At 44.0% G+C, this 144,179-nt stretch overlaps 1 protein-coding gene and 1 long non-coding RNA gene across 2 annotated transcripts; one reads left to right on the top strand and one right to left on the bottom strand.

The window, feature by feature from the left end:
* Window positions 1-73,875: 73,875 nt before the first annotated feature.
* LOC125918757 (uncharacterized) lies at window positions 73,876-90,772 on the top strand. The gene is made up of 3 exons (XR_007456576.1): window positions 73,876-74,008; window positions 89,424-89,600; window positions 90,686-90,772. It is a non-coding gene; the product is annotated as an uncharacterized LOC125918757 (long non-coding RNA).
* KCNA5 (potassium voltage-gated channel subfamily A member 5) lies at window positions 74,708-76,964 on the bottom strand. Its single transcript, XM_049624942.1, has one exon. The coding sequence runs from the start codon at window positions 76,673-76,675 to the stop codon at window positions 74,864-74,866; it is 1,812 nt and encodes a 603-aa protein (XP_049480899.1). The 5' UTR covers window positions 76,676-76,964; the 3' UTR covers window positions 74,708-74,863.
* Window positions 90,773-144,179: the final 53,407 nt, after the last annotated feature.

The raw sequence follows: 144,179 nt of genomic DNA, 5'->3' as shown, positions 1-144,179 counted from the left end.
GCCAAATCACAGAAAAGCACATAAGAGGGATAGTCTAATTCCCAAGCGGCATTATAGAAAACATCAGAATGAATGAAATTTAAGCCTGAATGCAAACATCTGTGAAATTTTTCTTAGAGGAGGGAAAAAAAGAATGTGAGATTAAGACCTATAGCATCTGAAAGAGTAGGTTAATAAAAATAATAAGTATTTACCACAGTTTTGTAACTCAAATGGCACTCCCACATGTCAAAGATTTTCTGGAACATCAACATCCTTGAGAAACCACAATGTTTACCCTGTGTTTAACATGCACATAATGTACCCGTGAGTGCTGTTTTTGCCTTCCCAGATTTCTTTCATCCTTCTTCTGCTACAGAAACTTTCTTTCTTTTGAGAGTCAATTCCAAGTGGTTTAGGTAGGGCTGCCCTGAAACCAATCTGCCCTTCCTAGACCCTGCCAAAGGGGTGCTTCTGTGACCCAGACCTGGCCTCTTGCAGCATTTCAGGCCCTAGGCCAGAGTCAATTGTTTGAAATGGGCACATAACCCAAACAGGGCTTATCAGAGTCTTCTCTATGGTTTGATATATAGACTTTGAGAAAGAGCAAGGAACTTTTTCCTTCTCTGGGATTGGTGAAAGCTGAGGATCAAAAGTCCTGGAGAGGATCAAAAATCCTAGAGAGAAGCTTTGCAATCGCACTGGGTGCCTGCTGAGAACAAAAACAGTGAAGGGGAAAGGAAGCAGGTTCAAGAGATGAAGAGAGACTAACTCTGATGACAGCCTCCCAACAGGGACTTGTGCTTTCTCACTCAATAAGGAAATCCTGGAGTGACTAGTACCAATAAGAAAGGGGCTACTCAAGTGGTGCAGGCCCATGAGGGAAGAAGGCCTTCCTCATTAGCCTCCTGAGACAAGTCCATGTAGGATAAGGGCAATGGACCTTCCTGTCCCCAAGAGTAGATAGCCAGTGTGCCTCTCCAAGGAACTCACTGCTCGGACACATGGGCACTCTTCTGTCTCCATCAAGAATCAGATGGAGCCTGCACTATAGGCTTGTTCTCCTCTTTCCCTGTGAATAAGATATTTATTTTTTTATTTGGCTATAGTTGAATTTTTAGTGAAAAGTCTCTTCAGATAAAATTTTACCTAATTGAGGCCATGCAAAAGGACATGTCCTAAAACCCCCCAGGAACTTCTAAGGCTCTCATTCATGAATCAGTACAGTTTCTAAAAAAACTACCATGGGTACAGTTAGAGGAAATAAAGGGAGTGCCAAGTGTGCACTTAACCTTAAAATAAGGCCTTTCTAGGAGGGGCTCATCATGATTGCCTTAAATGGAAGATTAAACTGGTGTATGTGAGTTTGTGCGTGTGCGTATGCATGTGTGTGTGCGTATGCGTGTGTGTGTGTGTACACACATATGCAGAAAGAAGAGAAATGCAGGGAAGGGGAGAGGGTGAGGAAACAAGCTGGGGGACACCTAAATCTGTACCCCTTGAAGGCTGAAAAGTGTAGGTCAAGAGCTGGGGGTGAGGGAGTCTGGAATATTCAAGCGACAATTTCATCTCAGAAGTCAGGGTCTACACTGATTCCAGGGCACATATGGGGCAGCCAGTCTACTTGTACTCAGGCTTCAAGGTAAATCAGTGAATCCCAGGCCAATGTGGGGGTGGAGAAAATAAAATAAATGAAGCAAAAGGCAAATGTAAGGAGGCACACTAACAAATTTTTTAATTAAAAAAAAAAAACAGGAACAAATGGGATTAGAGGAAGATATTTTATTTTTTTAATATGAAATTTATTGTCAAATTGGTTTCCATAAAAAACCCAGTGCTCATCCCAACAGGTGCCCTTTAGAGGAAGATATTTTATTTTATTTATTTATTTTTTTTAAATGTTTATTTATTTCTGAGAGAGAGAGTGAGACAAAGCATGAGTGGGGGAGGGTCAGAGAGAGGGAGACACAGAATCCCAAGCAGGCTCCAGGCTCCGAGCTGTCAGCACAGAGCCTGACGCGGGGCTCGAACTCACGGACCGCGAGATCATGGCCTGAGCCGAAGTCGGACGCCCAACGGACTGAGCCACCCAGGCGCCCCTAGAGGAAGATATTTTAATGCTCATAAAAACCTGAAACCCAAAATTGAAATGTCTCCTGTGACTTTTAGCTGAATATTTTAATTATGCTTATTAAGGGGGAGAGGAGGATAAAAGAAGAACCACAGAGCATACATGGGGTCAAATTTTAGTGCTATCATGGGTTGATTGTAACAAGGTATATAAACTTTTAGGCCTTGCTATGCTCATCCCTGCCTTTCAGGACTGTTGAGGGGAGTGAATGTCAACATGCATGACAAGTGCCCAGGACAGTGTCTGGTAGGCAGTAAGTTCATCCATTTGCCTCTGCACCATTCTCTGGATGTGTTCCCAGTGCACAGGCCAGAGCTTCTAAGTAACAATACCAGACATACCACCCTGATTCTCTTGCTAATGGACATGTGTCCAAACCTCAGGTGTGTGCATTATCGATGGCTCAGAGACTGCTTACTCTTCCTGGAAAGAGGAAGGTAGTGGGTGTGCTGGTCCAGCACAAGTAGAAGTCCACCTGCCTTGTTAGCATCACCTTTTACTAGGCCCCAGTTCCTTCCCAGCTACCACTTTCATGTTCACATCAAGCAACTCAAAGGGCTTAAGTGGAATTGCAGAGGGAGAACCATCCATAGCAAATACCTCTTTTCCAAAACCATATGCTGGGCCCCAGGCCAAACAGCAGGACTCGTGCCTGCCTCTGATTTCCTTGAATCAACTGCCAGTGACTTTGCAGCTCTACTCCCCAGGTTTCTGGTAAAACAGCTTAAGTCTTCAAATAAGCTGTGACTGCATGGATACAAAGGAATGATAGGTTTGCCAAAATACTTCCAAGGTTCTGTGTCTCTGAAGGGCTAGGAAGGTGATTATCCCTTCATATAGAGGTGTTTGAAGATACAGATCTTCTTGAATGCCTTAGAGTAGTGGGTGTCAGGTAGAAAAAGGATGGGCAGCTATTCTTTTTAATAACTTGTTTTTCTTTTTTTCAAAAATTTTTTAATGTTTATTTAATTTTTGAGAGAGAGAAAGACAGACTGCAAATAGGGCAGGGGCAGAGAGAGAGAGGGAGACGCAGAATAAGAAGCAGGCTCTAGGCTCTGAGTTGTCAGCACAGAGCCCAATGTAGGGCTTGAACTCAAGAACTACAAGATCATGACCTGAGCCAAAGTTAGATGTTTAACCCACTGAGCCACCCAGGGATCTCTAAGAACTTATTTTTCTAAGTTCAAAATAATGCATATTTAATGGAGAAAACCTAAATGCCATGTGTTAGTCAAGGCAATTAACATCAGCTCTTATAAACAAACAACCTCAAAATCACAGTGTATTAACAGAATAAAAAAATGTATTTCTCACACAAAGTTGAACAAAAATGTTCCTAGCTCTTTCTGGTGACTCCCCTCCAAACAGTGACTTTAGTCCAAGAATCTTCCTTTTTGCTGCCTTGTAGTCCCCCGGGCCTCAGAGTCTTCAGCTAGACCTTCTGCATCATTTGATCAGTCAACAAGCAGAGAGAGAGAGGGGGAGGATTTCTCCAGATATTTAAATTGAGGACTACATACACATACTTTGCTTTTCCTATAGCCCACTGGTCAGAGTTGATCTCATGGCCAACTGACATGGCAGAATACTGGGAAATACTGTTTTCCTGTGTGCCTAGGAGGAAAATAGCATTGGTAGGGCTAATGTAGAGCTCTGCTTCTGCCACATCACCTAATAGCAGTAGGGTACATCAGATCACCTACAGCCCAATGACCCTGAAACAGTTCACTGTTAACAATATGGTTCACATCTTTTGTGACCTTTTTCTATGCATATATAAACATGCATAATGTTTTTGATTATTTCCTCAGGATAAATTCCTAGAAATGAAATCTGTAAATCAAAAGGAAGTACATTCTTCGGGGTTGATAAAGTGCCTTCAAAATGCTTCCTTTTCTAGGGCTTTATTTCAGCAAGTTTAACCAACATGACAATATTTTTTGCAGATCTTCAGTACGTTCTAAGCTCACTGAGACAATTCTCTCTCTAGAGGTGTCCTGGCTAAAATGTCCTCCTCAGCTCCTATTTTCCGAGGAAATACACTTAACTTTGGCAAGTTAAGAGGGAAGGAAGTACATACTTGTGGGGACTAAAGTTGGATGAGCCCATGCTGCACAGCAGGCATAATGCAAGATACCTTACAAAGAATTACATTTAATATTTACGACAAGATTGAGAGGTAAGTATTACCCTAGCATTGCAAAGAGCATGAAGTTAGGTGCCCAAGACTCTTAATAGTATAGGACTCAAATAGGACTTGCCTCAGGAAAAATTGTAAGACTGACAAGTGAAACTTTCTTCCCCCTTCCTCATCTTTGGGTCCCCATGATTGTCTCATCTCTAACCCTGTTACTCTACCAAAGCAGAACAAGATCCATGAGAATATGACAGAGGGCACTAGTCAGAGAATCAGAAGAACTAAGCTGGGATCCTGTCTGGACTTTTTTTTTAACCAATATGCTACGCTTACCTTGGTTAATCTGTTTTCTCATCCATAGAAAGAGGAGTTCAGATCAGATAACCTCTACATCTCTTTAATGGAAATAGACGAAGAGCACTAGACTCAACGTCCAGAGACCAAGACTTGAGCACCAGCTCTGTCACCTGCATGTTGTGTAAGCCTGGCATGTCACTACTCCCTTGAGCCTCAGTCTTCCTATCCATAAATGAAGAATGCAGCCCAAATTGCATATCATATTCTTTTCAGGCCTGATTCCAGAACTCTTTTGCAGAGCCTAGTCAAAGACTTAACATACAGAAGAAGTACAATAAATGCTTATTGACTATTGGTTCTTCAAACCTCTCCATTCTGACACCTCCAAAATGTGCTGAATATAAATTCAATTGTATTGGATTTGGATCCTGCTTGCCCTGATGTTAATCTACAAGATGGACAGATTTTTGATGCAGAACCTTAGCTATGATACCATGTCCATCTCCACTTCCCATTAATTAATTCCTACATAATTTTGCCTTAGCTGTATATAAGGATGTAAATAAATGTTTACTAGGAAAATATTATGAAATATGTTTCATTAGTAATCTGGGGCTCTTTATGCTCCCCCATCAGTTCCAGTGAGAGAAGATTATAAGACCAATAACTTATGGTACCAACTATTTTTGAACTTTTGGCTTGCTCAAACTTTTTGAAAAGTTTGGCAAGGCATTCTATATGTAAACCCAAAGACCTGAGTCTACTACTAGGCATTGGGGATAGAGCCAAATATCATAGTGGAATTATAGTCCTGGCACCATGCTTTCCAATCATTTGGGGTTCAAAGACCTCTTGGACAGCCTAGTTAAAGCCTATGTAAGGTCTGTGTCCAGTAAAGTGCATATGCGCACACATGCATGTGTGTGTGTGTGTGTGTGTGTGTGCGTGCACATACACACAGGGTGATTTTTGAAATATCAAACACTGAGCATGGTTCCCTGCCAGCTGCTGGCTCTTTACTTGCTGGATTCTGGGGACATCTAGAGGGTTCCTAGAAGGAAGTCAGAACACCTGGTATTGTGGGTCACTAGGAAGATTTGGAACCAGTATGGAGGCATTTGGATGTTTTAATACCCAATACAGATGTCCTGGTGTAAACAACTTAGTAGCACACTTGCAGATACACTTAGTATTTTGCGTACAAATTCAAGGGATTCAGTGACCTCTTAGGTGTTCATAGTTACCAAATAAAGAATCCCCATATTATTGGGCTTTCCTTCTGGAAATTAATAAAATAAAATAAAATAAAATAAAATAAAATAAAATAAAACCACTCAATTATGTGATTCAGGTATAGTTACTTTATCTCTTGAAGTATTTTTGCGCCTATAAAATAAATAAATAAGACTTAACCTATTATGGGGGACCTGGGTGGCTTAGTCGGTTAAGCATCTGACTTTGGTTCAGGTCATGATCTCATGGCTTGTGAGTTTGAGCCCTGTGTTGGGCTCTGTGCTGACAGCTCAGAGCCTGGAGCCCACTTGAGATTCTGTGTCTCTCTCTCTCTCTGCCCCTTGCCCACTCACGTTCTATCTCTCTCTCCTTCCAAAATAAATAAACATTAAAAAAAAAACTTAACCTACTATCTAAAGCTCTTGCCATGATGCCAAGTCTATGGTCAATGATTTAGTGAGGGACTGTACCTCTTGTGAGACTTGTTGTTTAAAGAGTCCAAATGCTGCCTCCTCAAACCCTTTTATGGAGCTAAGTAGGGTATAAATAAATTGGCATGGGGTCAACCATGCAGAATAGCATTCTAAAATGAGTCATGAATTGCCATGAGTTAAAAACTTGTTTTGCAGCCGCAGGAGTTGGAGGACAGCTGCTTATCAGAATCTGTAAAACGACCTTTCCTGGATTTGAATGCTTTGTGTAGTCATCCTTTGGTCTCTATTACTCCAAGCAAAGAAATTCCAGTTTCTTTACCTTCTCTTCAGTATTATTTTCAAGCTGAAATAGAAAGAAAAGGCTCTGGAAATGTTCTGACCAAAGGGAGTTGCAAGTTGCAAAAAGGTATTTTTCACCAGTACACAATCTTCCTTCATTCATACATGAATTACTTCCACAGCTGTACCTCAGATAATCTCTCCTCTTTCTCCCCTTTTCTCTCTTTTTCTAGAATTCAGGTTGCTTTCAAAATCCCACTCCACTGAGAAGCAAAGACCACCATGTTGCACAACTCCATTTTATTATGTGTGCCCTGTATGCCTGGAGTTGTGAAATGCAGTGGTATTCCATGAAGCTTTCTTGATGAACTCAAAAGATTATTAAGGATTTTCCCTGCCTTTCCAACCTGGAAGCTCCCAAGTTTCCCATCTTCTTCAGCGTCCAACAATTCATTTACTCTCTTCTTCTACATTTCCTAGTTTTAGCTATTTTTGAGCCTATCTGTTCCTCAGTATAGCTTGACTCTTCTCCCAGATATATATGCCTCAGCATGAATATCGCCAACTCTAAGATCATCCACAGGCCTTGGGTGGGAATGAATTCAGCTCATGTAGAGGCAGTAAAGAGGCAAATCTTGCAAGAGCAGAGGGTGGCTGCTGGATAACAGAGGAAGTAAGGTTGTATAGGTGGGAAAGCCAGGTGCCATGTCACTAGGAAGGCCAGGTCAGTTCAGATCTTTTATGGTGACAAACAGGAAGGTGTTTAGTATAGTTGTGTTGAAATAGACTAGTGACACTGTCCAGGCTGACACTCAGGTTTCTAGACAATGTTTTACCTCTGGTCATCTTGTGCTAGTACAAGTACTTGTAATAGTACATCCTTTTACCCAAATGAGCGTAGCTAGCTTTCCAGGGATTTGGAAATGACCTGGGTGAAGAGAAGACACATAAGAACAAGCGTATGAATTCCTCTATGATCATTTCACTGATGAATTCAGAGACTTTTACATACTCTACTTTTTGTGCACAGTGAAAAATTTAAGCTGAACATTAACATTATTTTTCTTAGAATCTTGGGTGAAACCAAACTGACCTGAGGCAGAGGGTATCAGTCTCTCCCATCTATTGGCTTTCACATGTGACCAGCTGCATACCAGCTTTTTGCTTTAGGCCCTAAATAAGCAACTCTACAAACACAGGAGGAAGGGGGCAAGCTATTTCCCAGAAGAAAAATGAATGTGAGCACGATCAACAGCAATAGCCATGATATTTGAAAACAAACCCTTCTTGGGGCAGTTTCCAGGGTGACATTGGAGCTGGAAAGGGATCAGTGGCCATCAGGAGAATGTGTGAAATTCTCTCACGGATGGAATCACTTGCCAGGTGAAGGGCAAGCCCCGCATGGGTGGGATGCTGGCACTTCTACATGGTGCTTGGGGTTTATTCCAGGACATACTGAAAGCAGAGTTAGCAGATAAAGAACAAAGTAATGTGGTTTGGGGATGTTGATGTTTTTCACTAAAATTCCAGAAAGTGAATATTTCAAAAGAACAAGAGGCCAGAATATGGGGCAGGTACTGACTGAAGTAACAGTGAGAGCTTACTATGTGCTAAGCATCAGGCCAAGTGTTTCCTAGGTGTTATTTCATCAAAAACCCTGTAAGAGTTATGCTGTTATCATTCTCCTGTTCGGTTGAAATGTTGGAACTGAAATGAATTTAGAAATGTTTCTCTTTAAATTTATGTATAATTTACATGACCGTAGGATGCACCTATATCAAGAGTATAGTTTAATGAGTTCTGGCAATTATACACACAAATAACCACCTCTCTAACCAAGATGTAGAACATTTTCATCACCTAAGAAAGTTTTCTGATGCCCTTTTCAAATCAAAATCCTTCCCCTAAAAGTCAACCACTCTTCAGGTTTCTATTATTTGTTATTTTTGCCTATTGTACTAATTTTCTAGGATTGCCATAACATAGTACCACTGGATGTCTTAAACAAGAGAAATTTATTTTCTCATAATTCTGGAAGCTCAAAGTCCAAATCAAGGAGTTAGCAGGGTTGATTTCTTCTGAAGCCTCTGTCCTTGGCTTAGGATGAGAATGACTGTGTTCTCTCTGTCTTCACGTGGTCTTCCAACTGTGTGTGTGCATCCTAATCTCTTCTTATAAGGACACGAGTCAGATTGGATTAGGGTCCACCCTATTAACCTTATTTTCACTTAATCACCTCCTTTAAAGTCCCTATCTCCAAATACAGTCACAGTCTGAGGTACTGGGGATAAGGACTTCAACATATGAATTTGGGAAAACACAATTCAGCCTATAACCCCTATTCTTGAACTTCCTGTATATTTAACCACACAGATTATATGCTTGCATTTGGCCTCTTTCACTTGAAGGGAAGGAAAAATTCTTCTCTACCCTCAAGGTCTTCCAGCTGAACAAAGAATTAAATTTACAGGAGACAGATTAATAGGAGAAAAAAACCCACAAAATTTTATTACATTAGCACAATTGTGAAATTGAGCCCTAAAGAAATAACCAGGACATACAGTTTTTATACATTTTAGAAAAGGAAGCAATAAATCTGAGTAATTGACAAGACAAAGAAAATTTAACTTTGGGAGCATCAGTTAGTGAGGAATTCTCAACAGATTTGGGGCTAGGGTGGTAAATTAGTTTTAAAAAAAGTCACAAGGGGGGGCGCCTGGGTGGCTCAGTCGGTTAAGCGGCCGACTTCGGCTCAGGTCATGATCTCGCGGTCCGTGAGTTCGAGCCCCACGTCAGGCTCTGTGCTGACTGCTCAGAGCCTGGAGCCTGTTTCAGATTCTGTGTCTCCCTCTCTCTCTGCCTCTCCCCTGTTCATGCTCTGTCTCTCTCTGTCTCAAAAATAATTAAACGTTAAAAAAAAATTAAAAAAAATTTATAAAAAAGTCACAAGGGTTATTTTATAGAGAGCCTTCTGGGCTCTAAATTGCCTATCTCTGGCAATAAGGATGTCTCCTTACCTCTTTTTACATGGGAGATTTATTTCCTGCTTTCAGGGGAACAAAGGAGGGTCTGAGTGTCCTTCTTGCATAGGTTGTCTAATTTGTCTTTTTGTGCATATGTGTTCATTTCTTTTGGGTAAATATCTGGGTGGTGGAATGGCAGAGGCACAGGGAAGGTGTAGGATTAATTTCATAAGAGCAAACCAAACAGTTTTCCAAAGTGGTTGTACCATTTCCCAAGCCCACCAACCGTATTAGAGATCGCCAATACTTGGTATTGTCAGTTTTCTCAAATTTGATCACTCTCCTGTATGAAATAGTATCTCATTGTGATATTAATTGAATTTGCTTAAATATTGGTAATGTTCAGCCCTTTTACATGTTCTTATTGATATTTCATACATCTTAGCAAAGTGTATAATCAAACTTTTTTTTTGCCTTTAAAAAAAATTGAATTGTCTTTCTTATTACTGACTTGTAAGACTTTGTCAACATCCTGTATAAAAGCTATTAGTCAGATAAATGGATTGGGAATATCTCCTTCCAATCCGTGGCTTGCTTTTCCATTTTCTTAGTGGTATTTTTTGATGAGAAGAAAATTTTAATGTTATGAAGTCCAACTTGTCATTTTTTTTATAGTTAGTGTTTTTGATGTCTTATGCTGAGAATTTTTTTGCCTAACCCATTGTAATAAATATATTCCCCTGTGTTTTCTTCTAGAAGCTTTATAGCTTTATTTTTTACATGTTTTCCTATGATCTATATTAAACGAGGTTCTGAGTATGGTGCAAACTAATGTTTGCAGTTCATTTTTCCCCCATATAGAATCTAGTTGTGCTAGCATCATTTATGTAAAGACTTTCTCTACTCTTTGGTGACTGTCAAAAATTTATTTGACCATATATTGGAGGTTTTATTTCTGGACTTGTTATCGTGTCCCATTGACCTATTTGTCAATATCACCCTCTCTTGATTATTGTACTGTTATAACAAATCTGGAAATTAGGTGGTATTTTTATTGTTTTTTTCTTTTAAAGATTGTATTGGAAAATTTAGTTTTCTTGTATTAACATATACATTTTAGAATGAGTTTGTCAGTTACTACAAAAAAAAAGGCTTCTGGAATTTTTGCTAAGATTTCATTGATTCTTTTAAGGAAATTGGGAAGCATTGCAATCTTACTGACACTGAGTCTTCTAATTCATGAATGTGGGATATTGTTCCATTTATTTAAATCTTCTTCAGCTTCTTTCAGCAATGTTTTCTAGTTCTCAGTGCAGACGTTTTATACATTTTCCACTACATTTGTCTCTAAGTATTTTATATTTTTTATCTTTTATAGATTGTATGTAATATTTTTTCATTTTCCAGGTTATATTTTTTCAGGTATATAGAAATAAAATTATTTTTACATATTGACCTTATTTCCCACATCTTTTAACATTATTTATTATTTCTACTAGTATTTTATAGATTCCTTAAAATTGCCTACAGATATTATCATGCCATGTGTAAATTAAGAGAGTTTGACTTCTTTCTTTTCCACTCTTTATACTTTTTTCCGCTTTATCTTGGCTTGTCACACAGGCTAGGACTTCTAATACAGTGTTGAATAAAAGTAGTGGAAGCAAACATCCTTGTTTTTGTCCTCAGCTTAGGGGAAAAGAATTCAATATTTCACTGTAAAACATTTCTGCTAGCTACAAGTTTTTCATAGATTTTATTTATCAGATTGCAGAAATTCCCATCTATTCCTAGGTTATTGAAAGGCATAATGCTTTGTCTGTATCTATAGAGATGATTGTAGATTAACGTTGTAAATTACATTAATTGAATTTTTAATGTTAAACAAATTTTGCCTTCCTGAATAAGTTCTATTTGGGCATAAACATTATATATATATATATATATATATATATATATATATAAATAAACATTATATAATATATATATATGTATATGTGTGTATGTATGGGTGTATATATACATATGTATACATACATATATATATATATGTATGTGTATGTGTATATAATACAACATCCTACTATATTCCACTGAAGCATGTCCGGAAGAATATATTTTTTTAGATATCTATGGAGATTGTAGAAGGACTACCCAGTGGCTGGTATCATTGAGATGTTCCTGCTTGCTCTGTGATGGGGACCCACTAAGAATTGATAAGGTGGTCTGGGGAGATAGGACCTGAGGGCATATCTCCCTCAGGGAGATATTGGAAGAAATTACAATCTTCATTATCAATCAAACCCACTATAATACCATGGATAAATGGTCTACTCAAACTAAAATATATTGTAAAGTTAATGAAATAGAGATACTCAAATTATGTCCTCAGTTCCGCTATAAGTTAGATATGTATGTGTATAACATTTTAATGTCTCCATGTTAGCAAGTACTTATTAAAGATTACATAATGTGCAAGATAAGTGCATCAATTATTAACAGTTAAAATCCCAAATTCACCTTAATAATGGGTCATCAGTATTTACTTGCATTTCTATTTATGTAGATTTTGGTTATATTCTTCTAAAACATCATGTGTCCTCTATACTTTTCCTTCTTAGAGGAAATATATTTCAAACACATTGTAAAAATATAACAAAAATAACAGGAAAGGGGAATATGAAGAAAAAGAAGGAGGAGAAAATTCTCCCACTTCATTTTTGTCATGTCCAATGCTAAGTCTTCAAGGACACAAAGGGGAACAAATACTATTGAAAAAGAAGGAGAATTCTCCACAAACAAATTTAAACTCATGGTAGGCATAACACCCAAGGCTCAAAAGTCAACTCTGTATTCATAAAATAGGTATTTTAAACTAATAACATTTGAAACAGTGGGTAAAATAGTGCATTGGCACAACATGCCATTAGCATAAAGCTACCTACAAATTCATAAGGAGAATTATATTTATATATTTATATATATATTTTTATTTTATTATTTATATATTATTAAATATTTATTATATATTATAAATATTTATATATATAAATATAAAAATTATATTTATAAAAATTTATATTTATAAAAAATATAAAAATTTATATTTATAAAATCATTTTGGTCAGAACTCAACTTCAGATAGTGAGTCCATCTGTCCATTAAAGGTCAAGAACAATCCATAGTTCTTTGTCTTGGGGTAAATCCATGCTGCTTCTAAATGGAGTTGAAATGCATGTGTTTCTCATTCAACCAAGACTTAAGCTTCTCAAACCCTACTCAGAAAGGCAGTCAGATGCCAGGCTGATAACCTCTACTCTCCTCCCTCATACTAAATTAAATCCTTGCAGAACTTCAAGACTCCATTAAGGTCAGAGTCTCAGAGCAGACAGTGGTACCAGGAGCTGTGACCTGGGGGAGTATGGTCCTCAAAACCCTGCCAGTGGCTCATAATGAGGAATGCCTGTATCCCCTCGTCTACTGGGATCTGGATCACCAACAGTGCTTCAGCCTGGCAGACTCTCCCCCTTTTTTCTAAATGAGTACCTGACAGCTGGGAATGGAGTCCTGAAACCCCTTCTTTGTTTCTCCCTGAAGTGATGATGAATTCATGGGTTTGCCTAAGAAAAATAAACCCAGGACTTCCGGCTGCTGGATTCTGTACTTTGTTCCCCAGATTAGATAAGAAGCTTATTCCTCTTTCAAACACAAGGAATAATCCCCAGATCAAAGTCAAAGCCCTTGAAACAAGTGATAAATGATTAAGACGCACTGGCCTTTGGCTATCCCTAAAAGGGATTCTGTGGTGAGGAAGCAAATCTGGTTCCAATAGTGGTAGCAGAAGTTAAGTACTTTATAATCCTATTATAATGGGAAAAGAATCAGACCCATGGGGTTTGAGCAGGCTTTTACTTGACTGGTCATTATGTTGGGAGGCATGGTTCGTCATGGGATATATCTAAATATGGGTATTCAGGCCTGGTGTTATTTTTTAGCCTTATTGTTAACATCTAATATATTTAGAAAATATTAACACGGTATAATTTTGAATAATTTGAGTAATTGAAAGAATGAGACATGTTGGAGAGTTTGCTTTTTTTATAGCCAAAAAATTATTTTCTTTTTAATTCATGTTGAAAATTTTTCTATGAACTAGAAATCTAGAAATTTAGTCTGTGAACTAAATATCCCTATGCAGCAGAAAGAACATTCAACTAAGGGTCAGGAGAAGAGGATCTGATTTACTGATTCTTCTACTAACCAGCTGGGTGACCCAAGCCAACTGGTTTCCCCCCACCAAAACTTCAGTTTTCAAATCTGCCAAGGGAGTAGATTGCACTATGTAATCTCTGAAGCTTCTCCCTGTACTGCTATTCCACTTCTTTACCTTAGGGACAGTGCACACCACTGAATCCTTCCTGGATTGTGAAGGATCTCCAAGAAGGATCACCATGTTGAGCACCAGCTCTAATCTTGTGGAGGCGGGGAAGAACAGATTGGACTGGATGTGCCCTTCACATAGAAGATATGTGTTGTTTTGTTTTAAGCCAAAAACCTAATCTTAATTCTACAACTGAGTCAAATAAGCATTTGTTTTAAAGCACTTATTAGATGTAAGTGGCCATTCTGGGTGCTTGTAAGTGCCAAAAGGAAAAACAAAACATGAATGTGGCCTTCAGGAACTCACTAGGAAAGATGTGGCATGTAGATACCAACATTTTTTGACTAGTGCTAAACTAGAGATAAAAAGAACCACAGGATAACTGGGAGGGAGACATACAAACTAAAGGAATCTAGTGGAAACATTGAGCAGATAGTTGAAGAAATCTTGTTTTGTGTTCTACAGGCTTTTTAACAGAGTAGTTTAAAAGGGAAGAAAATCTCCATTGAATGAGGACTCTGGCTATTCACACTGGGGGTTCGTTGCTTTGCAATTACTAGTCCAGAACAGGGTAGCTCTGCCAAATGGGCTACAGTGGAATTTATTTTCCTTGAAGATTCCCTGATCCTGTATTTGTTACATCCTATGAATGCCCAAGCTTAAAAACCACATAACTTCTGAAGACAGTCTGGCATTGAAAATAATTTCCTAATGGAAATGACAAAATGGTTTAAGAGAGAAGGGTTTTGAACATCTTCTCAGAAGGTCAAAGAAAACAAGAGACACCTGTCTCTGAGGCAGGTTGGAGGAGGCAGGTTGGAGGAGGAATGAGGAAACAGATGACCTTGGGGACCCTTTCGAAATACCAGATTTCAAGGACTGTAGGCACATTCCTAGTGGTGCTGTTAGCAGTCCCTCTGAAGGTGAGGACTCTTGGCCATCACCAAGAACTTTTCAGTCAGTAACAGCCTGCTGCTCTCTGGTTTCCTGCAGAGGTAATTGCTCCCTTCAGAAAATAGTCTGTAAAGTCATTTCCAAGGAGCCTCACAATCCTTATAAACTGCTCCAAATAGGGTGAGGATGGAGACTGTCCAGTTGAAAGTTGGAGCCAGGGCTTCAGAATAGAAAAATACAATCCAGAAGAGCTTGTGCTAATATGATTGAATAGAATTCAGAGCACTACTAGGCTGATATTCTTCTTCTCTGAATGAGAATGTTGGTAAATGAAATGCAGGATGCTTTTATTGGCAAAGGCCACTGTTGTGGAGAGAAAGACCACAAAATAAGCTTATAGATAGCTTTGCCATAAGCTGAAAATCTGTATTTTGGAACCAAATGAAGTGTGCATGTAGGGGCAGTTTTTACGTACAGATTTGTTTTTATAAAGAGTTATAACCTAAGATTCCCTTATGGGCTGCGAGGGGTGGAAATTAGCCTTTGACAGTCAGGTGAAGGTGATGGTCCTCATGATTCACAGAGAGGAGAGACTTAAATGTTGTAAGTTACTAAAACGTACTGGCTATTTATAAGGTATGCTGATTGAGAGGGTCAGAGTGTAACCATCAGTAAAACATTAAAGGATTTTGTTTTTGCTGAGGTTTTTAACTTGCTTTACCTCGAAGAACTACTTTTTTTCCCTTTTTCTTATTTTTTTAAATTTAAATTCAAGTTAGTTAACACACATTGTAGTATTGGTTTCAGGAGTAGAACCCAGTGATTCATCACTCACATATAACACCTAGTGTTCATCCCAACAAGTGTCCTCTTTAATGCCCATCACCCATTAAGCTCAATCCCTTACCACCTCCCCTCCAGCAACCCTCAGTTTGTTCTCTGTATTTTTTTGTTATTTTAATTTATTTTCATTTTTTTAATGTTTTTTCATCTTTGAGAGAGAGACAGACAGAGCATGAGTGGGGAAAGGGCAGAGAGAGAGGGAGACACAGTATCTGAAGTAGGCTCCAGGCTCTGAGCTGCCAGCACAGAGCCTGACATGGGGCTCGAACCCACAAATGGTGAGATCATGACCTGAGCCAATGTCGGACACTTAACTAACTGATCTACCCAGGCGCCCCCTTTTTGTTCTCTGTATTTAAGAGTCTTTTATGGTTAGCCTCCCTCTCTGTTTTCATCTTATTTTTCCTTCCCTTCTCCTGTGTGCATCTGGTGTGTTTCTTAAATTCCACATATGAGTAAAACCATATGATATTTACATTTTTCTGAGTGACTTATTTTGCTTAGCATAATATCCCTTTAGTTCCATCCATGTTGTTGCAAATGGCAACATTTCATTCTTTTTCACAACTGAGTACTATTCCACTGTATATATGTACCACATCTTCTTTATCCATTCATCAGCTGATAGACATCTTTCTATAATTTGGCTATTGTTGATAGTGCTGCTATAAACATTGAAGTACATTTGCCCTTCAGATCAGCATTTTTGTATCCTTTGTGTAAATACCTACTAGAGAAATTGCTGGGCTGTAGGGTAGTTCTATTTTTAATTTTTTGAAGAAACTCCGTACTGTTTTCCAGAACTGAGGTAGATGAATTGGAGAATTTCCCTGTCCCAGAGGGCAACTTTTATTCTCCTTGTTTCATGTTTTCATGCTATAATGTTTACTGAGTACTCGATCAGTATCTCTCCAGCTTTCACCAAGCCCTTCCTGGGCCCTTCCCTGCATGGAATTAGTATATTGACAACTAATCATATTGTAGTCTTTCTCCTTTTCTCTGGCTTTGGCCTCACTCTCTTGACAGTGACACTGGGTACATGTACTCTACAAACCTTAATTCTACCAAGATACTTGGGGAGGGAGGAGGTAATGGGAGGCCCAGTGGAGGCTATGTGTCTCAATCACTTACTGAATTCAGCTTCATCCATAATAAAAATGACATTTTGATATCAATATATTCAATTCTTACATATACTCAATGATTTCCTAACTTAAAAATAATTACAGGTGACATCATTCACAAACCTCAGCATCTCAGAGTAAGTTTACTAAGCAAAGCTAACTCCTGAGTGGGCTTGCAAAATCTGTAAGAATTTCTTTGTCTATGTAAGGTCCCATCCTTTCTGGAGGGAGGAAATGAGGGAGAAAGGGAGGCAAGGAGGAAGAAAACAAATTAGATAAGTTTGCAAACAGGATGCTGTTTTTAGAATTCTTCATTCATTTTACCCATAATGCATAGCCTAGTGCTGGATACAGATTAGTAGATAAAAACGGCTTAATTCATTACACCTTGGTGGCGATGGGGAGGTGAAAGGGGTGACCTTGCAGATTCTGTCTGTGTTGACATAGCTTCTGCTGAATACCTTCTCCACTCTGGCAGCATACATTACTCACCAAAGTCCTTATGCTAAGACAATATCATAAAAGGAAGTACCAACATCTCCTGAAGCACATCCTTCTTGGGGTAGTGAAGCCTCTTTTCTGAGGATGGAACTGTCCTAGCATGGAGCTCTGAAGCCTCCCTGGCTCATCAGCTTTCTCCCATTAAAGAAGAGAAGAAGAGGATCAGGAAGCTAAACTTCCCAAGAATGGGATGCATCTATGCTAAGACCAAGTGACTGATGATATCATTCATTACCAAACTAAAGCCTGGGCTTCTATCTGAGGATTTTGTCCCAAAGATGGGGGCCGAATAAAACCTTCAGTAGTTCAAGAACAAACCACCTGCTCCAGGTGATTCAGGAGAAATCATGTGGGCTGTACTAATCTGATCCCCTCCCCAAGTGGATAGTCAAGGCTATACAGCAGGAATGTCCTTGCACAAGGTGGAGCTGGACCCTGATTCAGTCACCTACTACCAGTGAGAACTTGGGAAAGTTATTTTACTTCTTTGATCCTGATTTCCCATCTATAAATGGAGATTAAAAGTAACTATCTTTTTGTGTTATTCTGTAAAAATAATTATACTGTGAATTTATGGAAAGCATCTAGAATAATTCTTGGTATATAGTAAACATCATAAGTATATTTGAATGGTACCCAGGGTTAGACAGTCTTTCTTCATTTTCAGGCTAAATTGATAATCCCCAAACCATCTTTAGGTGGTTTTGGCATCTGGTTACACACCAAGACTCCTATATATATGCAGCTGCACAGCACATTTACACATGTGCACATTTGTGAACACTTTTGATTCACCTGAAATGTGATTCACCTGGAAGATCAGCTCTTCTGGAAGATGTTCAACACACACATGAGTGACTGAGTAAAGGTCCTCAGAATGCTGAGATGCCAGTGGTTCATAATGTGATTCAGGGACATCCATTTTCAGGTGATACCTGAAAAAGAAAAATAATAAGAGAGGCATAGTTATCAAGAATGACAACTGGAAGGCCAGATAAGTAGCATAGAAAGACAAGACTGACATAGCTGTACTCTGGGGGGGAAAAGTAGGTGGCCAGGGAGAGTTAGAGGAAAGCACTCTCCCAATATCTTAAAAATGGAAAAATAACATTCCCTAGTACCAATCTATTAGAGAGTGAAAGTGAAAGTAGTCAGAGTTGGGGCACCTGGGTAGCTCAGTTGGTTGACTATCTGACTCTTCAGCTCAGGTCACGATCTCACAGTTTGTGTGTTAGAGCTCCAAGTCAGGGTCTGCACTGACAGTGTGGAACCTGCTTAGGATTCTCTCTCTCCCACTCTCTCTCTCTGCCCCTCCCCTGCTTGTGCTCTCTCTCCTCAAATAAATAAATAAACTTAAAAAAAAGGAGATCAAAGTCAAGCTGAAAGGAAAGGAGAAAGGAGTTCAGACAATAGTAGGGGTGGTTTTATATGGGGTATATCCACGGAAGAGGCTTTGGATGTGAGGAGCCAAAGTCTGGTGACAGGAAGCTCACTGTGGAGCATGCAGCAGAAAAAGGTTGTGGAGAAGTTGGTTTAGAAACCAATACCCAGAGTATTTCCAATCTAGACTACATACAAGTGTTTCAAAGACTTACGGCAAAGATAGAGCTGCTAATTAGAAACCTAGAGATAATCCTGTCCTACATACTCACTTGACGTTGTAGTAGGCAGAGGTTAAACTCCTGTACAGGAAAGTGTGCAGCATAAACAAAGGCATGTAAGAGTAAAGAAATAAATAGGGCCAGTCAAATAGCAGAACGCAATTTACATATTGTGCATGATAGGATTACAATTTAAAAAAAGGACATCAAAGTGGAACTTTCCAATTTTCCTTTTTATTTACAGAATCAGTCATTTTTATTTGGTGAGCCACCTCAGATCCTTTCAGGCTCACCTGTCTCTCTCTAGCTCTTGACCACTTGCTCTGTGGAAAATGCATATGATCCCATCAGGCACAACCCAACAGCCCTCATCTCATCCCCCTGCTCTGTCCTCTCTGCTCCTACATTGGGGTTTCCACTGCCAGAACCAAGGATACTAGATAGCCCCTGAAAGTCCAAGGGAGTTAATGTACATTTGGAAAAACTTTCACAGATGGGACGTAGAAGATGATGGGTATAGTTCCTCTTTCCTTCTCCTGGATGACTGTCCTAGGTATTGAGCATGGCCAACATTAGAGTACATCATCACATTTGCTCTCCCCTCATCCCTGCCTTACAACTCTGTTTACTCACTCACACTTCCTAAATAATTTAGCTCATTTGATTTACTTTGGATTCAGACTCTGCTCTTGGTGGGATCTATACTAAGATGTTGTTGATGGTGCTTCTTGACTGGAAAGCCCTTTAGAACAAATATTCAATACTTAAACTGGGTACCAAGCAGTCGAGATGACTGTTGAACAGATTTGAAGGGCTGAGGAAGGTATAAATAGACATCAAGCTCAATACTTGTCTTCTGTTGGATCAAGCTAGGAAATAAAATGGATGCTTTTGAAATGCTAAATTATCTTAAGAGCCAGAGATGCCTAACACAGGTCTATTATCTCCAACCTTCATCTCCTTCACATTCTTGTCTCCAGGACTTCACAGCCACAACCCAAATGGAAATACAGTCATCTTCAGCTACCTCCAAGGAAGTAAATATCTCAGTCCCTGTCATAGTCCAGATAGTGAAACCAGTGAAGCTTGAGAGTGTCTGCTATCCCACCAGCAGGGCCCATCTGATGGTCCTCAGAGCCCAGGACCCTCCTGTCTTTTCTACCTTGTCCTCTCAGGAAGTCAGCTTGAACTGATTTGCACTAAGGAGCAAGTCTGTGGTTCTTATCTCCATCAGACCCAACATCTGATTTTTTCTTTTTTTCTTTTTTTTTAAATTAACTTCTTAACCATTTTGTACAGTTCAGTAGTGTTATGTACATTCAGTTTACATTATTGTTCAATCAATCTCCCGAAATCTTTTCATCTTGCAATGGTGATGATAAAGCTCTGTACCCATAAAACAACTTCCCATTTCCTCTCCCCCCAGCCCCTAATAAACCCATTCTACTTTCTGTTTCTGTGAATTTGACTATTCTAGGAGACTCATGTAAGTGGAATCACATACTATTTATCTTTTTGTGACTGGTTTATTTCACTTAGCACAATATCTCCAAGGTTCATCAATGTTGTGGCATGTGTCAGAATTTCCTTCCTTTTTAAGGGTGAATAATATTCCATTCTGTGTATATACCATATTCTCCTTATCCATTCATCAACTGATGGACACTTGGATTGCCTCCAATTTTGGGCTATTGTGAACAATGCTGTTGTGAACATTGGTGTACAAATATATTTTCAAGAATTTGCCTTTAATTATTTTGATTATAAGTTTTAAAATGGATTGATGGATCATATCATAATTCTATTTTTATGTATTTTTTTTTTTAGAAACTGTCATACTCTTTTCCATAGCGGTCACCCAATTTTGCATTCCCACCAGAACAGTGCACAAGGTTATAATTTCTCCATATCCAACACGTATCATTTTCTGTTTTTCTTTTTAATGTTTTTATTTATTTTTGAGACAGAGAGAGACAGAGCATGAACAGGGGAGGGGCAGAGAGAGAGGGAGACACAGAATCTGAAGCAGGATCCAGGCTCTGAGCTGCCAGCACAGACCCTGATGCGGGGCTCGAACTCAACGGAGTGTGAGATCATGACTGGAGCTGAAGTCAGATGCTTAACCGACTGAGCCACCCAGGCGCCCCTTTTTTTCTGTTTTTTTTTTTTTTAATATTAACCATCTTAATGGGTATGAAGTGATCCAACATTTGCTTTTTATAACCAGCCTGTCTGCCTATACCTCCCTGTACTCATAGTGTGAAAGGCTGTACTGAATATAAGAGAGATAAAATATATACACATCTATTTCAATAGGTCAGTGCTCGTGTACAATTGTATTTTTAAAAAAAAAGCCATTCCCACAAATTTCCCAAGAACTTCCTTGGAAATGGCATTGCCTCAGCTGAGAGTCCCTGGCGTTGGTGACTGATGAGAGCCACGTGTTCTCCCTCTCAGAGATACTTGGACTTTGATAAGAGTCAAACCTTAAGCCTAGAGAGCCTTAGTGTCATCCAATATTCAGGAGTCATTTTGCAAAGACAGATTTCAGGAACGCCTCTGAGACATGCTGTGAATACATCCAACTCACTCTCCCTTCCACACAGCATCTGTCACAACCCTCTGCATCAATAATTCCTTGACTAAATCTAACCATCACAACCCTGCTTGGAGCTGCATGGTGGCTCCCTACTGACCTTAGGAAAAAGGCCAAAACCTTGTCTCTCATTTCAGAGCTGAGGAATAGGAGAGTCAGAGGGGGAAGTGAGTGCTTCTGGACCACCACTAGGTGGGGGAGAGAGGTGGGACCAGAATCCAATCTTCTTGTCTTCGTCCTGTGCTCTTCTGAATACACACACAAGGATTTCCACAGTCCTTACACCTGAGGAGTTGAGGAAAGTAACTGGAGGTGGCTCCTTCTCTGAAGTGGTTTGAATGCCCTCTTTCCTGAAAGCCAAAGGATGATCAGAAGAGGGGTCAGTGGGTCAGTCTAGACTGTAAATGAAGAGATGAGTGCAGACCAATGCCAAGCACAATGGACGTCATACCAGTCAGAAAAAATCCTGTAAATCTATGGGCCATGAATTCCTTCCAGAGTTAACAAATTAACTGATACCCCTTCTGCTCTAATTCAGAGGCATTTGAGCAATGCAGAGCAGTGAATTTTCCACATTTAGGTCCAATATCATAAGGAATTTCAATTCCCCAAATCCCTTCTCTCTTTTCAGCCAGCTGTTTCCTTTCTTCATAGTGCTCTTTGTGCGGAGGTCTCTCTGAATCAGTCGGCTCCTATCATGGAAATAATTCTGCTTCCCACTAGAAGGGAAAAGCAAATTCACCCATTGAACCACAGCAAATTGCAGTGACAGCGTGGAGACCCTGGAGAAGCGCCATATTGATTAAAATGTTCAAGTTAGTAACCAAGGGAGAAAGAGCAGGAGGGGGAGGAGGAAGAAAAGGCAGGGAAAAGAGCATCCGCCTTCTGGCTATCTGTCCCCATGCGCATCATCCAAAGCGATTTGTTTGGGGCACCAGGAGGAAAGCCATTTAGAGTGGAGAATGCCCAGCAGGAAATGTTGCACATCCCTTCACTTGCTCCTTCCAGATGGAGCAGTGCTCCACTATCTCCCCCTTGTGGGGATCACCATTACCACGTGCAGACAGGAATTCCACAGAGCAGACCCTAATGATATAGTGTACAATAGGTAACTTGGTGCTGCCTGGACATGCAGGTACAGCCATAGCCTGAGGGCATTTTCTGGGAAGCACTGCATCTTTCCAAATGACCCTGGAAAAAATGGGTCCATCACAAGTATCAGCTTAGTTGGTTCTATTTGCATTGGCATGCATCTTTAAATAGAGCAGTAATGGCTCACCTTGTCACTGCCCTTGACAGTTTACAAGGTGCATTGTCTCATTTAATCCTCACTGACTCCCAATAAGGGAGAAATTATTGCCATTGGTTTACAGATGAAGAAACTGTAAGAGTTTACAGTTACAATGAGATTAAGTGATTTTCCCAGAAGGAAATAGGAAACTCCCCTGCTTGAGACCCAGGTCTCAGCAACCATAAAGCACTTTCCAGACCCCCAAGGGAAAGAAGACTAAAAATATTCCCTCCCTCTCCTCTTGCTTGGGGCAGTGATATCCACTCTCCCATCCTGGCACCTGTTTCCAAAAGATCAAGCTCAGAGTCACAGAATTGTTCTGACTGTAACTCTCCATGTGCTTTCTTGGGGGCATGTGAACTCAATCAGAATATTTTCAAGTAGACAGGATTCATTTAACATTTTTTTTAGTTCCTATTAGAAACTGAAGCATTCATGCAAGAAACTGAGGGATTCACTGATTCTTTAAAAATCTCAGATCCAGTAGATCACAAATTATTCTCCCCAATCAACAGAGAAACAATCAAAACTCAGAAAGAGCCAGTTGCTTCAGTCACTGTGCAAATCAACCAGCCCACATCTGAGACTCTTTGCATCCAACATGTCACCTGCATTCGAGGGCCAGTCTTCTCCAGTAAGGAGCAAAAGATTTGACAGAGTGTCTTTGGGAATGCCCCTTGTTCCCGGGGTCTCTCATGCAGTGCTGTGAGGTTTGGGGGTGGTGTGCTGACTCTGCCAAGCTTATTTTCGTCCAAGAGCAGTGGAATGGGATTTGGGAGACTGTAGTCTTAGATCTGAGTTTTTTCACACACCATAGGTGCAAGCGCAGGCAAATCACTTCACTTCTATGGGCATTGGCTTCCCCTGGGTGATGTGAGGGACATGGATGAGCTGGTTAATGTGCTGGTGGGAGAGTGAGAAGGCCTTGCGGATGGCTTCTCTCTGCATTGGTTGCTGATGAGGCTGTTGACTGAGTTCATCTGTTTACTAAGACAGATGCAGCTGTCCCCCTCCGATTACTTCATCACAGGCGCTGACAGACCCTCCTGGGCAGGGCTCTTGGCACTGCCTCACTGGGGAGCATCTCCAATCATTGCCCGTCCTAATCAAATTCAGATTTATGGAGTGTGAGGCTGGAAGAGGCCCCAGGAAGGTCATGGAACACATGGTCTCCAGGCCCCTGGGAGCTCATGTTCTGACTCGTGGGCCATTTCCCAAGACACTCGGCCAAGCAGGCCCGCGTCAGGGTTCTCACCCCTCATTCAATGGGGCAAGTGGGTAAATGGGGCCAAGGAACACGACATTTTAATGGGGTCATGCAGCAGCTTTGCCCCAGTGGCAGTACCAACTCCTCCACTGCAGTTCATGTAATACTTCTATTGCACCAGTATTTTTGGATCACTGATTATGCACTCAGTGTGATGAGGGGCAACATGTGGGGAGAGTATTGGATCTAAGTAAATTGTACCCTCTTTATACCAATAGCATTTTAAAATAGCTATTATTCTAAGTTCTTTACATACCTTTCTTCATTTCCTTCTCATAAGAATTCCATAAGAGGGATATGATTAATCCCATTTTACTGACAAGAAGGCTGTGTGTTAGAGAGTGCAAGGATTTGCCTGGGACTTAGACCAAGGTCTAGCACCTCATCTTTGCCCAGCTTTGTTAGGGTCACAAGTTCCCCTATGCACAAAACAGTGCAGACAACAGAAGAGCCTATCAGGAAGTGACACAGGATGCATGTGCAGGGATTGGGAGGAAGGGAAGAGCAGTGTGGGATGGAGCATTTGGGGGAGGTTTTCCTGGGGAGGGTAGATGGGACTGGCCTTCCCAGGATGAGCGGGACTAATCCAGAGGAACCAGAGGGAGCAGAGAAGAGCATGAGGTGGGTGGGGAGTAGTCACAACATGGCAAGTAGAAAAGAAAGTATAGTGTGTTTCATTTTTGCCCTTTCTTGTCACTGTGCTCATTGATTTCCAGGACTTCTGAGACTCTGTGAGATACTACACTCTGTGGAGATCAAGACAAATGTTTGCTTTCTGATAAGCCCACAGGAGATGAGAAAGATCAAGATGATGTGACCTCAAGGGTATTTTCTGCACCTATCTGCAAAGTTTGTTGACTGTGGTTTTCAATGATTTTTGTCCTTGGAGCCGAACTTCATACAGTAGATTTCGGGGCTGTATACTAGAAGGGATTAAGTTGCACCCTCCATGACTGCACTAACCTTGTGTTGTCTTCTAAGTCCTGGATTGCTCTTTGACACCCATGAGCAGAATTCTTGCATGTTGTGATGACAGTCTGTCCTCATGCAATGCCTCCCATCCTGTGATATGTCTCAGTTCAGGTGGACATCACCAGAATAGTGTGCATCCTCAATGAACCCAAAGTCAGTTTCAGATATTGATTAAAATTTGGCAGCCCCCCCCGTGAAGGGGTGGGATTCCTGTGTGTACTATGGCTAAGGGGTGGACAGTAGAGTAGGTTTGGGATAAAGAATGCTGGATCCATAGCAAGTCAGAGATTTCCAGCATTGGAATTCTGGTTTTTAGTTGTAGGTGTGATGCTTACCTCCACTACCACTGAGTGCTCACTTCACCAACATAACTTTGTAGAATCAGGGCTGGAGACTCTTGGCTCTCCTTCATGTCCACTCTACTTCCTCCACCCTCCACAACACACACATGCTCCACACACATTCAGAAATAGAAAAGGTCAAGCCACAAACCCTCCCCTGATTGCTCTGTACCCATGGCTTTATTTTTAGGTTAGAAAAGACCCTTTTCCTTATGACTCATGGTCCTGCTGACAAATATGCCCTGAATGGAGCAAGCAACATAAAAGAGTCCTTCCTCATGTCACGCTCCCTTTTCTCAAAGAGGCCCTTGTGGCTGCACCCTGTTTTGTCACTTTGCCCCTGTGGGCACTTCAGCAGACCAGGGCACTACAACAAAATAATCCCACCCCTCGCCTCTAGCTGTCTCCACCCATCTCTCCCCCAACATACATTTAGTTCAACTTCTAAGGAGACTTAATGTAACTTCTTGGGAAATGTTACTGGGCATTTTTCTCAAGAGTCACTCCTTTGAGGTTAAAGCACTTCTATGTTTGGAGGTGTGTAGGGCCATATTGAGAAGCCAGGGTAAATTACTAGTAAATTAATGATTTATTTACCAGTCTTAATAGTCTCAGCTTAGGGAATTGCAGAGTGTGTTGGAACCAAAAATCACCTGCCCATGAAAGCTATACAGCAGGCCCTTCTCTAAATTATGAGTTTGTAGCCAAAGTTTGTCCCCTTTTCTGAACCTCAGTTGGTCAAAACAAATCGTTAGATCCACACCTTTCATCTGTGAACTTTTAATCAGCCTACTGCTCATAAGTCCCTCTGAGTGGAAATTAAGGCATGGATATCCAGCATGTCTATTTGACTATGTAGTACATTTATTTAAAAAGCTAAATGATTTTTTACAGTTTGATAACAGAAACTAAAATGGAGATATCTTAATCTCCCATAGGTTTCAGTTCTCTGCATTGTCTATCATCGTGGAGAACTGACACTTGGTTGTAAGCATTCCCACTTGTATTTTAAATGATCCCATCCACCACCAAAATGGCTCACATTTTTCTAGCAACTTCTCTATACCCATGATTTCATATAATGTTCATAACAATATTGGAAGCAGGTATTACCATCCTTGTTTTACAGCTGAGAAAATTGAGTTTCAGAAGAGACTTAAGTCTTTTGCCCAAGTCTGCTGATCTCTTTCATGATATAATACAGCCCTGATCCTAATCTTTCTACTAACCTCTAGCTGACAGTCCCTCAACCTGGTCATTGTAGAACAAAAATTTGTCACACTGTAGGCTAGGAAGTTCTCATGATGATGAGGTTTTAGAGTTTCTCTTTGGAGGCTATTGGTGTGCTCCCAAATTGCAAGTGTGAAAAATCTCCCAAATTCTTCTAGGTGATCCCCCAACTTTCCAGGAAGGTTGTCCCCCATGGTCACATGGACCCAGGATTGCAGGCAAGAAAAGCCCAGGTGCACAGCTGGCTGTCCTGCCACTCTCCCTCCTCTGCTCCAATGGAAAAGAAACCCAAGCTCCCCAGCCCAGTGTTTGGACTCCTGGGAGCTCAGCCTGGCAGTGGCCAATTGGATTATCTTTACTGGCCTTCCTGCCATTGCTAAACCTCTGGGGAAGTGAACCAGGTGTCCCCATTTGACCAACAATTGCAGTTGTGTCCAGCAATGTCCAGCTGTTCCAGGGTCTGTTCACAGAATGTCCCATTTATCTTGGATTTCTTAGTGCCATAACCAAGCTGCCAGAGGAGAAAAGGATGCTCCATTCCTGACATCAGAGGGAAAATATGAATCAGGAATCCAGGAAATGCTGCTAAGCATTGTTTCTTCCCTATATGTACCCACCCCTCCCTTTACTCCCTACTGAACCAGAGAGGTATGCTTTGCTTTCCTTCCTTGAAGAATCTGATCCAGGCATCTCTCCTTTCAGAAAAGATTTTTCAATCATTTCTGAAAATCTGCTGCATTTTAAGGTCAATCCCATTAAGGGATTAGCTTTTGGGTTTTAGTTCTATGTCTTTAGAGAATTAGGGTAACACAGCTGGATGGATAATTCAGCCCCACAGATCTACCAAGGAGAGCTTTAAATCCAGGGAATTATTAGGGACCTTCAACCCTCCATCTCCCCTCCCTACCCACTGTAATTTCATATTTATTTCTAAGAATTGGGAGAAGATGCCACACTCCCTTGAGTTTGATCAAGACAGGAAGTCAAGTTGTCTTCAATTCAGTGCCTAACATGGATCAAGGTGTTGAAGAGAAACTCACACTGCTTGGGAAGTCAAGAGTTTCAGTTCTAACTATGCCCCAGACTTGCTGTGTGAGTTGGGCATCCCCGGGGGCTTCTCATCTCACAAAGATTTCTAGGGCATATTCTCCACCCCATCCCAATACTGAGGTGGGTTCCAAGCAGGTGTATGTAAGTAATTTGTTTTTGCATCTCTGGGTCCAAATTAAGGGGCCAGGGCTTGGTTATTGACCCCGATTGGACCAACCAAAAATCCCTTGCCCAGGAACTTGGGCTTGACACTAAAAAAGTTCATCTCCTTGGACTGGCCTCTTAAACTGAGGAGAGATGCTGATGGTAGCCACACTCTCCACCACATAAACCAGAGAGCAGAGACAGCCATGCAGGGAGAGAAGAAAGAAGCTGACCTAAAGAGAGAAAAACTGACCCAAGTGATGGGGAAAGAAAGGCAGATAAGACAGAAAGTGTGCTCTCTGCACTTAAGCATTTTTCCTCAGGAATTCATGTGATTCCGCTAAAATGAAAATTTTGATTTATGAAGGATGCTAAAATTAGTGAGCAAGATTTTAAGAAGGAAAGTTGTATTTGGATGGCATCAAAGTAAAATTTGTTAATTACAAAGGGGAAATTGTAACTTTAGAGTGAAGAAACCTAGGAAACACTATCTCAAGATGGTGATCAAGGTTAACATCACCAGAAATAGGGCATAATGATATCACATGCCCCCTGACACTATGCCCTGAGAAGGACACAGCATCACTTCTGTGATGATATTCCCAACAGTCGATAACCTTAACTCAAAAAGATTATCATGAAAAAAATATCAGAGAAACACAATTGAGAGACATTCTACAAAATGTCTGACTGGTACTCTTCAAAACTGTCCAGATCTGAAAGACAAGAAAAAAACTGAGATTGGAGGAAGCATGACAATTAAATGCAATGTGAGATTCTAGATTAGGTCATGGAACAGAGAGATGACATTAACAGGAAAAATGGTGAAATCTAAATACAATCTTCAGTTCAGTTGATAGTATTGCATCAGTGTTAATTTCTTAGTTCTGTTCATTGTGCTATGATTATGTAAGATGTTAATTTAGAGAAGGTTGTGTAAAGGATATGTGATGATTCTCACTATTTCTGCAACTCTTCTGTAAGCCTAAAATTATGTCAAAACCAAAAAATTTTTAAAGGGGTGGGGTGTAATTTACTATCAAGATACCAGATCACTCATGGAATTCAAGGGCATGGATATAGTTGATTATTTATGTTCAACTTATATATGTTAGCCACAGTGACTTGTTTCTTAAAACCAAAATAAGTCTAACTGGTGTGTCCTGAATAAGTCATTAAAACACTCAGCACCTTAGATGGAATATTCCCTAAACCAACACAGAGCACTGAATGTAATACATAGCATCTTACAAATCATCACCATCTTGTCCTCCTAGACCACAAATGCAATGTTTGAGTACCAGATGAGAACTGTGCTCCCACAAGGACCCCAGAAGGAAATTTGAATCTCATTTAATCATCTCAGCAATGCAGGAGATCATTTTCTAAGTTGGATTATGGGTGTTTAGAGCTAGAATGTCAACAGATGACCATCTGGCAACTTGGAAGTCATCTGGTAACTAGTAATATCCAGTAACCTCCAACCCAAAGCAGGGAATGTTTGCACATTCATGCAATACAAAATACAAATACAATACAATACACCTTAAGTAATGAAGGGTCAGCACTGTGAGTCAGCCTGTTTCTCAGTCAGTCTCTGCTCATTAGGAAGACTTTCCCATTCCCCGGGTGATGATCAGCATCCTGGTATGCCTGGGAGACCCCCAGTGTAGGTCTGTTGTTTGTGTAATTATAAGTGGTGCTTCTTTGACTCACAGATGTGTTCTGGTTTAGATGATTGGTCACTTTCCTTATGTTTGGGGGAAAAGTTTCCTCCTCTTAGTTAATTATGAGAGCTAAAATTTTATGATACGGAATAAGCCTACCCCCTTTTCAAATAATGTTTCACTTGCCCACCCCTATACCAAATAGTCTCCATTCACCCTGTTAAGTTTCATAAGTTGTAGTTTCCAGAATCCTCACCACCCTCAAAAACCCTTCTGGATGTGCTTGGACCACTAAGGCCAGAATGGAATGCAATACTCCATATGTGGTTTAACTGATTTTGAGCCATTAGAATTATTATATTATATTATTCTCCTATCAATCTTCTTAAAGTACCATTGGCCAACATTATTTATAATGTAGAAACCAGAGGACAATTAAATGACCAGCAATATGGGAATGATTAAATAGTTTATGGTAAAAATCATACTATGAAATATTATATAGGCATTAAAATCACATTGTAGAGAAATATTTAAGACCAAGAAAAACAGCTCATGATATAATCTTAAGAAAGCAGGACATATGGAATGAATGAAACACAATGTCCTGCAACATAAGGAAGGATCTCATAAGCATAATGTCAAACAGAAGAAGCAGATACAATACAGTATGAATCCATGTCTATGAAGTTCAAACCCAGCCAAAACCCACCTATGGTATGAGAAGCTACCCTGGTGCTTTCTCTTTGTGGGGGAGAAGTGATTGGCAAAGGGCCATGAGAGCTATTGGGATTTTGGTGATGTTTTGTTTCTTGATTTGGGTGTAGGTTAATAACATGTGCTCATTTTGTGAAAATTCAAACCTTACATTTGTATACTTTTATGTACATATTTGATCCTTCCAAAAGCTTACATTAAAAGAAGAAAAATATTGCTATATAAAACTCAGTGTGCTGGAGTACAGGCTAACAATTCTGAAATTACTTTCCCTATAAATTAGGAATGAACAAGAAAGTGAGTTGTGGATAAGAGAAGCCACATTTCTCAATGTTGGAGAAAGGAATTATAAATAAGTAAAGGCAGAAAACTAGCCTGAACCCTGTACTAGTGGGTTCAAGTTGGAGATAACCTTGTGAACTCATGTTTATTTATAAAGATAAATAAATAAATAATGATAGGTATGTATGTATGCATAGGTTAGGATACATCCATGTATTTCCTAGCTCTGTCTGCTGAGAGGGCTTAGCAACCATAGAACTCCAGTAGCAATGAGCATCCCAAGTGCCCAGATCTGGGGTTTAACCATCACTCTCCAATAAAAGAAACCAGGGCTCCAGGAGAAATGGCTGATTGTAGGGTTCTTCAGGGAAAATACAAAAGTAACTTGTAGGGCAAGAAGTAAGGATGAGTGTACAGGAAAAGGAGATGAGGTGGTAAGGAACATGCCAAAAGGACCCAGGAGTCAACTTGAGAGAGATTCCAAAGGTCAAAACTGGGACAATTTGAATGACAAAGTAAACAATGATAGCACTGAATTAAAATTTCACAAAATAAAATACATACCCATGACACCTTAGTGGTATATATAAATGATTGAATAAGCAAATAAATAAATGAGGGAGAAAAGACAAGTATTCCTTATAGACAATTTCCAAATAATATCCACAAATACCCTCATCCCCTCCCCAGCAGGTGGAGCTTGATTTCCTTCTCCTTGAGTGTAGGCAGGACTTAGCGACTCACTCCCAAAAATAACACATGGAAAGGAAAAACCAGCAACTTTACAGTGGGAGACCTGGAGGAAATATTCATGATTTAGGGATAGGTCTTGTGGTTGTCATGCACCTTTAGATATGATTCAAGGAGAAGGGCACTTCTTCTCTGTGGTCTTCTTGCCATGAACCCACAACCTCCATTTAATCATAAGAAGACATTAGACAAACCAAATTGAGGGGCATTCTACAAAGAATTTGACCAGTTCTCCTTAAATTGTCAAAGTCATGGAAAACAAGGAAAGGCTGAGAAACTAGAAGACCGAGGTGACATGATGACAAAATGCAATGTGATATCTTGTATTGGATCCTGGAACAGAAAAAGGACATTAATAATAATTTAAAAACTGGTGAAATCTGAATATAGCCTGTCATTCAATTAACAGTAATGAACCGATGTTAATTTCTTAGTTTTGACAAATGTACCATGGCCATCTGAGATGTTAACATTAGAGGAAACTACAAAAGGTGTTCAGGAGCTCTGTATATTTTTGCAACTCTTCTATAAAACATCTAAAATTATCCAAGATAAAACATTAATAAAAGTAAAAATCTCTATGTGTCCCATGATTCCAATTTTGTTTAAACACACCCACATGTGCACACACACACACATGCACACACACCCTGAAAAAAAAATCAGAAGGAAATATAGCAGAATATTAAAAACTGTATGAACACATACCCCTCCTGTCGGAGCAGTGTTCACTGGGGAAACTCTTGGAGATGGGGACAGGGCAATGAGCAGGACCTCATTGTCCATTGTCTTCTGGGACAGTACCAGAGATCTGATTAGGGCTGGGTGTAGGGTCCAGGACAGGCATCTCAACTCCTGGGTTGTGGGGTTTAAGTTGTCTGATTAGTGAAGCACCAGTCTGGTGTGATCAGTGGTCAAGATAACAACCACAGGACAATATGGCAGGACTTTGGCTCCAATCCTATCAGGACACCTCAGTATTTGTGGTTGTGTAGAGCACCAGGCCCTCCCCTCTAAAAATTAGGTTGCTGGTTCAAGCTTTGTAGTTCCAGTGTGTGACATGGAAAACTAGTGGTAAAATTCGCCACATCAGTGTTCAGGTTTTGGGAACAACAGCCAGATTGACTTTCTTAGCACTGGGCCATAGATGACCACCATGGAACTTGGCAGGAGGCCACCTCCTTTTCTGGAAGGCCAGTTTGCAAGGGATCAGTCTGAGATAAGTTAACATTTACCTCTCACTCACTCCCTGATGCAACAGAGTGGCTTCTAAATATCACAGCCCTAAATGTCAGCAGTCCCTAACATTTCAGCCCTGAAGGGGCTGAAAATCACAGTTATCACTATAAGGCACCCTGGAAGATGGTTAGGAAGAGACTTTCATGGGTGTGATCATGTTCACTTGAAACACAGAGGGAAGGACTATTTAAAAGCAAAACCTAGGAAATGTGCGTCTCCTGCATCCTTGTCTCTTGGCCCTGAGCATGAGTTTGGGCAGTATAACAAGGTCAGCATTTGTGACTCCAGTGGAAAGTCAAGAAAAGGCTCGCCAGGACCTGCTGCCAGCTCTTTTTTAGTATTGGAGGAGTCTGAGTGGTTTTGGGGAAAGGAAGAGTCTCCCTGCAGGGCTGACTCAGTCCTGGGTCCCATAGACCAGAAAGTCAGGAGCTGCCAGCAGAGTCTTGTGATGACAGGAGACACAGGTAGGGCTACAAGTCCTCCCCTGCCTTACCACACAATGGGTAGTAAATTCAACATGTGGAGCAGGTCACCATCTATGAAGTACGTACTTGGACATTTGGAGTGGCTTGGTTGATATCTCTTTTGGAGGGATAGTCCTGGAGGACAGTTAGTGCAAGTCAGTGAGTATGCCTCCCCTCCTACTTCTCATGATATTGAGGCTTTCCTTCCCATGAGGCAAAGGGATATGGGAGTAGTTATCTTCAGGACCCGTGGTAGCTGAAGTATACTCCTGTGTCTAGCACAGTGCTCACCACAGGGCATTTGGAGCAGTAAGCACGGTATCACACAGGGTGGGCGGTGTCACAGCCAGCAAGGAAATAGCAATGCTTCCAGATTGACATCCATCTGTTGACACAAGAGTCATCCAGACGTCCCAGCCACTTGAGGGAAAGAAGGAGTATGGAAAGGATGTCCAGACTGGGCTCCCTACAAAGATTGCACTACTCTAAACACTTCTCCACCTGCCAACACCTGGATACCTAGTGGACACCTAAGAGCAGATGGACCCCTGCAGGAGATGGCTGAACTGCAGGCAATGGCTGAACTTCTCCACCTGCCAACTCCTGGGTGCCTAGTAGACACCTAAGAGCAGATAGACTCCTGCAGGAGATGTCTGTGTTTTACATTAGACCAGTGGCTAGACCAGTCTGTCATGATTAAAGTACAGGACTGGTACAATTTGCCATTGAGTCATAAATTTTAGGGTCCTATGGCTCCCTCTCTCTATAGTTGGTAAAGGGCATGGAGTATACCCCATAGCTCCCTACATATATGGCGCAGTATTGACAAAGATGCATCTTCCCAGTAGTCCATGGAAAACCTACATTTTCTGCATTTATCTCAGAGCATTGAGGAAGCAACAATGGTGGCCAAATCCATTTAAATATCTACCTCAGAGGGCATCACCATGTGTAAAGGTCACTGCACATAAACATGCTGCTCTGTGTGCAAGGCAAGTCTGTGGCCTTTTCAATTTTCTAAATAACCACAGGGAAACTAAAGATATGGTCAGCAAAATGGATCCTCTTTTCAGAATAAGAATATTAAGCCAAATATCACTTTATTCACAACAACAGGCTTAGAAATCCCAATATAGAAATGTGGGTAGACCTCCCAGGGCCCCATTTCACACTCAGGGCCAAGAAACAAGGATGAAGTAGGAAAGATGCTCAGCAATGATGCTGGAGGAAAAGCAAGAGGCTAGTTGAAATGTCCAAATACTTACAGAGAAACAGGGCAGAGGTTGAAGGCCCAACCACAGAGGAACTTGCAAGGTATGTATTGTGAACATTGTGACGGTAGCAGGGGTATGTATCAAGTCAACTCAGCCTTGGTGACTGTGGCTTTGCCTTTTCATTCACTCACCAAATTTTAGTTAAATACCTCCTAGATGCACAGAACTCTGTAGCTCCAGATCACTCATGGTGAATGTTGAATCTCAGGCCACTCTCCCAGATTCCCTTCCAAGCCTCCCTTCACTGATTCTTCTGCAATCACTTTGGCAACAAATAAAGCAGATCCTTAGGATAGATTTGTCCACCGTTTCTGCCACCAACCCACACAAGCAAGGACTGCTGTGCTCTGCAGAAATTCAGCCTACAGGAATTCAAGGAACCAAGCTGAGAAAGGATGGGGACCAGGTGCTACAGAGCTTTTGCTTGGGGGGCCAGGCATATTGTGCAGAGGAAGGGCCTATGCACGGAGAGGCAGGGCCAACCCATTACCTTTCTGTGCAAACATCTGAATCCCAAATGGGTGTGGGGAGAGGTAAACAGCACCATACACAGCTTCTCAGAAGTTTGGCCCATCTCTTGTGAAATGAAGGGTCACTTCCACCCTTCATTCCCAACAACCCACTCAGTGCCCACCCTTGGGGTTTTCCTTCCAGGTGGTCTCAAGGAAGATTTTCACTTAGCTCGGTGGAGTTGGGGATGCATTCAGGAGACCCAGATGGTGCCCCTTTTTGGCCCCAGTGTCCTCCCTTAGAAGCTCAGTGTGGTTACTATTTCAAATACCTGCTTAAAGGTGGAAAAACCAAGATGCTAACACCAATTAATCAGCACACATGCCTTTGAACTGACACTCTCCTGATCCAGGCAGCCCCTCTCCCTCAAACATCAGGTGCAAGATACTGAGGACGTGTAGGGAATGACTCCTATCTATGAGTGGGCTCTCTCTCTAAAGCTGTGCCAGTAAGAGCCTGTGTGTTCTTGCCTATGGGCCCATCCATGCCCCAAGTGGAAGCAGCAGAATGACTCATGAGAATGAGGGTGGAGTCAGTGCCCTGGGATCTACATAAAAATAATGGATCCACATAAAATTCAAACCCAAAATGCTGAGATCATCAGCACCACACTCTTTCCAACAAAATGTCTCTGTTGTGCCTGAATTGATTCATTCAGCAAGCACTTTGACCTCATACTGCATGCCAGACCATATATTGGGGACCATGGATACAAAAGTGGAATTGCTAATTGTGCACACAGCTAATCCTGTAAGGGAGTGTGAGCGAAGGCCATGTGTGTGCAGCATTCTGTGTGGGAATGAAGATTGCCACCCCAAAGGAAGGAGGGTACAGAAAAGACCTCATGTAAGAGATTGCATTAATCAGGGTTCTCCTGGAAGAACAGGTGTACTGAGAAGGGGCAGCTGCAGAGAGGTGTGGACAGTGAGAAAGGGGCCAACAAGCCCTGGTAACAGCGGGCAGCTCCTAAGTCCCTGGGTTTGAAGGAGCAGGTGGATGGCAGGGAAGTAGGATGTGCAGAACTCGAAGGTGCTGCAGCTATGGAGACAGGCTTGTAGGACTGGGGCCCAGGAAGGGGAGTATAGTCACTCCCCAAATCACAGTGGAGAATGGGGGTTTCTCTTCACCCTCCCTCTGAGCTCCTATTAGTGCAGGATTCATGGTAATTCCAACCGAAATGTAGACAGCAATGGACAGGGTCAGACCAGAATTGCCCTGGTCTCCAGGGCAAAGGAGAAGAGGAGAATGGATTTAGAGGAGCAAAGACAATTACCAACTGGTGGCAGGTTTGGAGCTGGACAGGCATAAGCTGAAGAAGACAAGTTCTGAGAAGCAATCAAGGAGATGGGCAGTGGCAAGGTGTTGGCAGCATCAGGAGGAGTGGTCCTCCATGTCTGGGACCCAGATTAAGGGTGGGGATGGGAGTGGGGGCAGAGGAAGTAGGGGGAGGTGAGGAGCTGAGAGCAAGATGATCCAAGTTATCAGGAGTCAGGGATGTTGTGCAGCATGCTAAGAGGGGTAAGCTTCATTATAGATGCATTGGAAACCATGAAAGTTCTGTTTTCATTTTTGAAGTCAGGGTAGTGGCATGATTGGAACTTTGTCTTAGCATAGCTGGCTCGAGGTACCTGGGTGGCTCAGTCAGTTAAGTGTCCGACTTTGGCTCAGGCCATTATCTCACAGTCAGTGAGCTGGAGCCCCGCGTCAGGCTCTGTGCTAACACAGCTCAGAGCCTGGACCTGCTTCAGATTCTGTGTCTCCCTCTCTCCCTGCTCCTCCCCCACTCACACTCTGTCTCTCTCTATCTCTCAAAAATGAATAAATGTTAATTTTTAAAAAAAAAACACAACTGGCTCCACTGTGGGAAAGGAACTAAAAGGGAAGAGATGAGGGGCAGGAGACCAATGACAGCATCACTGTAGTAATTGCAGTAAGACATGGGAAGACCTGACCATGGCAGGCAAGCAAGTTTGCAGAGAAAGAAGGTGAAGGAAACAACCATTACAGCATGAAAATATCAAAACTTGGAAAGCAGAAAGGAAGTAGATTGGAATTACAGTCCTAGAAACATCCTCGGGACTCTGGTTTGGGACAGGACATTTCAAGCTCCTTACAAAATACTTGGGGGAATAATGTTGGCCTTGCCCACCTTGTTGCCTTATAGTCAGGCTCAAATAAGCACAGGTACTTTGAAAGAGTAAAGAGAGAGACATGCAAAGTGTAGTGGGGTCACTTTAATGATTAGTAGAGCCCTCCTGGTGAGGACAATTTTGCAACACCATGAAGCCAGAACCAAAAATGAGTCAAATCACCCTTTTAGGGGTCTGGGTGAGGTGGGTGATTCACACTGAATCCTCCAACCTTCCTAAGTCCCCTTCTGACCTGGATATCCTGATGGGTTTGATCTATGGGCTGGCCAGTTACCTTCAATGATGGAAAAAAATCTAAAATGTGTTGCACAGTGATTCCCTTTTCTACTGAACTGTGGACTGTTAAGCAAAAGGGGGAAGTGGTTGCAATATGGCATGTTCCCACCAGGTGGCACCCAAGGCCCGAGTTTGAGATTCAGCACTGCCTTCCAGCCTTTAATGGAGACTTCCCGCTCAAAAGCCTACCCAGAAGAACCAGAAAAGATACTGCAACCTTTATGACTTGTTCTTTATGGGACATAAGTCTATGGTGACAGAACAAGGCCAGAAAGGCAGAGGGCTAAAACTACATCAATTCTGACAGATGAAACTGAGACAAAAATAAAAACATTCCAGTGTTGATATGTGCTTGCCTGCATGCAGAGTGATGACCTCCATCTGTAGAGGACTTTTAAAAGGATGGCCTCTCCGCAGTCTGGAAGCTGCAAGCCTATCTGGAGACAGAAGATGGGAAAACCACCTCTCCAGGAATCTGCCATTGCTTCCAGCCTGGAAGTCATAGTTTTGAGCATGTGAAGATTGGCATATCATTGTAATTTTATGGCTCCATGTTCAAGCTCTAAAGTTTGTGTCTACCTACCTAGCTTAGGAGTTTTAGAAAAGATGAGAAAAAACGTGGACAAAAACAACCTCCATAAAACTGTGCATAACATTCTTTTCATGTAATAATTATAGTTGAATTTGAGCACTTAGTATAAGCAAAGCATTTTTTATGTGACTCCATTTACTTTTTTATTTTTTTATATTAAATATAATTTATTGTCAAATTCATTTCCATACAACACCCAGTGCTCATACCAACAGGTGCCCTCCTCAATACCCATCAAGCAAAGCATTTTTCAGGGCAAGATATGACTTAATCATCACAAGCACTCAAAGAGGCAGAGATTTCTCATCCTCATTATACAGATGGGGAAGCTATGGCTCGGAACAGTAACACAGCAAGTAGATGGCAGGGTCAGGACTTCTACCCAGGTCTGTTAGATTTCCAAGTTCAGATTCATACCTACTGTACTGTGGAGGCTCCCTGGAGTGTGCTCCCCGTGGGATCTGTGTGAAGGGCTGGATATCGACAGTGATGGGACATAGTCCCTGCCCTAGGGAATATTCAGAGACATAGATATGACCAAAATACACAGGGCTAAACCTAATATAGGTGTGCACAAGTGCTTCTAAGAGCCTAGAAAATAGACCAGTTAGCCTCCGAGGTCATCAAGGAAGGTTTTGAAAACTTGAAAGGTAAAGAAGAGCATCCCAGCATAGAGATGAGGTTGTGTAAAGGCACAGAGGCATGAACTTGCACAATGTCCAGAAATAACTGTGAGCCTGGAGTGAGGAGAAGAAATCAAAAACCTCACTTACGCCTGACACTGAAGAACTGTACACAGCCTGACACAGCAGTTGGAGATGGTTGGGGCCAGAGTTTGAGTGGCTGGAGGGGACAGGTGCCTCCCAGAGGACAATGGTGCACTTGCCTGTTGGCCGCACGGTGTTGAGTGTTTTTCTTTCTCCCATGGTGGACTCAAGGAAGTCCTTGGTACCTTAGTGAGGGAAAGGGAAATGACAGCTACCTTCATTGGCATGACCCAAGAAAAACTCAGAAACCTGAACACCACCTGGAAACTTACTGGCGAAATCCAACTGTCCTGTTGAGGCTTCCAAAGGACCAAGAACACAAGCTTTAGACAAGGGTTCTTCAAATGCAGGGAATGGTCAGACAGTAAACACTTGCTTGGAGCTAGTAGGAATTGGGGGTGGCATGGCACTATGATTTTTAGGGGCATTACAGACATCTCTTCCCATCAGTCTCCTTCAGGGAAAATAGCCCCATCTTAAGAGTTGGGAGCTAGTGTTCTCAGCTCATGTTTGCTATCACTGTGGATCAAGAGGGATCTCGCCTATACTGGGGCATGCTTCCTTTTCACAGAATGGCAGATGGGCTAACATATCTTTTGTCTTATTTTCTCTAGGCTGCTTCTTAACTTAAACCTAAGAACTCTGACATGGGGCTGGAAAGTAGGCAGAAAGGCCAATCATTAAATGTAGGGAACCAGTGAGCCCAAAGGAAAATACAGTGACAACACTCTTTTCTCTGATATCCTTTCCCTGTTTCCCAGGTAGAAAATTCTTAGTCCCCAGATGGTCCTCCTGGACATGATCTTAGTGACTCCTGAAACAAGCAGCCTGACCTTTCAACAGGCGTTCGACCTTCTTTCACTCCCACGCTCCCTGCATGAGGGGAAGGCCAGTCTTATCTGGCTCCCTCTCCAGGCTGTTACATCAGAGTGAGCTTATTCCTCATGGACTCCATGGCTTTATCTTGCTTAAAAAGATAGATTTGGCAGTACTAAAAATCAAAATATTTCTCTGGCAATGTCTTGCTGACCAAGACACAATTATCTCTGATCCACTGAGCATGTTAAATGGCTTTTATTATTATGGAAATCATTGCATGCTGAGGATCTTAAAAAATAGTTACATTTCAGAAAGGCACAAAATGAAAACATTTTCCCTCCTCTACCTTCCAGAGACAACCTTCTCACAAGTGTCTGTGTTTTGTTTTCCTTGTGTTTATCATTGTAGCATAAAATAAAATGTATAGGCTTCCATTTCTTGATTTATCAAAATTTGATGGAAAGCATTGTCTACCAACTGTCACAGTGAGGTATTTATTGAATTCTACAACCACATATTTTCCTTCTCCCGTCTGTGTCCTGATTTTCATTAGTTATACTATTTCATTTTTTTCCTTAGTAATCTTTGTGACTCAAAAATATGCTTAAAATGATTTCAAATTTAAGATATACTTCCAAATATACTTAGAATTATTATTTTAAGATAAACATTTACTATTAATACCCCTACGGTTAGAATTTTAGTATTTACTCAAGTTCAGACAGAGTCTGTTAGCCTCTGTCTATGAAAGATGAGGAATTCGAAGTGTTTATCCCTCCTTTCACCTTCATCCTCAAAATCCTAATGTATTGTGTTATTATTCTTTCAATGCCAAGATAACAACAGTTATATTCATGCCAACATATACCTCCTGTCAGAGATTTTAACATCAGTAAGACCCTTCTTTCTCATTTTCAGTATAAGCAGTGGAGCATATTAGTAACTATCCTACAAAGGAAATTTTTCAAACAAGCTGGTGCCTCTCTTTCTTCAGAACTGTACCTCCCGCCTCATTAAGCAGAAAGCTGAAACTTCTTGGTCATCTTCTAACACGATAGGAAACTGTAAATAGGAAAAATATAGCTATGGATGTAGGGGAAGGAGATATTCCCCATCTCATCTGCCTTAAGGAGATCATTCATTACAGCTTCTTTTTGTGCTGTTTTGTCACCATCCAGTGTCAGGGTGCCCTGGCAAGCCCAACAGAAGTCTGTGAATAGAAATCCAGATCAGTATCCAGCCTGGGGGTTGGGGCTAGAGGGCAGGGAGTGGGGATGGGGAGAGTTGAGAAATTAAGCTCCCAGGTGGTGTAGGCCTCCTCTCACTTTGAAGAAAAAATGGATGTTCTGAGTCTAGCTGTTGGTTCAGCACCAATAGAACTCCACAGAAACGTCTGGAATGATAAAGTTCCATTCTACTAATCCAATTAAGGATTTCTTTGTCTGGGAAGGAATCTTGAAATATTACACCATCTGAGACTTTTAGGCAGGGGGATACAGTGAGCTAAGCTCTTGCAAGTTCACACCTCAACACAAAAAATGCTAAAAAAAAAAAAAGTAAGTTTTAAAAATTAAATATGCAGTTGGGCTCACAAGAAAGAAAGTAAAAAAATCCATAGATGTCTGAAATAATAATGGAAATGAAAGTCAGAATAATAATACTCTTTTCCTACAACAGCCGTGGGAAAAAGGGCATGAAGACTAGACTCTGAAATGGACCCCAACAGCCAGAGGCTTCCTTAGCAGACACAGAACAGAAGATGCAGCCTTGAAGAGTAGGATTTGAGAAACTTATGTGAATCTGTGATCCCCAAGTAAAAAGAAACTATAAAATCTCTTCCTCATTCGTAAAGGGTGATAACCTCAGTAAAAAAAAAAAAAAAAAAAAAAAAAGTGACTATAAAATCTCTCCCTTCCAGCCCAGGGTGCTGGCAAGGAAGCTTGTCTCTACTCGGAGTTGTGAGAAGGAAAAAGCTCCCATGAGAAACCAAAAATCTCAAGGCCGTGTTGAGCATGAGCCTGGTGTCCAAAAATACACTATGCACATGATGGAGGAGAACATCAATATAGAAACTGGTCCTGGGCCATGATACCCAACCTGTGGCCTCTTGTAGAAGCAAAGTCCACACTGATCAACACCCTACAGCCAAATGGCTTCGGATTTCCATTTAAACAATTCTGGTAAAGATGAGCTCACACTAAAATACTTCAAACCACCTTGAGAAATAGTTTAAGTGAAATCAGCTTTACTGAAACATGTTAAATGCTTAACATAAAAATTTAAAAAAATAGACACCATAAAAATACTATCAAAGTTACCTACCTCATCCATACCTGATTTCTCTTGAAGAAGGATGTCCCCAGACATCTCAGGAGAAAAAAGTCAGAAAGCCAGAAGGGACCATACACCCTCTCACCTAGCACCACCCTTTGTCTTACAGATGAGGACACTGAACCTGAGGGAGCAGATCTTGACTGTGTGGGAGTCTGTGTTGGAACTGGAGAGCTCAGGTTTCTAAACCACAGGCTAGCTCTTGAGTTCTCTGCATTGGAGGTGAGGTGGTAGTGAAGGTGGTAAGACAGCAGCAAACCAGGGAATAATAGTGCCCATTCTCATCTCCATAGAAATAACCCCCCAGGAATGGCAGGATCATTTCCATAATGAGATTATAATTAATAATATATTATTAATATATTAATATTAATATATGATGCCAGTGCTGCTGGTCCAGGGACCATATTTTGAGTGGCAAGTCTCAAATAAGGTATTTTTCTATTATTCTGCTTCTTGTTACTTCTACCTACCATAGATATATATGGAAGAGAGGAAGGAGTCTGCACTGTTCTTCTTAAAGGCTCTTTTCCTTCCAGAGAAGCTGTCTAACACTCCCCCCACCCCCAACCTCCCTCAGTCACTTATAATGATGGTGAGCAAGTTAGTGAGGCCAGCACTGAGACCATTGCATCAGTTCTGGAGGCTGAGGTCTTCTGTTGGAGCTGCCTTAATAGTATCATCACCCTTCAGGTTGGGTGATATTGGGGGAAGGCATGAAGGACAGATGGGGAACTGAAATATGAGGTAGTAAGAATGGTTGAGGGGAAAGGAAATGGTCATAGTCCAAGAAGGCTCAGGAATACCTTAGCATGGGACCAGTGCAGAATGTCCTGTACTGACACCAGCTTTCTTAGAAAAAAAGAAAGAAAGAAAGCTGTTCTAAAATTGGCCTTTCTTCTCTTGGGAAAGTCAGATTCTTTCCCAACAGCCACTAGTCTGAGGAAAATTGGGGGAGGGGGAGGGGAGACAAATCCTTCCTCTCACCATTACCTTCTATGATGGATGACTTTTCCCCTGAGGCTTCACTTAAAGCCAGTATTCTGAGTCTTGGCTCAGGTCCAGGCTGTCTGGGAGCCTGGGCTGCCATGTCTGATAGAGAGGAACAAGCACCTGGGTTGGGTTCCCAGATCCAGCCATGGTTTTCTAATTATAATCATCTCTTGCTCTCAGGTTGTACATACATTTCTTGAAACACTTCATTCGTTCATTAATTTCTTTCATCAACAAATATTTATTGGGTATCTGCAACATGCATAGTGTTGTGCTATACCCCTCTAGGAAGGATCTAAGAACCTAAAAGCCATATTGATCACTAGACTGTAAGATAGAGGCAAATACTGTCCTGGTATTCAGATCTCTTACAGTGCTCATTCCTCATTATATCTATATATGTGGGGAGACTCAAGGGAAGTGTCTTTCCTAACCCAGAGAGGGTCATCCTGGTTCACGGGACACTAACAGTCAGCCCCAGAGCCAGGGCTGCCATTCAAGGCTATCCCACCAAAGTATGACATGTCCTATATCGACTAGTGTAGACTCATGCAGGGGTTTCCCTCCACCTTCTCTCAGACCCAAAAAGAGGAAACAGGTTCAGAAGAGAAGTTTGAAAACGAAAATGAGACAAAATATGAACTCACCAGTGAGGGCTTGGGGACCCCAGCAGATCCCCAGAAGCAGATCCCCAGTACTACTGACTCCAGAGTGGTTTTCACGACCTCCTGCCAGGGCGATTGGAAGCTATCATGACAAGGCAGAGAAGTGGTGAGATGGCTTTGTATACAGCCCTGAAACCTCAGCTGTTATGACTACCTTTGGCCAGAACAGAACACTACCAAGACTCTCTGTAACAGCGGGAAACATTTTCTCCTGATAGAAGTTTAATCCTGAAGTGGCTGCCGAAATGAGGGCAGAAGTCCCCCTGGGTAAAAGGCGGACGTCAGATCAGCACCTTTTGGGGAGACCCTGCAATGTTGAAGTTACAGTTGGGAAGACCACTACCAGCTGTTCTTTTGACATCTCATCAGACTCAGGTGAAGTCAGAATCATCATGGAGCTTCCAGAAAATGACTTACCCAGGCTTCATCTTCTGAGGTTCTAACTTTATTTATAAATCTGAGTGGGGGCCTTGGTGTTATTGGTGACTCTGATATGCAATCAGAACAAAGAACCATGAATGGACCTCTTCATAGCCAGAATTCTCCTTACTCTGCCTTTTTTAAAGGTTTTGGTCTATTATGGAATCTTCAAGTATTTGAAAAATAATCCATGTACCTACTGCCATAATGTAACAGATTTTGCATACCTTGACATATTTATTCTGGATATTTTTGTTCAGAAATAAAATTAAAAATGAGCATGTAAGCAAAGCAATAGGCTTTGCTATCTGGATACACCATCTTACTCTCTGTCTTCCCTTCCAAGAAATCATTCTCCTAATGTCATATGCACCCTTCCCGTGCATGGATTCTATATTTCTACAAATGGGCATGCTTGTTTAAAAAGTTTGCATGGATGATGTCCTGGTGCATGTATCCTTTTGCCCCTTGTATTTTTCACTCAACATTATGACTTCAAGGTATACCAACACTGATCCACATTGATCTACTTCATTGCCTTACTGCTCTTCAGAATGTGCAAATCCCCTGGACCTGGACTGCTGGCTGAGGTCTGGGTGATTTGTTCCATTACTCTGGAATCTTTCTCTCGAGGCTCGGATCAGGATCTTATAGACTTGTGGATTCCAGAGTTCCACTGGAGTTGGCCTACACCCAGGGTTGCTCTTGCCATGGAGTCGACACTATTTGCCCAATGAAGCATGTCAGGAGAGCAGCCCACCTTGCAGCCATCACAGCAGCATGGATCCTCTTACATGGCAGTTAGAAAATTCTAGGCCTGGGCTTTCAGGGGTCCTCTTGTTTCCTTTATATAAACTTGAGAAAGGAAGGACCACCTAGACCGGCAGGAGCAAGGGCACTGCCAGGACATGGCTCTTATTTCATGTTGCTATGGAATTTTCATTTGGCCTTTTCATTTTTCTGAAAAGTAAGGATCAGGTACAGTGAGACTGAGTGCCCTGTTCACTCCAGAAACCTTTCAGAATGGACAAAGACTGATCCAAGGAAATCTCTGAGTTTGTAACTTACCTGCAGACTCACAATATTTTGGGGTTTGATGAGACCCTAAGTTTTCTATTTTGGGTGATTTAACTTTTGAGTTTCCCATTTCTATATCCCATTTCTCCCTTGTAAATTTCTGAATGTCCTAAAACAGGATCCTCACTGCTTCACTCTAATGCCTCAACTTACACTTATTGAATACTTGCTCTTTCTTATGTTTATTGAACACAAAGCACAAAGCTTGCATATGTGTGGGGTGCAGGTGGCTGGAACTGTACACAAATCAAGTCTCTCTCTGGCTCCACCCAGGAGCCCCTGCACTTTCTACCCATGCCTTCCTGATACAATGCAGATTCTAATGCCTAAATAATAGACTCATATAGAGAGCTAAGGGTGGATACACAGAGATTCTGGAGGAACATGATTTAGAGTATCTGGGGAGCTTCTTGGAGAAAATGGTCTTAACCTGGGTACAGACCAACTTAACCCATAGAGTTTAAATCCATTGCAATCCTGAGCAGAATGATTTTTAGTGTTTACTAGGGAGCACTCAGAGGGTGTGGCTATTGCTTGGAACATAGTTAAGAGCACAGTGTCTTCATTAGCACTTTCTGGGAAGCTATCAGTTGCCATTATGCACAGGTAAGAAGAGGAATGAAAAATTAACCAGGCAATGGTGTAGAAGACAGATGTAAAGACCCTCTACTCACCATTTATAATGTAGACAAAGGAAGAGTGTGCTCCATGTAAGAAAGGCAGCCATGACAGAGCCTGAACCTTGTAGGCCAAAGAACTGCCCAGACCACATGACCAACCACATGACCCAGATGAGGGGAGGTAGTCCCGTAGCATACTATAGATGATATCCCTGATCCCTCTGAGTTCAGCTTGTGCCAAGATCGTGGGTGAAACTTGCTCCAGGGTTAGGGGAAGGTATCTTCTGCTTTGCCTAAGGAGAACCCCACAAAACTGAAGGAGATTTGGGAGATCTTTGAAATCTCCATAACAATTATAGTTTACCTGTGCTTCCATCAACATGGACTTCTTAGGTTTACAAAAACCCTAGGATTTAAGCCATACAGTTACTATCACTGTTTTCATAGAAACTGTTCACAGAGATGTTAGAGTCCACAGTCAGTACTCTGACAAGACAGAGATACAATTCCAGTATTCTGATACAAATCCAGTGGCATTTCCACTGTCTGCCTCACATATATTATGCAATGTACAAACACTGACAGCAATAATGTCAGAGGAATCGTCTCAGGGTTTTACATGCATTTCTCTTTAGCTTATAAAACAGCACTTCCAACAACCATGCCAGAGGATGAGGAAGAAGGCACATTTGAAAGAGAATGCCTCCACACTTAGAGAACAATACCACATTTAGCTGCATTTTTCATAAGCAGCAGAACATCATGTGACAATGAACAATCCAAGTGTGTGAGGAGAGATAGCTGGGTCTGGGGATCTCAGAAGCAAGAAGAATCCAAATTGCCTCTTGTGTGGAATGCCTTAGGCTACCAAATCATTAGAGGTTGACCTGAATCTAAACCAAGACTCACCCTTCCCTCACCATCTCTGGACCCCTTTGCTTGTCATGCACTCTGATCATCTTTTGTCCCAACTGTTGTTGTTGGCCAAAGTCTTGGCAAGCCCCAAGTCCCCAACCAAAGTTTCCACTCTCTGCATGATGTATCTTTTGGGGCATTTTTGGCTAAATTAAGTCATTTGAATGCTATCTTAAAGTATTTCTCTAAACTGAAAATAATTTTATTTGTACTTTTAAGGTATCCATTTCCTTGACTTCAGGAAAAAGAAAACAGGATCGTTTGCATTTGGGATACTTTGATGTTGTGAAACTGATCCAAAAGCCCTCAAGTACCTTGCAGATTGTCGAATGAAAGCACAAAAGGAGTTCCAGGTCCCCCTGCCCATTTTCCTCCTTCTGCACCTTCTTTGACTCATTGTTCAGGTTTGTAGCACAATGAGCAGCTGAGTGGGCATCCTATCCTTGGATCATCTGTGGCCCCATTTGTCCCTATCCCCACCTGCCTTTATCCCACCTTCAGGAGGTCCAAGTGCATGAGTTCACAAGAGGGGAGCTGAAAACTCAGGAATTATTTAGAGGTGGTCACTGAGGAATTGAACTGAGGTGAAGCAAACTAAACACAGACATGGTTTAGTTGCTCTGATCCCCAGCTCATAGGAAGATAAGCATGCCTGCACCATTCAGATTTTTTTTTTTAACGAGGAGGAGGAGGTATCAGGGAAGGAGGAGGAGAGTGCATGCATTCCTTCCCATCCCCATGAATTGGAGAGGATTCCCTTGACAACATCACATTTCCCATTCCCAGAATGAAATGCTTGGAAATGTTTCATGAGAAATGGGGGCAGTGTGGACAGTAGCACGGTATGAAGTCTGGCTCCAGGGATAGCTGTCTGGTACTGTAAGTCATAGTATCAGGCACTCTGTAGACAAAATCCCCGCCACAGTGCTCCCCCAGGGCAGTCACACTAGGAAATGCTGCCATCTGGTGGGATTTTTGCAGCTCTCCTCCTTTTCCTGGCTTCATGCCAAGGAATGGGGAGCATCTTGAAATGGCCAAAGGGCTGGGCCCTAGAGTTCCAAGGTCTTCTAGACCTCACAAGGGTTGCTGTCATTAACGCCTGTACCTCTTTAGGGCATGAAAATCAAGGACTGTTGCTTCAGGTTCTGTGTTTTACAATCAGGACATTCATGCATTCAAGACTCCTTCATCCCAGACTTTCCCTTATACAATAATGTATCCCACCTTTGTGTCTTCCCCAAGGCTGTGCCTCTGCCTGGATTCTCTCTCTTCTGTGGGCATAGATCCAAGAACTGCTCATCCCTCAGGAGCAGCTCATTGTCTCACTATATCACACCCTTCAGTCTTGGTATCCTTTAGTTTGACTTACCTAGTCTTTACATATCTGATAAGTCATTTTATATTCCCATGTCCTCTCCACTCACCTGGCACATTGCCCAGCATTTAGAACATGCTCAATATATGGCTGTTGATTGATGTCCAGCTTATATCCTTCCAGGTATAATAAGCATATTTCATGAATTGGAAATCTGGTTGCACCCAATCCTTAGAAGCAGAGGAAAAATCAGAGACCTTTTCAATTCCATTTTTACAGATGAGTCTGTAAAGCAGAAGATTCTTACTCTGTGGACCGATGTAAGCTGGCCACTAGGAATGCAGAGTTTTTAGGCATTCATGTCTATGGATCATTCTAGGTTGATGGGGGTGGGGGGAAATGGAGAATATTAAAGTGTGACAGCCATAGGGGACATTCATCTGTGTGGTATCATGGGAAGATTTTGAGTCCTGAATCTGTTTACTGAATACTTATTATTAACACTTCTTATCAATCACAGGAAGTTTGTTTCCTCCTTTATAAAATGGAATTAATAACTCAAGATACACTTGACCAGCAAAAATTTCTTGACCCCAACACCTATCTCTGGTCACATAGTAATAATTCAATAAATATTTGTTGAAAGAAAATAAAATACCTAGCCTAATGTTGTGGAGTATAAAATGAGAAAACACAAAAGCAATGAGTAAACTGTGAAAATCCATACAGATTCTCATTGTCAACATTCAGACTAAGGACTGCAGTAGAGATGGGTTGGGGCTCTCAGCATCCACTTCTCCCTGCTTCCTTTCCTCCATAACAAGGGTCCCTGTGTTATTGTTCTTAGTTCTTCTCTGTCTGCCTCTGCTTGTCTCTGTCCGCCTCTCTCTGTCCTCCATCATGGGCCTCTATTTGGATGATAAACCCATGTGAGGCATGGGTACTTCTGACAGCAGAGCCTAAAGATACCATGAATGACACTCAGAACCTAGTCCTTCTTCTTCAGGCTCAACCCCAGCAAGTTTGTATTCTGGGAAGCCAGTCACAGGGGATCTAGCCCCTCCAACAGCAAAATGCATGATGGCTGCTCCTTGTTTTTTTTTTTTCCCTTTTGTAAGTAGGTCACTGCTGCCAGAACCTCTCAAGGCCCTACTGCTGATGCTTCCTTGGGCCAATGCCACATGGCTTTCCAGCACTTTCCCTCTCTGCTCCAGTGAGCAGCCCAGAGCAACTCAGAGCAGGCTGGATTGCAAGACTGCCATTGTGATAAGAGCACAGGGGCAATGGTAAGACAAGCAATAATACCTGGGAGCTGGCTCCACAGGAGAGAGGTAGACAACCCAGTTCTGGTCCCAGAGAAATCCCCGTTATCATTGAAGTTTACCTCTGGTGTTCAACATCCTTGTCTATAAAATGAAAGGCTTGGATTTAAAGATTTCTAAGCCCTTGGCCAGCCCTATAGTATTAGGAGAGACTTGGAAAGCACAAGCAGGCTCTTTGTCCCCTGATAACCTTCACTTTCCAAGAGGGTGAGTATCTGCCGCCTAAGCTCCTTATATGAAACATGGAGCTCTGTGGATTGGGAACTTATTATGTGTCAGACATCAGAGCAACTGCTTTATATACATTTAATTTAAGCCTTCTAACAAGCATATTAGGTCAATATTATCATCCCCATTTAAATTAAAGGGACTGGTGTTCTGTTCTTGAAAGTGGTTAGCCTTGGGGCCCCTGGGTGGCTTAGTCTGTTAAGAGTCTGATATTTGGTTTCGGCTCAGGTCATGATTTAGCTGCTTCATGGGTTAGAGTTCCGCATCAGGCTCTGCACTGACAGTGTGGAGACTGCTTGGGATTCTCTCTTTCCCTCTCTCTCTGTCTCTTCTCCACTTGTGCTGTCTCTGTCTCTCTCAAAATAAATAAATGAACTTTAAAATATAAATAAATAGGGGCACCTGGGTGGCTCAGTTGGTTAAGCGTCCGACTTTGGCTCAGGTCATGATCTCACGGTTCATGGGTTTGAGCCCCACGTTGGGCTCTGTGCTGACAGCTCAAAGCCTGGAGCCTGCTTCGGATTCTGTGTCTCCTTCTCTCTCTGCCCTTCCCTCACTCACACACTTTCTCTCTCTCAAAAATAAATAAACATTTTAAAAAATTAAATAAATAAATAAAGTGGTTATCCTAGTTAGAAGGAGGGAGAATTATTCTTTTTTTTTTCAATATATGAAATTTATTGTCAAATTGGTTTCCATACAACACCCAGTGCTCATCCCAAAAGGTGCCCTCCTCAATACCCATCACCCACCCTCCCCTCCCTCCCACCCCCCATCAACCCTCAGTTTGTTCTCAGTTTTTAAGAGTCTCTTAAGCTTTGGCTCTCTCCCACTCTAACCTCTTTTTTTTCCTTCCCCTCCCCCATGGGTTTCTGTTCAGTTTCTCAGGATCCACATAAGAGTGAAACCATATGGTATCTGTCTTTCTCTGTATGGCTTATTTCACTTAGGAGAATTATTCTTAAATGCAAGACATTCTGACTCTGAAGCCCTGCTGATAGCATGCTGGCATGTTGCCAGGGAGCACCCTATAAAAAGGGAATAGTGCCTGTATTAGTCAGGATTCTCCAGAGAAACAGAACCAATAGCATACCTATGGATATAGACATGAGGAGATTTGTTATAGGAATTGGTTTACACGGTAATGGAAGCTGAGAAGTCCCATGATCTGCCATCTGCAAGCTGGTGGAGCAGAAAAGCTAGGAGTGTAAATCAGTCTGAATCCCAAGAATTGGAAAGGGAGTAGGGAGAGGTGATGGTGTAAGTCCCAATCTGAGTCCAAAAGCCCAGGAACCAGGAGCAATAACATCCTAGGGCAGGTGAGGATAGATGTCTTAGCTCAATCAGAGAGAGTGAATTCACCCTTCCTCCACCTCTGTCTTCTGTTGGGGCCTTCAGTGGATTGGATGATGCTCACCCAAATTGATAAGGATAATCTTCTCTACTCAGTCTGCTGATTCAAATGCTAATATCTTCTAAAGACACTCTCACAGACACACCCAGAAATACTGTTTTATGAGATGTATGGCCATCTCAGTCCAGACAAGTTGACATATGAAATTAATTATCAGAGTACCCTGTAGACACGGTGGCATGTTTAGTTTATCACACATAAATAAACATAATTATGTGAATGTGGTATAACACCCTGCTGAGAAAAGAGAGGTGGGGGAAGGGGGTCTGCAGAAAGCTGACTTGCAGACAGTCACTCAGCTGGTAAAGGAGGGAGCTGCTAGGTAGCTTCCTGGTGGTTTGCGTTCAGGTCAGGCTTCCTGTCACTAGGCTACAGTTGGAAAAGGAGTACTAAGTGTCCTTTGCCCTCTCTGTCCCCAATTTCCCAGTTCACAGCCAAGATAACGTAGGCATAAATAATCTTCATCTTAATGGCGCCTGAGTGGCTCAGTTGGTTAAGCATCCAACTTCGGCTCAGGTCATGATCTCACGGTTTGTGAGTTAGAGTCGTAAGAGTCCTGAATTTGAGCCCCACGTTGGGTTCTGTGCTGACAGCTCAGAGCCTGGAGCCTGCTCAGATTCTGTTGTCTCCCCTCTCTCTCTCTGCCCCTCCCCTGCTTGCACTCTGTCTCTTTCTCTCTCTCAAAAATAAATAAACATTAAAAAAGAATCTGCATCTTAGGGTACCTGGGTGGCTCAGCTGGTTAAGCATCAACTCTTGATTTTGGCTCAGGTCATGATCTCATGTTTCACGTGTGGAGCCTGCTTGGGATTCTCTCTCTCTCCCTCTCTGTCCTTCCCCCACTTGTGCTCTCTCTCTCAAAACAAATAAATAAACATTAAAAAAAAAAGTCTGCTTCTTAACCATTCCAGAATAAAGATGGTGTGTGTCCAGACAGAAGCCAACTTTTCCCAGCTTCTAGCCCACAGTTATTCCCCTTTACTAGAGTCAGATGGCTTCCCTTGGTTCATGAGACCCTTCCCAATCTACTCCCAACTCCTGTCTCCAACCTATTCATGCTTGAACTTGTATATGAGAGGTGGTCTCTGCTCAGAGTCAAAGAAATTTGAGCCACTTTGGTAGAAATGCAGCTCCATCAGTTAGAGCCAGAGGTCCTTGGGGTAATTCATAAGAGACAGGTGAGCTCTATTTAGGGAAGTGGGGTCTGAATGCCTGCTTCACCACTCTCTACTTGCACCACTGCAAGTTCCTGACTTCTCTCAGTTTCAGCCTCCTGATGTCAGGCCTGGACATAACAATAGTATTCACCTTATGGGGATATTCTGAGGACTGAATGAAATAACATATGTGTATTGTTATCATTAGCTACTTTGTGGAGGTTGTTTACATCCTCCATCTAGGTTGTTTAAATAAAATAAATATATGTGAAATGGAAGGCACATGACAGAAACATAGAATATTCAATAAGTGTTCACTCCTTTCTTGTCCACCCACCACTTGGTTTAGCTGCAGTACAATTCCTAGATGCTAGAGGTAGGGTTATTCCTTTGTATGCCCAGCATCAATCATAGTCCAAGGTACAGAGCAGAAGCTCTATAAATGTTTGATGAAACATAGAAAAGCAAGCAAAAGAAAAGAAAAGAGAGAAAAGCTTGCAATTTTTAAATGTGTTTATCTGTCTGATAGATCAAAAAGGGGTTGGGCACCTGGATGGCTCAGTCAGTTAAGTGTCTGACTTCGGCTCAAGTCATGATCTCATGGTCCGTGGGTTTGAGCCCTGTGTCAGGCTCTGTGCTGACAGCTCAGAGCCTGAAGCCTGCTTCAGATTCTGTGTCTCCCTCTACCTCTGCCCCTTCCCTGCTCCCACTCTGTCTCTCTGTCTGTCAAAAATGAATAAATGTTAAAAAAATTAAAAATAAATAAAAATAAAAAGGGGTCATTTGTCAAATAATGACACTATCATTACAATCTATTATTAACACTGTATCAAAAGAATAACTATGCATTGTATAAATGCACTACAAGAACAAAAATCCTTTGTTCCAGCTGGTCTAAGGATTTGGATTAGGAGGATCAGATCTCTCATCCCATTGTCTCTGTTATCTGGGTTTCAAATTCAGCCCCTGGCCTCTTGCCATAAGTCTTTCTATCTCCTATAGGAAGGAGGAGGCCTCCCTCTCCACAAGACCCAACTCAGCCACTGCAGTCCCTGTGCTCCTGAGACAAGACCAGAGGAAGGGAGAAGGTGGCCAGAAAAATCACACTGCAGGTCAGGGCTCAGAAGACACAGCCTCTGCCTTGTCTCCTCACACTTGCCACAATCAGCTGGAGGGGCCCGAGGCCAACCACCAAAACAGCCCCTTCTTGGGAACTGTCACTCCACACTTTCTTCATTTGAATCTCTTTCCTTTCAGTGCTTCTCCCCAGAGGCACATAAATTCAAAGATATAATTATAAAAGCAGTAACAAAGATTAGAAAAATACTTGAGAATTTATAAAGACTTTCATGGAGATGCCTTGATTTGGCCCACACCACATCTCTCTAAGTTAGGTACAGCAGGGTTATAAGAAGTCTCCCTCAACTTCACTTTGGGGTCAGCAACATGAAGCTTAAGAGATTGAACAGTGTGTTTAAGTGACAGAGATGGGACCTGATCCCAGACTTTTATCCTCTAAATTTAAAGTCACATGATTTCCATAGTAGCAATGAGGATTCATCCAATTTCCATAGTTTCTTCCTCTCAAAGACCTCAGAAATTTCTATTTATACACACACACACACACACACACACACACACACACACCATCTCTGGTTGTTGAAGGCCATATCTCCACATTTAATAAACAAAGGAAACTAAGGTAAGAAATAGAATTTGACAAATTTAAGACTCATGCAGACACCTCATTAAAAATATCTTGTTGACATTTGCTTTGCCCACCTTCCAACCACCATGGTATCTCTCTTTAACTGGAGTTTTATGGGACAATTACCAGTGCATTGTTCCCATTTTCTCACCCACAATCTTTGAGTTTTGAGTACCTAAAATCCAGCTTCAAGGGGTGATTTGTTGCCCAAACCTCCAGGGAAGTGCAGGGGTGGAAAGGTTTTTCTTGACCCTGTTAGGGTCCCTGACTGGGTTGGAAAATTAAACTTACAAAGAAAGATTAACAGGAGAAAAGCATATAAGTTTAATTGAATTTCTCCCAAGAGAATGAAGACCTAAAGAAATAATCATACTAGGAAGCTTTTAGACAAAGAAACAATAGATTTGTGAAGAATTGCAAGACAGAGGGGTTTGGGCTGGGGTAGTAAATGTGAAGAAGTAGCAGTCAAGACAAGGATTGGTTTAATAAGGTTTGTTTATATAGATTTCTTGGCCCCAAATTCCATCTCCATGATAAGAATGTCTTCCATCTTCCTGGTACAGGGAGGGGACCTTTCACATAAGCAATTTATGAACGGTTTTAGGGAAGAAGGGTGTGGTGGGGGAGGTCAGAGGAAACCTCCTGCCTCTGCTATTTTCTCAGGCTCTTTCAGTTTAAGGCATTCAATATGCCAAGGTCCCACATTTTGGGGTAGCATGTCCTAACCCCATCACAAGCAAATCGAGAACTACACATTTGAAAGACTCAACACTCCCAGCCACTATTCAAATAGGCACTTGTCAAAATGCAATCAAATAACGATGAAATAGCTTGAAGAAGCATATAAGGATGAACTTTATATAACCCACCAGCGATTTTCTCTATATTAAAAACCTCTCTCAGTGTCTCAGCTATTATAATTCCTCCTCCTACTATTACTGCTGCTACCATCTACAGAATGGCAGGAACGCTACTGTTACTACACATTTTACTCATATCTCATGGATCCTCACAAGAACCTCATCAGTTAGGGACTTTTATCACCATTTACAGATAAGGAAATAGAAGCTTATTGAGGTTAAACAGCCTGCTCAGGCTCACACACCTCGTAAGTGGCAGTGGGCAGCATTCAAAGTCAGATCCATGCGAATCGAGGTATTGAACTCCTACGTGACTCTGAGGAATGTTTTCTGGGGCTGTAATTTCAATTGGATTATGCCAAAATTTAGCAATATTTTCAATAATGATTTGTGATCCACTTGTGTGCACTGCACCTTTTCTGGGTAACATAAAACAAATAAAGGTATTTGTGCCCTGAAACTGAGCCCAAGAAGCTTGTGAATTTTTGGAGGTAAAAATGTTGAGAAAGAAGACAAATCACTAATACTGTGGAGCCAGATGGCCCAGGTTAAGCCCTGATTCATCCATTTATTTGCTACATGGCATCTACTCTTTCACCTTAGTTTGCTCATCTATTAAATGGGACTAATAATATCTACCCTTTGAGGTTGCTGTGAGGACAAGATAAATTGTTTGTTAAGCACCTGGCATAGTATGTGGCCAAAGTAAACAATAATTCTTATCAGAAATTTTACAGAGAGCCTTGAAGCTGAAAATATTGTGATGGACTGAGTGAAAATGGTCCTTGCTTTCACTGAGTTCACTGTTTAGCATGAGATAAATAGTTACTTATATTATAGTAGATAACCAAGTAACACAACAGCATTGGAATACATAATTAGAGGACAGAAGGCTGGTCTTCACCTAATAACTGCAACAAACAGTTCCCTCATGTAAGTTCAATAGGCCAACCAGAGTCCTAGCAAATGAATTTATGAATAGTTTAGAAAAACAAGCACAACATTAGGAGTTAGACTAAAAGCCTGGGTATCTTGGTCTTACTGAGCAGACATTCCTTTATTTGATAAAATGAGTAATGCAGATGAATTCTGTTAGATGAGCCAGTTGTATCAGTAAAAATAACATCAGAGCTGGTACCACAAAAAAACATCTGGTTCTGGCAAAGGACTGCAGAGTGCCAGAGGACTGCCTCACTGCAGAGGCAAGTGAAATAGACATAAACAGGAGAGCTGGATTCAGGACCCAGACCAATGCCGAAATGGCTGTGTGATTAGGAAAAAGACCCCTAGACCCTCTGGGTCTGTTCCCTATCTGTGAAACTGGCAGAGCCATGAGCTCTCATCCACCTCTGTCACTCTATGGTTCAATAAATACAAATAGAAAGATAATTAAATAAGGTTAGTTTTCACAGCAATAAAACTATCTCCAGTGAACAACTTTGACCTCTAGTAATATTAGAGACTTGACCATACCTTGACATCATTTCAGAAGGTGGATTTTCTCCACGTTGCACATCAAGAGGGGATTCCTGCTTTACTCCATAGTGGTAGTTAAAATTCTGACAATGTTGGCTTTAAATTACCGACTAGGGCGGTGATTAGTGTTCCCAAGTATTTTTGGCTGTCTTCCTTCTGGACAGAATTGTTGGTGGGTTGCTGTCATCATGTGACTAGTTCTGGCCAATGAGTGGGGATGAGAGAAGCATGTAACACTTCCAGGTAAGAGCATTTAACTGGATAAAAGACTTTTCAGAGCTCACCATCCTCCAGCATGGTAATTCAGAGTGTTCAGGATGGGGGCTGTGTGTCGCCCTTGGTTCCTGAGTGACTAGAATGAACAAAGCCCCATGCTATCCCATGATAGATATGTAAAAATAGGCAAATAAAAACATGTTTTATGCCTTTGAGATTTAGGGGTTATTTTGTTACTGCAGCATAATCTAACCTATTCTTATTGGCACATTACTTCATATTAATGGTTTGCTGACTTAACAGCTTCATGAAATATACACTAGAATTATGTACTAAAATCTAACTTCCTTCCACCTGATTTGACACCACTACATTGCCACTATGGCTACTGCAAGGGCCATTTGTGTGGAATACAACATAATGAGCAGTTCCAGACTTGTAACAGTATAGGGCAAATAAAGTCATCCCACTTACTGTTTTTATTTCATTGATTTTCAGGTTAATGGAAACTTGAGAAATGGGACTTGAAAACTATACAGCTTAAGAGACTGCATGAGGATGCCAGTTAACAAGTGGCCTGGGTGGCTCAGTCAGTTGAGCATCCGACTCTTGATTTTGGCTCAGGTCATGATCCCAGGGTTGTGAGATGAAGGCCCACACTGGGTTCATGCAGAGCACAAAGCTTGCTTGAAATTCTCTCTCTGCCCCTCCCCTGCTCATATTCTCTCTCTCTCTCTCACTGCTTCTCTCTCTCTCTCTCTCTCTCTCTCTCAGAATAAATAAATAAACCTTAAAAAAATTAGGTGGAAACACTGGGATTTTAACTCTTGTCTCCTGACTCCATGTGTGGGACTAACTCAACTGTACCACATTTCCTTTGGCATCTTTACTCTGAATGGAAGTCTCTTTTTGTTTCTTTCTATTTGTTCTAATCAGGTTCCTCTTAAGTGGGGGAATACTATACTAATCAGCTCCTTGTCATTATTAGTTTTTTGCAGTCTGGTTGTTCAAACAAAAATGCAGCTGGCAGAAACGTTCCACCATGTGCTCTTAGGGCAGTGGAGTCACTCTAGAAGTCTAGAAGATGCCAACCACTAGGACTGATAGACTGGAGGCCAGCCCTCTGGTCAGCCCTGAACTCCTATACTCTGCCTTGGTTGTCAGTCTTGGCCCTGATCTTGGAGAAGCTGACAGCCTCTGCAACTCGTAATATGGCAAAGTACCTGGCCTATGAAGTGTGGGGACAGGGAGAGCAGCAGGAAAGTGTCCCCACAGCATTATCCAGCTACTCTCCCAGAGAGTCTGAGAGCTAGTCTCATCCTCTCACACTGCCATCTTGCTTTCCTTTCCTTCTGTGTTTTTCCTTTCGGTAAAGTTTTGGTTTGAGTTGATCAGCCTCCTTTTCTTAATTGGTTTCATATGAATGAAATTGCCCTGTTTTCTGCATCACTGATACCAATGCTGTCAGTTGGGCTGAGGCACAAGGACTCAAAATCTAAGCAGAAAAGCCCTACCATCCAGGGTCTTCAGAGTTGACTCACAAAGAATCCCTCTCTGTCCTCTCCCCAGTTAACACACTACACACAGATAGTACAACGCTTCAGAAATCACCCATATGGTCCCTGAGTCTCCAGAGCTCTCCTGTGAATGCATGTGATGACACCCACACCAATATTTGGAGGTTAAATGACATCAGAGTGCCTCCCTCTGATGTCCTCACTTCACCACAGAAGGCACACCAGGCAAACATAGCAGGGCATGGCCACATCTCCAGGATCTGCCAGTGGGACCTCAGCTCCCACAGAGTGTCCATCCTCTTCTCCCCTGAGGTCTGCATACCTGATACCCATTTCTCTCTCAGCAGAATGGATGTGGATTATTCTTTTCAAGAACTTTCTTTCCACTATGGAGGGTCTGATGCTGAGTTCTCATACTGGGAAGGAGTAAGCTTTCAGGCTGACAGCTAGGAAGACCCGGCTGGTTCACCCTCTCAACGGCTCACCTCAGGGCTAGAAAAAGTAGCAGGTAAGAAAGGGAAGAAGATAAAGCATAACATTCTCCTGTTTCTTCTCCTCTCCTTCCAAACCAAGACTCCCGAAGCTGGGGTTAGGTCACAAGGTAAACTTAGCAGTTGTGGGCACACTGCTAAGGCTTGCAGGGCCTAGTTATGCAGGGTCTTGTAGTTTTCAGACTTCCATTTCATGCATACCTGACCAGGAAAATCATCGTACTGTGCGTTTTCATGGAATCGTGGACATCTCCTTCAGTACGTTTTGCTTTTTCATGGAAGCAATTTCACATAGATTTGTAGGATTATTTGATCAGTGTCTTTCTCCCTCATTAGACTCAGCTACTTAAAGTCAGAGACCATACAATTTTCCCTAGCCTAGAAAAGAGTAGGCACTTGATAAATATTTGTTGAATGGATGAATTAATCTTCGGTGCTGACATTGCAAGAGAGAATAAGCTTAAGCTACAGCAACAAGGATTAGCTCAGTACTACTCTGGAGCCCACTGCCTGGTTTTAAATCCTGGCTCTGCAACTTACTTCCTGGGAGACCCTAGGCAAATATCACTGTGCTGTCTCATTTTATAGTTCTCAAGGGTGGAAATACACTGTAATACTGCTCCATATGTTTGTTCTGAGGATTATATGAGATGATATATGTAACACATTTCAGACAGTCTCAATATAAATGCTCAGTAACTATTAGCTAACCACAGCTTGCTCACAGACGGAGGGTAGCTGAGGGAAAAGTTTTGTCTTTGCAAGATACAGGAGGAGAAGTATAATACCTTCTACTTATCCAAGGAGGTGGTTTTCATAGTTAAGTAAAAAAGATTGTTTAACTATAATTTCTTAACAAAGACATTGACCATACCTAGAAATAGTGTCTCCATAAGAACATGATCCTGGTTACTATAAACAATGACATTGTTGAAGGAGCCAGGATGGAAACCATGGAAATCTTTGGCAACCGACAACTAATCATAAGTATCTAAGACCAAAAAGGACTAAGTAGGCATCCCAATAAAAGCCTATTTAAATAATTTCAAAAAACCCTCCAGATGTGATATATAGCAGCCTGATATACATCACAGAGCTCTTCCAAAGAAAGAGAGTCCAGGTGAAGTACAAGGGTTAGAAGAATGCAGAGTTTGGAACCAGAATGCCTAGGCTTGCATCCCAGGTAACCCATTACTTGCCATGTATCTTGGTTACTTCATCTCTCTCAGTTTCAGCTTCCTCATCTGTAAAATGGGAATGTTAATAGGACACCAGTTTTCCAAAGTTATTCCTAGGATTGAATGTATAATATCACACAGTAAATACTGCATTAAATATTAGGTCTAATTAAAATAATTTTTAAAAACCATAATTGTGTAACACAAAACCTATTCATAGCTAATGGACAAATGATAGTCCTTTTGTAAATCATAGAAAATAGATAGTAGTTTGGATCTACAGTTAAAGACATAGATGGGCCAAACTCAGAAGACCAGTTACAAGGGGGTTCAGGAAAGAGGTTTGAAGAAGGAATGGGATACAGAATGACTAAATGCCACCACAGGGTCTCTTGTGCGGAGCTGATGTTTAGCAGTCAGGTTGACCAGATGACTCCCTCTTGATGTCATTCCACTTCCTTCTTTGTGTTTCCAGAGTATTCTGCCTGCCCAGCTTCCCTTAGCTCCATGTGCTACACATACCCTTTCTATAAACTACTTTTCTGCTTAAATCAGACAAGATGCAATTCCTACTATTTACAATGCAAAGTTCCAGCTAATAATGCAAACTCCCCAAACCTACTAAGTCAGACTCTGGATTTTTAGAAGCACCTCAGGTAATTCTTACAACTACTGAAATTTGAGGGCCTCTGCTATTTTGGACTCTGAGACACATTCCAGAAACTCTCTGACTCTCTGGTTGTCTGGGTGTATGAACTCCTGGGCCCACTCCATGTTGTCAGATCTACTAGGCACAGTTTTCAGAGGCTGAAGCCATCTTTATGGTGTGGAGAGAACAAGGAGAGCAGAGACCCGAACCTTCCTCTTTTCTCTTCCCCTCACACCTGCACATCACACTCACATCTGCCGTAGGTGTGGCACCTGAGCCTGGGGTGCTTGTAGCAGTCCATAACAAGGGAACTGACACTTTTCTTGGTAAAAGTAACTCTATGTTTTCCAGGAGCCCTGATCACATTGCTGGGGGAGAAAATCATGATACTCTGTTTTTCATGGACAACTTTTCAACAACTTTCCAGCAAGTCAATTATGATGTTATGGACTATGTAATATTAGTCTCTCATTTAAAACAAGATGCACCCTCTTCCCGTCCTTCTCCAAATGGGACAAGGGAAATAAATTATGTTATAAATGCCCAAGTTATTTCTCTAATGACCAATAGCATTTTTAACAAGACAGTAAAAAATGTGTATCCCCTCATAATGGCAATGTATTGGCAGGCTTCCCTCAGGCTAAGGAGATTTGATGAGCTCAGCAGAGTGGGCATAGTGGTGGCCCCCTGGCCTGAGGGAGTCAGACCCAGCCCTGGCAGAAGCTAGGCAGAGCATGTAGGAAGGGCAGAACTGTGTTGGTTATTTTGGGAGGACATGGGCAGCTCTGTTGAAATGGAGATAAGCAGAGAGGACGGAAATGGTTCTCAGACTGAACAGCCAGTAGGGACCTGGGAACAGTCTCACACCTCTGCCATGGCTGAATCTCACTGCTGGCTTCCCTGCCCTAGATCTCCTACATGCCATCTGCATCTGTCTTCTTAAAATACCTCTTGCATCAGGTTAATTCTTCCTCTTCAAAACCTCCACAGTGGCCCTCACCTGCAGTATAGAATGAGTCCCAAACTACCTAGTTAGTTGTTCAAAACCCACCACAGCCTGTCTCAACTTGTTTTCCCAAATTTGGCTCCTGCATTTCCCATGAACCTTCTCAAATACTCATACACCTTCCACTCAAGCAAAACGAACCCTTACTCTCTTCCCAGTGCATTTCCCACATAGTTACCTCCAGGCTTTTGCTGTCATGATTTCCCATTCTGCTCCTGAGCTCTATTCTTCCCTGACCTGGCCTTTCCTTTCCAACTTTTCAAATCCTGTGCTTGCCTGAAGGTGGATCTTCATTGCTCTATGTCTACCATCACCAACATGGACCTTTGCTCCTTCATTGTCAGTCCTTAACAGCTGTCTGGGTGGAAACAGACACACAGTCTGGAGGCAGAGAGCATGGGTTCAAATCCAGCTGTGCCACTTATTAGCTGTGTGATTTCTCTAAATTTTGTTAGCTCTACAACCTGGGAAGCTTTTCCTATGATTGGGGATAATGCACATAAAATGTCTCCCATGAAGCATGGTACACAGTAGGTGCACAGGAAGTAGTAGCTAGCAGTAAGAGCAGCACTTACTACCTTGGGTTCTTAAATCTTATCTGTGTAAGGGTTAACAACCCAATATGACTCTTGGTGTCTTCACTATACTACCCCCAACCATGGTAGCTCACTTCCCAGTTCTTAGAATGGACTCAGAAAATATTTTCTGGGGTCTCTGGGTGTTTTTGCTATGATTTCACTGGTTTTTCCTAATCAAAAAGAAGGTGATGAGGCCTGAGGCCAGCTTTGCTCAGCTGATAAGCCAGCTTCACAGAGCCTAGAGACAAATTCATACAGCAGTCTTAGAATGAAGTCAGTGCATGCTTCTGAGAAGGGAAGCCCTTGAGAGTTATAGTCTTGATCTGAAAGCCGGAGCTTTCTCTGCAGAGCTGCCTGAGAACACCAGCAGCTTGCTAAGGAAACCACTTGGTTGTCAAAACACATCCCAGCTTCTCCTGTCAGAGGTGTCAGCCAGCATCTTAGCAAATGGCAGAGCAAGCTCTTGGGAGTTCAATGCTGATAAATGATTTGTAAATGTCACGTAGACCCTAGAGGTGGATGCCAGTGTAGATGGAAGTCACTTCTATTACAAAGCAATGGAAAATTGTGAAACTTCCAGCTTCCTTGTATAAGCTCATGTACCATATTTTTAAATTTATGAGCAATAAAAATTACTATACATCCACTTGTCCATACCACACCCCAATAATAAGACTTCCCCTTACACGAGAAATAATTCCCAATGCTTTTTTAGTCTTCAAGACCAATAATCTTATTGCACCCTTTACCTAGTCCAGGTATGCTTCCTCTCTGGTTGCTATTGATTCGACCAATCAACCAACAAGTATTTATTATGTTCCACCATGTGCCCAGAACTCTGTCAGGGCTGAGGAAGACAACAGAAGAAAACATGGCCTCTGTCCTCAAGGAACTTTTTTAAAATCCAGTTTTCCTGTCAAAACTGCATTGCCCAAGACCTTCTGCTGGCTTTCATTCAGTAGTCAGTCAGCCAGGAAATATTTATTAAACACCGCTGTGTGCCTGGGATACAGAAGGTGAATGAGCCAGACAAGGTCCTGGTTCTCACAGAGCTTACATTCCAGTAGGAGAAAGAGGCAATGAGCAAGTCAACAGGTATTATAAATTCAGAAAATGGCAAATGCTACAAATAAATTAGGTAAAAGACAGGTAGCTGGGACTGGAGGGGCTGGAGGCCAGAGAAAGCCTTCCTGAAGAAGTGGCATGACTAATCTGTCAAAAGAACTAAGAAAAGAAAAGATGCTTAGAAACCCCTTCCAGAAGGGGGCTGCCTATAAACCCTGGAGAAATACAAAGGATGTGAAAATTAACTCTATGTCTCTTGGTCAAGGGCTCTACTTTATTCTCAGCACTAAGCACAGTCCCTGATACATAGAAGATGCTGAATGATAGTGATGCATAATATTATTCACAATTTACTACATGACAGGCAATGGAGTGAGTACCTGCCATGCGCTGTTCATTCATTTCTCAGTCACCATATGAGGAAGGCACTGCTATCCCTACATGACAGACACAAAGAGGTTTTCATAGAAAATAAGCTAGAGCGACAATGCAAACCCCAGCAGTCTATTTCCAGACCAGTTGGTCTTTTACACTATAATGCATGTAGGCATGAGTGAATGAATGAATGATCATCCACATGATCTTCAGTCTCATTAATGTCTAGGATGGATACAGAGGGGGAGGTTACATACTTCAGGCTTTGCATTGTTGGAATCCATACATTAAATTGCACCTGCAACAAAGCTACATCCAAATGTTCACACTGTTTCCAGTATCCAACCAAATAGCCACTTGTCTGAGACAAAAGGCTGAGAGAGGTTTCGTTTCTGAGTTTGGACAAATCAAACATTGAAAGAAATGTGTTTATTTCATCCTGTGTAGCTCATCAGTTCACATGAAGTTTTTGTGAACTGGTAGATCAAAATTTTTTCTTTATCACTATAAACTATAATATTGAAAAATAACGTTTAGTGCCCTGTGATGGTCAAGTAAGAGCCCAGTTCCTCAGACCTGTGATGGATACAAAACTGAGATAAGGTGAGAGTCATTTAGGGGATTTTTTAGGACTTCATATGCGCTGCGCCAGGACAGCCTTATTCCCACTCTGCAGCACGGGCAGTCCACCCATGGCCTCTGCTCAAAGGGAGGCTTCCTCCTGGATCCCCTGACATTTCCCTGACCAGCATACACCCCTGCCATCCTTCACATCCATCCCAAACACCTGATTTCTATATCTGTTTTTGTTTGGGCTGCTTTGTAGATCATAGGCAAATAATTTCCCCTTATTAATCTTTTTACATCTTAGAGATCTAGCCAGGCACAGGAGATTTTAATGCTTAATTAATTGCTGAAATGAATTTGATGTAGCTCCCCCTTGGATGGGCAGAGCTTATTCTAAGCTCCCTCCTGGAATTTTACATGATAATAACAACAAAAGCTGACCCGTGCTGAGGGCTTACTGCCTAACAAACATCTATGTTGTTTATGGCATTTGTCTATGACAACTCTGGAAAAAGGCCATATTATTATTCCTAATTTAAAATTGGAAAAAACAACAAGCCCTTTAGAAAAGTATCACTTACATTTGGTAACATTGCCTGATAAATGACAAAACTAGGATTCCAACTCAGGTCTTCCTACCTCCAAACCTCTCACTTAACCAAATGCTTGACTACCTTGGTGCCTTCTCATCCACTAGCCCTGAGGTTCCTCTTTATGCCTTTCTGACCCCCTTTCACTGGAGGCCCCTACATCCTAGCCCTCTGTCTTCAACCTCCTGGGGCACAACTCTCCCCAGCTATTCTCTAAAGGCCTTAAATATTCTCTATTCCCACAATTCTTTAACCCATTCTGCTACCCAGCATTCCACTGCCAATTTCTGCCTTCCCCCACTCCCTTTCTTAGACTGTAAGATTATAGTTACATTGCATTTGACTTAACTAGTTCATGCTAAGTGTGAGTGACTGCCAGCCACTTAAAGTTCAGTGGGAATTTTCCATTTGATAAGAGGATATCTATCAACTCAAAGAACTCAGTCTGAATGTGTTTCCAAAGATGGATTTCAAAATGTTTTGAGCAATGGCAGTATTTTCTAGTTACCCACATAGCCTTCTCCAGGATGCCCCTTTGAACACTTATTTATTTGTGTGTCAAAAGGTCTGTACATATACATTTGCTTAAAAAAAATCTCTAATGAGTTCATGGTCAGACTTTATTCACATATTCTTTATCAAACAATTCAATTGTGTCATCAATGTATACTTTTCATCATGATCCTATCATTGTTCCTTTTTCCAGGTTAGTCTCTAAGATATGGTGTTCACACTATAAATCCCCTCTGCTGCCACAGCATGAGAGTGGTTTACACCCAACATCAGAAAGGAGTAATCAGTAATTCACAGCAGAGATGTAATCCTCAGCTTTGCCCTCTTGGAGTTTTCCCAGAAAAGACCTAAGAAACCATGCCTTGCTGGGGATGGCATCAGAGCAACCCCTTCAAAGCTGCAGAACAAAGGCCTCTGTGGCTCTGGGAAATTCCATTTTCCATTCAGATTCAGGTCTGGTTTGGTGGCCTCCAGCTGTCAACATCTGGAATCCATTTCCCACTTGGAAAAGCCACCCAGACAGAACTGCTTATCCCCATAATTGGGTCCAGTGATGTGGCCAAGTGAGCCATGGGGATCTCCTCTGGGCTGGGAGGGGATTGGGTCAGTGCCAGATTTTCTAATTAGAAGAGTTAACCTGAGCTGAGGGCACCCAAAATTTTTTAAATAACGCTTGATATTTCGGTAAAACCATCAAGAAAAATATTAGAACTTCTGGGGACTTTCTTAAATTTATGTTTAGGTTAATATTGTTTTTATTTGGATTACATATGAGAGAGCATCATATTTTTTCAGTGCTTAAGACTTCTAATGATTTTACCCAGTGTTATGCCAGGGATTGACAACTACATTGCATTGGACTGGGGTTAGATATCACACAGAGCACCTTAATGTCTTACATATACTTAAATTCCAGCAGCTAACACAGCACAGCTCAGAAAATGTGTGGTGGCCCAATTGCACTTGGCCTTGTAGGCAACATTGCTACTGGTATGGCAGCCAACCAAGATGGCAATCCAGGGCTACCCATGAAAATGACAGCGGAGAATGATAGAAAGAAAGACCATCACCTCTCCTCCCAAATCCTACCTCCACTTGGGTGATCATTCAATTCATCTTCCAAACTGGGACCTTTTGGGAATAAGGGAGAATGGAGTGTTGGAAATAATTAATAAGATTTCATTAATCAACAACAGGTATACATTGGTTGTCCTTGGCAGAGCTGATGTATATTCACTCTATCCTCACCAACACTTTTTACCCACAGTGACAACTTCTCTGGTTTTCCATGTCTGTCCCTCAGCCTCCTTCTCTTCCATTGACACCCTGTGGCTCTTCCCTGGCTCTGAAACACTCCCCTGGATCCTTGTCCGGAGACGGCTCCATCTTTCTAATTCTAGGAGCTCCAGCTCACACTGAATGCTCTTGTCCACCTAGGTTACACACATGGTGAGTGAAAGCAGAGCAATGACAACTGCAAATACAGGCCATTCTCCCACAGCTTCCTAGATGCCAAAAAGTGTATCAGTGACTGCTCTGCAAAACTTAGTGTGGGAGGCCCAGAGTGACTGTCTTTTACTAAATTGCAAAACAGCTTGCCAAGGGCTTAACAAAGCTCCCTACTCATAACAGGTGCCTCATCAACATATTACATATGGACATCACAATGTAGCTTATTTATATGTGTAGTGTCTTAGGAGGCCTGGGACATAATTCTAGGGTACAAACAAGAAGTCAAAAGAGGAGTCAATTCAGTCCAGAAAGCTATCTTATTGAGTGCTCCCTGTATTCCAGGCTAATTCTAGGCACTGAGATGAATCAGAAGGTGGCGGCCAATTCCTGCTCTGAAGGAATGTTTGAGCCTGGGAGAGAGATAGGTAAACAGCTGCCATGGTGGGGGTAAATATATTTAAGATAGGAGCACCAAAGAAGGGAGATGACTTTGGGCTGAAGGGACTGAGTGTGGCTTCTTTAAGAAGGAGGTATTTGAGCTGTGCATTGAAGTAGGAGTAGAATTTCAACAAATAAAAATAAGAGTCAGGCATTCCAACCAAGAGGATGACTGATAGGAAAGCATACTGCTGGGGGCATAACTTTCTCCAGTTTGGTTATAAAGTGTGGGTCTTTGGAGGTACATGATGTAGAGAAAGAAACGGCTGGAAAGAAAGATCTAGCATCATATTATGGAGGACTTCCAAGTCAGGCTAAAGGGACTGGAATTATTCTGTTTAGCAGTCCTCAGATGACCTGATCATATGGGATGTCCTCTGGAAAGATTAATTTGGAAGTCATATGTAGGTGGACTGGAGGCAGACATGAAAAAAATTTTTAAAAGGCCATGGGGAGGCTACTATGGCCATCCAGACACCATTTTAAAACTGGTATACAGGGGCACCTGGGTGGCTCCATCATTTGAGTGTCTGACTCTTAATCTCAGGTCGGGTGTTGATCTCAGGGTCATGAGTTCAAGTCCTGCACTGGGCTCCATGCTAGGCATGAAGCGTACTTAAAAATAAATAAATAAACAAATGAATGAATGAATGAATGAATAAATAAATAAATAAAACTGGTTTCCAAATGATATGGGATTTGTAGGGGCTTTAGTAAAACCAAACAAGAGCAAAAAATACATACATATACACACACACACACACACACATATATATATAACAAGAATATAATAATGTGTACACTACAGAGAATGTACAGTCGAGGAGCATAAGCATAAACAAGAGTGGATTGTTCAACCTAGATATTCTGTGAGAAATATAGTTGACCCTTGGACAAAAAGGAGGTTAGGGGACAAACCTCCCACGCAGTTGAAAATCTGCATATAACTTTTGCCTCCCCCAAAACTTAACTAATGGTAGCCTACTATTGACCAGAAGTCTTGCTGATAACAGTCGATTAACACATATTTTGTATGTTGTATGTTCTGTGTATTATATGTTGTATTCTTAAAATAAAGTCAGCTAGAGAAAATAAAATGTTATTAAGAAAATTGTAAGGAGGAGAGAATGCGTTTACATTACTGCACTGTATTGATCAGGAAAAATCCACGTATAAATCGACCCACACAATTCAAGCCCCTGTTGCTGAGGGTCAACTGTACTTGCCTGGCCAACTAAGCAAAAGGGACTGTGTGTGGAATTGCTTGCTTCCATTTCCCAAGTGATTCCCATTTAAAAGATGCAGATTATTGCAGTAATAGAAAATTTAATCAGCTGGAGAAGAAAGCAAGCATGTTGTGCTATGACTGGCATGGATTACTGAGACATACCCATTCAGGTTTTAGTGATCTCACTTGTTCATAATCCATGCCAAGGGGACAGATGTTTGCACTCCTTGGAGCAAAGCTGCCATGTAAATCGGAAATTTTATTATTGCAGTAATCTGGACAATTATAATAAATATTATATTGCAATGGTATCACGTTATAAATACTCAAAAGTTCCAAAAGAGCAGTTCTTTCACTGGAACACAATTTACCCATCACCAAAAATGAAACCAAAGAAGTAGTCTTCCGATGTCTCAGAAGACCAATCACTATAAAACTGAAAACAAAACAAAAAAGGTAAACCTCATTCTTTCTATGTGAAAACAAACATTTAGCAGATTACTGATCTCTCACTATATTGGAGCATCTGGCTTGATGTATGCAAAGGCCGTGTGCAAGGAGCTGAGAGCCATGGCCTGGCACAAGATGTCTCGCAACCTGACAGAGAAGACTGGGCACTAGAGACAGAGTTACATGTGACATGACAGGGCTGTGGGAATTGGCAGGAGGGTTCATGGGCAGGAGGACAGGGATGACTTATACTAACAAGCACTAAGTCTATGTCCTCCCCTTCACACTGCTTCTGAAGATCACTTCTAGGAATCCTGACTCAACTCCCCTGGACTTACATCAATCCCCCAAACCTTTCAATGCAATTGTATTTCTCAGGGACATTTTTAGCTGGTTGTTTGGTTTTATTTTTAGGGGCTTTTTTCATTACTATTTTTGCAGATATCTCCTTATGTACAGGCAGGTGTGGCCTGCCCACGTGAGCCTCTGAGTTTCCTGAGGGCAGAATCGGTTTCATTTCTGTCTCCACCACAGAAGCCAGGACTGAAGGCTTGTGCCAGCAGATGCAAGACACCTGTGGGAGGCAGAAGTGACTTCTCCTGGGCACAGAGAGCATGTGTGAGAAAAGGTATGGAGAACACGGTTAGAAGAGAGAGACACTGAGCAAGCCACCTTGATGGACAGCACTTGTCTCCAGTTCCTACACCATCCCTACCTCTCTACTTCTCCCAGAAGAGGGTTCTCACACACACAGAAAAGAGGCCCAATGCCTACCGGAAGGAGGGGGTAGTGTGGGCTGGCTGAAAGGGGAAATCCCACTGTCTTTCAGAGCCCTTCAGTCCTGAAAGAACCACAGAGGAGCATGCTCATGGGCATCCAAGCCAAGTTCACCAACCAGGTGCAAGTGGGGAATCCTTCTGAATGTTTAGGCAATCACACAAAGAAGTCTGGCTTTCCCACCATGCTCTCTCCTTGACCCTACCACATTCCCTCTTAGGTTTTTCAGTTACCATTCCTGGTCTTTGAACAGTTAGGAGGAACTCTGGGTCTCTAGTTCTTCTTGCCCCCCTGCTCCCCACCTCTCACATGGGGCGGGCCTCAGTCCACGGCCTCAGATTGCTCACACCTGCTTTTTAGTGCAAACTCAAAAATATGCTGGGGTCTCCTATTAGTTGCCCAACCAATAAGGGAGTGTCTGAGGGCCTTAGCCTGCCCCTCCTCACGAATTTTTAAAGTTCATATTTAAACCCACCTCTGGTCTTCCAGCAGAAATTCGTGTTGTGTTTCCCTTGGTGAGATGGTCCTGCTGAATCTCTTTTGGGTGTGCTGCCTGCAACGACAGGGCCACGTTCCTGCTCTTCAGTGGTGAAGGGTTGTGGGTGATGCTGGGATTGACAATCCTGCCTGGAGCTGTCTGGTGGGCCTTCGCTTTCCCTGGTATCCCAGCTCTGCCTGAGACCTCCACTCCTGTGCTTCTGCAGAAAAACGTACACTCTATCCTGGTGCCCCCATAGTCCCCACATCCCTCTCTTCACCCCATTTCATGCCTTCTCATGTTTCCCTTACATGTCGCCCTTCTTGAAACATACATCTCTCTCCCAGTCACAACACTGCTCATTTCCCCCATGGCCCTCAATTTAAAAATGACTTAGCAAAATATTCATTTGCTTACTTGACTCTCCACACTGGACAGGAAAAACGAATCAGAGAAGATCCCTTGCCAGTCATCCCCAGAGCCTAGCACAGTGCTGCCTCAAAGTATATATTACTTGAATAATATTTGTTGAATGAATGAATGAAGGAATGATAGATAGTATCAAGGACACTGGATAATAAATGTTTCAGATTCCCACCCCCCTCCCGCCCCACCCCTTGACAGTGGGATGCATGTCTGTAGGAGCCTGTTCATTATAGTGCTATACCTTCATTGCCCATACAGGCTTGACCTTTGCAATAAACGCAAGTTTAGTTGAGCAAAACCAAATCACAGGAAACAAATCAGGGTGTCACAAGCATGACTGGATACCCAGGAGGCAGCCCTAACAGGCAGACTGGGTAGAGATAAACTGATGTGGCAAGGATGTGCCTGGGGAGGAGGGATTGGGGACAGCTTGAGAATTTCATGCAGAGGAAGCACAGTGGTACACATGGAGAAATCCAGCCTAGGAGTCAAGGAAAACAGTTTCAGTCCTACTTCCCTTTAGCTATGGTTGTGATTGGGCAAATCACCTCTTCTCTGTGGGTCTCAGTTTGCTCATTTGTAAAATGAGAAGGACAGACCAGATTACTTGCAAGGCTCCTTCCAGCAGAAACATTGCATGGTGCAAAGTTTGACGTCAGACAATAAATGTCAATTAAAAGGGCAGGTAACAATCCTCTGGTTTTGTCTGGAGGCCTGAGTTCTGGAGTTAATTCACTCCAGGCTGGGCCACACCTACCCTGCCACGCACACTCCTATACATGTGCACACCATATGCACACCGTGTGCACGCAAAAGACACACAAGCCCAGGGCCCATCTCTATAGCCAGAGGAAAGCCAGGTGAAGTGGGGGTGGGGGGGTGGGGAAGTGCATCCTTATGACTTCCTGTGTGATGTCATGTCAGGGAAAAGACTAAAGACCAGAAGGAGAAAGAGGCCCATCCTCTGGCAGTCTGGGCCTATTTCCACCTACAGCTTGGTGGAAACCCACTGTCCAGAGTCCTAGGCAGAAATTCCAATTTGGCACTTTCTTCTTCTCCCTTGAAACAGAGCAGCCTGTCCCACAGCCACTAGCACAATCTAATTTTCATGAGGAGGGAGAAATGAGTAACATCTTCTTAATAAGGCCTTCCCTGGTCTAGGAAATCCTAGCATGAGAGCCGGGGGTCATTAGTTGCAAGAAATACAAATTCAATGGGGTAAAAATCAAATCAGGGAGCCAGGTCAGGTGTCACAGGCATGACTGGATGCCCAGAGGCATCCTCTGTATGACAGATAAACTGGTATGAGAGAAATCTGTAGCTCTTGAGCTGAGGCTGGTTTTGACATATTTAAATAACTACATTTTAAATGGTAATGTGAGTGCATACAGTAGTAGTTTCCATTTGCTTCTTGGCCTACAAAGCCTATAATATTTACTATCTGGCCCTTTTCAGAACTTTTGCCAACCTCTGTCCTGAACAACAGCTGAGTGGCCCTGCTAATGGCAAAATCAGATCTCCTACTTCCTGGGGAGCGGCACCAGCCTTTAACTCTGGACACCACCCCAAATAACGGTGATGGGGACAGGACGGCCACTCTCTGAGCGATGGCACCCCCACCTCCCTCATCCTGAATTCCCTCCCTTCTTCCTAGCCACCTCTCAGGTCTCCAGAAGCTCCTCTTTTCTCCTCTATTCCTCCTCACCCTCCCATGCCTGACCCATAACACTAAATTTTGAAACGCCCTCCAAGACAATTGATCACATGCTGTCTTGCAATACTTACTTTTGTTTTACATGATTGTTTCCCAGGGGGAGTGGAAGCGTGAGAAGGCAGGGACAATATCCTAACATTTGTTCCAGTACCCCCATCCCCAGCACAATGAGGAGTGTGGGGCCCAGAGCAGCTGGTGAGAAGCCATGTGCTGCTCAGGTCCAACTGCAGAGAGTACTTGAACATCACCCAGGGTCACACTCCACTGCACAAGCCTGACATTTCTGGAGGGGACTTGGAGCAAGGTGTCCCTGCTCCAAGAGAAACACTTTGTGCCTTCCACTCCAAGCCCAGAAGTGCTTCTATGGTTAATGCTAGAATCACTTAAAGCCCAGCTCAGTGAAAAGATTCCTCTAGGGCTGATTCTCTGTTTCATTTTCCTCTCTAGGGAGTGTCCCAGGCAGGGCAATCAAGGAGCTGGGGTTCTGGAAGCATGTGAAAAGATTTGCTTTCTGAATCTGTCATTACTCAGCATTCAGGAAACATGGACAGAAGAAACAAGTAGAGAAAAAGAAGGGGCCAGATGCTTTGCTGTAGAGAAGCTGTCCTTCCATAAGAGCATGACATAGAGCACAGCCCTGCTCTCACAGTTGCGGTGGCCAGAGCTGGTAGATTATGAACCGAGTGCTGGTTTCCTGCTGTGGGAGCCAAGACGCAACATCTGGATAAAATCTTGACTGAGGCCACTTGATATAATCTCTTCGGGAAGGTAATGGGTATGGAAAATCAATGATAGCAGAGAAGAGGATGGTGGGGGAGGATGCAGGGGCCCCTAATCTCAGGTGGCCTGGGTAAAGAACTTTGACATTCAGGTCCCCTTTTTTTTTTTTTGCTAATCACATGAGTAGGCAAGTCATGATGGCCGGAGTGAAAGAGTGTAGCCTATTTGGGGAATCGTGGCAACAGGTGCACTGAGAAGATGGAGAGATTAAAATCCTTGCACTGCCTAGTGAGTGCCCACTCAGTGCTCCAGAGCAGATACCATGACACTGAACTTGGGGATGGGAGGTTGAGGCAGGGGACTAGGGTACCTGACCCCTCTCTAGAGCTGCCCCGATCCCCTTTGTAAACTGCTCTGCAGTATCCCCTTCTCTCATGCCAAACACAGAAACCCACTCTCTCTTTTCCTCCCCTCTCTCCCTGAGGATTTGTATAAGACCGAAGTGACTTACTGGACATTTCAGCCATGCAGTCTGTTCTACTTAGGCATCTGGACACAGCTAAGACCCAAGTGTTGCTCTCTCTTTGAGCCTGAAGGAACTGACTTTCAGGTCATAGGTGGCGAGTTCTCTTTTGTCTGTAAGGGAGGGTGGAGCCTGAGGGAAGATCTAGTCCCAATCACCAGGTGTGTGCCCAACTACATACATTAACTTTAGACTGAAAGAGGGCTTGGAGATGAGACTGTGGAGTTGAACTTTGGCAAGATGCCGTGCTTTCAGGTAGATTGTAAATTATAAATAAATAGCCTCTGTTGTTGTTGTTGTTGTTGTTGTTCTTCTTCTTCTTCTTTTGCTTCAGCATGTAATGAAAAACAACAGAGCCCTGCCTGCACAATCCTTCTATTTCCGCCTCAGATTCACTGTTAACAGTTCCTGACTGGAAATGACTCCAGGCAGTCACAGACACTGGCTTTTATTATTGTGTCGGCATCTTATTTAAATCCACAGTTCCCAGACATCAATTTAGCAAAGCCTCCCTCACCCCACGGAGATGTGGATGCACTCTCAGAACCAGTCATTATTCTCCCTGTGGTCGTGGGGGAGGTGTGATTGTGGATCACCAGCCCACCCTGGTGAGGATCTAATTCAACCAGTCTTTGGATTCTTTAGCAGCAAAAGCAACAGCAGGAATCCAGAGCCCCAGAAGGTAGCTAATCCCAGAGAGAAATGGCAGCCAGTGTTATACCTACTGTGATATTTACCACAACCATCCAGTGAAAAGGGAACCAAGACATTCGTTCTGAGTTTGGGGGTTACTCGGCACAAGGCCACAATCTGTAGAAACTAGCCTTCAATGTGGACAAGCAAATCCTTCCATTTGGCTTCTCTCTGCCTCTGTCCACCAGAAAGTCACTGCATTCCCTTCTCCCACACCATGGTTGAGGGGCAGAGTTTAACAACAAAGCACTAGTCCCTCCCTCCTCCATGACTTTCACACCAGGGCTGCACTTTTGTGAACAGGCTTCATGTCTGTGAGAATCAGGCTTGTTTCACAGAGCTGTTGAAAGCCATGTTAAACAGGGCTTAAAGCCTGCAGACAAAGGAGAACTCAGAAATGCAGTCCCAGGAGACAGCACTGGGGTCATAAGGGGTCTGATCTTCTCATGCCTTTTGGCTCCTTCCCCCCCCCCCCCCGCTGATGGTTGAGTCTGATACCATACCATCAGGTGGCATGTCATAAACAGTCTGAGACAAACAGAGTTCATCCCTCTGTCTGTGATGTGCAGAGGGGGCCCAGCAAAAGAAGTTGACAATCAAACCATTAACTTTCAAAGTGATCTACCCCAGTAAAGGTGGTGTTTGCTCTGACTTCAAAACCAGAAACAGTAAGTCACAGACTCCTTTCTAAATTTCAAAACAAAAACAAAAACAAAAACAAAACTAACACTTGCCTCAACCAAGTAACATTTTATTTCCTGGGATAAAAATAAAGAGAATGAATTATCAGAAGCCTTTCTTCAACGTCATTAAAATGCTTTTCAAAGAAAGTTACAAGAATTGTTTAAGGCGCACAGAAAAGGTCAGATTTTCCTTTCTTCCAGAACATTCCCTGCCCTAGACTCAAAGCACCGATACCACATCCCAGAAAAGAGAGAGGCTTATAGACACAGGAACCAGAACAGCCACAACCAGGGTCTCTGGCTGTAATATACGTATCACATAAAAACATCACAATAACTCTCTCTTCCATAAATACAACATTTCTGGAAAATATATCCAAAATATCTCCATCTGAACTACAGTACAAAAATCCATTCACCAGCCATAAAAATAATATTTCCCCCATACACAAATAAAATCATATGTAAAGCAAATTTGGAACACATGGAGGGGGTTACAAAATCTCTTGGGATCTGGGCTATTTAAAGTCATTTTTGTTTGGGTTATCCCTCTGCTGGGTATAGGAAACTGGCTACAAATACATCCATTTACAGTGCCCACCATTTCAACAGCTCCTGCGTCATGGAATGTGGTACTTTTTAAAAATAGGCGACCCTTGGTGTCATGGAAAGAAGAGGAAAAATGGATCAAGGGAGGGAGGGGGAGGGATAGAAGAAGTGGAAGAAGAGGGACAGACTTCAAGGTGGGCTTGAAATACTCTGTGGTATGAAGTAGATGCCCAGACTCAGGAGGCCTCCCCCATCCCTGTCCCACTACCACCAATCTGCCCAGGCTTCCCCTTACAAATCCGTTTCCCGGCTCGTGTCCAGGCAGAGGGCATAGAGGGACCTCCGCAAGTCCACATTGCTCTTGGCCTTGAGGTTACATTTTTCCAGGGGGCAGCTGCCCCTTCTGGCTCCGTCTGCATTCTCCAGGGACACCCCAGGCTTGCACAGGGACCCCTTGCTCCAGCTGGCCTTCCGAGGGCCTCCACTGTCCAGCCCTGCCCCATGGCTCTGGCTGCCCTGCTCTTCCTTAAGAGCTGCCTGCTCCTCGTGGTCTGTCTCCCGGTGGTAGAAGTAGTTGAAGTTGGAGACAATGACCGGCACAGGCAGGGCGATGGTGAGGACCCCAGCGATGGCACACAGCGAGCCCACGATCTTGCCCCCTACAGTGACAGGCCTCATGTCCCCATAGCCTACCGTGGTCATCGTGACTACTGCCCACCAGAAGGCATCCGGGATGCTGGAAAAGTGGGTCTCCTGGTTGTCAGCCTCTGCGAAGTAGACGGCACTGGAGAAGAGGATGACCCCGATGAAGAGGAAGAAGATGAGCAGACCCAGCTCCCTCATGGAGGCCTGCAAGGTCTTGCCCAGGATCTGCAGCCCCTTGGAGTGGCGGGACAGCTTGAAGATGCGGAACACCCGGACCAGGCGGATCACCCTGAGGATGGCCAGGGACATGGCCTGCTGCCCATTTTGGCCACCTCCTCCTCCACCCCCTGGCTGTTGCTCTGCCAGCTCAGTGCCCAAGGTGATGAAGTAAGGGAAGATGGCCACAACATCGATGATGTTCATAATGTTCCGAGAGAACTCTGCTTTGCTGGGGCAGGCGAAGAAGCGTACAAGCAGCTCGAAAGTGAACCAGATGACACAAGTGGTCTCTACAATAAAGAAGGGGTCTGCCAGGGTCCTAGGCAGGAGAGGTGCCACCGTAGGGCCAGAGGGAGGTGCCAGAGCCCCGCTGCCATTCGCCCCCCGGGCTGGCCCAGGAGGCTGGTGGGGCGCTGGAGGATGGCGGAGCAGCTCGCGTTCATCCCTGAACTCAGGTAAGGTCTCCAAGCAGAAGGTGATGATGGAGATGAGAATGACCAAGACCGAGACGATGGCGATGCCCCTCGCGGACCCCGAGCTTTCTGGATATTCAAAGATAAGCCACACCTGGCGTTGGAACTCGTTGCGGGGCAGGGGCTTCTCCTCTTCTTTAATGAAGCCCTCGTCCTCCCGGAAGCGCTCCATGGCCTCATCCCCCAGCTGGTAGAAGCGGATCTCATCTGCGAACACGTCCAGGGAGACGTTGACCGGCCTCCGCAGGCGGCCCCCCGACTGGTAGTAGTAGAGGATACCATCGAAGCTCGGCCGGTTGCGGTCGAAGAAGTACTCGTTCCTCAGGGGGTCGAAGTAGCGCAGGCGCTTGGCTGGGTCCCCCAGGAGGGTATTAGGGAACTGCGCCAGCGTGCCCAGCTGCGTCTCGAAGCGCAGCCCGGAGATGTTTATAAGGACGCGCTGGTGGTGAAGGGACCCCGCGCCCAGCACCTGGTCCTCTGCCATGCCCAAGGCAGGGTCGCCTTCTCCCTCCTCGTCCTCCGGTGGCAGCCGTCGAGGCTGTGGCAGCTCCCGTGGCAGCGGCGGCAAAGGCCGCCCTCCCGGGTCCACTCCCCTCTGCGCGCCGCGCCCCTTTGGAGCCCGCTCTTTGGGTCCATCGCCGAGCCCAGCCGTCGGGGGGCACTGGAGCTCTCCCCCTATGGCCTGGCCACAGCCTGCCCGGGCCTCACCTCCTCCTCTAATGGTCATGGCACCGCCGTTCTCCAGGGGCACCAGGGCGATCTCCATGGCCAGGGGGCAGGGGGCATGCTTCACCCCTGCTGACCGGCGTCTGCGCCCCCCACCTCACGCCCCGCTGGGCGCCTCGCGTCCGGGGCTCTTCTCGAACCGTCGGCCGGCCCCCCTGTGGGGAGGGCTGGGGCTGCTTGGCAGGATCCCCTGGCTCGGTCCTGACGTCAAGAAGCTGCTGCCCCGCTCTCAGCCTCGCTCTCTGTTCTGGCAGCCCGTTACCAAGCAGCCAAAGCCTCCTTCCAGCAGATGCAACCTTCAGCCGCCCCTCTCTGGCTGCGGGGCGGTGCTCAGCCTCCACCCTGTGCAGCTCCCCCGCCTCCTCCCTCACCTCCCCCCCAACCCCTCCCTCCGGCCCCCTCCCCTCCTCTTTCCGCCTCACTTTTCGGGGCACGCAGCAGCGGGTGTTTCCCCGGAGGCCACTGCTGGGGCCCCGGGCGAGGGGAGGAAGGGGGGCTGAGCGGGGCGCAGCCAGGCGGAGGGAGGGAGGGGGGAGGGAATGGAGAGGCTGGAGGAACAGGTTGTACCCAGAGCGCCCAAACTCCCAGGGCAACCAGATGAGAATAGCTGTGGATTTCAGTTCACCTGGGAGCTCGCTGAACGCCTCTGGACTCCAGGGGAAATGAATTGCCTTGGGTTGGACGGATGAGACAAGAAATAACAGTCCTATTCTCTCTTCTTGGGGAAAAATTACAGACAGGAAGGGGCTGGGCGGAGCTCCTGCGGATCTAGAAATCTAGAGATCCATAGCAATGGAGATACCTCCAGACCAGTGGAGAAGCCTGTCTCTTCCCATCTTCCTACACACCCAACAAAAGGTTAAGAGCTGGCAGTGCCCCATGCCATTGCGCTGGGACAGCCCTGATTCCCAGTCCAGAAAGTGATGGCCCGCGGAACAAATTTGCTGAGGACACACAACTCCTCCATGCTCTCTCCACAAATCTCTTTATAAAAACCGTTAACAGAGAAGAGGAGGAGGAAGGGAAAGATCCTGGTGAGAGCTGTGAAGCTTGGAGCTAGCAACTACAGCTTTGTGAAGAGGGGTTTGTGGGGGGGGGGGGGGGGGAGGAGGGGCAGGGAGGTTGTGGAATCCCAGGGCTAGAGGACTCCCAAGAGTAGAATAAGAAGCAATACTTTCTTTGCTCCTAGGATGCACTAGGTTTACCCTCAGCACTTTATGAATACTGACCGGTGTATTCCTACAGCAATGTGTTTTCTGAGTACTATTACTATCTATCTCTATTTCCTAGGTGAGGAAAATGAGACACATGGATTGACTAAATTGTCCATGGTCATACAGGTAGAAAGTGGTGAGGCTGGGATTCAAATCCAAGCAAGCAGAGCTTGGGCCCTTGCTCCCTCCACTCTACACCTCTACAGAAATGTGTAACCCCTGTTCCAGGTACAAGTGCTCCCCCTTCCTGGCATCTGGCCCGAGAGCTTTAATTTTCTCCCTCAGGAGGCAGGAGGTTGGCTGAGTAACAGCCAAGTCTCTCTAGGTTAGGAAATGGGCTATCTACCCCTGCCCCAGCCCCTGTGGGGTTTTAGTGGACAACAGAAATATCTTTCAAGTCATATCTGCCATCTCCAGACATAGCCTCCAGATATTTGTTGATTTTAAGTTACCATAAAGCCGCTGTTTCTGAATGTTCAAAGTTCATTCAAAGTTTGTCTCTTTTTGTTCCTGTATGTTGTTTATTGTTAATATATATGGATGTTACGGCCTCTTGTCTGGAAATGTATCTGCACATAAGGGAAGTTTGGGAAACTTGCTACAGGGTGCACAAGTGTTTGCTGGAATAGCAAGGTGTGCACATAGAAGCTTATGTCAGGTATGAAGAAATAGGGCTTTTCTGCATGGGGCCTTTCTGTGTGTTGCGTGAAGGTAGATGTGAATGTGGTCTATGTAAATGTTTTCATTGTGTGTGGTTCTGTGCATGGGGGGGGGGGTGGCTGTCTTTGCAAATGTGCCTGGGTGAGGAAGGGGCAGGAAAGTGAAAATCAATATGTGAGGGTATCACTGTAACCACAGAGCCTTGTCCTCCCCTCCCTAGACCTCTGCTATCCCTGTTCCATCTGCCCTGAGTTTTTAATTCTTCTCTGGCTCTCAGGTTGTCTGGTCAGGATCGGGTTTGCCCCTGGGAGCCTGGGGCCTACTGAGTTTGTAGAGGGTGAGCTCAAGAGACCCATGGCCACTGAGTCGTCTTTACTGATTCATGCACATTGTAATACAGGGATGCCATCTTGATTCACACAAGGGCTCTGCCTGAGCTCCCTATGGGATAGAGTCCTCAGGACCTTGTCTTCCAGGGGCCCTTAGAGAGACTGTTCCCTGAAGAATAAGAGCACAACATAAACAGTGCTGAAAAAGCATATAAAGCAGGTTTCCTTTAATGTGGTATTTCCTTCAATCTGCTTTCCATACATTTACCAGCATTTATACATTTCTTGTACAATTATCTTCAGATGTCACATATGGCAGCCATGGGGGTATACTGGGAGCATGTGCTTTAAAGAAAGCAGTTGCTTTTCAGCTTCAATGAGTGCCATTAGCTGAGAGCTTCCAGCCATTAGCAACTTCTCACCCTTCCTGGGCAGCCCTCTGCCAATGACTGAGAACAACACGGTTCCAGGGACCTGGCCATTTATGCCCAATGCAGAACTCTTCTGCTGTACCTTCTTTGCCTTGGATCTCCCCCATTGGGTTGGCCACGACTTTGTAAGAAATATGTTTCAGTCTGAGACTCCATTCAACCTTCTTCCTCATCTCTTTGCTTTCACAGGTGTCATGGGATCAGCATCATGAGCTGAAGGCTTTCTCTACTGGCTTCTGCAGGCTCTTTTCTCTTTCTTCTATCACTTCCCAGTAAACCTCTTGCACTCCAACACTAACTGATCTGTCATATAACTGAAACTTGCTCTCCCCTCTACCCAACTAACCCTAGGAGATAAGCCCCTTCACAACAGAACTTCATGTGCACCATCACCTGAGGATCTGGTCCAAACACAGACTCTGATGCAGGGAGAATTCAGACCACATTTCAGACAAGACCCGCAGTAATGCTAAGGCTCTTGTCTGAAGGTCGCACTTGTGAGTCACCTCCTCTCAAACAAACCCCAGACAGGGCCTGCGAAGGAATTACTTAGACACCTAGATTATGTCTCCCAGAATGAGATATACAGAGCAGACAAATGGGAAGTCTTCCCCTAATTCATCGGACTGGTCCTAGTAGACCACAGGAGGACTTGGAAGGTATGCAGAACCAAGAAAAAAAAAGAATATATTAAGAGAAGTAAGGCATTGATGGGAAGGAGGTCTGGGGTTGAAGAGAAAGGAGATAGATAAGAAGAAGAGGAGAAAAAAAAATCCCAAATGCCACCTTTCTTAATCCACTCAAAAATAATTCATTGAGCATTGACTATGTGCAAGGCCTTGTTCCAGGTTCTGGGAGGATACTGAGAACAAAGACAAACATATTTCTTAACTTCTGTGGAGTTATATCTCAGGGGAGGCAAAAGCCACTAAGCATCTAATTTTCCACTGGTTGCTTAATTGCAATTTTAAGAGACACCATGTAGAATGTAGGGTGTTGTGAGATTAGCGGGGAGCCGGACATCATCAAGGACTCATCATCAAGGAAGTTTTCCTGAGGTGGTGATGGGGAAAAAACTATTCCAGGTGGAAAAAAGAGTATGTCCCAAGGCCTCAGGGCTGGTTTGAGGAATTGAAAGACAGTGTTGTTGATGGGGGGCTCAGAAAGAGTTCTGTGAGATGGGGCTACAGAGGTGGAGGAGATCCAGATTATGAAGAGCTCCCTAGGTCATGTTTCATGATCTCCCCAGCAAGATTCAATAATACTTTCTTCCTTCCACCCTCAGACACTTTGCTTGTGCCTCTATGAAAGCAAGTGTGCCAATGTACTTCTATTTTACTCTCCACTACTTGTTTTTAGTCTCTTCTCCCCTCCACGTCTGCCAGAATATATCTTAACTTTATCTCTATGTGTGTATATGTCTATCTACTTATCTTCCATTTATTATCTATCTATCTATCTATCTATCATTTATAATACATAGGTAGGTAGGCAGGTATATGGATAGATAGATAATAGAGAAAAACAGAGATATCTTGAAATCAAAGTCCATACGTTACTCATCTCATTTCCCTTACAACACCAAACATCGTGTTCTGTTCGTCTTAGGAATTTCAATAAGTATGTGTTAAATGCAATTGAGTTAAGAGAAAGGAGCTCAGCTATGGAGCAGGAAGGGAGGGGAAACAGGGATAGGAACTGAATCTGATATCGGAGATTAACTAAATAGTCAAAGTGATCGTGGAGCTGGAGCCCAATCAGAAAAATGTAAGACTCATTTGGGTGGCCAGATAGGGGAAGTGAATTAAATGTGCTTTGGCTCTATGTTCAGGTTATATGCATTATCTATTATGACACAAACCAGCTCAATTTTGTGTATAAGAGCAACTTTGTGGGGCACCTGGGTGGCTCAGTTGGTTAAGCGGTTAAGCGTCAACTCTTGATTTCATCTCAGGTCATGATCTCACATTCATGAGATCAAGTCCTGTGTCTTCAGGCTCTGCACTGACAACTCAGAGCCTGCTTGGGAATCAATCAATCTCTCTCTCTCTCTCTCTCTCTCTCTCTCTCTCTCGCCCCCATGTCTTTTTCTCTCTCTCTTAAAATAAACATTAAAAAAAAAAACAACTTTGGGGGCGCCTGGGTGGCTCAGTCGGTTAAGCGGCCGACTTCGGCTCAGGTCATGATCTCGCGGTCCATGAGTTCGAGCCCCGCGTCGGGCTCTGTGCTGACAGCTCAGAGCCTGGAGCCTGTTTCAGATTCTGTGTCTCCCTCTCTCTGACCCTCCCCTGTTCATGCTCTGTCTTTCCCTGTCTCAAAAATAAATAAATAAAACGTTAAAAAAAAAAACAACTTTGTGGCTAAAAACAGTTTAATATATAAGACTGTGCAATTTAGTTCCTAGATTGAGATAGTATTTGAGACCTAAAGTTACCATAACTGTTTATTGTATAAGACTAAACCATAAAGCATAAACGTCCATTTAATTTTCATCTAGGTCAAGGGAAAAGCTTCCACCATTAGGCAAAATTTAAAGGAACAGAAGGAGGCAAAAATAAAATTGTGTTCTAATTATGCCAGTAGTCTTTCCTGCCAAACATCAGTTTTGCTGCTCTACCTTGGAGGTTGTTACAGACCTGGGAACCTCATCAAAAATGCAATGAGATGGGGGACGCCTGGGTGGCTCAGTCAGTTGAGCAACTGACTCTTAATTTCCTCTCAGGTCATGATCTCAAGGTCTCGAGATATAGCCCCTCATCAGGCTTTGTGCTGGGCGGGGAGCCTGCTTGGGATCCACTCTCTCCCTCTCTTTCTGCCCTCCCTCCCCTCAAAATAAATAAATAAACAAACATTTTTTTAAAAAACACAACGAGAGGGTCCTAGCAAGAGCATGGGCTGACAAACCATTAAAGGTACTAACTTTGCAAACCATTAAAAGTACTAACCAGTCTGTCCAGGGCTCAGGGCTCAATTACTCCTGCTCCTCCTTTTTGAGGGAGAAAGAAAGGCTCTGCTTCTACCAACACCAGGCTTTCTAAAGTTCCGAGGCACCATGCATGGCTGAGAGATCTTAGATTTCTTAAGGAGGAAAGGTACAATCTGAGCCATTTCCCCAGTCCCCCTGCTATCACTCTGATAAGCCAGTTATGTTGAATTACTGTCATCCCAACTGAGTCTCTTCTTCATTATAAAAGGAAATTGAACAAAACCACCATTGTGTCTCCTCCATGAGGGAAGCTGTCACCCCCAAATTGGGAAGGCTTGCCTTCCCCCGACCTTCCCACAACTCCTTGATGTTATGGAAACACAGAGTTTCTGAAAGTCAGGAGAGAGGGTTCAGGGTTTCTTAGGCTGGAGCAGGGAGAACCGAATAGGAGGCAGCATAGTTAAAATCAACCAAAATACATAGTTTTTTTTAAAAAAAAATTTTTAAGAGGAAAACTTGATGATCTGGGTCTTACTGCTAAATGTTACAAAGTATATAATCCTATGGCTCATTACTATTAAGTAATATCACAAGGGCATATTATCAAGCAATAACTGGGAATAGAGTATTAATCAGCAAAAGGGTAAAGCTGTCTCTCTCCTGATCCCCTCTTCCAGATGCATTCTGCTTCCAGATCTGTAGTAGAAAACATCTTTAATGAGGGGAGCAGCTGTTCTTCCTTCCCTCCCTTTCCCTTCTCACTTGCCCCTCAATCTGACACCTTGGGAAGGAAGCCCTGGAAATGACCTTCCTTTCCGGATTGATGGGAGCAGCAGAGGTGGAGTCAACAAGGCACACATACAAAACAAGTGTGCACTTGTGGGGTGGGGGGAGGGGATTTATCTGCTGTGTTAGAGATGGAAGCAGAAGATGGTGAACAGCAGAAAGATGATGTTTAAATGACCCAGATCCTGAGACCTCAAGCCTAGTGCTAGGATTTCCCGTTTGCAGGGATTAAGATGAGAGGCCGTTCACAAATCAAGGCTCACATCTGGAGCTTGGCTTTTTCTCTCCCTCCCTCACTCCCACCTTCCCCAGATTTAATCCAGGAATAAATTCATTAATGGGTCCACTGCATTTTCAGAGCCAAACATAGAAAGGGAAGTGACCTAGATGCACAGGGACTGGGAGGTTCAAGGGACGGCTTGCCCTGATGAATAATGGTTTCCCTCCCTCCCCTTCCCTCCTCCATTGATGAGCTGATGGATTATGGGTACATCATGACTATTTTTCATGCTCTCTCATTTTCTCCTTCAACACACCTCACTATGGTACTCACTTATAAACCATGAAAACTTCCTGACTTTGAAATTGTGAACCAGTAGCTTCATGTATTGTCAGGGTTAGAGATGTCTGAATTTTTTATACTTTGTCAATACCATGTGCAACTTTTATTTCCTCACTCTCTGTGTAGGCATCCAGATCAAGGAAGGCATTAGTTGAGAATTTTGTATTCAGTGGCTTCTCTAGCTAAATTGTTGCCCACATTGCATAAAAATACAGTATGAATTTAGGTTATGTATCAAGATATAGGAACAAAGTATTTTAAAAGTGCTAAGCAAATGTAAGAGAGGGTTAAAGAAAAGTATATTTATTTATTTTAAAAGAGAGAAAGTGAGGGAGGAGCTGAGGGAAGAGACAAAGTGAGGGAGGGAGAGAGGAAATCCCAAGCAGGCTCCACGCTGTCAGCGAAGAGCCTGACACGGGGCTTGATCTCAGGAGCTGTGAGATCATGACCTTAACCAAACCAAGAGTTGGACACTTAACCAAATGAGCCACCCAGACACCCCTAAGATAGTTTCTTTCCTATGGAAGGAGCATCCTTTCAAGCTGGAAAAACATGTGATCACTACATAATTCATGCAGGCCAGGCAGCACCCATTTTTCTCAATGTTCCTATCAAAATAAATCCTCTTTATTCTGATTTGACAAAAATCATGAAACAGGATTAGGGCTCAGCCTCAGTTTCAATGTCACTGGACCTGGAGGTAGGGGCTGAGTTGGAATGGCTTGCAGAGGCTTGCTACTCCCAAGAACAGTTCATGGAAGGGCAGTGTCAAGGTCAACAGGAAGTTTATGAGGGATGTTATTTCCCAAGTCCCTTCTCAGACCTACTGAATCAGAATGTCAGAATTCCTACCAGGAATCTGTTTTAACAAGCTTTCTGGGGGATTCTGATGCTACCAAAGTTTGAGAACCAGTGTCCCTAGAGGGCCTGTCCTACTCAGGAGTCTGGTCCTTTTATTAGACGCTGTGTTGCATAAGGAATTCAGAGGTTTGGAAGTTCTTTGAGATAAATAGCTTAGTATCTGGCTTGAGGTAGATTCCAGTCAAGTTCCAACAACACCTCTTATTTGTTATGACATTCAACCTTTCTAGGCCTCAGTTTCTTCATCTGTCAAATAAAGACACTAATAGTGCCTACCTCCTGTAATTGTTTTAAGCATGAAAATGTCTGGGAAGTTGCAAGCACTCAATTGATATTAGTTAATATTGTTAATGCTAGCTAACCTTAGTTGCCTGTAGTGACTAATGGTGTCATCTTTCTGTTAACCGAGTCATGGTGCTATGGGCTCCCAGTTTGATGGAAAGTGAAACCGGATGCCTGGGTATTAGCCTCAGCATTCTCTGAGTGATGGGTGTGGGGGCAAGCCATTCATGATCTGGCTCTTGACCCTCTTGTTAATATTACTTTCCTATTGTTACTCTAACAAACTACCCCAAAATTATGGCTTAAAACAACATAAATTTATTATCTTATAGTTCAGGAGGTTAGAAGTCCAAAATTCATCTTTCTGGACTAAAATTGAGGTGTCAGTAACGCTGGTTCCCTCTGGAGGCTCCAAGGTGTATTCATTAGAGGCCACCTGCATCCCTTGGATTATAGCCCCTTCCCTCATCCTTAAAGCCAGCATACTTGCATCCCTCCAACTCTGCTTCTTTTGTCACATCTCCTTCTCTGTGTCTTCTTCCATCTTTTAAGGACCTTGCCATTTGTATTGGTTTCCTATTGTATGATCCTTACTTTAATCATATTTGCAAAATCCCTTCTGCTATGTAAGGTAACATGTTCACAGGTTCCAGGGATGAGGACCTGGACATCTTTGAAAGACCATTATTCAGTCTGCCATTATTCCCACCCCTCCCAGTGACACTCCTAGGGTGGGGCTTTGAGTGCTGAATGGAGCCTAAGCTGTTAGCTTGTCAAATCATTTTGTTATACAGATAACAAACACCTGGAGGTTTTCCCCCTGAGAAGGATCAGAGGCAGAGCAACCCATTTCCAACCAAAGTCTGCAGACTCCAGGTTCAGTTGTTTCTCCAGCAGACAATCTCTCTGCAGCGAGGAAAAACCCATGAATGACCAGTCATGTCAAATCATAATTCTCCAGACCCAGACTTGCTGGAAGATGAAGGGCAACTCTACAGGCTAAATCATCCCATGAGTAGGTCAGTCTCCCTGTTGTGGAAGAAGAGTTTATCATGTTTTCTGCTCTAAGAGCTCTCTGCTTCTGAAAGGCCCTGTGCATGGATGAAATATTTGCGAACTTGAAGCCTGATCTCTCATTAATCACTGCCACTTCTCGTGAAGTGGGAGGCAGCATGATTTCTCACACACGGCCATCATTTCCTTCTCTGGTAAAGACAGTAATCTGAGGAAGGGCAATTATCTCAGCAGAATTGCCAACCTTGCAGCGTGACATTATCGACTGTTGGAAATTACATGGTATTCATTTGCTGCTATTTTAATGTCTGTCGCCTTCTATTTCCCCTTCCCCAGCCCAACACCAACCCCCCACCTCCCAGCCTCTTTCTTTTTATTAATCTTGGGAAATAATTTCCTTATTTTTAGTAGGCCTATGCTACCAGTAGGAATATGATGAGGAGGATCATAATAAGGACTTTCACACTTTAAGCTGGGACTCAGCCACCACCCATTGGATTTTTCAACTAAGCTTCAGAGCCTGTGTCTCTGCCAACAAAGAAATGGCTGGCAAATGCCCCCACGACTGACTCTGTGAACTGCCTGGCTACTCTCCACTCCCCAGTGTTATTGTACTACACTGGGTGATGTGAAAGCCAATTACCACGTTGTGAAGACAGCTTTCCTAGAGCTCAGGGACAAGTGGAAATGGCAGTGAGCAAGTGAGTGAGCGAGTTAAGGTGGAGGGAATAGGTGACTGCTAACACTGTTTCTAGGCAATGTAATAGGCATGACATTAGAAGGCAGGCAACCAAGACTTTGGGCCTCACTCTGTACCTCTATTGACACATGGCTTGAGCAAATAATTTAGCTTCTCTAAATGTTTTTTTTTAACATTTTTGCTAAATGTTCCCATTCCCTAACATGGGAAATAAACATTGACTCCATTGCTTAAAATTGTGTTCACATAAAACAACAAACTGCATTTCATCTGGTGTCTACAATGTAATCAGAACAGTTAACATTTCTTGATTCTTATTATGTACCCAAACTTGAACTACATATATGATCCTCTTACATGCATATGGTACTTTATCCTCAGTAACAACCCTAAAAGGTAGACACTATTGGTAATTTTAGTTTATAGATATGGAAGCTGAGAGTTAATGTAGTTAAGGAAATTATCAAAGGTTTGTAGAGAAGTAAATGTAGAGCTCCTGGTTACCACTGGTTATTGTTAAGCCATTATTAGTGCATCGCCTCTGACCAAGGTACAGCAGAGAGAGTTTTTCATGGGATGTTTCTTCCTAACTTTCTATACCCTATTCCCACTCATGTCAAGTCCCTGTTATTTCCTAATGGGGAAAAGCCAGTGATAAAAGTGTGAATGACTGATGGCCCTTCAAAGTTTCCAGGTCATTGCTTGTTAACATGTAAAAAAGAGGTGGGATGTCCAGCATCTTGTCAAAGTCAAGTGACTCCAAGAGGCAGAGATTTTCTACCTGGCGTGTGATTTCCCAGGTTAGGACAGCCAAATTGCTTACTCAGAGGAGACAGCGCCCTCTGTCTTCTCCTCCCTCCACCTGCACCAGTCTGGCCTGTGCAGCTTAGCTGAGATCAGAGGGACTGAGGGCAAGAAGAAACCTCTGAAGAGGAAAATTAAGACCACCAAGACTAGAGATTGGGTTTTCAGTCTCAAAAGAAGGAAGTTTCTTGGAGATCATTAGCACTGAGCAAACACTGGAACTAAAGAAAGGCCTGTTTTTTGAAACAGAACTAATAATTGCTGGGAGCTACAGCTGGACCATGCCGGCTTTCATCTTGTGATGGATATTTTTTAAGCACTTAAGCTTGGGGCACCTGGGTGGCTCAATCGGTTGAACATCTGACTTTGGCTCAGGTCAGGATCCCGCAGTTAGTGAGTTCAAGTCCTGTGTAGGACTCTGTGTCTCTCTTGCTCTCTGCCCCTCCCCCACTCACAAATATAAATGTCTCTCTCAAAAATAAATACACATTTAAAAATTAAAAAAAAAAAAGACTTAAGCTTATTCAAAATCTTTCTTCTAGGGAACTCCAAGCCTTTGACCCCACCATTCTCTCAGCACTCACAGGAAATAGTTAAGGGAAAGGTTAGGATGAGAAATCCAAATCTCTAAAGGAAGGGGTGTTGCACCGCATAATAATAGATTTAAACCTGGCTCTGCCAGACTCACTGGCTGCATAACCTTGAGCCCGTCATTTAACTTCTCTGTGCTTTAGTTTTCTCATCTGTAAAATAAGAGTAATAATAATAATGGTGCTTAACCTCATGGGGTTGCTATAAAGATTAAATGAGTTAATGTTTGTAAACTGCTCAGACCAGTGTCTGGCACACAGCAGGCATTATATAAGTGTTTATTAATAAATGAAATTTTAAAGATGCCCAACATTCCCAGTGAGGTGCAGTCAATGCCAGGAAGAGGGCCCAGCACATTCCTCTTTAGAAAGACTATAATTAGAGTCAACTGAAGGATGCAGGAATTTCGTGCGAATTAGGGAACTGTGGTGGCCAGCAGTGTGGCAGTGCGGACAAATCATGGGCTTTGGAATTAGACAAATTTGGATTTAAATCCGACTCTACCGTTTACTCTTTGTTAACTTGAACAAGTCACTGGACCCTCCGTGCCTTACTTCTCTCTGTAAAATGGGGACAATGATGTCTAGCTTGCAGAATTGTCACCTGGATCAATGATATATAGAAAGTAAGTAGAATCCAGCAGGCCCTGAATCAGGGGCCTCTTTATTGTCATCATGACCATCATGATCATCGTCATCTTCATCATCATCAATCTGCTGGGTAGGAAGAATCAAGAAAACAAGATAGACTTTAAGTCAGTGATTCTAAGCATGGAGAGCCTAGGAGAGTACGTTGACATTGAAGGCATAGGAGGTCAGTATGAAGGCCGAAAAGTATATTCAACAAAATGTCATTTGCTATTTGGTAAATGAAAAACAACACTATTGTTTTCATAACACAGACCAAATAGAATGAGATTAAACATGTCTCTCTGGAGGAATTTGTCAAATTCCCCAGGAAAATTGCCACACTGGAGAGAGATGGTTGGGGAATAAGAAGGGGAGATTCTATTTCTCTAGCTGGTGGTTGTAAAGACCAGACATTCGTATATATGATGGCTATGAATTTTTGAAAGCCTCACAGACAATGAACTCATATATGCAAAATGTTAATTTTTAAAACATTTCTGATCACTTGATTTACTTTTCAATATTGAGGCTCCATTCTGACTGGTGCAGAAATTTAATCTAGTCACTTCCAGTCAAAGTCAACATACGCCCCCCTAGAAGCCCCAGCATGTCTTTTTAAATCGACAACTCGGCCATATTCAGGATATTTCTCCCATCCGCTTTCCTTCTTCCAGGGTTGATGTTGGGCTTGCTGTGGGTGCAAGGGGGGATGCAGTGTTTACACAAATGTAGTGGCAGCATTGGTGAAAAATGGGCATCCAATTCTGCACCTAGATATGTCTTGAGCTCATATTCTTGCTCTAGAATAATCATTTTGCTTCTAGTTCTTGGGCATGCCTCCTCTACCCTGACAATTCATTGAGACACAGCTGAATCCTCATCCAATCCCTAGGAGGCTTACCCACATCACCTCTGATGTGTTTGCCTTCTTTTAGCTCTGAAACTCGCTATAGCCTCACCAGGGCTCTCACTCCTGCCTTCTTAACTTTTTCTTTCCAGTTGTAACTGGACATCCTGCATTTTATTTGGCAACCCTACCTCCTGGACTAGGGCAAAGTCATGAGGAACTCAAGAAGCTGTCTCCAGCCCTCTCCAGCATAGGAAGACCATACCACCATCTCACCTTAAGGCTGCTGCACATTGCAAGGACAGGAGACTTCTTTATGTGCAAATAAAGTATGTCCAACCAAATAGAGACAAGCAAAGCTTGTGATAGTAGGGAGTCAACCATCATTACTTGCATTTTGACAGAGATTCAAAGGCAGACAGAGGTAGGAAAGCTTGATAGTGGGAAGGGAAAGCTTTGGACGTGCTCTGATTGGAGGCTTGCTCATGTGGGGACACTATTGGTGTGCTAACTAGAAACAGGGCATCCTGTGTAATTGGTGCATATTTAGTTTTGTGTTTTTTTGTTTTTTGTTGCTGTTGTTGTTGTTGGTGGTGGTGGTCAGTTTTAAATTTTCTTGGGAAAAATTAGGGAAACTGTCAGCTAGTAAATCCTAGTGTTTGGGGTGATTGTTATAGGGCTATTGTTTGGCTTCCTGGACCAGTTACAGAGATCATGGTCTTACTTCCTGCAAGTCTGACTTGTAGATAGCAGGCTGATTTCCTGGGCTGGGAGCTATCTGTAATGGGTTAGTTTCCTGGGCTGGTTCTGCAGACTGGTATCAGAGCTCTATTTTTATATATGGTCTCACCATTGTCCATTTGTATATCCACTGTGTCATCTGCAAGACTTGTCACATCCCTGGACTTCAACAAAGTCTCTCCTCGCTAAATGAAGGTGGTGCACGACACAGGGTCTCCACACTGACATCTAACTGCATTGCATATTCTCCAACTATTCTCTCCCTCCTTGGTTTTATTGGCCGGGGAAAAGAAAAAAATAAATAAAGAGCCCTGCAGAATCACATATATGTTTTGCAAACTTTCCCCACATGTGAATTGAGACCTTTCTCCTTAAAAGCCAAGAATTTCAGTTCTCTGTTCTCAGGCTTTTTTGGTTGATTATCTTAAAGCAATGAATGTCCCCTTCTCTAGCTGTCTTAATGAAGAAAGGCAAACAGGAGCTGGGTCTTCATACAGCCCCAGGTGGTCCAGGGCTGGGGTGAAGTTCACCATCATGGCGCTAGAGGGCGCTCTTGGTTCTCTCGGGAGGCACTCCCTGCAATAGCTGCTGGGTCAGTCAGCCTCCTCTGCTTAGTTCTTACAGGATACAGACACTGCTGCTGAAAGGCAACTTCTCTCCATTTTTAATTCAGGGCTGTCTGTAACTTTGTGGAGCTGTATACACTGCGGGGAAATGGTATCAGTCAGGGTTTCATCAAAGAAGCTGACCACTAGAGGTATGTATGGTAAGGAATTAATAACAGGGACTTGACCCTATGCGATTGTGGGAGTTGGTGAAACAGTCTCTGTAAGGCTACTGTCTTCACATCTGGTGCTGGAGCTTCTAAAACCACACCCGCGTTCCCCTTTTTTGCTCCTACAGAATCTGAAGACCGCAGATACCTTTTTTTTTCCTTCTTCTTTTTAAAAGTAGGCTATTTTAAACGATTTTTTCCTCTGTGTCTTTCCTCTTTTCATCCTGATCCTATTTGATATTTTGCAACCAGTGAGCTAAATGGTAAATTTAATCACCACAGAAGCACCCTATGCTTGAAATAATGGATAAGAAAGGAGGCACAGAAAGGATACAGGAATGCTGATTCATAGGGGCACATGTACCCCAATGTTTATAGCAGCGCTTTCAACAATAGCCAAATTGTGGAAAGAGCCTAAATGTCCATCAACTGATGAATGGATAAAGAAGATGTGGTTTATATATACAATGGAATACTACTTGGCAATGAGAAAGAATGAAATCCTGTCATTTGCAGCAACATGGATGGAACTGGAGGGTATTATAGTGAGTGAAATAAGTCACTCAGAGAAAGACAGATATCATGGTTTCACTCATATGTGGACCTTGAGAAACTGAACAGAAGACCATGGGGGGAAGGGAAGGGGAAAAAATAGTTACAAACAGAGAGGGAGGCGAACCATAAGAGACTCTTAAATACAGAGAACAATCTGAGCATTGATGGGAGGGGGGAGCGGGGGAGAGAGGAAAGTGGGTGATGGGCATTGGGGAGGGCACTTGTTGGGATGAGCACTTGGTGTTGTGTGTAAGTGATGAACCATGGGAATCTACCCCAAAAACTAAGAGCACACTTTACACACTATACGTTACCCAATTTGACAATAAGTTATATTTTTAAAAAAAGGAGGCACAGGATGGTGGTAGAGAGTGGCATATAGAAACCTAATGTCAATTTTTTCCAGTAGGATGAGCTACCAGCTAGAATTCAGGAGCTGGGATATCCGAACTGCCCTGTTTACAAGAATATATTTCTTTTATCTTGACACTGAAGACATAGAACCCTGGATATAAGTCAAGAAACCAAGGCCTCAGGTGTAACTGTCATCATATTGATTCAGGACAAAGTCTCTTTTCATCTATGGACAGCATTTTCTCCACTTCTCAAGTAAAAGTTTATTTATGTTTATTTATTTTTGAGAGAGAGAGAGAGACATTGTGGGCAGGGGTGGGGGAGGAGCAGAGAGATGGGAAGACACAGAACTGGAAGAGGGCTCCAGGCTCCACACTGTCAGCAGAGAGCCTGACATGGGACTCAAACTCATGAACCACAAATTCATGACCTGAACCGAAGTTGGATGCTTAACAGATTGAACCACCCAGGCAGCCCTCAAGTAAAAGTTTTTAGATACTAAGGTCATTGGAAACTTGAGAAATCTGTAATTCAATGATCACTATCGTTCACAACTATCAATCAACTTTTGTTATATATATAAAGATTGTTACGAAGTCTCCCCACCCTCAGATACTCACTTCAAAAAGTGTTTGTTAAGAACCAAAAATGAAGGGTGTCTGGGTGTCTCAGTTGGTTAAGTGTCCAACTTTGGCCCAGGTCATGATCTCACAGCTCGTGGGTTCTAGTCCCGCATCGGACTCTGTGCTGACAGCTCAGAGCCTGGAGCCTGCTTCGGATTCTGTCGTCTTCTCTCTCTGCCCCTCCCCCACTCTTGCTCTGTCTCCCTCTTTCTTTCTCAAAAATTAATCAAATAGGGTACATTTAAAAAAAATATCTGTGTTTAAGACATAACTTTTGCCCATACCATGGACTCATTTTTGGTTTGTTTGTTTATTGATTTTTTAATGTTTATTTATTTTTGAGAAAGTGTTTCAGATTTCCATTTGGATACCTCACTTCTAATGCTCTGGAAGCTGTCTTCAAAGCAAGGAATGGAGTCACACAGGAAGATTGGATACAGAAGGGTGGGGTTCAGCCCCATTTTCACATTTGACACTATATGTAAGTCTATTTTCAAAATCTTCTTTGACCACCACCACGGGACAAAAATGGCTTTCTTCCTAACACTGCCTGGATCAGTGGAAGTGGCCAGAGGTTTAGCTTTTTACGTATTCACATGGTCCTTTACTGCAAATCATACCTGCCATGTGTCACATCCCTAACACAGAGCTCAGCACCTAGAATACAGTTAGCCCTCTATATTTGTATGTTGCATGACCGAGAGATCAGTAGTAGGGTCAACTGTGCCACCCGTGTCAATAATGAAGATCTGATGAGCAGATCCAATAAACACTTTCGTAACTCTCAGGAAAAAGAACAGCCTAGGTATCCTGTATTTGCAATAGTAAAATTTTTACGATTAAAAAAAGGAATAAGCATTGCAGAAAACAGAAAAATACAAAGAAATTAAAAACATCCATAATCTCACCATCTATAGATGATTGTTGCAAACAGTTTTGTATTTATACTTTATATGTAATTCTTTACAAAATTGGGATGCTCTTACATTTTTATTTAATATTATATTGCTAAGTTATTAAATATTTTTAAAAGAAGGGGTTTTTATGATCATATATTATTATTTCAGTTCTGTCAGAATATATTTTTTAGAGCTGAAAACCTCTCCTACTTGAGTTCTATACATGAAAAAGACCCTAGGGGCTCCTGGCTGGCTCAGTCTGGGAGCAGTGACTCTTGATCTCAGGGTCGTGAGTTCAGACCCCACATGGGGTGTAGAGATTATTTAAATAAATAAGACTAAAAAAAAAGACAATGAAAGAGGATGTGCACTGCCCCACATCCTCCCCAGGCAGCAAGAGGCCAAAGGCCGACTCTGACCTTGGCTGTTGTCTGAGAGTCCAGGGCTGCTGCCCAGTGAGTGCTGTCCTCCAGCATGGGTCTCCACCTTTATAATGGCTCTGTGTGAGCTATTGGAAATGGATCATCCCTTACTTTATTCATGAGCCCTTGTTCTCCCTCTCCCTGTTGATAAGCAGATGCTTCAAGTCAAGGTCTTCTAGTTCTTTGGTGGCTTATTCCCTCTTCTTCCCACCGGTATCTGCAGCAGGAGCTTGCTGACTACCCAAAACTTGCAAATCCATAAGATCTTAGATCCTGATTGGGAGGGCTTGAATTCCAAAAACCTTAGTTAAAGTCCACATTTGCAGATGTTTTACCTTAAGACCGCCCAAGGACAAAAGACAAAAGGCAGAGTCTGTCTTCTTATAGAAGGGTTCCTCCATTTACATAGAGAACCCCAAGAAATAGTGTAAAGGAGGGTGATGTAATGGAGGGAGTGTAAAAGAGGAGCATGGCTTTTCTCCTAACCTCTGGCTCCAGGCACCTGTCCAGGCCCAGCAGCACCTGGGACACATTCTCAGCTGAGCGTACAATGGAGTGTGTATGGAAGCTGGCAAGGGTAGGGGTGTTCACTGAACTCTGAGCTAGAAGGTGACCATGAAGCTGCTCCATCTTGGGTTTTATTCCTTCAACTAGATGGAATCTGATTTAGGAAGTGATAGGTAGGAACCCAGACCATCATCTTTTGCACCCTCATGTCAGATTCAGCACAGCCCCCTCGCTTCTGTCTCTGGGACCATCCCACTGGTTACTCACAGCCTCCTTGTCTTGGCCCATGGCCACTGTCGGCTATAACTCAGCTCTGCTATATATTTAAGAATTTAACCAGCACTCTTGCTTATCATTATCTCAAAACAGAAAAGTTCATAGAAATGAACTACAATATTAATTATGAATTTGGCTATGTTTGGACAAATACAAATTAACTTTGTGTCTTATAAGATTCACACAATCTTTCTACACTGATAAACAATACCTGCACAGTACTCCTGAACCAGGTAGAGTCAGGGTCTCCCCAGCCAAAACCTTACATTCAGACATGAACTGGGACATATCACTTCCTCTTGTGCTGCTTGATCAGGCAAAGCAGCTACAAAGACCTGGACAAACATTAGCTCTGAACTCTGGAATGAGCAATATTTCCTTATCCTGGCTGCTAAGCACATGAACAGACTTTAGTCTTATGTGTTTAAGGAGATATGCACCCACCTCCAAAGGCACTCAACCTGTGTATGGAAAATTGTGTGGGATGTGTTCACATCCTGCTAACTTAGAGGAAATTTTCTTTGAATATACTGTCCACAGGATGCAGCCCTGCCTGGCCTTCGGTTAATTAGCTCAAGTATCTGATGGATAGATAGTCCCCAAATAGCACTCCATAAACTTCAACAGTTCTTGAATGTTCTTTACTGGGGAGCCTTCGCAAAATAAGGATTTACTTAGTGGGGGGAAAGAGTGAAGAAGAGAGATTATAAAGAAAAATAAGCATCCTGGAAGCCCAGAGGCAGCTCCCAGGTCAACTGCTTCCCAGAGACCCATCCACTCCAGTTTTTTTTTTAATTTTTTAATGTTTTTATTTATTTTTGAGACAGAGACAGAGCATGAGCAGGGGAGGGGCAGAGAGAGAGGGAGACACAGAATCGAAGCAGGCTCCAGGCTCTGAGCTGTCAGCACAGAGCCTGATGAATCCACTCCTGGTTTTAAATGGATCAGCAAATGTTTGCTTCCACCATACTATATTATCTCAGACATATATTCCCTTTTTCTGGTCTTCAGTTTCCCTCTCTGTGAAGTGGATGGCTATATTCATTTTTCCATTTCTCCTTTTCTCACATGCCTCTTGGGAGGCCCTCAGTGGAACATATATTCAGATTTCTCAGGGAACTTCCATATTTCCTATTGGGGACAGGAAAAATATTGATCCCAGTTGGCTTTTGTTACCATGTGGCACTTACATAGACATACAGAAGAGACAAGCAGACGACACTGAGAGAAACTCAAATGGAAACATGCATGTTTACTTGAAAACAAAAATTTAGACATACACATAACCCTCTCCCATTTACACACACAGAATCATACAAGTGCAGGTAAGAGTGAAGAGACAAGAAGAGACACAGGGGCAAACATTGACACAGCCATGCTAGAAACCAAACAGACCCACCCTTGCATATTCTTCGCATCATTTCCTACTGCAAGTTTGGATATCAAGCCAGCCTTGGCTTTAGGCATGCCACCAGCCCTGATCTTCACCAAACGTCATGACGGCCAGTCATGGAATACAAGGACCCAAATGCACATTTATTAAGGTGCTGTGCCAGGTGGGGGGGACATTGAGAAAAAGACAGTCCCTCCTGAGAGGGCTCACATCAAACAGTGACAAATCCATGTGAGAAATGCTGTAACAGAAGTGAGTGCAAGGAGCTTGGTCCATTTCTGTTCTCCTGAACTTCAGAAAGAAGGCAATTCTCCTCCACCCTTCACAGAATGAAATGCAGGCCCAGAGGTATCTGCTCAGCACAGGTGGGCTGTGACCCACGCTGTCTTCTGCCAACTCTCTGTGGGGACAGCTCTACTAGTTTCAGTCCTTGGGTCCTGCCCCTGAAGTCAGCTTCTCCCGCTTGCCCCTCAGGTACGTCTGGTGGTGGCAGTTGAGGAAAAGGCTGATGACACTGAGGCTGCAGAGGAGGACCACCATGTTGAATCCATCAGGGAAGGAGCACTCAGTGAAGTGGCTGTAGGAGGAGTGGGCAACGGTGGCAACTGACCCTGGGTGAAGGAAAGCATGAGAGAACATAAACAGGAGAGCAGTGAGCAGTGCTGAGGAACTGGAAGAACGTTACCCTTGACTCCTCTTGTCTTCACTTCCCTGTCTACTGGGAGGGGGATGGTGAGGCATTGCCCCCATTTTCTCCCGATTTATGATCCTAAGAGTCTTCCTGATCCTTCTCCCAGTTCTGGCTCCCCATTTGCACCAATCCAGCCATGTCTTGTGAACATTGATGATGGACTCAATCAATCCTAGGTGGCCTGAGGAATACCTCAGGCTGCTACCACCAGCTGGCAATGGCACTCCCCAAACCACAAGGCACCCTCTGGTCACATGAAGGGTCATCAGTTATCCCAGGCTCTCAGGATATTAGTGCTTTGAGGTCATATAGCCCACCCCCCTTACTTCACGGATTAGACTGAGGTCTGAAGTGTGGAAGTCACTTGCTCCAGGTCCCACATCAGGTCAGTGACTTAGGGTTGGTTCTAGGATTGACAAGATGGTTACTGAGAACCTTACAAGTTTAGAAACTAAGGAAGAACAGTGTTAAGAAGGGCTTGTTTGTGTTCAGATACCACATCACTGGTGCAACTAAGAATAGAACCCAGGACTCAGCCAAGACCCCTGGAGCTGATGGGTCTTTCTTACCTGCTGAAGGATGGTTAAATGTCACTTCCACCACAGGTAGAGCTGCACACAGGGCCCCAGACTGGCCAGTCCATAGTACAGGCATGTGGAGACGGGGACCAAAGCATTCAGCATCCTGACAAAGAAGGCTATAGGGTGGCGTGGGGAGATAAAGCGAAATAGTGGAGCTGGGCCTAGTGGTTTGTTTTTTATTTCTCCCATCTTCCAATTGTCTAAGCTGCAGGGAGCATTTCTGCATACCTTACAGAAAAAGTCCTTGGGAAGGTCCTATCATGAGGAGGTCTGGCACGAGCTGTTTGAGGTCATCATGGTGGGTTGGGGCTGACAGGATGCCAAACGAGAGTGCTTATAACTCCCTCTGTACTGTCAAGGCAGATAGCTCTGAGAATCTCCCACAGTCCCCTGCCCAAGGGTGGTAGGAAGCTCTGAAGAAAAACAGAGATAAAATGGGAGCAGAGGCCTGGTCTCATGGCCACAAAGAAGGGGAACCTTAGCACCAAACTGTTGTTTACAGGGATACACACCTCCCAAGCTCAGGACTCAGCCAGCAGACAGGGACCTGCCTCAGAAGGGCCTGGGGCAAGGCTGCCTGCAGCTGTGTCACTTACCTTGACCATGTGACACATATCTGACGCCAGCCCACTGTGTGAAGAACATGGCAGACATGCAGAAAGGTGATGTGCTCTGGCTTCTTTCGTAATATGAAGAAGACCTGGAGAGGCAGAAAAGATGGTGTCGATTCTCTACTCTTCTCCTGGGGCCTCAACTGCCAAATACAGGGTGATTCTGCCTGTTTTGCTGAAGGGGAGACTAAAACTTGAGGGAAATAACACTTGTTAAACACCTATGTAGCATCTACTGTGTGCCAGCTACTTTGCATGTTTAAATTATTATATAAATATTCACAATAGTATGTGGTTTATATTTACCTCCATTTTACAGATGGGAAAACTGAGGCACAGAGAGGTTAAGTAACTTGCCCAAGGTTATTTGAACACGGTCTGGCTTCAGAGACTGGGCTCCTTCCAATATCCTTCCCAGGGCAATGGGAAGAGAATCAGGTATTGAACACCCAGCCCAAGTCCCATAAGACAAATTCCCAAATGTTCTCTGCTCAGACTTCATTTTGGCAAGTTTTTGATTAGAAAGAGCCCCCTCCCTTTCATCACTTCCTCCAAATTATGACCTCGCCCCATCCCACTCAATCCTACAAACTGTCTGGATTCACAAGTAGTGTTTTTTTCTCCTCATTAACACTTAAGAATGGCTCTTGCTGCATGATGATCCTTGCCACATAATACTAGGTTTTTAAATTTGTTTATCTTTCCATTTTCATTTAGCCTAGAACCTTGTTGCTAATGGGGGAAAGTGCTTACTTTTATGCAGGTGCATGACAGTGGGGGCCCATGAGAGCGTTTGGTGGTGGGAGGTGTTACATCAAGGAGGATCTTTCCTCTGCTAGGTAATGGGACCAAGGTTTTGCTCTGAGATCAGCCTCAGATGTGGCCACCTGGACAAACCCTGAGGACATCAACAAGGATGCTTGAGGGAAGCGTCCAAACAGAGCACCTTAAAACCCAACCCAGACCCGGCCAACAGAGATAACTCTGTTATCTCTGCCATATAAGTGTGTAAGAGCCAAAGGGACCTTGGTGCTTTCAGTATCAAACAATTTAATGGCCTTTGAAAAGCACCATCAACACATGTTCGCCATCTGCTGGGAATCAAGGGGAAGTTCAGTCAGACCACTGTCCTGCTGGTGGTGCAGCTGGCCCCAACAAGGCTGGCTTCAGCTCCAGTCCCCACTGTTCCTAGGTGCCCCCTGCTCCCACAGTGCTTACCTGTTTGCAGGAAGATGCCTGTGAGCACAGGGAAATGGGGAGAAGCTACTGAGAGTGTTAACAGAAGGACTCTCCAAAGGTGCTGTAGCCTGTAGCCATGTAATCTTAATGAGCATGCAGATTTCCAGGTCGTCTTGTCTGTTGAAACACAGATTCTTAATCAGTGTGCCTGGAGTGGGACATGAGATTCTGCATTTTCAACAGGTTCCCAGGTGATGCTGCTGCTGCTGGTCTGGGGACCACACTTTGAGTAGCAAGACTTCAGCCCATCACTCAGTATCTCTCAATTCAGCATCTAAATCACTATCTGGTGACTTGTCAAGACTCAGTTAGATTTTTTTCTACAAAGAAGTTTTTTTGTTCTGCTACATTTGAACAGAGAACAGCTAAAAACAATGAAATACCTACCACTTAGCTACCACTCAGTGTGTGCCAGGCTCAAGGTTAAACACTTTCATACATATCCACTTCAATCTTCTTACAATTGTTGCCTTTTATAAAGTAGGTATTATTGATCCCATTTTATAGATTAAAAAAATTGTGGCCCATAAAAGGTAAGTAAGCCACCCATTGTAACACAGCAAGTGATTGGCAGAGCTGAGATTCAAACTGAGGTCTTCCAAAGCTGCATGGAACTAATGGATTCACTGCCTCCCATCATAAGTGACACCACCCTGATCAAGCTCCAGTTTTTACAAAGTGCATCCTATCAACACTCTTTCCAGGCCTAATGCTGCCATGTCTTGCCATCCCCTTATCTTGGTAACAATTTACAGACTGGCAGAAGTAGCTGTAGTTATCCAGAAGTGAGGTGGCTATGAACAGGGAGGAAGAAGAGAAAAGGAAAGCTTGCTCTACCATGGTGAGACCCACCTGGCTCAGGGCCTGTGAGGCTAAAACCTCCTCCAGTCAAGTTCTGGACACCATCGTCCCTCTCCAACCCTCAGTGATACTCAGTGAGTGATTGCTAATCAGATCACCTCCATGGAGTGGCTAGAGCAGAGGCTGGGATGTGCATACGTCTTGCTGGTCTCTCATTTTTTTTTTTAATGTGCACAACTATGGGCCACACAGCCACACTGAGCACTTACTATGTGTGAGACCCTAATCCAGGTGCTGGAATGTTGGAGGGACACGAATCTTTATACACATCAACCCTGCCCCCAAGGAGCTCAAAGGCTCACTGAGATGTAGGAAACCTTGTAAGGTTGGGGCTGGAAGAAGAGTAGGAACCACGAGGTGTTCCAGAAGTCGGTAGAGAACTGGAGAATGAGGAGGGCCTGAGCATGCCAAGGAGAAGTGCAGGGTGCCTGGACCTCTCCTAACTGCCCTGAGGCCAGAAAGGGATCAGTGAGAATGCAGTGGAGGCTTCCACTGGGGGAGGAGCAGCCACAGAAGCAGAGAGAGAACAGAATTGGTTAATGAGGGGACTTAAAGGCTATTTTAAGGAGCTTGAACTTTATCATTTAGTATTCATTTGAAAATGACAGGTTGAATGGTACTATGCACTTCTCCATGCTAGCCACTGTTCTGAGCACTGAGACAAATCCTTACCTTGTGGGAGTTCACATTTGGGTCATATAGGCCAAGGGAGCTACCAAGGGCTTCTGAGCAAGAAGTGGATGTGGACATGGCAGATTTTCAAAGGATTATGGTGGAAGCAGAGAAATTTGTTGCCACAATTAAATGACAAGCTCTCTGGGGTATGTCTTGTGTTTCACAAAGTATCTGTATCTTCCGCAAGGTACCAGACATTATGCTGGGCCTGACTTTTAAAAGAGAAGTGAGCAGTAGCCAAAGTATGGAAAAAGCCCAAATGTCCATCAACTGATGAATGGATAAAGAAGATGTGGTATATACATACAATGGAATACTACTTGGCGATGAAAAAGAATGAAATCTTGCCATTTGCGGCAATGTGGATGGAACTAGAATGTATTATACTAAGTGAAATAAGTCAGTCATAGAAAGACAAATATATGATTTCACTTGTATGTGGAATTTGAGAAACACAACAGATGAACAAAGGGGAAGGGAAGGAAAAATCAGATGACAAAAGAGAAGGAGGCAAACAATAAGGTACTCTTAAATACAGAGAACAAACTGGGGGGGTGCTAGTGGGGAGGTGAGTGGGGTAATGGGCTAAATGGGTGATGGACATTAAGGAGGGCACTTGTTGGGATGAGCACTGAGTGTTGTATGTAAGTGATGAATCACTGGGGTCTACTTCTAAAACAAAAACTGCACTGTATGTTAACTAACGTTAATTTAAATTACAAAAATAAAAATAAAAATGGGGAGGAGTGACCCTTCCTTTGAAGCACTTGCCCTTCAGAGTGAGACCAACAAATCGTTTAACAGGCCCTTAGGGTAGGAGAGGGGAGACTGATTTGTAGAGTTGGCCAGTTCCTATGGTGTAAATGCTCCCACCATGGCTGGTTTTGAGCTACCAGGAAGTCACTGAACGTAGAGCTAGGGAGACATACACATGAGCAGTGCTGCCCAGCTGGTAGACCTGCCCCTGGTCCACCATGGAGATTAGAGGTGGAAACCCAAAGAAGGAAACAAATGACCTGGACTTGGAGAGCCAAGGAAGGCTTCAGGAGAAGCCTGAGTCTACAGAATATGTAGGAATTTGTGAGGGTCAGGTAACAGCCAAGAGACCCATTTGGGGTGTCAGGAAGAGCTTTCTAGAGAAAGTGGTCGTCATCACTGGCATTTTACTGCGATTATTACAGTGAGGCACTGTAATAATCTCCCCATCCCTAGCACATACTTCCTGTTGTGAATTGTAATCACCCATTTCCACAAATGACTCTCCACCTAGAGCGGAAACTGCAGGGGTGAGGGGTGCCTTCTCCAGCAGCGGCTCTGCAGGTTCTTGCACAGCCAGGCACCCAATTCATGCCCAGTGCACACATGCTGACCAATGATTTGCTGACAGCAAGGTGTCTGGAAGGGACCCTGCGTTTGGAGCTTGGAACACTAGGCAGAGAATAACAGAGCCTAGGCAGAAACAGGAGGCAGTGGGGGGTTCTTTTAGGTGTGCATGGGGGGTAATACATTCTATCTTGCTTGCTGCTGACATCTATTTTTCCATTTAAAGAAAAGGTAAATGGGAGTTGGTGATGGGATTTGTGTCTCTATAGGGAAGGCAGGGTCACCAAAGATGGAACAGAACCCCAGCTCCTATATGTGTCCCCTCCAAAGCTTTTCAGCTTTATGCATAGGAAGATCATGGTCTTTGGGCACCCCAGAAAGGAGAAGACCCTAGAACTCTGCAGGGCCCCACCGGGCTTACCTCATAGAATATGTACCCTGAGAAGGCCACCAGGCCTGGGCTATAGGCGGCGAGGGATCCTGCAAACCTCAGACACTCCCATCCAGACATGAAGCAAGGACTTGCCACCACCAAAAGATAGAAGACAGAAAGAAGAATGACAGGGAGTGGCAAGTGTACGAGGAGCCAGGAATCCATCCTTGGGTCTAGAAAAGCAAAGGGTCAGGGAGACAGCTGAACTGGCCACCATGCCCACTTCCCTGAGCACTCCCTTCAGCCAGTTCCCAAGGTCTTGGTCATTACTATGTCTTGTCCCTTAAGATGTCTGACATCAGGATGGGCTGAATAAACAAGCAAAAGTTCCCATTAAATGACACCATCTCCTACCTCCATTTTCAAAGGCCCAGATGTATTTATTCCAGAGTTTCTTCAAGGTACTGGCCATTGCGAGCACCTGTAAGTGAAAGCAGGGTTTGTTTCTTGTCCAAATCACCCCTCCCCCCATTCACTATCTCCGTCCCTTATCGCATGGCCAGCTGAGGTTCTACAAGTTTCCTCAGCAGTCCCCACATGACCACTGAGTTTGGGCCTCCCCTGTCCCTGCCTTTGGGCGTTGTATGACTACCAACCATGCACTTTTAGAGAGACTCCATTGGTCATACTTCCCTCCAATCCTCACACTCTTTGCTGCTCTACCAGTTCTCTCCAGCTTCTGCAGTGCCCCCCGTCCCCCAGATTTCAGTCCTGAGGGAAAAGGGTGTGGATATTGTGTACTGAACAAGGGGAGGACCAGAGAAAGCTCTGCTGTTTCCTCTTTTCTGCTCTATGCTTCCTGCTCTTTCTGAGGGTTCCTGGCTTTACCTGCCCTTCACTGAGCTCAGCCACACCCAGTCCCTCCAGGGCTTAACTTACTCCTGTGGCGTCTGGGCTCCTCTGGTCAGTGATTGATGCTGCTTTGGCTGCTCATGGTGTTGAGGTTGGTGGTGGGTCTAAGTGACAGGTCCTCAGGGCTCCAGGGTGTAGGGTGTGACCGACGGGCAGCCCCACCTTCAGAAGCTCTCTACTTCTGTGCTCTGTGGATGACCCCAGCCCCAGCCCTTACACACACACTCACACTCATACACTTGCTGAGAACTGGAAACTGAGGCTGACGTCCATGCCATGGCTGGGTACCCTGACATTGTCATAGCCTCAGGGAGAAAGAGAGCAAGAGGCAGCCCAGTTAGGAGGAGGGAACTAAGAGGGCAAAGGACAGAGGTTGTGGCTTGGAGAGGGTGGGTCAAAGCTTACAGATAGATGGACAGTGCCCACATGGATGCAGACTGTCAGCCCACTGTTCCCCTTACCATCCCCACGACCTGTGCCCTGAACTCTTTATATTTAGCACAGGCAATCCTCTCGGGGAAGAAGGTGTGCATGGGGACATTGTACCTCTGCCAGCATTGGCCATCCCTTCTCAGCTCAAGTTCAAGTTTTCTTCCTCCCTCTGTCCCTTTTTCCCACATGGGTAAGGATTAAGTGTATACCTTTCTTAGCCTGCTCTCCACTCACCAGTAGGCTGAAGGAGCACCAGGGAATGGGGATTATCTCAACCTGTGCCTGCAAGAAGCAATTAGGTACATCCTTTCCTCCCTTGATAAGATATGGGGAAAGAACCAAATTTAGAAGCCAGATCACTGAACAAGGGGCCAGCAGCCCATACCCCAAGGCCCACCACAGAATGATCCGAGGGAAGCTCTAGAACTAGGCTTTTTAGAACATATAGCCTCAGTTTCTCCTCCAGCAAGATAATACACAGTGGTCTTGCAAAGGCTTGTGAAAAATCAGGTCTATGTAAACCCTGGATTATCCATGCTCAGAGCCTAGAGGATTAAGGGACTTGAAGAACTAGAGAAAGTAATGGATAATCCCCACCAGAAGGATTTGGTTTAGAGATGTGGCTGGCCACACATGCTCAGCTGTATTCATGTACATTCGCAGGAGCTGCTGCAGACCCTCACACTGCCCCTGCCCTTCCCTCTGCTTGGGGATGTTTCCTAGCTGGGTCCTAGACAGAGGACAAGTCCTTCTTGGTCATGTGTCACATGGCATTTCCTATAGAATCAAGTCAAAATGTGCATCCATCAGGTCTCCTCACCCTCCCTGACACACCCACACCCGTTTTCACTTCTCTGATGCGGCCATGCTTTCTCCTCCACCTCCATCTTCCCTCTTTATGGCAGGTACCTTCTCTGCCACAGACGTCCCTATCCACCCACCCCTTGCCCACAACAGGCACTGTCTCTACCATGGAGGTTAGCTTGTGAGTTTGGTGGTTCAGAGTAAATGGTAAGTCCCCTGTGGGAAATAATCCCCTACTGCATGGGAACCCTAGAGGTGATGTCAGGAAGGTGGAAACATGAGGCCAAGAAGGTGGAAACAGCTATTGTGGAGGCTGTTGTCATGTGAAGGTTGTGGCCATCACTCTGCTGTAGCTCTCACCTTGTATCTTCATAATATCAACCCCTTACACATGAATCTCCTTATAATCTTTGGGGGAGACCCCTGGAAAATCTCCTACATAGGGCCTGAGATGTCCTGACACCACCTAGGAAGCAGATGGCATCAAGAGAACAGAACTGTAGATTTTAGGCAAGACACGCTATAGTCTAGTGCCTTTTTTGAGCTCAGCACAAATCTGCTGTGAGGAAGGAGTCCTCTCTCTATCCTTTTTCCCCCTCTCTCTGGGAGGAGCTTGCACAAGATTTTATTGGAGTAGAAGGGTACCACTGCTTTTTACAAAACATTGAAAATGGCCACTATAGATCATGGGGATTTTACCCCCAGCTCCAGCTGGATAATTTGGGCTGCAATACTTTGTTGCTTGTGCTGACAGGAGTGCTGGCATCCTCCCACCCACCCCCACCTCCTGTGAGGGGTGCCCCCAGAAGCAGTCATGGAATCTTTTCTTTCTCTACTTCAAGGATAGTATCAAGGCACCACACTCTGACCCTACACACCATCCATATCAGGACCCCCAATGACACCTTCTCACGATCCAAAGCAGGAAGCTCTGTGACTCACAGGGCCAAATTTCAGCCACAAAAGAGAGATTCCCAGGTGCTGATCTTACCTCTAACTTTATTATATTCTGTTTTATTATATTATATGCTCCTCTCACATAATTTAGCTTATCTGTTTCATTAATGCTGTTGTAAGTTGCCACAACCTTTTTAGAGGAGAATGCAGGAGGCGATCAGAATAAATGACTAGGCATGCAACCAGGTTTTGAGCATCTATTACACACTGCTGTGGGTTTGGTGGCCAGAGTTACACCAGCACTCCTCCACCACATAGCCTCCACTACCCGGTTTACCAAGGTGAGAGGCTGGTTCTGCTAACTTCACAAAAGCCCCAAAAAGGCATGCAATACACTCCTAGCTGAGCTACATTTCTCCATCACAACTTGGATAAACTAGTTCCAAACCTGAGGGCCTCGCTCCTAAACAGAATATTCCTGAAGACAAGAGAAGGGGAAATGTGTGTGTGTGTGTGTGTGTGTGTGTGTGTTTGTGCACACACGTACTCCTGTGCCCACACAGGTGTATTGAACATCATGTGAGCCAAGTAACTTTATTTCTGTGTATATTTGCCTTGACCAGCAACCATGGGGTTGCCCCAACCATACCCATGTCTCTCTCCCTTTCTTTCTACTGCTCTCTTCTCTTGCAAAGCAGCCAGCATGAGCAGTCCAGGAAGGCTGGAGAGTGCAGTCCTGGGAACAGGGGCAGGGAAAGGAGTGGAAGCCCCAAACCACAGGCAGACTGGGGAGGAGGGAAGAAAGGTATATTGTGGGCATCACCTGAGGAGGTGGTTTAGGATGCCCATGTCCACCAGCCAGCTGAGCATCTCCCTGGACCTCAGGGAATCTGACATGTCACCACAGTCCTTCAGTGCATCTCTTCCCCACATGCTGACAAGAAGCAGCCCCAGGCTTTGCAGGTCAAAATTGACAGAGTTGTGCTCTGGCCTGGTTTCTCACTTTTCTCCTAGGTGTTTCCAACTCTGATATTTGTGGGGTGGGGGTCCAGGCAGCAGGCTGCACCCATGGCTTCTGGCAGCCTCCACTCCGCAGTCAAGCTTGAGCTGAGAATGCCCATTGTAGGAACCGCTCACAGGTGCCTTGGCAGGGAATTCCTGCCAGCCTCACAGATGCAGTAATGGGTCCTCGTACAATTTGGGCTAGTACTGACAAGGATAACTAAATCATCATTTCATTAACAACAGGGTTTGGCAGAAAATTGTGCACAAGGCAATTATCAGTCATGAGCATTCCGGGAAGGAGTGTGGTAGGCTTATTTTCAACAGAGCTTCCAGGAGACATATGAGACAAGGTAGAAACCATCACTGGGTGTTCCCCTCCCTCAGAATGAGCTGCTTTTGTAAGCCTGTGGCTTTATGGCTTTATGGTCAGAGCTGGAGAGAGTGAGAGTTCAGGTTTTCTCCTTGAACATAGATTTCTTGGGTGACCTTGGCCTTTCTCCCCTCTCTTGTAGAACAATCTCCAAATTCCATCATGCCCATTTCTGCCTCACTGCAAATCAGATCTTCATGGTCCACCCACCACAGACATCATCCTAAACCACTGATTTTGTCATGTTAACAGCCTCCTCAGGAATCGGAAAAAGTTATTCACTGTCTATCAGTTTCAAGTTCAGTTCAGTTCATTTTTAGTAATAAAATCCTCCCTGAGCACATCGACTGATGAGCAGATAAGTAAAATGTGGTAGGCATGTCCACATGACAGAATATTATTCAGCCATAAAAATGAAGTATTCATTCAGTCTATAACATGGGCGAACCCTGAAAACATTCACTGAATGAAAGAAGCCAGTCACAAAAGCCTGCATTTTGTATGATTCCATTTATATGAAATGTCCGAAATAGGCCATTTCTCTGCAGAGACAGAAAGTAGATTAGTGGCTGCCAGTGGCTGGGTTGAGGGTAACCACTGGTGGGTATGAAGTTGCTTTCAGGGTGATAAAATGTTCTGGAATTCGATAGTGATGGTGGTCATGTAACTCTGAATATACTAAAAACTGCCAAATTGTGCATTATTAAAAGGGTGAATTTTACAGCATTTGAATTCAAAAATAAATTTAAAAATCTCCCCTGAACCCAAGGCATGGGGTCAGCTAGGTCAAGCGCTGGCTTGTAGGGTCAGGGACAGTGTGCAGTGGCACAGTCCCTGGGACAAACAAACAGACACCATGATGTTTACATGTCATGTTCCCTTCAGAGGATTCTTTGGGAGACCCCATTCACAAAGTTGGTGCCTGGTGTGGCTTAGGATTACAAAGAAAGCATGCATTATTTCTAACGTTTCTCTTATTGGGTAGATAGAAAATTAGCTCAAAATTCTGAAATCCCCTTCTCCCCCAACCTATTCTAATTTGCAGAGCAAGTTTTTGGGGTATCCTAAGGTGTTGTGATGTGGAACAACAAACTTCTTCTTTGACCATCTCCAGGGAGCTATTTGTTTATTTACTACCAGAACTCATCCCCTTATCTTCAAATCCTGCCCTCCTACCTAATTAATCACTCGTCCAGAATTAAGATTTTCTTAAGCATAGATTCCTATGTTCAACTTTGTCAATTTTACAAAGGCATATAAATGTTATTTGACTGTTTCTGAAACTACTACTATGGTTATGCTTTCAGAGAATGTCGGATGAAAGAATGAAGGGACCATAGGAGGACATTAGGAATTTTTGCTTTGAGCTATACAAGGAAGAGACATTTATAAGGAATAAAGCCTACCTTGTGACTCTTGTGAACAGGATAATGTGTGACTGTAGGTGTCATTTTATCTTCTTTTTTTTCAAGTTTATTTATTTATTTCGAGATGGAAAGAGAGCGAGCAAGGAGCGACAGAGAAAAGGAGATAGAGAGAATCCCTGACTTGGGGCTTGAACCCACAAACCATAAGATCATGACCTGAGCTGAAATCCAAATACTTATCTGATTGGGCCACCCAGACCTCCTTGTACAGGTAATTTTAGATCTCTTTGCTAAATAATTGGTCATGTCTCTTCACAGTCCCTCCCTGGGTGCCTTTCTAATTCTGCTTTCTCCACCTGGAAAAAGGGGGAAACACGCACTGGCCTAGAATTCTTGCAGGATATTATTCCCTTATTCCATAACTGACTTTACACTACTGAGAAATAGCTTTGATTGTTATTTTCTTCTTCCCCCTCTTTATTTTATTTATTCCTGTTTCATTTTAGTTGGACATAGTAAATTGGAGAGGGAGGGATAATAAACCCAATAAACCCAATTTTAGTATTTATGAGCCTTTTTTAAGACCAAGCTGGGGAAGGAAGGAGTTCAACCTCATGGAACAGAGTTGAAGACTGTCTGTGGATCCAGGGTCCCTGAAGTGTAGAAGGAACAAGGGCAGTGGTTAGGAGGGAAGTCAGGCTGGACAAACGGGACCCTGGGTTCTGGCCCCAGCTTTGCCTCTCAACTACCCAATGGTCTTGAGATCACTTTTTTGGGTCTTAGTGTCCTTTCCTGTGAAGTGAAGTGTCTAGAGCAGGTGATCTGGTTGGCATCAGGTCATTTCACTAAAGTAACATTGTCTACTCCATCCCTACCAAACAAGAAGCCAGCTTTTCAGACTCACTGACAATGGTAAGACAAAGCATTTGCTGCCAGTGACTGTGTTCCAGTGCACTGTCTATGGTTACTTCTGAGATGTGTTAGCTAAACCTGGGTAGGTGAGATCTCTCATCTTCACTGAGTTCCCCTCTTTGAAAAAATCCAGTCCCAGCTGCTTTGGTGTGTTGCCATGACATAGATATGCTGACACATAGAGGGCAGGTGGATGAGGCATGGGTACCGAGACAGGTCGATGTGGCTCGGGGTGCCCAGGGCCAGGTCAGATTGTCGGGGAGAAATCTGAAGACACATGTCCACAAGGGTCTGTGTCAAGGATGCATGGAAGAGTGATGTCTCGGGATCCTTGTGAGCAGGGGCTGTGTCTGTATCTTCTTGCTATGGCTAATGCTAGGGCTGGACTGTGATGAGAAGTTCTGCCCCTTGGTACTGCTGCTGGAGGACAGCCCGGAGCATCCACTCAGAAAAGTTCTGGCACTACCTCATCACATGTGGTATAAACACCCCCACTGTGCTAGAGATTCAGCTTTTGCACAGAGAGCCTAAAGAAACACTCACATATATGCTGAGGTTGTCCCCAGAGGTGATCTTTGTAGGGTGGGAGCTGACACACTCCAGGAGTCCCCCACTGGGCAGGAGAGAGGAGGGCACTGGGTGAGTGCACACCAAAAAACAGCCAACTAGAAAAATATGGAGCCACACAGATGGACCTAAAAACCATGGTACTAAGGGAAAACATAAAAAGCAAAAATAGATTTATAATACAGTCCTGGCTGTGTAAATTAAACATAACATATATGCCAACAAAAGAGAAATACACAGCTTGGAAGAATGTGTACAAATGAAAGGATACACATTAGGTGCCTTAGAATGAAAAGCATACATACATACATACATACATACATACATACAAAAATAAGTAAAACAAGACAAGGGCGGGTTAATGACCTGAGGAGTATGATTAACCCACACCTCTACACCAGAGATAAAAACAGGAAAAAAAAAACCACTAAGACTTGACAGCTGGAAATTATTTTTTGGAGCTTGTGTCTAGAGCCTGGTGACCTTAAAATTTGATGTGTTTGCTGTCACAGAACCTTAGTGCCATTTATGTCCTAGTCCTCCAATGCCACCATTCTCTCCCTGGTGACAAACAGGAAAGGAGAAATGAATAAGGAAGTTTATGGAGTTCTCAGTGTGCAGACAACCTCTTTTCTGAGGTGGCTCCACTCAGAGAAATGAAGGAGTGACTCCTCCAGGCTCATCTTTTTATTTCCTGACACACCAGGTTGCGGAAACTTTGAACTTCCCAATTAATAGTCATTCCTGGGAAAGACAGCAGCAACAAAATGCACCTTGATTCCCAAAACTACTGAAGACACAGCCCCACTGCTTTAGGAAGGGCTCCTCACATCATCATTGAGACTGTTATGTGAGTGGCACCCAATGGACATGACACTCGGTACTCATGTCCTGTGTGGCTCCTTCCCATGCTGCCCTTGAGCGTGGCCTTGGGACTTCCTCTGGTCAGTGCAATGCAATCAGAGTTTTGATAAGGACTTGTGCCTTGGGGCTCAGCCTCTTGTAAAGCTCTAGTAGCCCTGAGCTGCCACAGAAGAGGGCCAGGTACCCGCTGGAGGCATGATGAAGAGACAGATGCCTGATCAGGTCCTCTCTTTCCCCCTGCTGGTCCAGCTGACCCAGCAGAAGTGCCACACATGCATGTGAAAAAGCCACTTTGGACCTCCCAGCCCTAGCAGCAGTCATGTTAAGTGGAAAGTCTGCCTAGTTGAGCCCAATCAACCCACAGAAATCACAAGAAGTAATGACACACTGTTGTGTTAAGCCACTTAGTTTTGGTGTGGTTTGTTACACAGCAGCGGGTAACTGAAATACTGGCACACAGTGAAACTGATAAAATTGTATCAAATTAATTTTCATGAATTTATTTCCTTTTTTTAAATTATAAAGCAAATATATTAATTATTTACTCCTTCCAAATGCCAGGTGAAAGGCACTCCAGCATTCATAGCCACAGGGCAGGTGGCTGTCACAGTGCCCCCCCACCCATAACCAGAGAGCTGAAGGGACTGTATGCTCTCATCCAGCACTGGCTCATTAGCTCCTAGCATATTGCTGGAAGGTAACAGGCCAAGCTGGGGGGTTAAATGAGGAGTCCAAGGTCACACAGCTAGTAAGTGGAGGCACCAAGATTCAGATACATCCCGACTAACTCTGTTCGATGGTCTTTCTATTATATTGTGTCATTTAATTGCTGGTACCATTTTTTTAAAGGAACAGAAATGAGAAATCCTGGCATGAATCAGGTGCCTGGCTGCTGATTTCTTGACTCTGAGGCAAGGGGAGGGCTGAGAAGCACCTCCACCCATGCCCAGAAACAGCATACTCACTAGAATGAAAACTATGAGCATGTAGACTTGCCTGTCTTGATCGCTGTTAACATCCCTACCTAGAACCACCCTCCTCCCCACCCATAGTAGATACTCTGTAGATATTTGTTGAAGCAATGAACAAAGGAATGGGTGTGTGGTCCCCCGGAGATTCAGCAGTACCAGGCAGCACAAGTCCAGACTAGCCCAACATGTGCGGGTCATACAGATTTGGGGTTCCACACACCCATACAGTACCTCAGCCGTGGTGCTGCTCATGCCTTTCCCTTTATCACCACTAGAAGGCAGGTGCGTTCCTGGCTTCAGCCAGTCAGTTCTGCAGGCTCCAAAGGCAACTTTGGCTTCCCCAAAGAACAGAATACTAAATGGATCTGCCAAGATACATCTAACTCAGAGATCACTGCAGATGTACCAAGTAGACAAAGACATATATCGCAAGTCTTGTGGCCTCACTCTAGGTGAGGGGTGAAACTCAGCCCAGCCTCCCTTCTGCTGCCTCTGCAGTGTGGATCCTCAAACTAAGGACTCTGAGTCCCCTCTGTGTTCTCATCCCAGGCATTTTCACCTTGGAGTCACCTTCCTGCACCCCACTCTCCAGAGTGAAGGCAAATATTTCCAGCTGGAAAATTGCTGATAAGCAGAAGCAGGTCTGAGGAGTTGAGGAAGGAGGAAGATCTTAATGTGTGTCCATGGGTGTGTTTGGGGTAAAGGCTGATCAGGGCCAGGTTGTCCTGGGTGCTTGTTAACAGCCCTCATCTGAACTGATCCTCAAGTCACTTTGGAGAGGTGGGTATTATTATGCAGATGAAGAGACTGAGGGTCAGAGTGGTTAGTTTGCTCTAAGTCACATGGCTGGCATATGACTGAGCTGGAACTCAAACACAGGGTGATCTGGCTTCAAAGTTTCTGCTGTTCCCCCCAACAAGACCACCAATCATGAGGTGACCAGGACTTTGGAGAAGGCAGTATAGAGAATACAGTGGAAATCCAGGGCAGATAAACACATGTAAAGAGCTTCACCAACTATCAAACATTCCTCACCTCACTTAGCCCTCACAAGTCTACAAAAGTTGCATGGCTTAATCTCCATTGCTGTGGTGAGGAGGAAGGCAGGGTGAGGTGAAGCATCTGCCCAGCACTGACCACGCATGGGCGTTCTGCCTCAGGGGCAGTCTGGGCAGAGTCGGCAGCTAGCGGATTTCATTACTTGAGGCTGAGAAATGAGGGAATGCACCTCCATCCATCTCCTGATTCCTGGCAGTGGGGACTGGGGGCTTCTGGTAGCCTCTATTTGCTCATCTATAAAGTGGGTGGCAGTGACCTGCACTCCCCTTCAGCCAGCTCTCTGTGAGGCAAACTAGTCTGCTCTGCCTGGACCTCAAGTGGAAAGGCTGAAGATGGAAAGAAATCAAGAGTGCAAACTTACAAATTATGTTGACTCTGCTCCTCCTTTTCAAAGGTTTTATAAGGACTAACACAAGTTTCTAAAAAAAAATTTTTTTAATGTTTATTATATTTTTGAGAAAGAGCGAGAGACAGCATGAGAGGGGGAGGAGCAGAGAGAGAGACAGAGACAGAGACAGAGAATCCTAAACAGGCTCCAGGCTCCAGGCTCCGATCCATCAGCATAGAGCCTGATGTGGGGCTTGAAATCACGAATCGCAAGATCACAACCTGAGCCGAAGTCAGCACTCAACTGACTGAGCCATCCAGGCGTCCCACTAACACAAGTTTCTATGGGACAAATCCTAGGTCTTTTTCTTTTGTCTTTTCTCCTCAATGCTTCACCCATTTTGATTCAAGGGAACAGGAGCTAACTGGGCTGGGGAGAATCCCACAACAGGCACCACAAGGGTAGGGGATAGGGGGCAGCAAAAGCTTCTGGGCATCCAAGGGACAAAGCACTGTCAGCAGACTCCAGGTCCTAACAAGGCTTGTGTCAAGTACAGGTCCTACACTCGATAGTTCCCGCCCTTTCTCACTGCCTGTAATGCTAGCAGCCAGGCTTGTGTTCCCAGGAGACACAGTGAGGCTGGGGCTCACACTGGGCCCGGCCCAGTCACAGCACCGCTGGGTCCTCCCACCCACTGAGTGACAGCACCTCTCTCCCCGAGAAGACAGCACCCCAGGTTCCTTACCTGCAGTGTCGGCTCAGAACCTGGCTCAAGCAAACATAACTGCATCTCCTTCTCCTGCCGCAATTGTAGGAAACATTTTGCAGGCGTATGCTCCTTTTCCCCAGCTGTGAGCGGGGCACAGCACTCTTCTCCTTAACTAACTGGGGCAGAGAAGGGAGAGGAGGCAGCAGCTATGTGTTTGGTCGTACATCGTTATTGTCATCGGAAGGGCAGGAGCACATGGGGAACCTACCTCCTGCCCGCATATCATTCCAGAGATAAACCGGGGCCTGCTGCTGTGCACAAATGCATTTTAAGAATGGGGAAGCACCTAGCACATAGCAGGTGCTCCGTGAATGTTGGCTGGAGGTATGTGGCTCATTTTTTACAAAGCAGTTGTCGGAAATGCGGACCGGACTTGCTCCGGAATGTAGCAATGCTGGGATCTTCCTCCTCTTGCCTCTTCAAGGGGAGCCAGAGGTCTCTCTGACCCTGGTAGAGGCGGAGACAGCCTCCCCTGCTGATGGGAAGAGAGGGAGAATGCACAGGCAGCCTTAGCTGCGGCCCTCTCTGCCTGTGGGAGTCCCTACACCAGGGTAGCAGCTCGCCCCACCTCTGCCCTCAGACACCGTGGTCACTGAATGGCTCTGTGTCTTCCCTCTGGGTAGCGGGGCAAGGTGACCCTTTCAAGTCTCTTTCAGTCTGTGAATTCTGTAGCCAGTTGGAGAGCACAGTAGTCTCCTAGAGGGGCTGCCAGGGAGAGGAAAGAGGAGCCTAGGGACAGGTAAAAGCAGCTCAGCCTCCTGAGCACCCCCAGGACACCCCCAGTCCTAAAACAGTGCAGAGGGCTAAGGGGTACAGGCCTAATGGCTTGAGCGTCCTCACCAGAGAGGTGAAGGGTGCGTGCAGGGCAGAGCCTCCAGACAGAGCACATGCCAGTGGTGCCCTTGCCCTTGCGCTGGGCCTCCAGGTGGTGGAGTGCAAGCTGCTGCAGGGGTGTCGGTGCCAATACTGCCACCTGGGGGCCAGGATCCAGGGAAGAGCATGTTTTCCTGGGCCACCTGAGTTGCATAGAGCTGGGGGCAGCATACCAGCCCCACGCAATCCTCACCCCCCATTCAGAGACACAAGGACCTGCATGTAAACCAGCCAACCTCATAGTCGAACTGGCTCGGCCTCAGCCACAGACGTCGTGACCATCACTCACAGACCAGGGCAACCAATTAGCCTGGGACCCAAGCAGACCTCATCTATGGGACGGGAAACTCCTGTGTGCAGATCTGCTCTAGTAACTTGCTGGTACTTGGCACGGGTGTGCAATCTGTCCACCGAGGAGCTCACCTACCACAGCCAATTTGGAAGTTTGAGACTCACTGGAATGAGATAAACACCTTTTGAGGGAGGCCAAGGGAAGAATGACAGGCTATTTTAGTTATTAAAAACAAAGGAATTCTCATCCGCAGGGGTTTCTTGGACTAGCCGTTCATGGTAAGCACCACCCAGGGCTCATTCTCTCTTCTCTCTGTCTCAATGTGTGGACTCATAATTCTAGAATGGGCTGGATGAGACCTCAGCTAAGTCCCTCATATCCAATACATGCCCACAGAGGGTAGGGGTCATGCCCAAGGTCACACAGCCACTCACGGTCAAGGGGATACCGGGACCCAGTCCTGTTGAATCCAGACACACCATTCTGGTTTATCTGATTTGTTAGTTTTTTCTCTTTCTCTCTATCTCTCCTGCCACTCACATTTCCCAGTATCCACTGGAATGATCCTTCCTCTGCCTTTCAGAAAGCCTGAGAAAGGAAAGATATCCAAAAGCAGGCAAATAAAAAGATGGGAAGGGGAATCAAATGAACATTTTACATGAGAAAACGTGTGGCTTCATTTCAGATCACAAGTCACAGACAGGTGGAAACCATATTTTCTCTGTGACCCATGCTGCAGTGATCAAGCCTACCACCAAAGCTAGGGTGAAGACCACCAGGCCATCAGTCCATTGTTCCTGCATCACCTGTGTGCACAGGTAGGCAGATGTGAGATACAAGGCTGGGGGGAGGGGCACCCACTCTTCTTCCCCAGACAAAGATGTAAGCAGACGGTTTGAGGAAATTAAAGAAAAGCATGAGCTGGGCCTCCATAGCATTTCATTAAACTCCATTTCACATCAGGCTTTAGCAGGATGAGGTCCTAGAAGTGAAGACAACTGTCTAAAGTCACATATTTTAGTTGCTGCCCTAGGACGGGAACTCGGCTTTCCAGACAACTTCCTGTGGAACAATCACTATAGTTTAAGTATGGTTTAGCCCAGCGTCTTTCAATGGCAAATAATAAGTAAAGACCTATAGAAGGTTATGAAAGCAATTAGATGGTCTACACAACTTTTAAAATAAAATTAGACTACAATGGAAAGGAATAGAATAGAATAGAATAGAATAGAAGGCACCGGGGTGGCTCTGTCAGTTAAACTTCTAACTCTTGGTTTCAGTTCAGGTCATGATCTCATGGTTTGTGTGTTTGAGACCCACATCTGTCTTTGTGCTGACAGTGCAGAGCTTGCTCGGGATTCTCTCTTTCTCCCTCTCTCTCTGCCCCTCCCCTACCCATGTTTTCTCTCTCAAAATATAAATAAATAAATAAATAAACAAATAAATAAATAAATAAATATGATAGAGTCAGAAGGCAGTAAGAGTAAGTGTTGTTTCCCCAAACATTTTTCTCATATCCATACGTGTGCGGATGGACACATATGTACAGATATATATGTATATGTGTATGTGTGTATTCGTGGCATCATGACAAAATATTTTTCCTGCTATGGGTTGTCATCAAAGGAAGCTTGAAAGTCACTAGCTTAGCTTAGAGGTAAAGTATAAAGTACTGGTTTAAATCATGGTTCTAATACCCCTATTATTGGGCTTTTACACAATTGTTTTCATCTTCGTGAACTTTGGTTTCCTCACCTGTAAATTGAGAGTAGTGATAGACTTACAGGATTGAGACAATTAATTGAAATTATCCACACAAGATGTTAAGCATGGTACCTGGCACAAAGTAAGGGTTAAGTATTAAATATCCCTGTGATATTTTATGCATCTACTACAAGGACTCATATTCTAAGGGTGACAAAGAGCCATAGCAGTCAAGCCAAGCAGAAAGCACGCTGTGGAGGGTAACAGAGTGACACTAAGGGAGGGCACCTGTCCAACTATGAGACCCCATACCCGAACCCCTCCATTTGCTATTCAATCATGCATGGATAAGCATTGCCTAATTCCTGCAAGACACGTATGTATTTACAAGGCTCATCTTTACCTTTGCAGGAGGATGGGCAGTTTGGGGTCTCTTGAATAAGGATGGGGCAGAAAGAGGGGAGAGGGAGTCCTGAAGACAAATTCTGCCTCCTTCATAATTCCACAGGGGGCCAAAGCCACTGTCTTCCTAACTCAGCTCCTTCCTCCTAGAGCAGGTAGAGGGACCAGAGAAATTCACCGCCTTCAGAGATCCTCAGGAGAGAGCCGAAGGGCAATGAAACAATGCAGCTGTTGCTACTCTTTGGTGTTTATTTGTTTGCTGTTCATGAATAAACTTCTCTTGACCCTCTGAGGAAGGATGGGTTTGGGTGGGAAGGACGCAGAGCCTCTTGGAATCTTTTGCTTCCAAGGAGTGAGTGGGTTTTTATATTTAGCAGATGACTCACCTTCAAGCCCATTAGTCACAGCCTCCCAGCTCCGATCTGGCAGGCTGGATGCTGGGGATCTCAGTGGGATGAGATCAGACAGGAGATTGGGAGACAGAGCAAAAGAGCTCAGGGAGCTAAGAGTTGAGAAGACCAGTATGAGAGCCAGAGAGATTAAGGCTGAAGCAGAAGGCCCAGAAAGTACAGCCGACTCATGCCCAGCCAAGAGGTTCCAGGGTGGCAGGACCCTCTGGCCCAGACTTGCTGCAAACACCCAGCCACCAAGGAGGGAGAGAAGAGGGGGGCAGGGCCCAAAGCACCTGTCTTTGAGGCCATGCCTGTGGCCTGGCTTACATGTCCAGGAGCCCTCCAAGTGGTCCCTCTGGGCCACACAGGAAGCTTGCCAGCCAGGGCCCCATCTATGGGCCGGCTATGGTAGTGACAGATGGCTGGAACAGTGGTTTTCACAGGGTGTCACCAGACCATGCCCAGACCAGAAGCTTGAGCAGGACAGTGAAGGAGGACTCTGAGAAAGACACTCTGTCATGAGAGGGGAAGGAACAGAGGTGGCAAAAGCATCTCAAGTGTGGTCACCAGATCCCCCTTTTCCGGGGTCAGAAGGCCCTGGGACCTTGAGAACAGGCCCCGACCCAGGCCTCCTCCACCCGACTCCCACTGAGCGGGTCCAGAGTGTCCACTTTTAACAGGCCCTGGTGCTTTGTATGTACATTAAGGCTCTAAAACTCTGGTTTGGAGCCAAGCTCAGCATCCCAGTCCCCTGATCCTGATTCACTATGGGATAAAGGCATGTTGATATTCTTCTCTGTGTCTCAGTTTACCATTCAAAACATAAGAAGCTTACTTAAATGATTGCTTTAAAATTAAAAGAAAAAAACATGCAGGAAAGGAATATAAAGTTGGTTTGTTGTTTTTCTTCTCCATGAGAAATCTGAATACTTCTTAACTAGAACTGGGTCAGGCCACAGGGGAGGAAAACTACACCTGGCTGCATCCCACAGCTCCAGAAATGGCAAAGATCATCTTGAAGCAAACTCCAAGGGGCTGGTGCCCTATGGAGGAGGGCAGCTGGTTCCGGACTTGAATGCTGGGATGTGGAGCCACCACTCCTCTGTCCATCTTGGCCCACAGGCCCAGCTACTTGGGGCCCATGGTTTCCACCAAAGGAAAAAGGTGCTTCCTTCTGCAAGGTTAGAGGACTTTCTCTGCTGTTAAACCTCTGTCATGACAAGTAAGACAATGTCCCTGGGGCCCTGGGTTGAAGTGAAAGCATCTGGGAGAGCAGGTGGGGAGGGAAGGGAGAGGTATGGAGCCCGCCTGCTGAGTGGGGTGTCATGTCCGCTTTTCTTTCTCCCCAGCACCCTTGAGGTGGGTGGCCTCACCCTTATGATGGACAGGAGACTGGGCTGAGAGTGAAATGGGCTGCCATGTTCCAGTGACAACACTGACTGTCAGGACTTGTATTTGGGTCCAGACCCCATTATTTTTTTTTCCACTTCTCTAAATTGCTGCCTCACTTTGTCACCAAGATCCCTGGGTCACTTAACAGACCTGCCAGTTTCTTGACAATATAGTCAGGGCATCCCTTTTCCCCTCATGCCATCCTCTCCCCATCCTCTCTCTTCTACCCAGTGTGGCCTGAATTTTACAAAGGCTCCTCTTGGTTCTCAATATGGCAATCTCCACCCCTTTATTCTTGAGCTATTTCTTCCATTCTAGTAATATTGTCTTTTTCAAGACCACATAAAGCTCGTGTTCAATGACCCCCAGGCCTCCATCCTTTTTTTACTGTCCCATTGCCCACCCTGGGCTACTACACCCATGGCACTTTGTGCATTGGCATCCATTTCTCTGGTGCTTAGTAGAGGGCTCTTTCTGACAACTAGGCTCTCAGTGGGCCAGGATTGTCTTTCCATTTTTCTGCCTTCCCTCATTTAAAGCTTCATACCTAGAAACATAGACCTTGTTGACAGGTAGAATAGCCATGAAAAGGAGCTTTGGGGAAGTGCCTTAGCATAGGCCTGCATGTCCCACCTTGAAATGCAGGCCATCTCTGTCCCTGGCTTGCCTCCTTCCCTGAAAATTTTTTCTGCCTTCTGCTCTCCATGGAGGTACCTCAGTTGAGCAGCTTGCTGGGCCAGACAGAGCCCTGGGCTGGCAGCCACAGGAAGAGGTTCCAGTAGGAACAGAAAAGGACAGTCCTGTCCTCAGCAAGTATGCACAGTACCTTCTCTCTCTCTCTCTCTTCCCACCAACCAGACTAGAAACTCCTTGAGGACAGGGCTATAGCTTCCTTTGTATGATATGTCTGACCAGCTTCAATGAGATAAGTAAATAACCATGAGGCAAATGGGACAGATGATGGGAGGGGTGCTACAGGAGTCCTCTGGGAGCCTGTCTCACATTGCTGATCTCTGGCCTCTATAATTCTATCTAAAAAATGGTGAAAATAGCATCTCTGACACACAACCAGTTGGGAGGGTTAAACAAGACAGTGACTAGGAAAGTATTTAACAATGTGTTGTCTCATAAAATGGCACTTCATGAACTAAGTTAATTATGCTAGTGTAAGCAAGCATGTGAAAAGAAATGAAATTTGGGTAAGTGGCGCACTAAAAGTAACAACTGCCTACTGTATGCTGGTCACCATACTAGATGCTTTGCCCATGGCATCCTCTAATGTTCCTAGCGACTCTACTTTGCAGATGAAGAAATTTAGGATCAGAGAGGCCAATTTGCTTACCCAAAGCCACATAGCTAGCAAGTGGCTAAGTCCTGCTTTGAATGGACACTTATCTATCCCCAAAGTTGGAGCTCATTCCTTTATACCACAATGCTTCAAATACTTGGAAAATTTTAGGGGAGAATTTTTTTTCAAGTAGAGATTTGAGAAGATGGTGGGAGGTCAAGGAAGAGAAGAAGAAAGAGAGCTTCAAGACAGCCTTGGGGCATCCCTTTAAGAATGGGTGGCTTAACTCCAGAGAGGAGGCTGAGCAGAGCCAAATTGTCACAAGAAAAACAGAGGCTACATCAATGCTGAGTGTATCTAGCAGGCAATCAGGCAAAGACTCTATTAGCAGTAAGAACTGGTTATGTCCAGGAAGGTTCTCTGGTGTCAGATTCCCTGGCTGGGACATTGGGCAGGGTAGAGGGTCCTGGGGGAAGCAGGAGGTGGTGGTGGTCTAGCTTCGACTGCACATGCATGTGGGTGTAGTACATGCTCAGTTCAGGTAGCAACTCAATGTCACGAATGTTAAGTCCTTAGAACAAGGGCATTATGGCCCATTCCCCTTGAAAATACAGGTCACTTGGAGCAAAGGTTCCAGGAAAAAATGATATCTCCTGACCCCTTTAAAAATTCTTCCCTTGGGATTTAAAAACTCTTACTGTCTGGAAGACATAACATATCCAGTTGAAATTTCTCCCATTGAAACTGATGTCATTGAAACCCACAAGGAGAAAACAGATTGCCACCTAACATGTTTTCTGGTCCAGTGGTCTCCTGGAACTTGGGGGCCAGCTCACCATCACACTTGGCACTTACTGCCTGGTATAGCCAGTGGCCTTTTCATGATGGCCCTGAATTTCCCAGACTCTGAGTTCCCTTAGAGTAGGAGGGGGGAACAGTGCTTCTCCATGATTTCCATTGTGCCCAGCAGAGCACTTGACATGTAGTAGGTAATTTAATTATATTTGTTGAGAATCTACTATGGGGATTGCCATTTAACATTTCCAGAGTACCAGAAGACATTGTAACGCTTTTTTTATCATTTATTGTTATTTACTAATTTGCGATTAATTAATAATTAAAAATCCAGCCTTGGAAACAGATAGTCCCAGGAGACTGGTAGCTGAGTATTTCTTAGTTCTCCTCTTCTAAGGTTTGTCCCACAAATCCCTTATTAGCTGAAGATGCCAGGCTTGATTTTATGACATTCTGAATAAGAGAAAGGGAAGGAAAGGCATTTAAGTGGCCTTAGCTCTTTTCCCTCAAGTGGACTCTTTGAGGTTTGGTTGTAAGCTGTGGCTTGGCAAATACATGACTGATTGAATACAGTTCTGCTCTTAGAAATGTGGTATGGCCATGATTCTTGGGAGCCACCATTATTCTTGACATCATCATCTGGATCTTCCCCTACATGGGGATTTTCAGCTGTCAGGTCAAGTAGGTAACTTCTCAACAACACATTCTGCCAACCCCCTTCTCCTTAAGGTTGCATCTAAGAATCCGAGGCCAAGAACTGCAATCCATATGTTTATGATTTGCTGGTATTTCATCAAAATGCCCTTTGCCTTAAAAGTTACTAGAGGCTTAAGATGCCCAACAACCATGTTTTGTTGTCTGTCTGCTTCTTCAAGTCTGTTTCTGCTCAACAACAGGTCACTCTGCTGGACATAACCAACCCCCATCACATGGAGTGAAGAGTGAAACCCATGTGGCTTGGGGACCAGATAACAGCTGCAGGATCCAGGACAGAAGGTCCAATTCTGCCCCTTCCTCACTCCCCTGTGTGGCTGTGGTGAAAGTCCTTAGGACTCCCACTCTTGCATTTCTTCCCTGGTCCAGCAAAGCCAGGTGATGGAGAAATGGAACCCTCCCCCAAGTGGGTACCATAGACCTTCACAGACCACTTATAACAGCAGCTTTCAGGAGAACACCAATTAGACACATCAGATGTGGATCTTTACCCATGAAACTCCAATGTTATTAATAAAAAGGATATTGGTTTTGGCCTCAGAATTCAATTTTTCAGAAGGCTGTTCTGAGCACAGTTCACATTGGACTCAATTTCAATTTCCTGCACCTTTTATGACTCTGTTTGTCTGGTACTCTCTGGAATAATAAAAGCCAAAACAACCATTGCTACCATATGCAGGGTACTACTATGCTCCAGGCAATTTACCTACATTATTTCCAAGTCTCATAATAGCCCTATAAGGCAAATATGATCATCTCTAATTTTGCAGACCAAAAAGGAAAACAGAGATTAATAAAATTTAAGTCAGTTTGTCTAAAGTCACACGGCCTGTAAGTGCCATTTAAAGCTGAAATCCAGTGTCACATATGTCTCATTCCAAAATCCTTTATGCCTTAATGAGCCTCTATCCTTATAATAATGAGTTTTAATCATTCAAAGGTAGATTTAATTATTTATGGTATTTGCCAAGGTAGGCAAAGGGACTAATGGGTTACAGAAATATTCTCAGTAGCATGGTACAACCAAAAAACGACAAGGAAAGAATGTTTTCATTAACTTTAAGAAAGTTCATAGTTCATTAGCCAGAATAGCACAGCTCCTGAAGAATTCAAATTTAGTTTCTCAGGATGTGACAGCTATGTGGGTTGTCACAAGGGGATTTCAGAAGGTTAGAGGATGCTTGTACCTACTCTGAGCTGTCTGCTCTTTCTGAAGCTTTGGGCCCTCAAAGGTGTACATGTGCATGTGTACATGGATGTACGTGCACCTGCCCAGGAGATGGGGGATGGTGATAAGAGCAGAATTTCAGGCACAGTCTAGTCACATGATTGGTTTAACCGAGAACAAAGAAATGGATCATATTGCAGACAACCAACAGGATGAATTAGATAAACCACTAAGCAATTGATGTGTTTCTTGGCAACTGAATAGCATAGTGTTAAAAACAAAAATAAATTGATTTGCACCCATAGAATTGGCTGTGCAAACAAGCATGGCCTCAATTACAAATATGTAACTAGAAATGGAACAAGCAATGGGTTATTTTCCTTTTATGAGAGGAACACCACAAAGCCTTTTTTGTAGCCTGGTTTTAGTTGGTGAACCCATTTAATTAGGTACTCTGAGGATGGCCTTTCAGATTTCCCTCCCACAGCTTGGCTTGTCCATATATCACCAACTGCTTCCCTGCTAACCAACTGGGCCTGTTCATCTCCAGTCTGTCCCATGGGCCTTCACAATTCCAGGTGACAATCAGGCATTTATGGGGCCTGGAGGATGGCAGCCTCCATCTCACAGACCTATAAGCTCATCTAAATAAGTAACATGTCAGCCATTACACCCTCCCACTCTGTTCAAAATTAGGAGAGGGTTGGACAGATGGATGGATGGATGGATGGATGGGCAGATGAACAGACAGATGAAAAAACAAATGCAAAAAATAAATAAACAAAAAGATTAATACAGAGTGCCTACTTGATGCCAAAATCAAGTATGGGCACTTTTATATAAGGTATCTCTCTAATTATGATCTAGAAGACCAACATCCAGGAGTTTATAAGGAAGTAACGCCTAAATTATCTTTAAACAACTCCTGGCAAAAAGCGCAGCCAAAGAAATTATATTTAGGGAAGAGAATATAAAGAATGGTGGCATTCTACTCTGCTGAGCATTTCAAGTTTGAGCCCATACAAGTGAAACCCCAAGAGCAGTGGCCCCTTAGGAGCTTTGGGGAGCTGTCTTCACTAACCTGCAGTTGAATACTGTGCCCTCAGCTTCTATTAAGATTTGTTATCAAAACCACTTCGGCATTTGTTTGTAAAATCATAGTTGGGAGAATTGTTCACTTTGTCATTCAAGGTCACACATAAAAAGTTTATATTATTTTATCCCCTTTCCCTTTTTACTTTAGCTGGAAAGATGCTCTGAGACAAACATGACAATCACAGTGACTAGATTGGCCTACAGAGTTAGCATAATTTTTTAAACCTGGTACACAATACATTGCTGCTTTAGAAAGCTTAGTCTACCTACATCTATGCCTTTCTCTATATCCTTTGTATCCTTAGTTGTGACCTATCTCAGATCCTTTTTTGAGGGGGAAAGAGGCAGTAGACAAGTCTAAATAAACTAATAAAAGTATAGTATTTATATAATGCCAGTATGTTTACCTCCAATGGAGGCTAAGAAGAATAAAAAACACAAAATAAGACTAAGCTCCAAAGTGCTCATATATATTGTCAGGAAATCAAATCCATTTGACCGCACACAGTCTTGCGCACCAAGCCACAAATATGTTTACCCATTATGGCGCCCTGGAGTATCCTCATCCTGGTACCCACATGGCATCCACAGAGGCACACATGCCCAAACATTCTAACCTATACTACTAACCCATCTCCAACACCCCCTGCCTCAGACCTGAGGTTTGGCAAAATGCAACTCAGTATGCAGATAGGTGAGCAGATCACTCGCTTACGTAGAGTTATGATGTAACCATTTTGTTTAGCATGAATCCTGAATCTCTCTCTGCCTGTGATTTTTGCCATCTTTAGTGTATTTACTCCTAGACTTTAGGGACTTAATTTCTCTTCCTGGCCACCCAGGGTTGGGAGGGAAAACAAGCATTTCATAAAAGTTTTGGGTGCTTATAACCATGCTAGTTACCATTTCTTAAATATCCATGGTGTTTTAATGCTTGCATGGTTTGATGCATGGCTACAGTCTGTGCCTTTTCCCTACCTGACCCTAACTAAGGAGTGTTGCTAAGAACGGCCAGTATGGAATATAACACAAGGAAAGACTCTGGTGCCCCCACTATTTCACCTGCTATCACAGAACTACTTACTAAAACCTCTTCAGTGCTGGACACACCAAAATACAACAATATGAAAGGCAGTTGACAAAGGCAAGTAAAAGGGCAAATTATAAGGATCCTCATTATTTTAAGGGGAGAAAATGAGCCCTAACACCTTGCCCTGAGGCAAGTGTTCTGACAAAGTCCCAGCTGGGCTTCCTGTGTATCCAGCTCCCCTGGGTCAGTCCAGGACCCCTGGGCACTTGTCTAGAGAAGGATTTCTCAACCTTTACACTACTGACGCTTTGGGCCAGATGATTCTTTCTTGTGCAAGGCTGTCCCATTTATTGTAGTACATTTAGTAGTATCCCTGGCCTCTATCTACTGCATGCCGGTAGGACCTGCCCTTAACTGTAACAATAAAAAATGTCTTCAGACATTGCTAAATTTCCCTGGAAACAAAATCACACCAGGTTGAGAACTGCTGGTCTAGGGGCCCTGCTTCAGAGTGCAGTTGCTAATAATCGGAGGTTGTAAAGAGGCAGATTGAGAGTGTTAGACTGCTGGGGCCAACAAAGCAATCCAGCCAAGAAGGCGGTTTCAAGAGGCCATGTCACTGACCACTACCTGGTCCCTCAGCCAAGGACTATCTCTCTGGGATAAGCCTCCACAGTGTCCTGCCCTGCCCCGTAGAGATCCAGTGTAAATAAATGATACAGACCCTTCCAGTTTTCAGGGTGGTTTATAGTTCGGATCCTCATAATTTGGAACTTGTCACAAATAGACCAACCTGGGCTGAAGTCTACTTTTTCCCTCAGCTGAAAGGAAGAAGACCAGAGCTGATAGGTGGTGTAAACAAGATGCTCAGGGGCGAGTTCTGCCCCACCACACCCCACAGGGGGCTAACTAAGTTCCTGCGTGGCACCTACTTCCAGGAGCACTTACGGGACTGGTACAGGTGAACTGTCTGTCAGGAGAGAGGACCCAGGACCTGTAGGTTTGCCCATGGCAGATGTCACCTCAGGACAGCTCTTGACAAACTCCATAATCTGGATTTCTCATGAATTCAGAATATCCTGCTATTCCCAGACTCTGTTGGTCTTAACAAGTGAGGCTGGAATGTATGCCTTTTGGAGAAAAGCTAGAATCATTTGTCTCCACCACCACCCATGAGGCCCTCTCCTGCGGCCCCAGGGCAGTGAGGCCTAACATGACTCCCAGGGCCCCAGGCACATGGGGGTCTTCTGGGGACTGGGTCCTGGGTAGCTCCTTGGGTTCAGTGGTTGACCCAGGCTCCTAAGTAGCCCTTGGCTCATCTTGCACAAACAGAATCCATTCTCTCTGTGCCTGGTCCTCACTTCCTCCACCCCCACATAAATACTTCGGGATGTTTAAAAAAAAAAAAAGCAATCTTGAAAAGTCATGGCTGAGTCTTAAACCCACTTGCTTTGGAAGAATCCTATTGCTTCCTTCTCTGCCACCTTGTTCTGGATGTGTGGTTCTCAGCCTGGCAATAGCAGCAGCAACAGTGATCCACAGGAACTGGTTAGAAATGCAGATTCTTGGGCCCCACCCAGAGCATCTGAAGCCTAGTCTGCATTGTAACAGCATCTCCAGGTGACCTGAGACGCACTAAAATCTGAGGAGCACCGCCTTCTCCCAGAAGCAGAGAATACTCTCCCCAGGGTTCCTGATCACAGTGAATACCCTTCAAGATTTACTGCCCCCTCCTCCTGTAATCTGGCATGTCTATCCTAATTGTAAACCTCTACAGAAGTCACACACAGCTTTTGCCGGTCTGTTCAGTTTCCCCATCCCAACAACCAGGGAGATCTCTCTCTTGCCAGCCTTCCGTCTCTCCTGTTGTAATTGCAGCTGGATTATGCTTGCTCTATCCTCAGCACATCACTACTTCAATAACACTTCATTTGCTTAATGACAGTGAGTCACCGTCTGTTTTCTGGCTCATCTCTGATTGTTTTCCGAGAAGAGACCTGAAGCCTTTATCAGCAGGGACAGCAGCAGCATGGACTGGCCTCAGGCACAGAGCTGGGCACAGAGCAAGCAGGGAATAGAGGTCAGCTGGGTGGGCTGGGGGGCCCCTTGCTTCCCTACATTTGGTTCTATAGCCTCTGCCTCCAGAGAAAAGGACTGGAAATATCCCGGAACAATGGCTCAAGCTATTCCTGAGATGACAAGACACAGACTCTGTTTTGTTGTCTTGGGAAGCTCAGAGCTCAAGGAGAATGGAGGTTGCATGGCAGGCAGGCAGGCAAGAGAACACCTGCTGCCCTGTCCTAGAGCTGCTGCCTCACTGCCCTCACCGGGGTCTCAGGGGCCACAGGCTGCTCCAGGGCCTCTCAGCTCACCATAGGCCTGTTCTCCCTGGAGGGATGTGCCTAGCGCTCCCACAGTGCGGGTGCCACAGGCCTGGAAGGGAACTTTCTCTGGGCCTTAGCAGTTCTGAGCAGACCTTTAATGACCAGTGTACCAAATGGGAGGGGATAACCCTGCTCTTTACAATAATGCAATCATTCTTATCATCATATAAATATCTCTGTAATAATCAGGATTATTACAATACTCGACAGAGTTGTCGGATAAATGGGGATAAACATGAACTGGCTCTTTCTATGGCTCCGGTGGGCTCCTGAGACCTTGTCTCAAGTAGAAGCTCTAGCTTTGGGAAATGGAGTTCTCTCCCATTAGACTTGCTCCTGTGTAACTCTGCCTTAGGGAGCTCCGACAAGTTTTAGGGACCAATTCAAATTCAAATGCATGTAGGTCACCTTCCAAAGATCCCCATTGAGAATTAATTAACCTTTCCCTTTCCTTGGCTCTCCACTTGTAACTCTGGTGTTGTCTTTTCCATGATTCTGGCTTCTATTTGCATTATTTGTGATAGACAGTCCATTCCTTAACTCTAGAGTCAGCCAGACACGGGTTAAACACAAGTTCTGTTACATACCAGCTCAGTGCTTTGGGCAGGTGGTTTCACCTCTCTAAGACTCAGGTTACTAGACTCTAAAATAGGTATAATAATGTCTATCTCCTAGGATTGTCTACCTCCTATTCCTTCTGAGGGATGAATGAGGTGTTGGGTATCCAGTACTTTGTGCACTTCCTGACCCAAAATATGAGCTCACTCAGTAATCAAGGCCTTGCTGCCGTGCTATCACTCATGACAGAGATTACATTTTAAATTCACCATTTTAAAATCATGTTTGACCTGTGCGGTGTCTAATCAAGTGCCTTCCACACAGTGACTGATACCATGTTGCTTTGAAGATAAAATGAGATAGTAAAGTAAATGAAAGCAGTTAACACAGTGCCTATCACCAAAGAGCTCAAGAAATTTTAACATCCATTTTCTCAAATAAGTAAATAAGCAAGTAAAATAAATAGGTAAAGAGAGAGAGAGAGAGGGAGAGAGACAGAGAAATTTGTTGTATTTAAGCTTCAACAACCTGAATTAAGGTTGCTAGTAAAAAGGGCTTAAAGATTAAGGGGTGGTGACCCCAGGAACTGAGAAGTGATTCTAAAGAGGCCAAACAATCCGTTGGCATGTTTTCAGAATGGATTCAAATCAAATGATTCATGCCCTCCTCTTGCCCTCCACGTGCCTGTAGGAATACCCAAAGGTGGTGAATGAGGAGTCTGGTGAGCCCTGGAAAGGATGGGATAGAAGAAACAGGGGTGACACGTGTACCAAGTACCCGGGAAGAGTTCCCTTAACCCCAGGGGAAGGGGCTTCAGATGTTACTCAAGGGCTCAAGAGACTGAGCATGCCTTTTTCCAACCCAATGTTTTCCCAAAAATAATCTTCCCCCAGAAATGACCTCTGGTGCCCAGAGGTGGGAAGAAACTGCTTTCTGCCCCACACCACAGGACAAACAAAGTTGTAACCAAAGCAGCAGGCGACCATGTGAGCATGAGCCCACAGCACACATACCCACACACATCCGGGCCCAGGAGTCCTCCCCACTGCTCTTTCCTGCAGGCAAGTACTCTGAGCCCTGGTGCCCGCTGTCAGGAAAAATAAACAATTCCATGACAGAGTAAGAGGAAAGCAGGGCTGGCAGATGAGGAAAAACATCTTGGAGATGTTCCTTTCTCCTCTCCCTCCCTAGGGCCCCCCCTGCCTGGACTTCCCACCACTGCACACAACCCTTCAGAGGTGTGCTGAGAACTTGGTCCTCTGAGAGAAGACACAGATGCTTCAGATACACCTGAAGAGAGAAGAGTGCACCCTGAAATTTAGAACCCCTGGGTTTATGTCTGGGACATTATAACTGGATCTGACCTTAGACAGGCCACTGCATTTTGTGGGCCAGAGTTTCCATTTTGAGAATGGAACACAGGGAGAGGCTCAGGGATAAAGACCAGATAACTACTTGATTGACTGCCATTGTGTTGCTAGCATCAGGGATAACAGCTATGACAGAGACTCATTATAACTGTGGTTGGATGCTCGCTAAATGCATATTATGTACCTGGGCACACAGCTAAACTGCATTGTCCAGCCCCCTTGCACCTAAATGCAATCTGTGATTGTTCCCACCAATGGGATGTGTGTCACTCCCCCAGATCAGGCAGTTAAGAATGAATGTATCTTCTCCATTCTTTCTGCCACAAGCCAGAAGCCCCACACCCTTTTGTCTCCCCACTAGGCCATCATGAAAATATGATATAAACTTTTATTGTGTCAGCTCACTGGGATTTCCAGGATTACTATCAGAGCAGCTGGAGTTACTTAAACTGGTGGAGGCACAATCCTGCTTTCTAGGAAGGACAAATAAATGGTACTCAATTACAATTCTTTTAGATATTTGGTGGAAATGTTGCTAAGTTCAAGGTAGCTGATCTGTCTCCTAGTCCATGCTCTAAAAGTGTCTACCTGTGTGATTCTGAAGAAGTAATTTCCTCCTGTGGACCTCAGTTCCCCATTCATTTGGCGAGGTTGTTGAACTAGATGCTTGTGACCATCCCCTACTGCTCAAAGATCTCTGTGATGCTGGGCAATAGAGGCTCAACACTACTGACTTACATGCACCTGTCACTGAAATGTGAGCTAATGATGCCTCCCAGGTTTGAAGAGTGCTGACCTTCTGCTAGGCAGGAGTGTTAAGTATTATTAGAGACAGGCCTCAAGAGCCTCTACTTGCAAGGTAGATACAAATGGCAGAAATATGTTAAAATCCCAAATACTCAATAGTTACTGAACCAATATTTGCTGAGCAATGTTTTATTGATGACCAAACAACAGATGACATGAAAGTGAAGCCTGCCATGATTCCTCGCTATACCTCCTGCACTGCTTCCATTTACACTCTGGCCACCACCCTGCAGGATGCCAGACTGCACCATTCACACTGCAGCCTGGATAACTGACCCCCTGGAGTTGTACAGCACACAGCTGCTGCAGTTGTGGGTGCTGTCCTTGATTCTTCTGTGTCCTCAATGAACACATCATGCATTCTCACACCCCCTTGCTTTTGTCTATGCAGCTCTCTCTGCCTGTACAGCTTCTCTCTCTTCTCCAACTGGGGAGCTCTAGTGTTCTTTCAAGGCCAGCTTGAACCATTCCCTTCTCTGGGAACCCCTCCCCAGTTGTCACTCCTTACAGAAAAATTAATCATCTGTTCTCCTCTTAACATTGGCCACTTCACTGCTCAGTTCATTATTTACATGCCTGTCTTCCCCATTGGACTGTGTGTTCCTCAAGCACCATGACCTTGTCTTTGTCATCTCTGAATTCCTAGCACCTCAGTAGTGTCAGTTTTATAGTGAATTTTTAAAATAGATATTCATGAATTGAATGAATCAAGTTTCTTTTTACTTGTTGCCCTGAGGTCATATACAGAGAAGCCAAGACATGGTTTTGAGAAATATCATGAAGTGTAAAAACATAAAGCTGCCTGGAAACCCCCTTCCCCCACCCCCAAAAAAAGCATCATCAGTCATCAAGTTATGCAAAGGTGGCTGCTGAGATTGGTGCTCTGAGATGACAGCCTGAGTCTGCTGTTTTCCTTGAAGAAAGGGAAGACTGTGGCAAGCCCTGTGCAGCCCAGTCCCCATAAACAAGGCTTAAATCAAGTCAGATGGTGAAACATCCTGGGACATAAGACCATGGGGTCCCACTGCACTGGGCTATGTCCAGGTGTGGTCTTTGCAGTCCCCACTGACACTTGGCAGTCCCCCTGGCAAGGCCACTTCTCTGCAGATTGACAGGTGTGACCATCCCTCTGAATTGGTCTAATAGGGTTGCTTCTCCCCATGGACCCAAAGAAGGAATGTGAGGGCCAGAAATAGAACATGAAATGCGTGGGGGTGGAGGGGAAAAGGGATGTGGAGCTTAGCTTTCCATCAAAGTGTTGATGGTGAGGTCAGTGTCAGGATAAGCAAACTCCTGGCAGTGGTGAGAGATGGGAATGAGTCTGGTGGAGAACATGGCACTGGCCAGCAGGTAAACTGTGCCAAAGAGCATCTGAGGGTGTTCCTCCCACCCAGGGGGACCCAGGATAGCCACTGAGAAGACTGAGGAGGAGGGAGAACAGCCTTTCCCCCTCATTGATCTGATTCCAGAAGCATCCTGTGTTGCAGTTACAATTATTAGACAGAGCAGTTTCCAAGTGAGGGCTGATGGGTGGACAGGTCTCTGAGAGCTTACATAATCATGTCTACACACTTTTGTCTCCAATCATTCATGTACTTCCACTCAGCCTGGAGGCTACTTCAACCTACTGAGATGCTGAGCTTCCCATTTGTTCTGGGAGGTTCAACCCTCCCCTTGCCCTCCAGGTCCCACAGTCAGGGAACCACGGAGGAAGGCTGGATGTGAAGATCCTCTGGGCCAGTGGAACTGATCAGTGTGTCAGAATAAGTCATAAACCTCTTATCTCCAAACCTTGGGACACAAAGTTCACTAGCCAGGCTGGCCTTATTCCCACTGTCACCAGTCATGCCAACTCTCCCAGGAAGAACCTCACTACCACGTCCTCCAGTGACCTTGGGTGCTACAGCAACCACACCCTGGCTCACTTACACTGGTTACTTACCTTCTATCCCAGTAGACTAAGAGCTCCCTGGAATAGGGGCTATGCCCCATTATCTTGGTGTCCACAGGGCCTACATAGAACCTGTGTGGTAAAGAATTTAACCTTGCCCAGAAAGAGGGCTTCCTTTAATGTTGAATTCTAGGAGACAATCCCTAAGCCCTTAGAAAGTCATGGCTGATAGGAGTATCTCTGTTTGCTTGGGGATCTAAAGCCAGCTAGATAGTAACAATGTGATTTGTGGTGTAAGTTTTGAGCCACAAAAAACAACCATGATGTAGGCTGAAGGCTTTGGGTCACATGGTAACACTCAACCTTCTGAGGGCTTGGGGAACTGAGATTAGCCACATGGGAAGTCATTCATGCCTGTGTGATGGGGCTCCAAGCAAAAACTGGACACCAAGGCTTGAAGGAAGAGTTCCCTGTTTGGCAATACTTCATGTATACTGTCACTCATCAATGTCAGGAAAGTGCCTTTAAACAGCATGAGTTTGACCTGTATGGATCCACTAACTACATGTGGATTTTTTTTTATACAGTTGAGTATTATAAATGTATTTTCTCTTCCTTATGATTTTTTCTTTTCTTTCTTCTTTCTTTCTCTCTTTTCTTTCTTTCTTTCTTTCTTTCTTTCTTTCTTTCTTTCTTCTTTTTTAATTTAGAGAGAGAGTATGTGTACAAGGGGGGGAAAGGATCAGAGGGAGAGAGAGAGAGAGAAGGAGAGAGAATCTTAAGCAGACTCTGTGCTCAGCATGGAGTCCCATGTGGGGCTTGATCCCATGACCTTGGGATCATGACCTGAGCCAAAATCAAGAGTTGGATACTCTGAGCCACCCAGGCACCTCTCCCTTATGATTTTCTTAATAGTATTTCTCTAGCTTACTTATTGTAAGGATACAGTATATAATACATATAACATATAAAATATGTCTTAATTGACTTTATGTTATTGGTAAGGCTTCTGGTCAGTAGTAGGCTATGAGTAGTTAAGTTTTGGGGAGTCAAGTCATACATGATTTCTGACTGTGCAGGAGGTTGGCACCTCTAACCCCTGTGTTGTTCAAGGGTCAACTGTAATTCTCTAATGCTGTCCTGATTCTACAGGGAGAGGACAACTAGAAACTCCACATTTGGAACTTTTCTTGGACTCTGCCCTATGGGATTTTTCCGTTGGCTGATTTCAAGCTGTAACCTTCCACTGTAATAAACCATAACCATAAGTATAACAGCTTTCAGTGAGTTCTCCAAATGCTTTTGGCAAATTACTGAAACTAAATGTGGTCTTAGGGACCTCTGAACTTATAGCTGGTGTCAGAGATGAAAGTGGTCTTATTTGGACTGTGCTCCCCCAAATGTTGCACAGTGTTTCATATAATTAGAGATATGAAACATGAGAAGTCTCACTCAATCCAGGGAATTCAGACAACAGATGCTCTGGGTGGCCAAGGATAATTCTACTGGCTTCCACTCCCCAAATTTTTATGAAGACCTCTCCCATGGAAGGGAGACCTAGTCATAGAGCCTAGTCAAAGGAATCTCAAAGATCAGACATAACAGCATTCCCAGAAGCTACAAACCTATCCCTGAGGTTGTAGGCAGCAGGATCTTCTATCGTGTGCCAAGAGAGCTGTCTCCCAAGGAATAAGAATATTAAGAATAATTATAAAGGTAACAGTAGCAGCTAAAATTGAGCATTTTTTAGATGCCAGGAATAATTCTAACCCCTTGCATTCATTGTCTTCATCTTCACAACTCTGTGAGATAAGCATACTATTATTCCTGTTCCACTGATAACAAAACCGAGCAGCAGAGAGAATAGTAACTTGCCCAAGGTCACAGAGCAGGCATATGGCAGACCCAGAAATCCAGCCAAGGAACTTTGAACCCAAGGTCTTGGTCTTAACACTCTCTGACCAACCACTAGACTCCAAGATCCCTGGAGTCTTCCTGGATGGGTAAGTCTCAACTGCCTTTGTCTACAGAGGGCAAGGGCTCAGACGAAGCTAATTTCAGAGTAATCTCATAGGCACTGAAGTAAATTAGCTCTTTTATGTATATCTGATTTATCCTCCAACAACATTCTGGGGTTGTATTTACTCCATGATATATATTGAGGAAGGAGACTCTGCTTTGAAAATATGAACTCCCAAATGTTGTATATCCTCTTAAATCAAATACAGATGTTTATCTGGCATCTTTGATATACTAAGTTGAACCTCAAAATATGGCTGATATTTGACCATTTTTGACCAACAAAAAATGGCAATTTCAGATGGTTCAACATAATGAAATATGTCAGACTAAGTATGAATAGTAATAACTAATGAACAGGGTAAATAGGAAATATTTGATCAATGAGTGACTCATCACTCAAAACCTTAGGGACTCCCAATGTTTACTCACCTGCATAAAAGGTGTGGATGTCTCCAGAGGCACCAGTGATAATCATAGTTCTTCATGTGACATTACAATAAAGGGTTAAAATATGACAACTGCTTATGTCTAAGAGTTCATGAAAACTGGCACAAGTGTGTGGGTTAATAAAACTCTTATAAACCAGTGATCCAGGTTAAGGTTCTCATCTCTGTCTTTCAACATCTATGTGACCTTCAGCAAGTGACCAAGTGACTTAACCTCTCTGAGCTTCAGATTAAACACACACACACACACACACACACACACACACACAGGAATACCGCTTTGCTCCTGCGGTGGTTGTGAGGAAATTGACATTAAGAATGTGAAAAGAGTTTGCAAGCTACAAAGTACTGTACAAACACTTTGTGCTGAACAATCTTAGGTCATGCCATTGAGTCACTGCCCATGTTCCATCAGTATCTGTTCACCTGACCCAGTTTTTGATGGTAACTTTTCAGGAAAGCCTTCTATGCAAGTACCGCATCACCTGGTCATCTGTCCAGCATGCCTGGTATCCTGCTGTGTGTGTGCTAAACAGGCTTGCGACAGTGTGAGAGCATTGTCGGAAGTGCACCCTGAGCCCAGAACCCCAGTCTGCACTTCCTCCTCTCCCACCCCTGCGCTGGGAGAAGGGGAGGGGGTGGGAACACAGACACCAGCACTCCTCCTCCCTGGCCTCCATCCTAGGGGAGAAGGGAAGAGCCAGCCCAGTCTCTAGGAGCCAAAGGAACAGCTTGCACTGCCGGAGCAGGCTGGTGCCAGGAGGGGATCTGAGTCACTCTCTGTCAGCAGTGAGGGCGCAATGCCAGCCCATCCCCATGGCCGCCTGCCCCTCCCCCTCACCCGACACCATCACCTCCCATGGGGGCACTCCTCTCTAGCACAACTGACACCACAGCAGGGGAACACAGCTCCCAAGCAGAGGGCTCCAGCTCAGCTTTCAGCCGCCTAGTACTTGGGGGAGCACAGGGACTAAGACTTCTTTTCCTTAGGTCATCACCTTGCAACACCAGGGTCCCTGGCTGGTCTCTCAATTTCAAATACCTGTATGCAGCTGCTGAATGACCATATGCCTCTCCTCCTCACTTGCCTTCAGTGGACCCCACTGTCCACAGGACAGAGGCCACACTTCTGCACCTGACTCTCAAAACCTTCATGAATAAGCTCAGACTCACCTTCCCAGCAGTATCTCCCACTGCTCTCCCTAGAACACCCCTTTGTATCAGCCAGTCTGACTTACTGTCTCCCCAGACACATGCATCCTTTGTTTCACATGGACAATTTTGTTCAGGTCCCACACCCAACCCACTGTACATCCATGTTTTTCCCTTTCCTTGGAGAGTCTTACTTGTGCCCAAAGTAAAACTCATATGCTACCTTCACCACAAACTTCCTTCCTTGACAATCCACTGCACTGATGTTCACAAAGCACCTACAATGTGCCAAATTCTGTTCTGGGCGCTGGGATACAGTGGGAGATGAAAAAGACCAGCTCTCTGTTCTTATGGAGTTTATGCTTCAGTGGAAAGAGGTGGAAAATGGAAACAAAGAAATGACTCCAGTCCAAGGTAAGAAAATCAACAGTGTAATGTGCTAGAGCCTGACTGACAGGTGAAGGCACACTCTAGAAGGCCTCTCTAGAGGACATAACACTAGAGTTGAGACCTATATGACAAGGAGCCAGTCATCCTTAAGACAGAAATACCCTTGCTTCTGTGTTGGAATCCTGCCTTATCTTATGTTGCATACAACGCTTGTGTTACCTGCACAGAGCACCCTGTGGGATATGTTGTTCTCTGTCAAAGCTAAACAGGCAAATAACGTTAGTAATTTCAGTGCAACACAACTCTCCTGTGCCTCTTGTTTTTCATATGTGCCTTACTCCCTCCCAAATAAACAATAAGCTTCAAGCTCCTGAAAGACAGGAACTGTGCCTTCTACCTCCATGCATCCCAGGAGGAACCTAACTACCAAAGACCTTACTGGCTACAGCAGATAATCACCAAATATTGGTGATTTCACTTCCTGGCTGTTCCACTTTCACACGAGCCCATTCTCAAACCTGGCCACACATTAGAATCACCTGTGAAGGCTAAAAACAAAATCTCATCACCCCCCACCCCCACCCCAAACACTGACTCAGACTCCGTGGTGGGAGGGGTGTGTCTATAAGGCTCCCATGCATAGTCTGGGTTGAGAATCTCTGGCTAGTTGGTCGTACACCTTCCAGGAAGGGAGAAGGGGCAATCACTAAACATTCTGATCTGGCCTCTGACCTGGTACTGATAGAAGTGAACCACTGCCTGAGGTGCCCAGTTTCTCCATCTGCAAAATGAAGGACTTCCACCAAAGGCCTCCAGACTAGCCTTTGACCTTGACCAGCCTGTATGCACCCTCAGCCCAGGGGACACGTCTCTGGTCTCAGCCATCGTCCCATGGTACTTGCTCAGTGCTTCATGGTGCCTGCCTGGTCAGCCCCAGGAGGCAGGTGCCACCCACCCTTTCCTTAAAGATCCTGAGTAAAGAGTCCTACTCCCTCTCTGACTCCTTAGTCTTAAGCTTGATGTGAAGAGGAGCTGCCTACCCACGAGGTACTGGGTTATGTCATCCTCACACAGACCATTAAGAACAGTAATGCACTGTCTCTCCCCACACACTGTCGGGGAAGCTGTAGGTGTGATCTTGCCTGGAAACAGAGGACATCATGAGTCATCTGTTTCCAGGCAGTTTTTAAGGTAAGATGCATTGCCACCATTCTGAAGGCGCTCATATGTTTTCTTCTAAGCCGCCGCAATCCTGAACAATGGGTCCTCAGACCATGGAGAGACCCATGCTGAGGATACAAGCAAGGGAGAACAGGATGCCGCCACCACACAAGATGCTTGCAGGGACAGATGGCATCATTAGAGACAGAGGCACGCCAATGCGCAGACAGCAGCCCTCTCCCTTCCCCCAGCCTCAAGGGCAGCCTGGGAAGAGCCTGATCTTCTGTCCTGGGAACTTGTACCCTCTGAATTTCAAGTCTCTGCAGAGGGAAGGGACAGCTCCTTCCACCGGTCCCTTCCCAGAATCCAGATACCCAGCTTGGCCAGTCACTCCTTGTGTGACCTTGAACCTACCACTTGACTGTGCTGAGCCTTAGATTAGTTATTTGTGAAATGACTGAAAAATCCTTGTCCAGTTCACTTTTCCAGAAAGTTAGGAATATAACTTTACAGTTAAATGTTAGGGGTTACCATTCACCATCTATCTATCAAATCCTAATAGTTTTGGGGCCAAATGAAATTGTGCTGGAGAGGCTAATTGTTGAATGAGAACTGAATACATAACATGGCCTCAGGGCTCCTGGCTTTTCTGAGGGCTGTCTGTAATAACAGGAAAACAGCATGCGACACATATGGGCTCAGATTCCAGCTCTGCTCCTTACATGTCGGATCTTTTGAGCAACTCTATGATGCTGCTGATATTAACATCCAGCTCACTGGCCAGCAAGAGGACTAGGACATAGGGTGTACTGAATAATCAATACTATTAACAATCAGTATTTAAACCATCTAAGCCCTGTCACTGGGGCAAATAGAGCTGGGGGATTGTCCCAAATTGGTTAAGTATTTTGCAGACTTCCTGGTAACAGAACTCCAGCTGGGATCTCACATTTACCTAGAGAAACTCAGGATCCTTTCCGTTATATATCACTCATCTCCCCAAGCTCTGAGAAGGCAAAGGGAAGGGCTTGTAAGTCATGGCACTGAGACGTTCCAGAGCAAGGTGTGGCAACAGTAAGAGAATCCAAGTTTCTTCAATCTGACCATCGCTCAAAACAGAAGCAGGGAGTGATCCAGCAGAGGGAAGGCCCCCTGCCCAACCCTGAGCTGCAATGATGGTTGTCAGCTGCCTTCTTCCAGAACAGGACTGAAGAGCCTTGGAGCTCTTCACAGAAGGAGTCCAGCAATGCCACCCTGGCCTCCCTGCTGTTCCTACCCAGAGAGGCAACGCCCATGGTTACTACAGCAAACACGTCTCGATTTCAAGGTCTCTCAGTTTTCAATCCACGACCTTCGTTGCACTTAAAATACTGCTCTACATTTCACAGCAGCCTTTATGCAAGTGGGTGGAGGAGAGCTGTGCCTGCCAGCCTGCCCTTTCCTGTGCCTCACCTCCAAAAGCCTCCTGGGAAGGTCACCTCACCCTGGAAGGCTTCAATGGCTAACTCTCACCATTTGGCAGGGCTCATTCATTTTTTTTATTTCATTCATTTGCTTTAAAAAATATCACCATGGCTTTGTACATTTATTCATCCTCTTATGTCAGTCTCCACATTGCTGGGGACACACAGGCTGAGTAAAGGCTCAGATCTAATGGTGACCAATGCTCAGAGGATGGGAGATGAAAGAGCCAGAGGTAGAGGAACACCAAGAAAGGCTCACCACTGAAATAAGAAAGGAGGTTCAAAAGACAGGATACTGTTCAACTCAATTCAATTCAGCTTAGTAACCATGGTTTGAGGGCCCGTCTTCCCAGCCATGTTATAGGACAGCACTGTCCAATAGAAATATAACGGAACCCACACATAAAGAATTTAAAATATCTCCATAGTCACATTTAAAAAGTCAAAAGAAACAAGTAAAATTAATTTTGATAATATGCTTTAGTTAACCCAGCATATCCAAAATATAATCATTTTGACATGTACTCACTGTAAAATTATTCACAAGATATTTTATGTTTTTGTACTAAATCTTTGGAATTCATGTATATTTCACATTTCTAGCACCTTTCAATTCAGACACATTTCAAGTGTTCAGTAGCCGCATATGGCTAGTGGCTACCATAATGGGCAACGCTAAGTATTGGTTATTCTGGATATTGGGGATCCAAAATGAGTTAAGTGTGGTCTGGGCCTTCGAGGAGCAGAGGCTGGCTACACAGATACTTCCAACCAAATGCAGCAAAAGGAGAGAAACTGAGGTACCACAGGAACCAGGCACTAATGAGGGACAACTCATTTAGCCCACCCTAGGGGCTCAGGTAAATTCCTGGATCAAGCACACTCAAAGATCATAGAGGCTGAGGGGAGCAATTGCTGGGGACAGGCCACAACATATGACAATCAGGATGAAAGCCCAGCCCCTGCTAGGAGTGAGGCACACACAAGAGGGCCAGGAGTTAAGAATCAGTGAGTGAAGAGAAAGTGAAAGCAGATTGCAATGAAGTAGACCAAAAAGTTGCATAGCCAAAGGAAAAAGATAAGACAGTAGCCTGAAAGAGTAGTAGTAATAGTTATAATTATGATCATTAAGCACCCACTATGTGCCTGGCTAAGAGAAGATTTTTCAGTTTTGACTTTAGAAGAGGAAACTGAGCATATTTATAGGAAGGGGAGTAGGGTCCAGACATGCAGGAAAATTTGGAAAATGCAGGTGAGAGAGAATCTGATGAGGACATATGAGAGAAAAATGCTAAACAAAGGTCAAGAGTTCCTGTGGAGAAGTCAGACTCAGGCTGTGTGGATAAGTAGTTAAACTTGTTCCTGAGGCAGAAGAGGGAGAAGAAAGTGGGAATGGAGTTATCCTTTGAGGTGGGAGAGGAGGAGAGCTGCTGCAAGAGTCTGCAACGTCCAAAATCTTCCACCATTCCTTGATGGCAAGGAAATAAAACACAAACTCCTTCACATGGTAAGTGCATTCGTCCATGACTTGTCCATCTCCCAGCCCTCTTTTCCATATAGCATCCCTTGAGGCTTCAGTCACCCAGCACTACCACCTCTTGACAGCCTTTCCCCTCTGGGTCCCTCATATACTTTTCTTTCCCTAAAACTCATCCTCACCCACTCACACCTGAACTGTATTACCTATCAAAATCCGGACACACAAAAATGTCACCTCGTCTAGGAAGTCTATCTTGATCCTTCCTAGGGTATAATAATCCTCCATTCTAGTTGCAGCCACAGAACTTGGAGCATACCTCTACTCTAGCAGTGACATTTCATGCCTAGAATGGGGGTCATATGGATATCTGTCCCTCCCACCAGCACATGAGCAACTTGAGGGCAAAGCCCACATATTGGCCTTCACTGTGTCCCTTGGGACCTTCAAGGGACTTAACTGTATTTAATAAATGTAACCTCCATTAAGGCAGGGACCTTGGGCTTTTGATCACCACTGTAAACCCACATTGGGCTCATAGTCCTGAGGAAGGCACATAGCGGACATTTGATAAGTATTTCTTGGATGGATGGATGGATGGATGGACCATCTGTCTACAAAATTAGACCAAATACTCAAGTCCTCAAAAACAGGGGTCATATGGTAGAAACTTTTGTGTATTCTTCTTCAGCACATGGTATTGAACCCTACCCATAGGGAGCATGAAAATAATGCTATTACCTAACTGTTTGATGATAATAATGACAGACTTGTATAACACCTTCCTTCCAAGGATAAGCCCAAACATGTTACAACAGAGCTTGAAAATTCGTGGCTTGACAAATTTTAAAATTGAGAGTCTTTATGCAGGTCCTGCACCTCCCCCCACCCCCAGTTCTCCTCATGCCCTATTGGCCTACACTTGGCCTACTTCTCTCCATGACATCACCCACTTGATCCCTGAAGGTATATCAGTATATGGAACACTGCATCGCCTCTTTACAGATGGTAAACAGAGTCCTTGGAAGAGTGTAGCTCATGTCCAGGTCTCTTTTTCTCTTTAGCACAGCAAAACTACTCTGCAGGATCCATCTACAGGCCTATATTTTTCAAGGGTTGTAACAAACCTGTCTTCCCCAGACCAGCTGCGCATCGTGCAAGCTAAGAGGCATGGAGATTCTTGGTACCCCCATAATCTCAGCCACAGCCTTGTCCAATAGGGAGATCTTTGCATAATGAACAGTACCGTCCCATAATGGGCACCTATTACCTGCTTTGGCTACTCACAGAGGATAAGGGGCAGACTCAATACATCCATACATTGAAATGAACCATTTTGAAAGATCTACATAACTTTGCAATTTTACCTTCAGAACAGCCCAAGACTTTAGTAGTAAAATCCCTGACCCCAAATCAAGTACTTCCCTGCCCTTCATTCCCAGGCAGCACCTGCCCATGTCCTTGATCTGAACAGAAAAGTTCATATCCCATTTACTCTGAGTCTCTTTCTCTTCTATGGGGTTCAGTGTTCTTCCCTACACTGACCAGGTCTCTGAGTGTTCTCTTGAGGAAACAGTCAACACCCACACAAATGGTATCTGGAAGACACAGAACAACCACAGCTTGGCCAATACAAACCCTCAGGTGTGGCCTCTGATGAGGCATCCTGATATGCTCAAAGATTCCAACTTAACTCCAAGCAAAAGAACTTGTGTTCACCAAAGAGCCTGATGAACCCAAGAATGTTTAAGCAAACTGGGAGCAAGGAAAGCAAACACCCAGCGAGAGAGGTCATGGGTTACTGAAAAGTGGTAGTGGGTGGGCTCACTGTCAAGGTCACATTTCTAAGGGGAGAGGACACTGGTGGCATCACTTACGGTGCCCTTAAGAAGGAATCTTTTGGAGGGGCGCCTGGGTGGCTCAGTTGGTTGAGCATCTGACTTCAGCTCAGGTCGTGATCTCATGGTTCGTGGGTTTGAGCCCTGTATCAGGCTCTATACTGACATGGTGGCTAGGAGTCTGGAGCCTGCTTCAGATTCTGTGTCTCCCTCTCTTTGCCCTTCCTCTGATGGCGCTCTCTCTCTCTCTCTCTCTCTCTCTCTCTCTCTCTCAAAAATAAATAAACATTAATTTTTTTTAAAAAAAGAAGGAATCTTTTGGAGAGATGGGCTTTGGCTCTCTGGGATCTCAATTTATCAATGTTTATTGAAACACTTAAACTTATCATGGAATGTACTAGGTTCTGTGAATGGTGTAGTGCTGAATATACCATGATTCTCTCTCTCTCTCTCTCAGCGAGCTTACCATTTAGCAAGGAAGACAGGATGTGTAAGCATATAGCTATACTCCAAGGCACTGTGTGGTGTGTGATATTAAAAATACAAAGTAATTTCAGAAGGGAGCACAAAGGAGGGAGAACAGGTTTTATTCTATAAAGTTGAAATTATGGGCATTTGGAATTAAATCATCTTTTCCAAGAAGGCTCAGAAAAGGAAAGTGGGGGACAACATTTATAGAGATGACTCAAGTGGAAAAGTTATCTGATATAGATTCAACACACAGATACATTGAAACATTTTCTTTTTAGCAACCAAGAGAAAGGAAATGCATCCAGGAAGTAATTAATATTGAACTGAGGCAAATATTGAACTTGGGCAGGTAATAGAACACCCAAAAATGTGCAGATGAATAAGTGAGAGTAAAATGTCTTTAGGGACTGGAGAATTAGCCGGAAGACTCATAGATCCTAATATTGCTTATTTGTATTTAAATGTGAGTGGAAATAACACCAATTAGAGTTCCGAAGAATAAACCAATAATTGACTTCTTCCCTCTTTCATTAGCCTCTATTCAGAGAGCTCAAAATAGCTCACATTTTTATCTCCAGATTCCCACAACCTAACTCAATGCTAGGGACATAGCAGGTGTTCAGTAAATGTTGAATGAATAAATAAATAAAGGCATGAATGAACAAGCAAATGTGTGAATACATGAGAGCGTATAACGTGAATTCTAGTGGTCCTACCTATATTCACTAATATTTATTTAACTTTCAGTTTGGCTCCTAGTTTTCTCATCTACAAAATGGAGATGATTCTAGAGACTTCCCAGGACTATTTCAAGAATTAAATGATGTGGGAACATACTTTATAAACTTGGAAACAACTGAAGAAAAAAAATCCTTTCTAAATTGGTATTTTATTGTATCACACAATGAAAGAACATGTTTTATTTGGGAAAGAGAGAGCCACCTTCAAGCCATTCTTATCTTATTAGTCCTGTCTGGGAACTATTTGACCAAATCCATTACTGGTAGGAAAGGTGCTTCACCCTAATTCCTATGCAGGAGAGCAGTAACAAAATTCCTGATGAAAAGCAATAACCAGAGATATCTGTATGGCCATTCTTGCCACACGGAGTCAAGGAATTTATTAATGTGTTACTTACAAGCAGAAAGTCTCATTATCCCTGTCCTGGGTTTTCTGAGCCCTAGAATTAAGATGTCAGCTGGAGATGCAGGCTTTGTTCACATGAAAAGCGGCTGATTTATCAACAACTTTTATACACACACGCACACACACACACACACACACACACACAAACATGCACTGATGACACTTGTCTGCTCTTGACAAGAGAACTAAGCCATGTGTTGACAATATTAATCAGATAATTGTTGCTGAAGAAGGAATCTGTAAAACTCTCCACCTGCTATCCCATGATACTGTTTACATACAACAAAACACTAACAGGTCAAAATGGCATGGTTGTGGTTCTTTCCGGAATGGCAGTTCCAGAAGACATACTGAAGATGCAAAGAGACCTGGACAGAGTTCTGGGCTGGATTATAGCTTCCATACTACTTTGCAAGGTATGTATTACCTGGAGGTTGAACACAAAACCCTAAGCTTGACATTCAGGGCTCTCTAGCAGATCACCTGGGGAAGTGAGAGAACACCCTGCTGTTAAGCTGGGCATTCACATGAGCTAGGTTCAAACCCCAGGTCTGGCTTGTGCCAGCTGTGTGATTCTGAACTATTTGATTTATTTTCACTTATTCTTCTGAACTTCTTTCCACACAATGGGCACATGATTACCTTCCCTATAGAACTGTCATGAGAACTAAATAAAACTGTGTATATGTAACATGTCTGTATTAGCATCTTCCCTCTCCCTACTCTCCTAAGTGCCAGTCAAGCCAGTCAAGTCAAGTCTCCTAAGTCAAGCCAGTCCACTCACCATGGTTAGAATGGTTTCTTGGGGTGTGAGTCCACTCACCATGGTTAGAACAGTTTCTTGGGGCGCCAGTCCACTTACCATGGTTAAAAAGGTTTCTTGGGGCACCTGGGTGGCTCAGTTGGTAAAGCATCCAGCCTCAGCTCAGGTCATGATCTAGCAGTTCATGAGTTTGAGCCCTGTGTTGGGCTCTGTGCTGACAGCTCAGAGCTTGGAGCCTGTTTCAGATTCTGTGTCTCCCTCTCTCTCG

This window comes from Panthera uncia, chromosome B4, assembly GCF_023721935.1.
Source record: "Panthera uncia isolate 11264 chromosome B4, Puncia_PCG_1.0, whole genome shotgun sequence".
Lineage (NCBI taxonomy): Eukaryota > Metazoa > Chordata > Mammalia > Carnivora > Felidae > Panthera > Panthera uncia.
Note: the sequence above shows the minus strand (reverse complement) of the source record. Positions and strands in the feature narration are given on the sequence as shown.

Coding starts and splice junctions, on each gene's coding strand:
- KCNA5 (XM_049624942.1), bottom strand. CDS start 76,675: ATGGAGATCGCCCTGGTGCCCCTGGAGAACGGCGGTGCCATGACCATT.